General features: G+C 45.3%; 1 protein-coding gene across 1 annotated transcript; it reads right to left on the bottom strand.

Annotated features, from left to right (window-relative positions):
• Positions 1-1,179: 1,179 nt before the first annotated feature.
• SGPP2 (sphingosine-1-phosphate phosphatase 2) lies at positions 1,180-110,534 on the bottom strand. Its single transcript, XM_045867333.3, has 5 exons — positions 110,117-110,534; positions 64,816-64,974; positions 32,830-33,009; positions 30,193-30,282; positions 1,180-3,315 (listed from the first exon to the last, which is right to left on the bottom strand). Exons 1-5 carry the CDS (start codon positions 110,327-110,329, stop codon positions 2,764-2,766), a joined length of 1,194 nt encoding a protein of 397 aa, XP_045723289.1. The 5' UTR covers positions 110,330-110,534; the 3' UTR covers positions 1,180-2,763.
• Positions 110,535-121,896: the final 11,362 nt, after the last annotated feature.

Genomic DNA, 121,896 nt, shown 5'->3' with positions numbered 1-121,896 from the left:
TTCTGCGTATTCTGTAGCGGTGCGGGTCTGAGCAAAACCAGCCTGCAGTGACAGCTGGTTGGAAGGGTGCTGCAGGAGGGCCTGGCCCAGAGTGGGAGGGGGCTGGGGGAGGCCCATGAGGAAGAGGGCATGCTCTGCTGGGCTCCCAGAGGCTCCAGTCGTCCTGAGGGCTTTGGGGCCACGGCTTCCAAATGCAGACCCCAGGTCCCAAGCTCATCTTGGATACATCATGGTGAGCTTGACTTTTAAATTCTTGATCTTCAAGTCTCCTGATGGAGAGGGGTTCTGGACCACAGCTGAGGCTACACCAGCAGGGGGCAGTCTCTCTCCAGAGAGAAAATCCAAATGTCTCCAAGGAGCCAGGAGGCCAGCTCTTTGAAGGGACAGGGGTGGGGTGTGTGAGACAGCGGGCCTGGGAGGGTGTGAGAAGTGCCTGAGGAGGGGTGGTGAGCGAGAGTAGGAAGCTGGTAGTGACTTTTCCAATCCGTTTCTGCAGAGCAGTAGAGCTCAAAAACTAAAATGGTCTTCACCAATATACACTTTTTATTTTCCAGTTGCAAAACGAGACACTTCAAAAAAAAGTGACCCCTGTGACAAGCCCTTGGGTCATTCTTTAAGGTGATATGGCTAATCGCCCTCCACCCAATCGTGTAAATACAGCCTTAAAAACATTCATACAGCTGATTGCTGTCCTGTTGTTGGGACTTAAAAGGACAGCATTAAAAAATCACACACACACACACACACACACACACTTGAATGAACTGCCAACACCCACTGCCATGACAGTTACGGCCCCTCCTCTCAAAAGATACAAATGGAAAAACCCGATCCTTTGCTAATTAGCTTCAGAAAAATCAACTAAAATCATCTTGCGTAACTATCATCCAGGGCTGCGGGGACATGCCTCATCCGCCACACTGGTGGGGCTGGCCCAGGGCAGGGGTGCCGCTAAGTTGGGGCTCCCCCCTGCCTCCATCCTGCTGCCACAGATACCGGTCAGAGTTCGCTGTAAGAACAGTCAAATAAATGGCAGGTCCTTCTGATTCCTGCCTTCTAACTATGACCAATGTCAGAAGAATTTGAAGGAAAGGCAGAATGGTTTCCTCAACATCGTTCCCAATAGACTGGAGCACTAAGCCGAATAGCAAAGGTCATCCCGACAGAAAGATCAGGGGACATATTTGAAATCAGGACAAACGGGGTTTTCAGTTTTCACACTGGAGGCAGAGGGAAGAGCCTAACCCTGAAGTGTGTGCGTGGAAATGACGTGTTGGGATTCAAGTCATTGGGTTCGGTGGTTCAGGTACCGCACAGCAAAAGATGCTTCTTTTTTTTTTTTTTTTAAAGATTTTATTTATTTATTTGAGAGAGAGAATGAGATAGAGAGAGCATGAGAGGGGGGAGGGTCAGAGGGAGAAGGAGACTCCCCGCTGAGCAGGGAGCCCGATGCGGGACTCGATCCAGGGACTCCAGGATCATGACCTGAGCCGACGGCAGTCGCTCAACCAACTGAGCCACCCAGGCGCCCTCAAAAGATGCTTCTTAACTACGCATTTATGCCAACTTTTCAGAAGATTGTTGATGCATGTTCCTTATCCTTAAGACCTGAAGATGTGCCCTCAGAGGACGTGTCCCCCTGTCGTGGCCTTCCTATGCCTCACGAGGACACGCGCGGGCTTAAAGGCTGTGTTGTGTTTGGTCAGCTTGTCTTCCCAAGAGAGGCTGACCCTGTTCTTGCATTAATTACCCTTAAAATTGCCAAGAGATAAGGTAGGGGGGGCGGGGGGGATGGAAAGGGAGTCTATTTGGTGGGTGAGAAAATCGGTTTACAGAAAGTAACAGAAATGGAGGAGCAAGGCCCCGGAGGTCTGTTCCCTCCCTGTCAGGCCCCAGGGAGGACTCAGTTCATCTGTTCTGTTGGGCCACTCTTGCAGGCACAGGACAGTACCTCCCCAGTTTGTACAGAAGCATAAAACACCCAAATCTGGGCCGAGGGCTGGTCCCGAGTCACGGTGAAGCAGGAGAGAGCAGGACACACCGGGAAGCCCCGACGAAGAGAGGTGGGACAACTAGTGGGTTTCAGGGATCAGAAGAGTGTGGCAACGTGACCTGGAGTTCTGCAAAATGCACAGACGAGTGGACCCCCCCGGAGAGTGGGACCGAGGAGGGAAACAGGCTCCTGTCCACGATCTCCCAGGGTCGCCCTCATCCCTTACCGCCCCACGGTGGGGTCCACGGTGCTCTTGCCACCCAAGTGGGCACAGTCTAGTGTGATCATAACAAAAATGTCACCCTGTCCAAGGAAGGCAGTTCTACACGAAGCCACCCTTTCTCCGGACTCAAGTTCCAAGTCTGGACGTGAGGCCCCGTGATGGGCGAGGTCATGACAGAAGAGAGACGCCTGACCTCCAGCCTCTCAGATCATGTCTGTCTCTCCTGGATCTCCCAAGCCAGGCCGCAGTTCCTGCCAGCCCGCGACGAGGTCCAAAGGCCGCGTAACAGGGTGGGGGACCCCTCAAGAGCGGACTGTGGGTTTAGCCTGGCTTCCCCCGCAGCCCGACGCTTACGGACTGATGTCCCTATGAGACAGCATGTCCTTCCCCGCAGTGGCAGCACTGACCTCTGCTCTCAGCAGCACAGACACGTGGCTTAAGGATTTTTTTTTTTTTAAGGAAAATGTATTGTCAACACCTGCCCACCCCACCCCATTCGTGTTTGGGCTCCCTCGTGCAGGGGGCTGCCCTCCAGCTCCTTTGGGGTTCAGAGCAGCCCCAAAAACCTGTGTAGCATTGGCACAAAGGTCGTAGCACAGAGGCCCACGGACGTGTAGGTGACGAACTTGTAAGGCACTTCGATCTCTAGTCTCCGCCTGGCCTCCTTGTTCCTGGTGACCACCTTGAACCACGAGTAGAGCACTTGCAGGGAGAGGTTTTGCACCAGCTGGCGCACTAGAAGGATCAACACGATGCCCACGGTAAATTTGGTCAGCCCCACGACCAACATGCCGGTGGTGAGCGGCGGGATGTCCCGGACGACAGGGAGAGGCTCGGTGGGCGCGGACGCGAGCTGGAAGAAGTGATTGACCCAGAACCCGAGGCTCACCCCCGCCCCTGCGGCCAGGATGGTGGTCGTGTCGGCCCTGGTTGGACTGTAGCAGTCAGACACGGGGTAGTGGTAACACAGGAGGAAGGGCACCACGATGACGCACACGGGGAAGAGGGGGCTGGCCGAGTCCAGGCGGTCGATAAGCGTCCAGGCCGGGTAGGTGAGGACGATGAGGACCGCAGTGACCAGGATGCCACCCAGCACGTCCTGCGGGAAGGAGGAAAGAGAAGGATGTAAGCCGGTGAGCGCCTCCCCGGGGAAGGGGCAGAACTGTGAGTCAAGTACGGCCGGTTTGACATTGAAAGTACAATTTTGGCATCGCTCTATCTGGCATTGCTTTGAAAGGTGTAAAGCTGCAAAGAGATTTGAGAGTAGGAAAAACAGCCGTGCCATTCACCTTGTGTAATTTTCTTTTTTTTTTTTTTTATTTGTGAGAGAGAGAATGAGAGACAGAGAGCATGAGAGGGAGGAAGGTCAGAGGGAGAAGCAGACTCCCCGCTGAGCAGGGAGCCCGATGCGGGACCCGATCCCGGGACTCCAGGATCATGACCTGAGCCGAAGGCAGTCGCTTAACCAACTGAGCCACCCAGGCGTCCAAGGATAAGTCACTTCTTAAAAGAATATTGCAGTGAATGGATCAGTAAGAGAGGAATCTTTTTTTTTTTTTTTAAAGATTTTATTTATTTATTTGAGAGAGAGAATGAGACAGAGAGCATGAGAGGGAGGAGGGTCAGAGGGAGAAGCAGACTCCCCGCCGAGCAGGGAGCCCGATGCGGGACTCGATCCCGGGACTCCAGGATCATGACCTGAGCCGAAGGCAGTCGCTTAACCAACTGAGCCACCCAGGCGCCCCCACGTTGTGTAATTTTCTAGTTTTCCTTTCTGTCCTGTGGATTATATATTCCATGTTTTCTTAGTGGGCAGCTCTAATCCCATTTTCCCCCATCTTCTATCATTTTGATTTAACATTAGGTAGCAAGTGTTGTCATCATCTTTCAGGGGTGACATCATCCTTTCTTGGCAGGTCGGGGCTGCAGGCTGGCGGGGGGTGGGAGTTAGCTGCTGGGGGCACCCCGTGCACACCCCAGCTGCTGCTGTCCCTTCTAAGGTACATTTATTTGGGGTGGTTTGAGAAGACATTCTGGGTGGGCTGGTGCCAGAGCTCCACCTGTCTTGGCTCCGTCTTCAGAGACGGAATTTCAAACCGCACGCAGACCATTTCCGTGAGCGGATGTACCATGCTTGTCTTCACTGATCCCTTCTTTAAGACATTTTAGATTGTGGTCTTCTTTCTTCTGTTCCTCCCTTTCTCTTCCACACCCCCCCATCCCTCCATTCCTTCCTTAAGTGCCTATTTAAAGTATCTTCAATATCCTGGGGCGCCTGGGTGGCTCAGTCAGTTAAGCATCTGACTTGATTTCGGCTCAGGTCACGATCTCCGGGTCATGAGATCAAGCCTTGTGCTGGACATGGAGCCTTGCTTGAGATTCTCTCTCTCCCTCTGCCCCTTCCTCCCTCTCTAAAAAAATAAAATAAAGATATATATCTTTAACTCCTTAATGTCATCCATTTTCTCCTTCCCTTAGTGTTCTCACTGCAAAATTCATCAGAAGGTGAAGTCTCACTGTAATGAATAGAGGAGTACATCAAGTCAGAGAATGAGGGGCTTGCTGAGGTTTTGCTACAAAGTTTCACATGGTTTATTTTGAAAGTTTACCATTGAAAAATTAAAATATTTCCCCCAGTGCATTGGAAAATCTGAAAAGCACCAAAAAAAGCACTACATAGGCATTACAGAAAATCTGAAAACCAGGGAAAAGTATAAGAAATAAAAATAGATCCTTATTTTTACCACCTAGGGTCAACCCTGTCTATATTTTGGCATGTTGCCTTCCACTTTTTCTAGAATTCATTTTGGCTGAGAATTCTTGGAAAGAGATGTTCTTTCTTCTTCTGAACATGGTACCCTGTGGTTACTTAGCAGGCCTCCGGTGTTCAGCTTTTACTGACGTCACCCTGCACCGTCCTGACTCTAGAGAAGTCTCTTTCTTGGTTTCCTCCTTTCGAGCTTCCTCCTCTTTCCACATCCTAAACACAGGCATTTCCACAGACCCTGTCTTCTGGCCGTGTGCGTTTTCTCCCTCAGAGAGTTTGTGTGGCGCCATGGCTTCCTGTCTGTCCTCTCAGGGGGGCTCTCAAGTTTGGGTCTTCCCATGTCTCTCTCACACTTTAGCCCCACGTTTCTTAACTCGACGCTGGACGCTGTCACCCAGACGTACGGACGGCCCCCCAAACCAACTTGTCTAAGAGAATAATGACCAACAACCAAAAAGAGACAGGAGTGAAGGGGAAGGAGAAGTTTACAGAAAAGGAAATAGGAATGCCTCTTGGACATACACAAATATACGGAAACTTACTCATAAGTGGAAATTAAACTAGGCTGAGGAGAAATGAGAAGTTACGTTCACCTAAAAGTCCGTACATGAATGTGGACAGCAGTTCTACTTATAATCCCCCCCAAACTGGAAACAACCCCAAAGTCATTCAGTGGGTGAATGGGTAAACAAGCTGTGCTGCATTCATAGGAAGGAATATTTCCCAGCCATAAAAAAGCAACAAACTACTGACGCATACAAGAGCGTGGAGGAAATCTCCAGGAAATCATGCTGAAGGGGAACAGCCGCTCTCCGAGGGTTACACACTGTTTGGCTCTATTTATATGACATTCTCCAGAAGATGGAACTGTAGTGACAGAGAACAGGTCAGTGGTTGCCAGGGTCGAGGGGTGGGGGAGGGTATTTTGGGGGGTGAATTTGTTCCATGTTATGTGCATGCTTACTGCAGTCTATACAGGTGTTAAAATCTGTAGAACCGCACGCCCCAAATGAAGTCAATTTTACTGTTATTAAAAATTACACTCCGGGACGCCTGGGTGGCCCAGTCGGTTAAGCGTCTGCCTTCGGCTCAGGTCATGATCCTGGAGTCCCGGGATCGAGTCCCATGTCGGGCTCCCTGCTAGGCAGGGAGTCTGCTTCTCCCTCTGACCCTCCCCCCTCTCATGTGCTCTCTCTCTCATTCTCTCTGTCTCAAATAAATAAATAAAATCTTTAAAAAAAAAAAATACACTCCAAGCAAAAAAATGAAAAGCCAGGGCACCTGGGTGGCTCAGCCAGTTGGGTGTCTGCCTTCGGCTCAGGTCATGATCCCAGGGTCCTGGGATTGATCCCCGCTTTGGGCTCCCTGCTTGGCGAGGAGCCTGCTTCTCCCTCTCCTCCTGGCTTGTGCTCTCTGTCGCTCTGTCTCAATCTTTCAAATGAGTAAATAAAAATCTTAAAGAAAATGAAAAGCTGGTGGACTTTTTTTTTTTTTTTTTTGCTTTTACTAAATGACATTGTTGGGCATCTGCTGCTATGTGTCAAGCAGAGCTCTGGACACCTACAGGTTCCCAGTGTGTCCCTCTCTCTGCCCACCCTCCCACACAGTGTGCTGGGAACGCACCCCTTACCTACAGGCTTTCACAAAACCCAGAAGTCTGAAAACATTCTGTTGATGAAGCGGTAGAAAGAAAAGGGGACTCTTGTCCACTCAATCATATGAATGCAAAATGGCACAACTCTTGTGGGGAGAAAGTTTTTAATTTAACCTCTGACCCATAATCTCGCCCTGGGACTTGACCATAGAGATATACCTGCCCGTATCTGAAATGAGGTGCATATTTACAAGTGGTCTGTTGTGGTAGGGTTTGTGTTAGCTGGAGACTAGAAAAATGTTCTAGAAAAAAGTTCCACCTATAGGGACCAGTTAGATCTAACCATGGTATATTCACATAATGGAATATACTCTGTCACTGTGAAATGGATGAGGAGGTTTCATTTGGGACATGGGATATTATTTTTTTAAAGACTTTATTTATTTATTGGAGAGCGAGCGAGAGAGAAACAGCATGAGAGAGGAGAGGGTCAGAGGGAGAAGCAGGCTCCCCGCTGAGCCGGGAGCCCGATGTGGGACTCGATCCCAGGACCCTGGGATCATGACCTGAGCCAACGGCAGTCGCTTAACAAACTGAGCCACCCAGGCGCCCGGGATATTATTTTTAAAGACTTATTTATTTAAGAGAGAGAGAGAGAACGAGTGGGAGGGGTAGGGGGAGAGAGAATCTCAAGCAAATTCCACACTGAGCACAGAGCCTAATGTGGGGCTTGATCTCACGACCCCAAGATCACAACCTGTGCTGACACCAAGAGTCAGACGCTCAATCAACTGCACCACCCAGGAGCCCTTCTGACATCGGATTTTTAAAAGCACAGTGCAGAACAGGGTATATAGTATGCTACCATTTCCATTTTTAAAAAGATGGGAGAATATATAGATACATTCTTACTTGGATACACCAAGAGGTTCACTTGACTGGCGGAGGACACGGTTGGTAAGGAGACTTTTCACAGGATACCCTTGTGTGCCTTTGGAACTTCATTATCATGTAAACGTATTGCCTCCTTAAAAAATTTTAAGTGAAATAATTCAGTCTCTCCTCTTCCCAACAGGATCTGCCTTCAATTCCCATATGAAGTGGTGATCCCAGGTGAGCCCAGCTGTGTCCTCCACGAGGTACTGGGCATATCTGGTGAACGATGGGGGGGAAATCGCCCGCCGAAGTGTCACCTGCTGAGGACCGAGAGTACTTTGTGTGTTTTAAAGGAACACATGTTTTGAGGGAAGGAGGAGACCCAGGTACAATGAACTCATTGAACTCAACACCCCAAACAAGCCTTTATTCTCAGTGGGGGGAGAAGATTCTACCCCTCAGATGGTCTCCTGGCAGCCCCACGTCCCATCTGAGTTCTGAAGAAGTCAGAGAGGACGAAAGAGTCATTTTGCCTCAATTTATAAGACTCAGAGCTGAAGAAGGCTGTTTGGGGACCCCTCTGGCAGAGGGCTCTCCAAAGGGCAGAATCCATCCGTCCTTGTACCTCCAGTCCCCAGTGCCCTGGGTGGGCACTGGATGATACCACCTTGCAGGAAGGACATGGTTCACCATGTCCCGTGGAATCCGTCTCAGGCACGGACCTGCTGGGCCTGGGGGAGCCGCGGAGGAGACGTCGGTGCCCGGCAGACAGCAGGGAAGGGGGCTAACAGGGTGGGGCCACGGTACTCAGAGCAACACCCGCCTCTCCTAGACCCGCCATGGGGCACTTACTGCCAGGATCAGGGAGCTGCTGAGCCCCGAAGCAGTGGGCAAGACCAAGGCGCCCAAGCTCATGGCCTGGCCAGAGAGCAAGGAATGTAGCCAAGCCATCCTGACACCACCCTGTCTGACAGCAAGGAGGCGCTAGGGAGCTCAGACCCGTTGATGAGCACCTGCCAGGCTCTTTGAAACTCCAGAAATACTTGGTGGGTGGCATTTTGGTTAGGGGTGGGGACAAAATGCAGTTTTGCGGGGGCGGGGGGTGAAGATTTGGAGTGATCCTGCAGGTGTCAGGGAAATTCACGTGTGATCCATATCGCTGCTGGGGGCACCCGTCTCCCTGGCTGCGGAAGCTCAGAGTCCTGCTGGCCGTACCTGATGGCTCCCTCCTCTCGCCGCCCATAACCCCCATCACAATATTCCAGAGACTCCTTCTTGGCACAAAGCCCTGCTCCTGCTGTCACCACCCAGAGTTTGGACCTTCATTTCGCCTCTTGCCGGCCACTCTCCCGCCCCCAAACCTTCACTGACCAGTGTCCCGATGGCTGTTTCGATAGCAAATGTTTTCTGATCTTCCCGTGCGTTGCAGATTTCAGGGGACTGAAGTGGGCCCAGGAGTCTGCATTTAACACCCGACCTAATGCTGAGGTAGCAAGGCCCAGATAAAAACCCTGAGAAATACTAGCCTACAGATTGAGAGAGTCCAGCGTGATATGGGTTTGATTAGTCTATCATTCTAGGGTTTTCGCTCACTGCTTTCCCATTTGAACTTTTCCACTGCAGTCCGATAGGGCTGCTTGCTTTCCCCAAACATGCTCAGTACAATTCAATCCCCTAGGTTTGCATTCCTTGTATGTACCGTACACTTTAACCATCTCTATCAAGATCATATCAGTGCATCGAAGGCTTGGCTCAAAAGCTATTTCCTTTCCCAAATATCTCGTGTATCACCGCAGTTGGAAATAACCTCTCCCTGAACTGAATGTGAAGGCCCTTGCTTAATATCACTCAGAAAGCCCTTCCCTTCTCTTGCCTTTGCTGTGGTCATGTATCTGCATGCTTTTCCCCCAAGTTGATTACAAGACTCTGATCAGCAAGGGCACATTCTCTTGCATCTTGGCATTATCCTCAAGGCTTCTACAATAGAGATTCTCAGCAGATACTCAGTTCATAGTGATTAGGAGAATTCAGTGTCTTTCTCTTAACCTGAATATCCATAATAGTTAATACCCATTGTTTCAATACATGGAAGAAAATTTGCTTGCCTTCCTTCCTTCTGTCTTTTTTGTAACTGCAGTTAGCAATTCCCAGACATCTGGTTGGAATGTTCTTCATAAGCTAATTCTGTTCCTCTCCAATGCATCAGGAGACTAGACTCTTAGTCCACAGCCCTAGCATTTGAGGCAAAAATAATCTTAGCCAACATGGCTGCTGGCATAGAGTTTGTTCCTTCTAGCCACATGGTTCGATTTTCTGCCACAAAACGTGATATTGTAATTAAGACATTTAGATATTTTTTTAAGGAAAATACTTGAACCATCTCAAGTGAGCGTTCCAATTTGCGGCTCTAAATTTCTAGTAATAAAGTGATCCTAAGCAGCTTCTAAAAATAAGGTCTCTAATGCTTGAAAATTCAAGAACAACTTTTTATATTACTTTTCTCAAGCTACTGAAACTACAGGAACTGACAAAAATCTCCATCTCAGAATTGCATCTGCTGTTTTGATTTGGGCGCATTCTAAATGAGGAGGTGATTTCTTTGGAACCTCTACCATTCGGCACAGTACACGGAGCCAGAGAGAAAACAGTTCCCAGGTCTCTGGCAAGGCGAAGACGGGCCATGGGCAGAGGTCAGGGCAGAGGGCACAGGGCAGAGAGCACAGGGCAGAGGTGGGGAGCCAACAGCCAGCCCCGGGACAATGCTGTCCTGAGCAGGTGGACGTGACAGGCGGGGCAGAGAGAAGAGAGGGAAAGGCATGTGTGGTTTAGAGGGAGATGTGAACGGCACAGGAGATCAGGAAAAGGGAATGGTGCCGAAAGCATGGTAAGGAAAGACGTGAGGACAAAAATGGCAGAAGAGATATTCCTCACTATGGGAAAAAAAAAAAAAAGGCTTAAAACTCCTCACCATAGTACATAATTAGACTGTGAAGTGTACAAAATATTCACCACCTTGACCCAATTATTCCACTCCTAAGAGTTTATTCTACAATAAATAAATAAATAAATAAATAAATAAATAAATAAATAAATAAATAAAAAAGCTGTTCACAAAGACTTGTGTAGAGGGATGACTCTTGTTGGGTTAGTTCAGTTCATTCCAATTAAGTTCAAAAAGTAACAGGTGCTCCACAACAATCCAGAAACACAAACAAGCAAAAATAGCACAAGGAATGGGGCATGCATCATAATAAGAATCTAGAAAGACATAAATCAGGCATAAGATAAAAATATGTAATAATATAGCATGAACATTTTACATTTGAGAAGATACTTTTCTGGAGCCTTATTTTTTATGGTTTCAAAGTAACCAAAAGTGAGATAATATTAAGCAGAATACAAACTTTGCATAAAGGATGCTCCTAGTTTTATAGAAACACATACTTGCATGCATGGGTAAAATACCACAAAGAAATCAACTAAAATGTTAAAAAGCGGTTTTTTTCTGTTTGCATATTACAGATGATGATTATCTTCTCCATGCTTTGCAGTATTTTGTAAATTTTCTAGTCAACACCTGTTATTTTATTATAATAAAAATGTAATCCAGGTGAAGAAATCAGGATGTTAAAATCAGAATGTTTCAAAATAGATGAAAACAGAAATAATTAACTGATGCTTATAAATGTTCATATCATGCCAAAAAGGGAAACACCCCCAAGCATCTATATGGTAGTCAACCTACCATTCCTCCAGGATGTAGCTACCATTTAAAATAAAGGCACATAAGATCCATAGTCAGGGCTACCTGACCGAGCACATTGTTCAAAATATAATGAACCTTTAATTCCATTTACCATCCCGGGTTTAAAGAAAACTTTTGAAATTATTTGGAAAAAAATCATTACACGAGACTAACATTTTCCAAAGTTAAAATGCAGAACAATGATTTTTGTACCTATTCCCATTTTCAGTTATAAAACTTAGTACTTAGATAAAAGCTTGCGCTTTATTATGTCTCATTACAGAAAACAAAAATAAAGACAGGCAATCTGGAGCGTTCAGGAAAGAATGCTAATCAAGCTAGCCCAAGCATCAGGACAAACTTCAGCGAGTGCTTATAGAAACACATCAAACAGTGTTTTTATTCTTAGCCAAACAGAAACACTCCTCCGGGTCAACATCTCCAGATATTTCAGCCACAGGCCCCCACCCTGAGAACGGCCAGTGTTTGTCAATTCTGACCCTACATCCCGATCCTATATGCAGCTTACTGCCACAAATTCACATTCCATTTCCAAACATCTTCACTGAAGAATGCTATTGAGCAGACCAAGACAACACAAGGTTAGCTAACTAGAAAGAAGGGGGGAGAAGAAACCCATTCATTCAATTGTTAGGAAAGAATGCATTCAGATCTTGGAACTATTTATGCCGAGAACTCTATGATTCTGGCATCTTCCCCTCAGCCAGGTCTCCCGCTGAGAATGTGAAGGGCCCTCTCTGCCCTTGGCTGCCTTCACAGAGCAGGCTGCAGCCAGGAGCAGAGGAAAAGCCAAGACCCACTTCTTTGTACACGCCCTGAATGCTCTCAATGCGAGCAGACCCTGACGTTAAAACAAACTGGGAAAAAAAAAAACAAACCTAAACTCCTACAGTTATTCTAGAAAATAACTTGTAGTTATCGATCAATGTTTCCTAGTTAACACACTCTGAATACTTACTCACTTCCATGCTGGCTCACAATTAGTTCAATTTCTGAGAATCATGCAGATGAGATTCAGTAGAAGCCAAATGGCAAGAGGGAGGCAATGCTGTTCATGAATGTGAATATGAATGATTACGGAGAGAAACCTACATGTTATGTGATTAGCATATGTATAGGGGAGGAAGAGTGAATGCATAAGTTCAAAAAATATTAATTTCCTATTGAGACACACCAAAGCTCACAGGAATCAAGCAAAAGCAGGGAGATTTACCTTGCCACATGGGGTGAACATAAGCGGTCGAACCTCCTGATCTTTGTGGCTCTTTGCGTGGGCACTCTGTCACTGATGCCCCTCCTTGCCACAACTGTTGTCTAAAGCCACCTGATATCCAAGCAGAAGTCTAGGACTAAGGATCACTAGGCATGGGAATCTATGGCCATAAAGAGAAAGCTTTGAAAAGGACTTTTTGAAAACTCATCAAGCTCAGGAGTGACTACAGAGGTAGAAGAAAGTATGCCACCTTTCACCTTCTGCAATTTTGAAATAAATGCTCACTTTCTAAGTGAGCACATTTAAACCTTCATTAGAAATTACATCGAACTTTTGTAACAGAAAATGGCTTTCGGTAAGTGTGTTAAGAAAAATGACATAAAACTTGGACATGAGGCAAAAAAAACTTCATTTCAATGTCATATGGGGGAAAAGGCCACCCAAGGATTATAGAAGGGATAGCACTCTGTTCACTGTTTACTACGGATTAGATAGAGGTCTCAGACTTCATAACGTGACAGGCTAGTTGATAGATTTTTCTTTGGTAGAGACGCAAACAATTTCTGTCCAGCGGAAATGATAACCCCAAACTGATTACAGTTTGTTGCCCTATAAGACAGTAACCAATTCTGTATATAACCCCGCAGTCTCAAAGTAATATTTCTTTATTAAATTATCTATAAATACTTAGTTCTACTAACGAGGCTATTCTATTAATGAAGGCTATGAAGGCCATTTCCTTCATTAATTAATCGGTTGAATAAAATCTTAGACACATTTTTTGTTTGGCCAAGAGTTAGGATTTTACCATTTAAAATGATACCCTAGCAAGTAAATAATTATTTCAATGTTTGGTCATTTGACTAATTATCCTGGATGACTGAATATGTATATTCCATAAAACGACCACCACTGTTACCTTGTTTTTCTGTGTATATCTCTTTAAATGGCACGGCTTTGCTCAACAAGTAAAAAAGGCAGGTGTTATGTTTCTTAATGTGATGATATAATAAGATACTACTGCGTGCTTTTTACAATATCAATATTAGCTAAATAGATACTTAGGTATATATTTCTAAATTTTAGTCCATATGCGGCATGATTTAGGAAACAATCACTTGCTTGTCTTGGCTTCACAGAATCTAACAAGTCCAAACAGGAGATCTTCACAAAGCAGACAAAATTCCCCCACCCATAAATTCGCATTAATATGCACAGCTCTAACCATAATGAATCACAAGGCTTGGCAGGTCAACGGGCTTATGATAGGAGATCAAACAAGCTTTGAGACAGGTTAGAACATCATTTTTGACAACTGCTAAGCAGCCTGTTAGAATGACAAGTATAGGGGAGGGCAATCTGCTAGAAAACACAAAAGGCACTGTCAAACATTTAAGCGATGTTTCTCCAGTCTGGGTGGGCAGAGGGGCCTCTGAGCAACAAGAGAACAGAAGAAAGTCATGTTCAATGTAATGTAATTGAACAGGTCCATGCAGGTTGAAATTTAATTGGCACTGTCCCCATATTTGCTGGGATATTGTAGGTAGGCCGTTTCGTGCCTTTTCAAATTGTATCTTGCATTAGAATCTGCTGGGAGGCTTCTTAAAAGGCACGTTCTGATTCAATGGGTCTGGGTGGGGCCTGAGAGTCTGCATTTCTAACCAGCTCCCAGGGGATGCTGAGGCTGCTGGTCAGGGGACAATCTCACCTTGCTAAACCCCTGAGGCTGACGTGGGCTTTTCATAGTGAATATGGCAGGTCATAGCTGCTGGAGGGCTTCTCTGAAACACACACAAAGGACTAAAACTTCTGGATTATAGGAGTACCATACCTGAAAGTCATAGTACAGCTTTTGAAAAGTCCTAAGGTGATACTCTGATGTAGAAACTCTTGTGTACAAAGAGGTACAAGAGAAAGATCTGAGAATTCTTTGTTGGCCTAGTAACAGGGGTGCTCACATTTAGAGGAAAAGAAAATCTGTCCCAGCCCTTTGTCATTGACCTTAGGAAACGCTGGCTTGAACCCTCGAGTCCTGGCTCCCTGTGCAAACACAGATCTTCTGGAGGGCATAGTCGGCGGCCCTTACGTCACAGTAGGAACTAGAGATCAGGAGACCGGGAAAATACCAGTCTTGCTTTGCGGACTGTCTTGGTGATGTCAGATATGGCCCTGCGGTGTCCATGATGAGGCTGCACGATCCCAACTACAGGATTTTCACTTCCTTGTCACTAAGTGTGTGCCAAGTGAGAAGGCAGCAAAGCCAATGCAACTTTATTACAAGCGAGAGCCAGGATACAATGAGGCAGAAGATTGTGGTACATGGGCGACCCTCTTGTTTTCACAAGTGCGGGTAGAGCTTGGGGTATGGTGTGGAAAGCAAACTGTGCCATCAATCTATGCACATGAAATAATTTTATGGAGGTTTCCAGGTTTTTCGTTTGTTTGTTTTTTTAAGAACCAAGTCAATTGCCACACTTACGGGAAGACTTGTGTGCATTGAAAATATGATACATGAAGTATTTACTTCCTTTCCCAAGTGAGCATGTTTTTTTTTTTTTAAAGATTTTATTTATTTATTTGAGACAGAGAGAATGAGAGAGAGAGAGAGAGCACATGAGAGGGGGGAGGGTCAGAGGGAGAAGCAGGCTCCCCGCCGAGCAGGGAGCCCGATGCGGGACTCGATCCCGGGACTCCAGGATCATGACCTGAGCCGAAGGCAGTCGCTTAACCAACTGAGCCACCCAGGCGCCCGCAAGTGAGCATGTTTTAAGGAACATTCCCACAGACATCTATAAACACAGACCTCAGTGGTGTTTCGAGATCAAAATTAAATTCTGGAGCTTATGGTGATTTTCAGAGGACAGGACGCAAGGCAGCTCCTCGACCCCTCTCCATCTGTCTGCTGTGCCCCAGTTGGGTCCGTCAGATCAGCAGCAGGGCAGACTTGGGTAATCAAACCAATTCTCGGGCACTTTTATGGCTGCAATGGATAAACAGTTCCTTTGCCCTTTGTGGCTGGAGAAACACTGCTGTTGCTTCCTGCAAGCGTTGTGGTTCAGCCCAACTCAACTCTTCGAGGTGGACTTCTCATTTTGAAATAGCACCACAGGAAGGGATGGACAGATAGTAATTTTGCTGAGAACTTGCTTTCCTTTTTCAATCAGGTTCGGGTGGTAGGATTACAGCAACTATGAGGGATTTTGCTAATCAATGGTTTGCCAATTTGATTGATTCTCAAAGCCCTTTGAAACTCATGTATTTGTGTGATTGCCAAAATCCATATTGTGTTGTTTCCAAAAAAAAAAAAAAAAAAAGGGCAGTTCAGGGGAATACTAAGAAATGCAAGTACCCAGTCCAAGAGGAGTTATTGTTCTATTGTTCATGACAGTCCAGTCTCAAATCTTCCTTGTAGGAAATCCTCATGTAAATAATAATAGAGCTCAAATATTTATTAATTCATCCATTCAATAGCCATCATGTTCTTTTATTTTCAACTGGTTATACCAAGAAATATAGGAGGATAGAGGAAGAGGAAGATGCAGTCTCTGTCCATTAAACAAAAATAGTTTTACTGTTTTTGTCAAAAACAAGTCAGGCTCACTATTACAAGTGCATTGCCGAGGCCTCTGTCCGTAACCACCTCCTGACACACACAATTTCACAACTAATGGCGCCATACTCTATGAGCTGTTCCATAGAGTTCCAAAGCTTTTTTTCATTGACAATATGTCATCCAAATCTTTTCATGATTACAGAACTGTATTACTTTAATGGCTATAGAACATTCCACTCTATGGAAATACTATTCTTAACTAGATCTGATTGATGGACATTTAGTATATTCACATTGTTTGCTTTTAAATGCATTAATAACATCCTGGAGGGGTAGTACAGAATGGTAATTAAAAGCATGAATTCTGAAGTCAGACTGCTTGATTTTCAATCTCAGTCCAATCTCTTACCAGCTATAGAACCCTGGTCAGGTTACTTGACCTCTCTATGCTTCCTCTGTAAGCCTGGGATAACAATGGCACCTCTCTCGTAGAGTTGCTATGAGGTAGTCAGCTGCCTTATGAGGTAGTTAATGCATGCAAAGCATTTAGAATGGTGCCCAGCAGATCACTTTATAAATGTTTGCTGGGGCATCTGGGTGGCTCAGTCGTTAAGCGTCTGCCTTCGGCTCAGGTCATGATCCCAGAGTCCTGGGATCGAGCCCCGCATCGGGCTCCCTGCTCTGCGGGAAGTCTGCTTCTCCCTCTCCCACTGCCCCTGCTTGTGTTCCCTCTCTCGCTGTGTCTCTCTGTGTCAAATAAATAAATAAAATCTTTAAAAAAAAATAAATGCTGTTATTTTCACTTTTACACTTGTGAAATTATATGCTTTAGAGCAAACTCCTAGAATTGGGCTAGAAGCCCAGAAGACTAAGAATGTACACTTCAGACATCCATATATTCTGCAAAATGTCCTCCAAAAAGCCTAATCTGATGGATTATCCATATCTCTAAGAATAGTCATCCTTGCTTGGCAGACATGAGATCTGGAAACTGCTACCTGACCAAGCTGGCTACACTGATTTAGTGCACACTGTGGGCAAGTGGAAATGGCAAGAATCCAGTTCAGGGACACTGAAGGAAAGGACACAAAGAATTCTATACCTAGCAAAAATACCCTCCAAAAAACAAAGTGAAACAAAGCCATTTCCAAAAGAAACAAAAACTGAGAGAACTCATTACCAGCATAAACATGCTAAAAGAAACACTAAATAGACAATTTAAGCAGAAAGAATGAGATGCCACATGGACGAACAGAACTGTAGGAAGGAATGAAGAACAAAAGAAAGAATAAATACATGGACGAACCTAAATATACATTCACTATAAAACAATAAAAATAAGTTCTTGTGGGCTTTAAATATATGTAGAATTGAATTTCATTTAATGACTCACTCCTCCCAGGGAGTGGTAAAGGTCCTAGTTTGCATTTGACTCTCATAAATCAAGGATGCATGTTGTAATCTCTTGGGTAACCACTAAAAGAACTGTAAAGATTTTCTAACAAGCCCATAGAGAGTTACAATACTTGTAAAACCAGGAGAGTTACAATACTTGACCAAAGTTGGAGGACTTTTACCACCTGACATCAAGACTTACTACAAAGCTACCATAAAGAAGGAGGTGGTATTGGCATGAAGACAAACCGACACAAGAGAGTAGAGTGTATATACATAGGGAATGTCAACAGTCATTTGATTTATGACAAAACTAATGCTTCAGTAAATGGAGAAAGGACAATCCTTACAAATGGCGCTGAGCATATTGGGTATTCCTATAGAACACAGATGGATCAAAAATCAATTCCAAGTAGACTGCGGATCTAAATAAGAAAAGCAAAATAATAAATCTTCTCAAGAGAATATCTTTAAGACCGTGTGATAGGCAAAAGTATCTTAAACAGGACACAAAAAGTTGTAAACATAAGTTTGATCATTGGGCTATGTTAAAATTAAGAACTTCTCTTTACCTAAAATTACCACTAATAGAGCAAAAAAGGCAAGCCACAGGATGGGAAAAGAAATTTGCAATACTGTACATATATCCAACTAGTGACTCACCAATACAGACGAGCAACCCAGAAAAAAAAAAGGTCAAAAGACAAATAGGCACCCCACAAAGGAGGATACATAAATGGCTAATAAACATATGAAAAGGGGCTGTCATGATTCATCAGAGAAATCAAAATAAAAGCACAATGAGCTACAATTACATACCCCCTCACACGACTACAATGAGAATGGCTGACATCAGGAGGGAGGGCAGAGATGCGGAGAACTGGAAATCTCATATACCACCGATAGGAGTGGAAATCGTCATAATTCTTCAGAAGACACAACAGTGTATCCTAAAGCTGAGCCTACCTTATGACCTAGCAATTTTACTTCTACATTTATACTCGATAGCTAGATGTACGTACTCGCACTAACAGCCACGTCAAAGGAAGTTCAGAATAGCATCATTTACAATAGCCTCAAGCTGGAAACAATCCCAAATATCCATCGGTGACAAGACGGATAAAGTGTGATATAGTCGTACATTCTAATACTATCCAGCAATGAACATTAATGAAGTAAAGCTACCTGCAACAACATGGGTGAATATCACAAAGAAAATGGTAAGTGAAAGGAGCCCAAGACAGAAGAATGCCTAGTGTATAATTCCATTTACCAGGAGTTCCACTAAGAGATGGGGTCAGAGATCTGGGGAGGGGGTACCTGGAAGGGGTACGGTGTAGAGGACGTGGGGGGCACTTCTGAGGTACCGGTAATGCTCTATGTACCGTGACCTGGGTGGTGGTTACCTGGGGGCTGCTTACTTATCTCTCCCTCTCTTCTAGGTACCACGTACACACCTATATCCAGGCACCAGGTTCTCCATGAAATTCTCAAGTCCGTTAGGAACTACAGAACCTTCTTCCTCATCCCTGGCTGCATCATCATCCTATTTATTAAAAGAAACGTGTGAGGTACTGAGTGGCCTGTCTTCAGACACCCTTCCTTTAAGAACTGGGCCCTCAGGGAGCCTCAGCTTCATGCTGCTGATGCCCACTCCATGGTCCCTTCTCCCACAGCAAGACGCCTGCCACATTTGACTCTGGGAGTTCGAGAAGCTCGAAACAGAGCAGCCAAACTCACACGGTATTTACTGTGGCAGTGACACTTCTAGCCAAAGTTCACGAGTTTATTCTTTCAGGCAGAGGGAAATAATGTTGAACACGTATCAGACGATGTGAGCCAGCCTCCTCCTATGGTGAATGCAGTATGCAGACTAACAGATGAATCTTGTCAAATCCAACTCGATAAAGCACAAAGAAATAAAAGAGAAAATGCCGATTTGTGAACAGATTACAGATGATTATGCATACCACTCAGTTTTTACCGTGCACTTACTATCAGGCACTCTGGTGGGAATTTCGGAGAATATGAAGGTGAGGAAAGTAAGATTCTTAGCCTCAAGAGCCTAACAGTCAAAGGGTGACTACAACCCACCACACGCCTGAACCATAGTTTGCTCTTACTGCTAATCAAGTGGTCTTCACACATGCAAATGCACAGTCACCTAAGAGACTTTGAATGAAAATCTCTCAAGCGTCCTTACATCTACTGAAATAGAAATATTTGTCAGTGAGTTAAAAGAAAGAAAGGTCAGGAAATTCACACTCTTGCCTTTTCTGTTGGCAAAACAGGTTTCCCTAGGAGACCCGCTTCTTGGAAATTACCGTGAGCAGAGTTTTTCAGAGTCTGCTTAGAAGAAACTAGATGACAATGGGAACAAGGATCCCAAAGCCTGATGGAAATGGTCAGCTGGTCCCCTGTGTCCATTCCCACCTCCCGCTGAACTGGGGACATGGAGAAGTTAAAGACGCCGTTCCCGCCGCTCCTCCGGAAGGCAGGTCCCCCCATCCAGGCGCAGTCGGGGAAGCCGCCTTCCTCTGCTTCCTCTGTGTCCTGGTGAAGTCCCAGCAACGTGAATTGCAGCATCTTGTCTAAGGATTTCGGTGTCTGTCACGGGCTCCTAGCTTTCTAGAGGCATCTGTGGCCGCGGTTACAGTGGCTGGACTCAGCCCAGCATCCGTTCATGCGGTTGGTGAGTGTGAGGGGCGGGGATCACGAGGGTGGGGGGCACTGGCCCTTAGGGCTCCTGGGGGCCAGCAGCAGCCACGGGCTCTCTCTGCCTGTCAAGCCCTTCCCGCAGTCTGTGAGGACCACATTCCCCGTGTTTCAGTTCCCTTTGCTAAAATACCTAGAGTTGATTCTATTTTTTCCCTCCAATCTAGAGTCCTAGGTTGTGTTTTTGTTTTTAATAAAATTCTATTGTTTAATTGGCATTTACTAAGCGCCCGTCAATAGATGTCAGGACGGAGGCAGTCCAGAAACCTACAAAGCGGCAAAAATAAATCATAAATCAATTTGAGATCAGAAATTTTCTCAGCAGGAATTGAGAACTGGCCAGAGGCACACCTATAATGCATTTTAAAGCAAGCACTTAGAATTTCCTTCACGGTAGGGGCGCCCGGGTGGCTCAGCCGATGAGGCGTCTGCCTTCGGCCCAGGTCATGATTCCGGGGTCCTGGGATCGAGTCCCACATTGGGCTCGTTTCTCAGCAGGGAACCTGCTTCTCCCTCTCCTACTCCCCCTGCTTGTGCGCTCTCTCTCTCTCTCTCTGGCAAATAAATAAATTAAAAAAAAAAAAAAGAATTTCCTTCACTGTATAAAATGGGATAGAGCCTTGGGTGGGTGAGCGACGTTACACTGGTTTTACTTTAAATGTTTAAGAACCTCGGGAGACTCTTGTGTATCGGGGTCAGGAGGAGCAGAAGGCCTGGCACCAACTGCTTCCAGGATTTTTTTGATTCTTACCAGAGAATCTCATGAGACAACTGTTCCATGGAACTTTGTGCAAAATGCAACAGAGGGGAGTACCCTGCTTTTTTCACCTGATACATTTTAACAGATTTCCGAGTTCTAGAACTTCTTTAAAAAATTGGAGTCTCTTCAGCTTTTATTCCTCTATGAGTTATATTTCTCTCCCTCTCCCCCTAGTCTGCCTTTCTCTCATATTTCGGAGCGCAATTAAATCTTTAAATTTACATCTACTAAAATTCACCTCTTTCAGTTCACAGTTCTGAGTTCTGACACACGCCCAGGTTGCGAGAACCACCACAAGCTTCAGGACATGGAACAATGGCGTCGTCCGCCAGACTCCTTCATGCCTCTCCTTTCCAGACAAGCCCTCCCACACCCCCAACTCCTGGCAACCACTGATCTTTTGTCCCTCACTATAGTTTTGCCTTTTCCAGATGTCATAGAAATTAATCATACAATACACAGCCTTTTGAGTCTGGCTTCTCTCAGTGAGCATAATTCACATGAGAACCAACCGCTAAGAGTTTGCTCCACATTACTGCGGAGTGTAATCCATCCTGTGGAGGTTTGCTTATCCATTCACCGGCTGAAGGGTATCTCTCTGGGTTGTTTCCAGAGTTTAGAGATTATGAATAACTGCTTTATCAATAAATACTTAATTACATAATGTTAAATAACTGAATGTTGTTCCAGGTCTTGATGGATAGTTTAATTGGGCAATCCCTTATTGTTGCACATTTAAGTTATTGTTCATGCTGCACTATCTTTATTTTTATTAAATTTTTTAAAAAAGATTTTATTTATTTGAGAGAGAGAGAGATAGCAAGAGAGAGCATGGGTGGGGGCGGGGGAGAGGGAGAAGCAGACTCCCCACTGAGCAGGGAGCCCGATGCGGGGCTCGATCCCTGAGATCATGACCTGAGCCCTACGGCAGACGCTTAACTGACTGAGCCACCCAGGTGCCCAATGCTGCACTATTTTTAAAGAACATACCACCAATATGTTCAATGATTCTTTAGGATAAATACTTGGAAAAGGCATGCATCACACATTTTACTGTTTTTGATACATATTACATCAAAAGGTCCCCTTATGAGAATATCCCTTTACTCAACTCCTTATCATCAATGATTGATTTTATTTTTCACCACTCTCACAAGCAAAAATTTTAAAATGGCATCTCACTTTTACCTGTCCTTCATGACTTCTATTACATCCCTGTAAATACAGGTAAGATTGATTCTTTATGCTTACTGGACATTTTAATTTTTTTCTTTTGGGAATTGCCTGTTCTTGTTATTGCCTGCTCTTGATTCCTTATAATAATTGTCTATCATTTATTACATTTATGTTTTTAACGATGACTTTTTTTAAAAGATTTTATTTATTTATTTGTCAGAGAGAGAGCACAAGCAGGGGGAGTGGCAGACAGAGGGAGAAGCAGGCTCCTTAGGATCCCGATGCGGGACTCGATCCTAGGACTCTGGGATCACGGCTTGAGCCAAAGGCAGATGCTTAACTGACTGAGCCACCCAGGCGTCCCTTAATGATGACTTTTGATTTTTTTTATAAACAGAAGTGAAAAAATGTATGTAGTCAGCTCTTCTAACTTTTCTTTGTGGATTGTTACATTTCACATCATGCCTTTTTCTATTTTAAGCCTCCATAAATATTCATTAATGTTTTCTTTCTAATTTTTCCAGTTTTTGAGGTAGCGTGACAAGTAGAAGAGGCTTCCTGCCTGAGTCCAAGTCACCTCACCTTGAGCACACTGGATTTGCTTCTGCCTCTGCAGCTCTGACCTACTGATATTAAATGTGTAGGATTCTTCCTTTCTACATCTGTCATCTGAAGGTGAATAATTTATTGAACCAAATTTTTTTTTCTTATGACTGAATTTGATTTAAAAATAGGCTCCATTTTCAGGTTTCAGTGGTTAGTTGAGGATCATAGCAGATCATTCCACCTCTTCTTCCCTTTGGCCCACTGGTAGGACAAACCAGTAATGATGTAGAAAGTTGCAACAATAAAGTGCATTGGCAAGTGCATGCCAATATTTTCTGGAATGTCATAGCAGAAGTGAGTATTATGGGAGAAATCTGTATATATATTTTCCCAAGGGGCCAAAGAATCTCTTTTAAAAATCCTGTATATAGAGGCACCTATTTCTTTACCTTGAAATAGTGGCTCCTTCAGTTAAGCGTCTGCCTTCGCCTCAGGTCATGATCTCAGGGTCCTGGGATCGAGCCCCGCATCCGGCTCCCTGCTTAGCAGGAGTCTGTTTCTCCCTCTCCTTCTCCCTCTCCCTCTGCCTGCTTATGCACTCTCTCTCTCTCTCAAATAAATAAATGAAATCTTAAAAAAAATCATGTAAATAAATGGGAAGGTCTGATTCATTTTACAAAAGTTGATCACACAGATTTTGAAGACAGCGCATTTTCTCTTAAGAGAGGCATACGATTATAAGCTTATAGAAACACTTCACCCTTCAATGAAACTGTAGCACACTATATCATCCCAAAGGCAAATACCTAATAAAAGAAACAGGTGGAGACTGGGCTTCTGTGGAAGGTTTAATCCAATCTCTTGCCCTTACATTACGAGTAACTGGAACTCACCTAAAACACAAGTATAACCCCGTGGGGCTAGATCTCAACGCTGTGCTCCATCCCTGGATGTGGTTGTTTTTATTTATTTGGCAAAAGTGAAGGCGTTCTCGACACAATCTAGACTTTAAGCATTTATCCAAGCTCCCTTTTCAGCAGTCCGGGATTTAAGGACACTTCTGGGAGGTTGTCCCTGACCTGTTTTCCCCATGGCCACCGTGCCTGGCTGACTCCACCTCAATGGACCATCTCACAGCTGCTGGCCTCACCCACTTGGCTTGGCTGCCCAGCCATTAGCCTTGGAGAGTCGGGCTAATTGTCAGTTAATTGTCACACGCCCTCAGGTCTGACAACCTACAACACTGGAACAGCTTCTGAGGCCAACCAGTTTCTACTGCAGCAGGAAGGATGGACGAGGCTTCTGGTCTGAGACCAACTGGCCCCATACTAGTCTGTGCCTGCCTGCTGCGGCCCTTTACATTTTGGCTCACTGCCCACGAGGGACCTCTGGCCTCTGCACGATTCTAGTGCGTGGACCACCTTCTGTCTTTGCCAGTCTTCGGCGGGCTGCATTCAAGGCTCAGTCTGGCTCCCCTCCTGGATTCAGAGCACTTCGGGCTAGCCTGCTCACCTCCCACTTGCAGGACAGACAGAAAACTGAGCCCCAACTGTGGCTTTTTGGACAGTGTGGAGAAAGCAGATGAAAAATTAATTTACCTACTTTTATTGTTAGGAATACATACCACAAGCAACTCTTGCTGGAAATGCCCTAACTTCAGTTTGATTAATATAGAAGCATATAACATCTTCAGTTTCCCTTTATATCATCCTAACAAACGGCTGTCGGCACTTCTCCTATGGTGGTTAACAAATAATGATTTATTTCATCTTAAAAAAACACAACAACAACAACTTTAAAAACAACAGAGGATGAATGTTCTACCATGAGTCCTTATTACCTATGAAACCAGAAATAATTCTCTATTTTAATAAAAGAATAAAAATATGTCTCTCCAAGGTAAAGAAAAACCAATGTGCATAATAACGGAGTGCTCAGAAACACAACCAAATTCCCTTTTTATCTCAGTAACTAACTTACCCTATAACGGAAAGTAAGGCTTGGTTGGGTAGAATTCATATTACAATTAGCTTTTTTTCCATATTAAGAAGGGGAGTTTGAAGTAAGGTTTTTTTTTTTTAAAGTAGTTTCAAAGAACTTGGAAAAAAAAAAACACGCCAAGACTGCTCTAGTCCAAAGCCAGAACAGAGTTTTGTATGGGCTGCAGATAATTTAATATTTGAGAAGCCTTTTCAACATTCTCCAACTGCAATCAAAACTAAAGCAATAGTTAGGGGAAAAAAATAAATGAGTAAGCAAATAAAACCCAATATCTATATAATTATCCACAGATCAAACAATTTAGGGACAATAAAATAGAACAGCATTTCAGCTAATTCAAATTCAAAATAATGGGACAACCATTCACTAATCTAGCAACAACAATTCCGGCTAATTTTACCGTTAATATATTGGGGATAATTGCCTTATCAGTCAAAAGACTTAAAATCAATTCTGTACAAGTTGATTAATCTCAGGCACCAAAAACTGAGCATGAAACCTTCTTGATTGGCTCTAATCCTCTTTCCCCACATAAACAAGCATACTGCCCAGTTTCTGAGTCCTTGGAAGAGCAAGAAAACGAAATAATGTCAATGTAGAAAGGATACCACTAGGGCTTTGTCTCCCCTTTTCTTCTGACAACAGACCCATTTCATTTTGGAGAACAGCTCCTCCCACAGGCCAACCCTAATCCCAACCCTAACCATCACTGCCCATCACGGCCCCTGCTCACACAGGCTGGCTCCTACCCCGCAGGACCAATCGCCGTCCTCGGCACCCTCCCAGAGCATTTATTGCAGCAATGGGCTCACTGTCCAGGTCAGGCCATTAGACACTTTCCCGAAATTCTCTCTACTACAGTCCTTTCAGGAACAAAACAGAATTTAAGCCCAGAGCTCCTTGGATCTAGCCTCAGAGAGAAGGCAGCCCAAGAGCACGGATCCACCATGTGAAGAGATGTACAGAGAAGCTTAAGGATGAGTGGGGAGACTTCCAGCAAAGATCTAGCCTGCAAGTCCTGTTCTCCCAATGGCGACCTGCCCTCTGCCCTTCCTACAGCGTGGCTATAAAAACCAATACATTTTCCTTTAAGCTTAAGTGAGTTTGAGTTGGTGTCTGTTATTTGCACTCTAGGAGTCCTGACCTGTGCAGATGGTAACTTCTTAGGTTTGGGAATTCTGGGTTGTCTTTCTACTCCTTGTTCTCGGGGCACTGCCTTTGTAGCCCACAGGGGTGACTCCTGGGGTCTTGTTTCTGCTCTGGGACCTGCTCCTCTTCCTGAGCCTCACTGGTCCAAGGGTAGCACACAGGGCAGTCAAGGTTTCACCTCTGGAAATTAAGGTTTTGATCTGAGAGAGAGGTTGTGGGGTTCTTCAAACAGTAGTCCTCCAGAGGGACAGGAAGGCATTCTCGGAGACACTGTGGTTCTGGGTCTTTCAGAGGTTTTGTTGCTCAGCCCCATCCATACTGAGTTCCATGAGCTGCCCCAGGCCTTCCAAGACATTCTACCCTGTCTTTCTTCCTTCCCCACCACTCCCCTTCAGCTGACTGCAATTGGTTTCCTCTTCAAACCAAGAGAACATGAAATTATACACAAAAAATTGTTTCTGTAAATCATTGGTTAGGACACTTTTCACTATGGGAAATGTAAGACTTCAATAAAAATCAGTTGAGCAATAATGAACTTTTTACCTTGAACAACAAGCCTAGAGGCAGTGTGGCCCCAGGCGTGGTGGATCAGCCCCTCAAGGATGTCATCAGGGCCGCCATGTTTTATTTCCGTGTTTTGCCAAGAACGGGACTGACTGCTCTCAAAGGTCAGTTCCCCTGGGGTCCCCAGATGGCTGCCACTCACAGTTGGGTCTACCTGGGTCATCCTTCACATCCAGCAGGAGATGGAGACACTCCTAATATCCTGGCGGTGGTGTGAGAGCTGCTCTAAGAAATGTTTAAGAGTCAGAACTAATTCAGCTTGGTGACTGCCTGGCTAAGGACTATGGGAAGGGAGGAGCTAGGGTGGGGCCCAACTTTTCTTGCTGAGGCATCTTGGTGGATGAAGACACCCTTCTCTGAGGTGCAGCCAGAGCTGGTTTGGCAGGACAGGGACCCCACGTGTGGGTTCTCTGCCTCCTCAGGCTTCACTGAGGCCTGCCCAGGAGCCGGCTTGGGGCCTGTCCCCAAAGCCTTGACCTTGGCAAGCAAACCACTCACCTCTGACATGGAGTGATTTCTCAAGGGGTGAGATAAGTAAATTTCTTTTCTCCTTGAATTGCTTCTGCTTCATGGGCAGAGAACCATTTGCATGAAGCAGGCAGCCCCCTGAATGACGTGTGAGCTGTTTGTGTCCTTGCTGCGCACCATTAGAGAATTCATGCTATGGACGTGGTGGGTGTCTACACAGCATCCGTCTCCACCTGCCTGCCACCTTCCCGCTCCAGTTTGGTTCAGGCACAGGTTCGTAGCCAGTTCTAAAGGATAATTCGTTTAATCAGGCTCTCAACCCTGGCTGCACATAGAAATCTACGGAGGATCTTTGAACAAATACCAATGCTTAGGATGTGTGTGTGTGTGTGTGTGTGTGCATGCGTGTGTGATTTCCACTCTTCAGCTATTGCGAATAATGCTGCTGGTATGAATGTGGGTGTCCAAATACCCCCAGGGATATTTTTACAAAGCTTTCCATGGGATGAGAATACACAGTCAGGGTTGAGAACCATTAGCTCATGGCAGTCCCTGGCAACCGCAAGGGGTCTGGGGGAGAGGCATGCCCCCTTAGTCGGCCTGATCAAGCTGCTCCAGGCTAATTATCAGCAGCTCATATACCTCTGTCACCATCAACACTCAGAGACCCAAAAGGGTGAGGTAGGCTTTGTTTTACTTCCATATCTCAATGATCGAGCTCCCAGCCTGGCACCCTGCAGCAAACTACTGAGCTGCTGTTGAAGGAAGAAGACTTCCAGTCCATTATTTAACTGGATCTTACTGTTAAAACCAACTGCCCCCTTCAGTTACTAGAAATTATGTGCCATCGAACCCTGGGCCATGCGTCTGGCTCCACTCGGGCCTGGGCCTGGGCCTGAGTCAGGGTCTCAGACCTTTATAAAACAAAATTGCAGTTATGGAAGGAGCCCTGGGGGGGTGGGATGGGGGCACAGGGTAGGGGTGGAAGTTGCTACAGCTTGGCTCCAGTTTCTTCTGGGACAGATGCTCTGAAAGGAGCTGCTGTGCCCATTCCCTGCAGCTGAATGAGAGGCTTAAGTAATCTTCCCCACAAATACCTGCTTCCCTATCCCCATAACCCACTTGAAAAAGAAAAGCCAGACATGAAGCTGTGTTTTTCTTGAGGTGGCTTTTCTGTGCTCTCTACTCACGTCTGCAGCCCCACGTCCTCGTGTTTACACTGCTTTTCATGTTGACCTGAATTCTCACGATCATTTTTTTTTTTTTATGACAGCCTATGGAAATTTTAAAAAGTAGCCCCGGATAAAAGAAATGCCAAAACACCCGCGAGACTTCTGCCTGGTTCCATTTTTAAGTCTGTGGACGTATTTGGAGAGAACCTCTTTCTAATGTGAAGCAGTAGTGTGGCAAATCGAGAATGCTCTCCTATCCGTTCCCCTGTGGGCTCAGAAGCCAGATGCGCCGGGTGACGGGACGGGGACAGCAAGGACGCGTCTCGGGAGGGAGAGGAGCCAGGCGCCTAACTGCTCCTGCAGAATCTTCCAGATCTGGTCAGGCCGGGGTGAGGATGGGGCAGGAGAAGCAGCAGCGGGCAAATTCAGGGGCAGAGCTGGACTTTATTTGAAATGTGGATTTTTTTTTAAAGATTTTATGTATTTATTTGACAGAGAGAAAGAGAGAGAGCACAAGCAAGGGGAGCAGCAGAGGGAGAGGGAGAAGCAGGCTCCCCGCGGAGCAGGGAGCCCGATGCGGGGCTCGATCCCAGGACCCTGATCATGACCTGAGCTGAAGGCAGACGCTTAACGACTGAGCCACCCAGGCTCCCCAAATATGACATTTTTAAAAAAGATTTTATTTAGTTATTTGTCAAAGAGAGAGAGAGAGCAGGGGGAGTGGGAGAGGGAGAAGCAGGCTCCCCGCTGAGCAGGGAGACTGGAGCCTGATGCGGGGCTCGATCCCAGGACCCTGGTCATGACCTGAGCCGAAGGCAGATGCTTAACCGACTGAACCACCCAGGCGCCCCAGATGTTTGGTTTAACATGGAAACTTTTCACATTCATTTTTGATTTAAGCACTACATTAAAATCATTTACCTTGGTTGCGGGGCTGTCTGGCACACCATTTTGTGCCTTACTTCCCTCACCGAGGCCCAGTCCTGACTCCACTGGCTCTTGGCTCGCCCTTGCTTTTCTTTGAGTTAGGGTGTGCGTTTTCAGGAGGGAAGCAAGATGTCTCTCCGAGTCTCGTGTAGCCATAAGCTTGTTTCCTCTGGGCTTACTTCCTCCCAGGCCTTTGCCTCTGCGCATTCTGACAAGCTCTCTCGCTACGCGTTCACCTCTGCTGCTTCTGCCCTTCCCAACCCTCCGCGCCACCCTTCTTGCAACTGCCAACACCAGGCACCGGGAGGAGAAACAAGAGGGCGGCCTTTCCCTCAGGGGTCTTTTGCTAACAGTTTTTGAGCTTCATATGGAGAGTGCCACAAACAGCAAGGGCCCATTCCTTTTTAGAGACATCTTTCTTAGGCCAGTTATGATGGTCAGTAGGCCCTGTGGTAAACCATGGCCAGCCCTGTGCTCTGGAACCTCAAGGCAGCTGGCTAGTACACCAGGAAATGGAGCTCTGAGGTGACTTTAACTGTGCTAACCATAGCAGCCCTGGAAATTCTGAATATGGTAAAAGGGTAGCCGAACCTTTATATGCAGGCGGGCGTCTCTGTGCCCACCACGGCCCCCAGCCCAGAACAGTACAGAAGGAAGCGAACCCATGATTCTGGGCTCTTTTGACCCAGTGGGACCCTTTCTCTAAAAGGGCAGCCGAGATCCTTAAAAATCCAGGCCTGTCTGTGTGAGGGCCTAAGCGGGGAACCCTATCCACCCGCTCGCCTCCTTGACCCTGGGTGTTTTTCCTGCACTGCTTCTGCATCATCAGTAAACCAACATGAACCTAAATGACTGAGCCTCTGTTGCCATTCTAGCCAATCTTCCAGATCATGAGGGTCTAGCCCAGCTGAGCCTCCTTGATATTATCTTAATGATTCATTATTATTATTATTATTATTATTTTTTAAAGATTTTATTTATTTGTTTGACAGAGAGATAGAGAGAGAACACAAGTAGGCAGAGGGAGAGGGAGAAGCAGGCTCCCCGCAGAGCAGGGAGCCCGATGCGGGACTCGATCCCGGGACTCCGGGATCATGACCTGAGCCGAAGGCAGCCGCTCAACCGACTGAGCCACCCAGGCGCCCTCATTATTATTATTATTATTATGATGATGCAGGGGCCACAAAATAATAATTACTTACCTCATGGGCCTGATGGGAAATATAATTACACATGCAAACAGCTGTAGACATAATACAGTGTGAAGAACACACTGATATGTCGGCCACAGCGTTACTGGGACGGTCACCTGAAGACCTGACTGCAGGACTTACCAGCACCGTGTGCATCCCGGTGTAGAGTCTGCTGAGACACACCAAGGTGGAAAACACCACAGCCATCAGCAGTCCCAAAGCAAAGGGATACTGTGTGGGGAGAAGGGAAAACAAGGCAATGAGATCGTGCTCACACGGTTCGACACGGTGGGAGGAAAGGGTTCCCACCCAACGACTGCTAGCCTCGACCTCAGTTTCCCCAGAGCGGCAGTCTGATGGTCTCAAGCCACTTGAAAAGTGGGAAAAAGAGCAAAAAGAAGGGGAAGATGCCTACAACATCGTTAGAACTCGGCTTAAGGCCTCATGACCACAGACATGGTGCGGATAGTTTTCGTGAAGTAAATCATTCTTTATTTCGACCTATTCTTAGCCCAACGTGTATGAAGTGTAGAGTATGGAGTGAGGGGCGAGATAGATGGACAGCCCCATCACCTGGAAGCGCAACTGACGACTTCCTCTTCGAGCGCTGGGTGGTAAAGCTTGGCAACCACCGGCTTCCTAAGGAAGCCCAGCCAGGCTGAGAACGGGCACCTTTACGTACAGGTGTTGAGGCAAAAATCCAGACTTTACTACATCTCAACATTTGCTGGTGGTAACTACAGCAACCAGAGGAATCTGGCTACTGCTGAGTCCTATAAGGAGCATAGGGGTATTCTGCTTATAAATGAAGACGTAGAGACATAATCCATGTACTTCAAGCACCAACACCTGTGGTGTCCCATGGTGAAAAGAATAAAGACGACAGAGAGCTGTCTACACTGTGTGAAGCACTTTAGAGTCACCCCCTCCTCGCATCGGACACAACCCTATGAAGTGGGTTCTGTCATTAGCTCCATTCCACAGCTGAGGAAACCCTTAACCTAGATAATCAGTTACGTCGCTATTAAACTTTAGCGCACAGACGCTTTCCCACCCATCATCCCATTTGATCCTCACAACAGGAGCTGGCCCCAGAGAGGCCAAACGACCTGCCCAAAGTCACACGGTCCGTAAAGGGTAAGAGTCAGAACCAGAAGCCCCCTCTTCTGAATCCAAGACCAGCATGTTCTTTCTGATGCAAGATGGGAGTACAATTATACATGGTCGTAGGTCTTTTCTTAACATTTATCATTAACCGCATGCTGGATTTTAATTTAGGAAAAAGTGTTAAAAATGAATGAGTTAATGCTTTCAGAAATTAGAGTCTGGGCATTAGCCTGCACACATAGTCATATAAGTAAGCCATATTTAGAACTGTTTACAGCAAATAACCCAAATAGCTAAATATATTTATCATTAAAAATTGAGTAACAGCTCAGGCTGAAAACTGCTACATCATATGAGCTGAAAAGAGTTTTTTGAGAAGGACCAGGAGGCCTTGAAATGAGTCTATAAACAGTGGCTGTTGCTGTGTTCTTGCAGTCAGCTGCTACTTGGGGCTTTTTTCCTGCACAGTGCCTCTCTGGATGCTGAGAGCAGCCCGAAGGGGGCTGGCCTTGGGCCGCCCGTGTCCTTCTGGGGCAGATGCCCTGCATACGACATAGCTCCTAAGTCTGCATTAAGTGAACTCATACAGTACTGGAGATCTCAGAAATTTCTGATCTTGGCATGACACGTAAGGAAGTTACGATAGATTATACTATACCTAGTTGGACATACTCCTTAGACCCATCCCTTTCCCATCCAGGAAACTGAGGTCTGACCCCCAGGTGACCAGGCAGAAGACCATAGACGTAGAGCCAGGACCCAACACTAATTTTGTCCTTGTCCAACCACATCAGGCGGACTCCCCTAATTCTGCACAACCTGGAGCACAGAATGTGCTCCTGTGTTTTGAGGGTGAAGGGACAAAGCGAAACAGTACTGTCTTTTACATACACGACGGTTAAGTTTAATGAAATCTGAATTGTCTGGAGAGTAAAAGGTACAATTTATTAAATGAAACACAAACTTGGAGCAAAACTTCTCAGGCAAAAAAAACTTCACTGCAGTATTAGTGTAACTTGTAAAAGGTCTGACTGTAACTGGCATCTAAGCAGATTATTAATTAAGTGACATTCTTCTATTTGCAACATTTATCAACCTGCTGTCCCTTAGAGTACTCTAGAAAACATGGAGCCATTATTTCTAGTGGTTGAGCCCCAACCAGGGGCAGAGGCATCCTTGGGAGCCAATGGGGGGCCCAGACTCTTTCCTGCCCCGGGCCCTGGGGAGTCTAGCAGGAGGATTTATCTGGGGGAATCATCTCAGTCCTGGAGGACCAATAATGAGGATCCTAAGCTCCTCCCGTCTGCTGCAAACAAGAAGATGAGAGAACCGATAATGTGGGGTCTAGTCAGGCAGCTCAGGGTGACGATGCTCTGCTGGGGAGACTCCACACCCTGGTTCCTGGGGCAGTCCATGTTGTCTCGTGGTGGGGGTGTTGTTCCTGGGGGTATCACTTTCACTATGAGGCACGGCCTCATTTGGACGCTAAGCCATATGTCACTTTCTCTATGAAGAAATTGTCACTGATGACTCAATACATTTCGATCCCCCGTAGTCTTCATTTCATAAACCTCAAAGTCCCTCAAAAAGGAAAATTCTGAAGCAAAACCTCTCTTTGCTACCTCACTGCGTGGATGAGGTTACGTGGGAGGAAGAGGAGTCAGGCCTCACCTGGTATCTGTCCATGGTAGAGATGAGGAGGGTGAAGGATATGACTGTGGCTGCCATGGCGTGGGTGGACGGCATTCCGTACTCATCAATCACCCTTTTCTCCAGCTTTACCACAGGAGGGGAGAGAGGACGAGGCCACTTCAAGATGTCCTTGGCCACCTGGCCAATATACATCACCAACTGCAAAACCAAAGGACTGAGGTGAGTCCGACCAAACAAGTAAAACCCCTAGATGGTGTGAATTTATTTTGGGGTTCCCAGTCTGTTGGCTGAAATCACCATCCTCTCTGACCCAGCTACTAGCTGGGAAAGTCTTGTAGGATGCTATTTTAGTCAGACCTTTTGAATTCCAGAAGACCACTGGGCCAGTAAGACATGACATTAACACATCTTTTTTTCTTTTCTTTTTTTTTTTTGAGATTTATTTTAGAGAGAGAGAGAGTGCAGATGTTGGGGGGGCGGGGTGGTAGGGCCGAGAGAGAGAATCTTGAGCAGACTCCGAGCTGAGCGTGGAGCCCGAGGTGGAGCTCAATCCCACGACCCTGAGATCACGACCCCAGGTGAGACCAAGAGTCAGACGCTTAACCGACTGCACCACCCAGGTGCCCTGACATTAACACATATCTAAATTTTAGTGATATACTTAACAAGCATTTCTATACTTCGTATGCATGCCAGGTACTGTTCTAAGAGCTTCACAAATATTCATTCACTTAATCCAGTAACACCAGAGAATGCAGATCCATTTTATGGAGGAACAACCACTGTATATAGTAAGTGGAGGACCAGATTCGAAACCAGGGAGTTTTGCTTCAAAATCTGTAGCTGACGCCTACCATGGTAATTCCTCAAAACCCAGGACAGTTCTCAAATCAGAGTCTTTGTTTTCAAGTTTTAACCAGAAAAGCGCCTGTTCTTACAGAAGTTCTGCTTTAAAAAGTTTTGAATGCCACTGTTATTCCTGATGCATGTAGGTAACATACTGGATAAAATTTAATTTCTTTCAGTCATCAGGAGTAAATGGTATCAGTAAAATAAATGGCATGAGTATTTTCAACCCTAAAATCAAGACAACTCAATCTACAGTTTTTTCAAATGATTTTTCATGATGGCATGAACGAAAAAACTGCCCCCCCCCTTCCTTTTTTTAGAACACAAGATAGAAATCAGAATTTGGCTTCTGTATCCTTCAGAGATGAACAGGACTATTAACCACAGACTCATTTTGTCATGGGACTTTACAGGACGACTTCAGGATCGGTGATAAAGAGGGAAGAGCAACCCATTCCCCCAAGTCTGCATTTGCAGCTCAAAGTGGGGTCTGAGGGTGGGCGGCGTGCGCACCCCCTGGGCGCTGGTTTCAAAGGCAGAATCTCAGGCCCCGGCCTCCTGGACGGACGGAGTTAGAGCCCCATTGTCACAAGACTCCCAGGTGGTTCGTGTGCACACGAGAGTCTGAGGAGCCCCGTTTGACACTGTTCTTTTTTTTTTTTAAATTTTTTTTATTCTTATGTTAATCCCCATACATTACATCATTAGTTCTAGATGAAGTGTTCCATGATTCATTGTTTGTGCACAACACCCAGTGCTCCATGCAGAACGTGCCCTCTTTAATACCCATCACCAAGCTAACCCATCCCCCCACCCCCCTCCCCTCTAGAACCCTCAGTTTGTTTCTCAGAGTCCATCATCTCTCATGGTTCGTCTATCCCTCCGATCTCCCCCGCTTCATTCTTCCCCTCCCGCTACCTTCTTCTTCTTCTTTTTTTTTTCTTAACATAGATTGCATTATTTGTTTCAGAGGTACAGATCTGAGATTCAACAGTCTTGCACAATTCACAGCGCTTACCAGAGCACATACCCTCCCCAGTGTCTATCACCCAGTCACCCCATCCCTCCCACCCCACCCCCCACTCCAGCAACCCTCAGTTTGTTTCCTACGATTAAGAATTCCTCAGATCAGTGAGATCATATGATACATCGTTTGACACTGTTCTTGCACAGGTTCGTTTGTCATGGGCTTTAATCATAAACCTAACCCTATTGATTTTACGGGGGCTTTATTTACTTGTGATGGATGGAGTTACCTTGCTTTAGAACAAAACCCCTGATGAACGACTATTTCAAAATAACGTTCATTAGTCAGCCAGAGTGCTTCAGGGTTTCCACGTTCTGGTGCTTTCTTTTAACTCGTTTATTTCAAGCATTATTCTAGCGTTCGCACATCCCCCAGAAGGCGCTGCTTATGTTTTCTGCTCCGCTGCCATTTTGCTCTGGGTTAACAAACCAAGAGCTACCGTCTGTGCACAGCAGGCCAAATCCACAGGCTTTTCAGTGACAATCACTGAATTCCATAGCTGTGATTTCTAATCGGACTTTGAAATTCAACCTCTTTACCATCCCCTTATTACCAGGAACTACTGTCCTGGAAACCAACGCACTCTTTCATGTTTCTGCCTCCCTCCTGTGAACCTGTAAAAACCACATCAGACTGACAATTATGTGTGCAGTTGGAAAACTCACAGCCATCACTGACTACCAGGAATGTCGCAAAAGCTTCTTGAGATGGATTTCTCAACACTGTCCCTTCCCCACTCACCAGCAAAAATAAAACACGGCTGGCGTAATAACTCTAGTTTGTTCAGAAATTCTTGAAATCCTCAGACAGGGACCCTTAATATCATTAGGTGAAGACAGCCCGGGAGGTCTTCAGACAAATTTTTAGATTTCCTTGAAGTTGACAAATCCCTCTGACTTCATTTCTATTCTGCCTTCCATGTTTGAAGGATGTTCTTAAGAATTTGGACAATTGTTCATTTTCTTTCAACAATATTACCACAGCATCACATTGTATCTGATCAATAGATTTCAAGTAACAGTTACCGTAGTGACAGCTCTCTTTAAACAGATTGGGTTATATTTTTCAAGTCATCTGTCAGCAGACAGATTAAAAAAAAATTTTTTTTTAAGCTGGAAGAATGTTGGATAGGTTTATAAGTGTTGGAAGAATGGCAAGTAGAAATTATTTAAATAAGAGAGAAAAAACCCCACAGAAATTGATGGACTGGGAACCCAGAGGTGATCGTGTACTTGGAAATGTTTAAGTTCAGAAGAGCTAAACCACTGGTCCTCACAAGGGACGTATGGTTTCCCGGGAGACACTCCCGGTTAGCTCGATGGTGGTAGGTCCTGCCGGCATGAAGAGGGGAAGAGGTCGGGGTTGCGGTGTGCCAATCACACACAAGATGGTGTCATTCTCCAACATCGTTTTTTGTCTCTAACATGACTCTGGAGGGCTCCGCCAGACATCCTTGTAGATGAACACCTATCTGTAATCCTCTGAACGGAGAGCCTAAGTCTCTGATACAAGTCAGCACCAAATATTTTTTTGCAAGGTTTGAACATGCACTGAAGGTTCTGAGAACATCAACACCAGGTAAACGGAGGGAAGACTGAAGTTTGGTTTGTTTGGAACTGTATCTAGAATGGCTCACCGTTCGGAGAAACGGGGTCACCAATGGAAATGCTGCTTGTTGTGTTTGAGATCCTAATGCCACACACCCATGTCCACAGCACTGTAGGTGACACAGGGACACTGTGTACAGGTCCACGGATCCTACCACCCTACGTGGACAGGCCCCAGAATTTGCTTATTTCAAAAGCCACCTTCTGGGGCGCCTGGGTGGCTCAGTCGTTAAGCATCTGCCTTCGGCTCAGGTCATGATCCCAGGGTCCTGGGATCGAGCCCCACATCGGGCTCCCTGCTCTGCGGGAAGCCTGCTTCTCCCTCTCCCACTCCCCCTGCTTGTGTTCCCTCTCTCGCTGTGTCTCTCTCTGTCAAATAAATAAAATCTTTAAAAAAATAAAAAAATAAAAGCCACCTTCTTATTACAAGGCAGATTTTTAGAAATTATGTAAGTAGGTCATATTTTCTATGAATCTCATTTAAGGAAAGCAACAGGGGCACTACAAAACATTTAGAATATGAAAGGAGGTGATACTATGCGAAGTTTAGGAAGACAGACACCAAAGAGCACATATTGCATGATTCCATTGATATGAAATATCCAGAATAGGCAGATCCAGAGAGACAGAAAATAGATTAGTGGTTGGCTAGGCCTTGGAGGCCAGATGCCTGCAATCAAGGTGTCAATAGGGCCACACTCCCAGGGGTTCTCGGGTAGAGTCCTTTCTTCGCCTCTTCCAGTTTCTGGTGGCCACAGGCCCTCCTGGGCTTGTGGCCACATTCCTCCAATCTCTGCCCCTTTGATCACATTGCCTCTTCCCCCTCCTTCTGTCTCCTGCTCTTCTGTCCATCTCAACTCTCCCTCTGCCTTTTTCTTATAAGGGCACTTGCCATCGGATTGAAGGCCCACTCACATATCCAAGATAATCTCCTCATCTCAAGATCCTTAGCAGAATTACCTCTCCCATTATTCTTTTTCTTTTTTTTAAATTTTTTAAATTTTTTATTTTTTTGAGACAGAGAGAATGAGAGACAGAGAGCATGAGAGGGAGGATGGTCAGAGGGAGAAGCAGACTCCCTGCCGAGCAGGGAGCCTGATGCGGGGCTCGATCCCAGGACTCCGGGATCATGACCTGAGCCGAAGGCAGTCGCTTAACCAACTGAGCCACCCAGGCGCCCCCATTATTCTTTTTCTAAAAGAGATAGTGTTCACAGGTCCCATATAACTGGATGTAGACGTATCTTTGAAGACTGCCATTTAATCCTCTGTATTCAGCAAATAGTGTGTGAATGACCAGGCACTGGGCTGGATTGGGGATCACCATGAAGAACAAGGTAGACGGGATCTTTGTTCTCATGGAGCCTATGAATCGAAACATTAGCAGAAAGTATGCTTAGCTTCTTTGCATTTTATTTGCTTCAATAAAACAGCATTGTCCTGCTTAAAACAACAACAACAACAACTGTGCTGGGCCTGACAGAATCAAAAAGTCTAATATATTAAAAACATTACTGCAGATATAAGCATCAATGTCATTAGGGAATTACAAAATAAATCAGGGAGATATCATTACACATCTGTCAGAATGGTCAAAATCTAAAACACTGACAACACTAAGTGCTGGTGAGGGGGAGTAACAGGAATGCTCATTCTTCGCTCGTGGGAACGCAAAATGGTGCAGCCACTTTGGAGGACAGTTCGGTGGCTTCTGACAAAACTAAACATTCTCTTACTGTAAGATTCTGCAATCATGCTCCTTGGTATTTAACCCAAATGGAATTGAAAACTTATGTCCACACGAAGCCCGGTACATGAGTGTTCACAGCAGCTTTATTCATAAGTGCCAAAACTTGGATGTGACTAAGAAGTCCTGCAACAGGTGAAAGGATAAATAAACCGTGGTACATCCAGACAAAGGAATATTATTCAGCGCTAGAAGAAACGAGTTTTCAAGCCCTGAGAAGAAAATGGGAGAAGCTTAAGTCCACACTACTAAGTGAGAAAAAAAAAATCTGAAAAGGCAACATACTATAGGATTCCATCTATATGATATTCTGGAAAAGGCAAAACTGTGGAGAAGTAAAAAGATCAGGGGTTGGCAGATACTGGAGGCGAGGAAAGATGAATAGGTGGAGCACAGAGGATTTTTAGGGCAGTAAAACTACTCTATGTGATACTGTAATGGTGGATACAGGTCATTATACATTTGTCCAAACCCAGAGAATGTTCCGCACCAAGAGTGAACTGTAAACGACGGACTTTGGGTGATTATCATGTGTCAGTGTAGGCTCATCAATTGTAACCAATGTACCACTCTAGTGTGGGCTGTTCATAATGGGGAAGGCTGTGCATGGCTGAGGGCAAGGAGTATATGGGAACTCTCTATACTTTTTGTTCAACTTTGCTATGAGCCTAAAACTGCTCTAAAAAATTAAGTCTATTAAAAAGAGTACTATGGGGCACCTGGGTGGCTCAGTCAGTTGGGTGGCTGGCTCTTGATTTCGGCTCAGGTCATGATCTCAGGTACCTGGGATTGAGCCCCGAGGTCCTCCCCGGCCAGTGGGGAGTCTGTTCAAGGATTCTTTCTCCCTCTCCCCCTGCCCCTCTGCCCCCCGACCCCGATCTTGTGCTCTCTCTCTAAAATAAATAAATCTTTAAAAAGAAGAAAAGAGTACTGTGGCAGAAGAGAACTATTTCTCCACTTAATTTGCAGTTCAAGAGTATAATGATTAACTTGACATGGCTTGCCCTAAATGGAAGGCTTCGCTCTGTATTGTTGAAGGGCCCTCCTACCTAAAGGGACCAAATTAAGTTTCATCATCCATCATGTTCCTTTGGGCTGAGGCCCCAAAGGCCTATATGTGAAGGAAAAATCCATGAGAGGCGGCAAGGCAGGAAGCAATTATAGATCATTAATGCCTTAGCAAGCTGTCTGGGTCCCCTGCACGGTGCTGGGGCCCTGTGGCATTTGGTGATGAGGAATTAGTCCATTTTTTTTTTTTTAACTTTTGCCCTGATTACAAGATAAAGGAAATGTATAGGTCGGGGGTGGGGGGGTATCCAGTTTTCTGGATAGTCTACTGTTTATGCCAAGCAGATAAAAGGCTTTTTCTGGGAAACCAATTCTGTCAACACAAAACATGTCTTACCGGCATGGAAGGACTTCCAACTTGGGGTCCGTTCTTAATGTCTGGATTTATCTGAGGCAGTCAGAGAAAACAGTGCATGTTCTCTTCGCGTGGTTGCCCTTTCTAGTTATTACAATCCCACTGACAACTCCATGGTGTCTAACACATCTCAGATTAACAAGACTTTACTTTTCACACTAGTATAAATAAAACCTAGATAGTTTCGAAAATAGAGGATCCTTGCAAGAACATTATTACTAGGAAGGCAGTTACTCATTCTTTTTTATACAATGAGATTACCAGCTGTACCCCATTTGTCCTCCTCCCCCCCAAAGCATCCCCACCCCCATGGTGTAAAGACTCCACTGTTGTTATAATAAAAGCTAAATCCTCTGTATGATACAGGGACATAATTTCAAATTACATCCCCTCACCATCCTCCATCCACACATACATTCTGATAAACTTTAACATCTTCCTTCCTTCTGGCTATACCCATAGCTCCCTCTGCCATGAGGGAGTCACAGTAACAAAAGTGTGTCCCTCAGTGTCATGGGGTGGAAATATTGTGAGTCACTGGGACTTACAACTAGCTTATCCATGGATTTATTTTTAAGAAGTCAGGAATTTAGTTATATCATTCTTTAACTGTTGGAGACTAGAGAACACTAACATGTAATCCAAAGACCACAGCTTCTCTGCCCGTACATACCCATCTTGTTTCTTAGTCCAACCAAATTAAGCTCATTCCTCTGCTTCTCAGGTTACTGATCTGATAATTTGGATAAAGAAAGATCAGACACCCAATCATTCCACTTTTAGGTACGTACCCATGAGAACTGGAAACCTATGTCCTCACAGAAACTGGCCCATGAATGGTCTTAGCATCATCCTTCACAATAGCCAGGAAGTTTAAACAACCTAAACATCCATCAGCTGATGAATGGAGAAACAAAATGCAGTATATCCTTATAATGGGATATTATGTGTCCATAAAAAGCAATGAAGTACAGACAAAGGCTACAATATGGATGAACCCTGAAAACAGTATACTAAGTGAAAGCAGCCAGAGGAGAAAAGGACAAATATTGTATCATTCCATGTGCAGGAAATGTTCAGCTTAGGCAGATCCATAGAGACAGAAATTAGGTCAGTGGTTGTCTGGGGCTGGAGGGGAGGGGAATGGGGATAGGAGGCTTCTTTTGGGGGAGATGAGACTGTTCTGAAGGTAGATCGGGGTAAGGGTTGCACAACTTCATGAATACACTAAAAACCATGGAATTACATTCCTTAAAAAGGTGAATATCATGGTATGTGAATTTCATCACAAATTGAAAAGAGAGAGAAATGAGACATCAAAATGGGTCCTCGAAACACCTCCTCTTTGTGTCCTTGAAGTCCTTTGCTGCAAAGTGTTACTGACAACACCTTCCAGTATTGATTCCAGAGGAGCCGCTAGGGGATTACTAATATTCTCTGCTTCAGGAGCCCCGCCAAGCTCTGCCCTAACCTGGTTCTGTAGGGCACCCAGGGAGTGATGGCCCAGGCCACAGAGAAAGATGCTGAAAACCCACTTACTCCAAACCAGGAGTAGAGGACTCATTTTAAAGCAATTATTAGCTGGGTGGAGGCTTTTCAGATCAACACTTTCCTAAGAGACTGGCCGCACTGGACTGAATTCTTGTTTACCCTGCATACTGTCCTCTCTTCTCCCTGGAAGACATGGGGGTTGGGAGATGTGGGGGGGGGGGTGGCTCTGTGGCAGCTTGTTTGGCAGCAGGGAGTGAATTAAAAGCAGCTCTTTGTTATGGTTATTCGGAACATTCTAGAAGCCACAGCCTACCAGCCAGTGAGAGAAGTTGTTTTCAGTTGGTGAATGTCTTCTCATACTTGTGGCATGACTTTATTTTATTTACTTTTTAAAATTCTGAGCGCATTTCCAGTGTGCCGTGTGTTTGTGTGTGTGTGGGTGTGCGCACGGGGGAGGGGGTTGATGAGTCACTGAGAGAAGCAACTGTAATTTCAAACTAATAAGATTTCATTCCATGCCTGAAGCACCAAAACAAAGAAATTACAGAGCAAACACCATAAATCACAGAAGCCTGACAGAAAACTGGTCTTTACATATTCAAGTTCCCGTGGAAATGGAGATATAATAACTAAAGCACAGATGACAGGTGAGAAAAATAAAATAATTAAGTTACAACATTTGCTGGTTCTTTCTAATGCTCCATTTTTTTCAGGCTCAGATCTGCTTCTGGACCTTTTGAAGACATACTAAAGGTACAAAGATTAATAATTAAGTCATAGATGTATGGACACCTTTAGGAAAATTACTTACAACCAATTGAGCCTCCTTTTCATTATTAAGAAGGAGTTGGGTTCAATAATAACCTAATATTTGTGCAGTGATTTTTTTTTTCAGTCCATTTTCATAGAACTTACTTATTTTAATGTTCATATCATTCCTATTTTACAGATGAGGAAACTGAGAAGATGAATGTCTCACTAAAGATAACAATCAGAGTAGTGGAGCTGGACTTGAATTTTGTTTTCTGATTCCAAATCCTATGGTCTTTTCACCATATTCCACCATCTAGCATCTGACGATTAATATATTCAAACAGATATCTTTCCTTAAGGAGCCCAAATGCTATGATCCTAACCCATTACATGCATGTAGCACTCAATAGAGGTCACTTGACTGCCCTTGGGACTAAGAGATTAAGATGTCACCGCTGATGAGAAAATTTCCAAATTCTTATCTGTACCATTCCACCAATGAATCGTCCAGCGGAAGGCTGGGACCACAGTATCCTTTACTCACTACTGGATAGATGTCACATCCAAAATGGTGCCCACTGAGGGAATGGGTGTCTTCAGTCCTAATAATTATAGAGCACATACAAAAGCTAAAATCATGCATAAGCCCACCCTCCTTCAACCAACCAATCACAAAAACCTGGAAACAACTCTAAATACCCATGGCAGGCCACTGGTTAAATAAATTATGCAACAGTTCAAAAAGCACCGTGAAATATATGGTTAAATGAAAAAAAGCGAGAGGCTACAAGAGTATATGTTGATCCCATTTGTATTTTTAAAAAAATATATTTACATATAAATGCATGTAGGTACGTGGGAAATTGTGGATGGCAGAATCACTCGTGGGGGTAGAACTGAGGTCTGGGGTGGGTACCTTGTGTACTATTTGAATTTTTCATACAAATAAAAATTCACTTCAGATAACAATGTAACCATTGCAAAGAAAATTCCTTTTTATGACACTCCTCTCTCACATTTTTAAGTATTTTCATTGTCAGTCCTGCTGACCACAGAAAAATAAACTGCAAAATAATATTGAAAGATCAAAACCTTTATTTTTATAGACCCCTGAAAGCAAAAATGCAATAGATGTTAGTCACTCACCATGTTCAATTTTCTCATCTGATTAAAACCACAAACTATCTGCATCTCCAAGCATGCGCTAAAAATCTGTGTGTGTAACCCAGCCAGCCAGCCTAGGCTACAGCAAAAAAAGAAGAAAAAAAGTCTCAGAATTTAAGCTGGAAGGAAACTCCACCTTCAGTCTTGGCTGACTGACGACTAACCTAAGACTCTTAGTGCTCTTGCCTGCATCAAAAACAGTAAAACCTGCAACAGGACTTTCCCACAGGTTAGAAACCCAACAAATTCAGGAAAATCACTCCAAGCAATTTGAGCCAAGAGCCTAAATGAATTCTTCGCCAATCAGCCTCACCAATTAGCCAAGCATCATCCCTGGTCTCCATGGGGCAAGGATAGCCTAAATGACTAGCTTTTTAGTATTTTCAAGATTGAGTCAGCATAGTTTTAACTGGAATGTGTCTGGACCTCTGGTGGGACCCTTTCTGTGGCCTCCTACCCAACTGGGTTTGGGGTCCCCTCCAGGTCCAGCTCTCATTAGCATTTTTTAAACTACAGTCAGTCACAAAACATCCTTCTAGATTCTGTCTCATCCATGGACGACTCATGTTATTAGATAATATTGGTCTTCAGATTGGTTTACTCCTTTCTAGTACAGTATTTGTGAAATCATGACCTGATTGTTGGTTATATTTTACAACATAAGTAGAACCCAGATGTACATTTAAAAAATAAAAACTCACCTCACGTACTAGGCACTCTGGGAATCACAGTTACATAATTATGTGGTTATTGATCACCACTCATTTTCATATGAATACCTCTAGGTTAGGCTATGCTTTTTTTTTTTTTTAATTTTATTTATTTGAGAGAGGGGGGGCGTGTGCAAGAAGGGGAAGGAGCAGAAGGAGAGAGACAAGCAAACTCCCCACTGAGTCAGGAGCCAGATGCAGGGCTCGATTCCATGACCCTGAGATCATGACCTAAGCCAAAATCAAGATCAGACACTGAACCGACTGAGCCACCCAGCCACCCTGGCTATGCTTGTTTTACTCCCCTGGCCCCTGCAACAAGCCTAGGTCCTGAATGCATGCATGCATGCAAGCAAGCAAGCCGGCAGTCAATATGCATGTATCCCTCGCTATCCAAATTCTTATTTCCTGAAATCTGAAGCTAAAGAGATTTAGGTAAACATCTGGATAAATTTCTTGCTATCAAACCTCATGTCACTTGCCATCTGGAACTCAGGAACCAAACAGATTTGAACAACGCATAGTCCATGCTACTCAACCTTGCTACCTGTACTTGGCCTAAAATGCATGACTTCCTTTATCATGTTTAAAACTCATGCAACTCTCAGTTCCTCCCCACTCAAGAGAAGCCTCACCTTTTTTTTTTTTTTTTAAGATTTATTTATCTATTTTAGAGAGAGAGTGAGCAAGCATAAGCAGGAGTAGGGGCAGAGGACAAGGGAGAGAAATCCTCAAGCAGACTGCCCCCACTGACCCTGAGCACGGACCCCGACGCAGGGCTCGATCCCAGGACCCTGAGATCCTGACCCGAGCTGAATCAAGAGTCAGCCTCTCTTGGGGTGCCTGGGTGGCTCAGTCGTTAAGCGTCTGCCTTCGGCTCAGGTCATGATATCAGGGTCCTGGGATCGAGCCCTGCATTGGGCTCCCTGCTCGGTGGGAAGCCTGCTTCTCCCTCTCCCACTCCCCCTGCTTGTGTTCCCTCTCTCGTGGTCTCTCTCTCTCTGTCAAATAAATAAAATCTTAAAAAAAAAAAAAAAAAAGAGTCAGCCTCTCTACCTACTGAGCCATCCAGGTGTTCCCAAAACTTCACCTTGTTATGTGGTGCTGGCCACATCCTTGTCATGATAGTAAAAGTTGGATTAAGGGGATTTGTGTATATCAGGTGCCTTGTGACCAGGTGCCTTGTCACCAGCCTGCTTCCAAAGTGGCCATTGTGGTCATTAGTAATTCCTTCCCTTGACCTGGATAACACGGACTACATGTTAATAAGTGATTCTACCCTTAGCAAGTTCAAGGAACCATCAAGGCTGAGAATGGAAAGCTGACAGTGAATGGGAATTCCATCCCCATTTTCCAGAAGCAAGATCCCACCAACGTCAAATGGGGTGAGGTGCTGAATACCTCACAGAGCCCACTGCTATCGTCACCATCTTATACAGGCTGGTGCTCACTTGAAAGGTGAAGACAAAGGATCATCATCCTGAGCCCCTGATGCTGATGTCACAATGCTCAGAAAGGGAGACAACTGTGACAATGATAACTGCTTTAAGATTGTCAGCAATGCCATCTACACACTGAGTGCTTGGCCCTCCTGGCCAAGGTTATCCATGATGACCTTGGCAATGTGGAAGAACCTAAGACCATGGCCCATGCCATCACTTCTCATGGATCATGATGGTTCCATGATGATCATGGATGAGGATCATAATGGCCCCTCTGGCAAGCTGTGGTATAATGTCCATGATCAGTATTCTTGAATCCCTAGTCCAACCAAGGCTGTGTGCAAGGTCATCCCCGAGCTGAATGGGAAGCTCACTGGCTTGGCCTCAGTAGAGATACCATTTCTAATGTTAGCTTCCAAAATGAGCTATCATCTTACCCCAGAGCTCTTGTGTTTATCAACAGCAAGCTAGAGCTTTTCAGCATAGTGCATTAATAATAAGCTGCTGCAGGCTTTCTCTAAATCCCCACTTGCTTATATATACATCAGCTTGGGAGCCATTTAGACGTTACTAATCAACATTGCTAACAGCAGCCTATAGATGGTACATATGACAACAAAGCAAATATGGGATATGCTCTGGCAAGAAGTCAGGAAAGCACTGTTTTCTACCTTCAAAGCACCCTGGCAAGTCACTCTCTTATTTTTCTCCAGAGATATAATAAGAAGGGGAGATAGTAGGTTAAATTTAAATTACCAATTGTTGATCTCTAAATTTTCCCAAGACATTTTCATGTACATACCCTAATTCCCAGTGATTTTTTTAAACTTAATTGAGCAATTCTCTCACTTCACCTCGGCCAATTTCTCTGTTCCATTCATCTTTCACAAATGTTCCCACAATTCTATCAGTTGTGTTCTAGAAGTGGGCCTAGCAAATGGGAAAACTTAGGAGAGTGACACAAGGAACGTCTGCCCAGACCCTTCTTCAAGCTCAGGCCATCCTAGGGGCACCCAGTAACTTGTGCTTCACCATAAAGCATCTGTCTTAAAAACTGCTGGTCATAAAAACAAATGTTCTGACATGTCCCCTTTCAACTCCACCCAAACCCAAACATTTCATAAAACAAAAACAGCTGTGTAGACTAAAGCATTTGCATTTCTGTAATGTGTGTCAGAATTTTCTGAAGAAAAAAAAAATCAATTGGAGAAAGCATAGATACTATTTAAATGGGACTCAGGCTCAGTAGATCTTGAAATATCTCTAGCTCAGAGAGAGTCTAGTCTTGAATTACTTGGAGACAAGAGAGTGCTCGCTTCGGCAGCACATATACTTGGAGACAAGAGAAAGTGTCTATGTTCTATGGCAGTGTCTGTGGAGGAGGAAGTCTCTGGACGTGGGGAGGTTGGGGCTGCCGTCATGCTCACTTGACAGACCCTGAGCCTGATTTTAGGCTAAAGGTCTGATACTGGACCCCTAATTTTTCAGGCCATCACAGGCTCTCCTCACAAAGTCAGGGTTGGGTCATTTCAAGTTGGCTTCCTGTAAAGAGAGGCTCTTGAGCGTTAAGAACATTTGGAGTTAGAGGTTGCTTCAGTGGGTCTGACAGCCTATGTTCTTACACAACTCAGAAAAGCCCTGAATGGTGGTCACTCAAGGGAAATTAAAAAAAAAAAAAGATCTCTTTCTGGAAGGATTAAAGACTCCAAGGAGTCAAGCCATGCAGCCTCATCCATTCAAGTTCTGAATCCCAGTCAACCGCATCTCGGAGGCTTGCCTTTCACAGGCCCAGTGAACCGCGCTGCGCAGAAAGATACATGGTTAATGGCAAGGGCTCTTGTAACTCCTGGTGTAACCCGATTACAACCATCTTTAATCCGGAAAGCAGTGTGCTAATGGTCCTTCTTGGAGGAAATTCAAGGGTCAGGGGCCTTCTGCTTGCCCAGATTTGTTCCCTTCACATATGTCCAAATCTTCCCCTTTCTCTTCCTTGGCAAGAAATTTAGCATTGAGCTAACTGTGATAAGAACAGCGGATGACAGTCCCCAGACCGTTAGGTCTGGGCGCTCTCCATCTCTAAAGGCTGATAGTGCCAGCTACATTTCCTCATGCTCAAACAACTGCACATTCGTGGGGCAGGCACGCGTTCTCCATGAGGTGCTTTCTCGTGCTGCAGTCCCTGAGCAAACGAAATTACCAGCTAAAAGGCTGGGTAGGAAATGGAGAGCTGAGGAAATGCATAAGAATAAAAATTCAATATGCAAGCTAACAAAATTAGGGAAGCCATAATCATAGGATGTAAGGAAGAAAATCCACTTATGACAATGTGGATGATGTCAGTTTGGGGTGAGGGCACCCTGGCTATGTATCTACTCAAAGAATTAGGGGGGATGGCCAAATGGGCTCTTCTATTTTTTTTACACGACATCTATTTCCACTCTCAGGCTGACATCACAGGCTGTGCTATCAGCACTGGGCAAAGCCAATTTCATACTCATTTTTGAACAACTCTCATTATTCTGAGTAACTATGAAAGTTAGGACCACACAGTTATGACTCCGCTGCTCCCCTTCCCCACCATCACCACCCCCAGGAACAGCAACTTCCCATCCCACTTGTAAAAGCAATGGGCCCTGGTCTAAGACTTAACCCCACTCCTGGAAAACATCTGAACCTGGGACAGTCTCTTCTAGAGGAGAGAGTACCTGAGCCCTGACATCCAGGTGGAGGCTCTCCTACCTCAGGCACGAAACCAGTCAGCCAGACGGACTGGTTTAAATCCAACTGCAGGTGACACCTTTCTGCCAACCAAACGGCTCAGACCTCCTCTGAAAGAAGTTTTGAATTATTATGAATTATTTTGAATTATTATGGGAGAATATTTAAAATTCTCATCTTGGCCACCAGCATCCTGATCCTTCAGGCTCTCTGCCAAGAGACCTCTGGTTCTAGTAAGCTCTACAGAAGGGCTTGCTTGGTATAAACATAATGACACCAACCACAAAAACACAACTCACCACCCCCTAAAAACTGAGATGCCACTGCATTTGACAAGGGGTGGTAGACGTGGAAATATTCTCGAGCCTGTCATCTCTGATAATCAAGTTTCCTTTTCATTTTGGCTGCAAGAATGTCTTTCCTCCAAAAAACTGTTTTTTTCCCCCTCATGCCCTGTCTCTGCTGTTTCCTCTGCATCTCTGGCAGGATGGCTTCATTACAACGTCTCTCCCAGGCAGAGAAGAATTGGCTCTCCTCCCCTGGAGCTAGATGACTCTCCCGAAAAGCCAATCTTTGAGCAGGAAGGGACAGGAATCCCAGAGGGTCCCCTGCCTGACGCCTGCTCTCTGCAGGAGGCAAAGGAGGGAGTCTGGAGGAGGACAGGCGTGGTGGAGGGGGTGGGGAGCAGGGCACCACTGATTTTCCAGTTGCCCAGTGAGTGATTAACTCTATTAGGAGGGGCTGGGGATCCCACAGTCAGCAACCCCCAAGTGGGACTGTAACCGGGGCTATAACCTCCCTGTGACCCTTTGTAATGGGAGAGGCTTGACTTGAGCCCGCTGGTGTCTGCTTTCTGGGCCAACAGGCGCATCCATGTTCTTCTCTCTGAACCCTTTTCCCTCCCTTGCCCCCGCCGCTGGAAGGCCACGGTCCACACGGTGGGCAAAGCCAGCCTTTGTGCGAAGTTCCTCGAAACATCCTACAGATTTGAATCACAGCCCAAGTTTTGTTTCGAAGACAGAAAAGACCAACTGCAAGGTGGCTTCACACTTTAAAAAAATCTACCTATTTTCTAGCTGCTTCTTAGAGTCTTGCTTGCAAGGGCCGTTCAGACTTCTTGGGAACACCGGTTTCCAAGTGAGTACAGACATCATGAATATAGAAAGACTGCTGATAAGTGAAACATTCTAGATTTGCCACAAACAATTTACACGTGAGCTATAAGTAAACTGTATGTCAAGTCAGCCCTGTGCCCAAATGCCACCGTCTCGGAAGGGCCTTCCCTGACCACCTTCCCTCACACAGCTACCTCTCCCCACATCTCTTTATGTTTCTTCATAGAATTGTACCCTGCCTCCATTTAGACTACGTATTTTTATTTTATCGGTCCCATCCTCACCCTGAGCAGATGCCCCGCCCAGAGTCTGGAATAGTGCCCTGGGCAGCTGGGGAACCTTGCTCTTTCCACCCGTCTCAGCCTGGAAATCTCTCCCCCAGCTTCCCCACCTGGCTGGCTCCCCCTCATCCTTGAAGCCTTAAGTTAAACGAAACAGCACAAAGTGTTCTGTCTTGATCACCTTCTTTCAAGTAAGTCTCTGCTCTCACCCTGGTTGTGGCCCAAACAATAATCAGACCATCTTTACTGTATCAATTTCTTTATTACTGTCTGTTTTGTCTCCACGGAAATCCCAGGAGTGCAGGATGGCATCTATCTTGTTCGTTGCTTATGCCCAGCACTTAGGGTAGTGTTGTCAGATGTTGGTTAAAAGAATGATTGAGTGACTAAAATTTGAGTTGTTGCCCAGCAATATCAGGGTAAGAAAGAAGGTCGGACACTCTTTTTAAAAAGCAAATAAAATCTGGTTTCTGATCCGACTATTTATCAGCTCAGAAAAAAATAGAATTTTTACTTTCATACTGAAAACACCTTGACGGAATCTCAACCAAATGTGGGTTCTGACTTTCCATCAGGGACACTGGAGAACCATTCCAGATGGGGGCGGGGGGGTGGGGGGTGTGGATTCCATTTTAAAAAGCTCTCTAGGGCGCCACCTCAGGACTTTGTAGATTTTTCTAATGTATCTTTAGCACCCTGAACTGTTCATTACTTCATTGCCGGTCTGTCCCCGGGGGACAGCTCTTAAATCATCTTTGTAGAAACAGCCTGCATTTATTTTACCCAATTATTTGAATTGCTACTATGTGGGAGCTGCAGGGGACAATAAGGAGCCATCGAGTAGGGAATGCAGATACAAGATCCGGGGTGGCTTTTCTGAAGATGATGCCGGTGCTGAGTCTTGCAGGGGACATCACAAGGCAGTGGCAGTTCTGGGAAGGAAGCATAAAGCGGAGCATGGCATGCCTAAAATGCGTATCATTGAAATGGGAGTGTGGATCATCATCAGGAGTTCTGTGATTCCAGAGAATGGATAGGAAGAAGAGCTAAAGGTAGAGATTTAGGAAAGAATCTAGTCGTGGAAGGCCTTATAGGTAGTTTTAAGGTGCTTGGACGTTAACATGCTTTAAAGTGTGTGGTCAGATCTGCAGGAGAGAGGTCACGCTACATGCCGTGTGTGAGTGTGTGTGTGGGGGGGTGCATTTGAATAGCTGATAGGAGATTCATTAGAAAGTTAATGCAGTAGTGCTAAATAAAGATGATGCAGGCTTGCACCGAGGGAATGTTTCCAGAAATGTGGGAAATATAAAATTACAAGGACACAGTATAGAATAAAAATCTGTACTAAATGAATAAATGGACCATCCATGGCTCCCCGGAGAACGGCTCTGCTCACTGCTTCACAAAATGGATCAATCTGAGAAGTGAGGACCGAGGGGACATGAAATGTTTTAAGGCAGCTCATGTTTGTTTTGTAGCTTTTCTGTTTCACAGCTCCCTGTGTGAAGGGAGATCATTCAGATGTTTTGATTTAAAAGTCCTACTCTTTGGATCTACAAAGCTCATGAAAAAATAAAAGTCAACAAGTCACTTATATCGGTAAATAATTTAGGATTGTAGCTTGTAGCTGGTACCCTAGGACACAGTGGAGAATCTGACGTAAAATACTATGTAATACCTTCTTTGATACTATGTAACTTATAGGCTCTGGCCTTGTCACAGATAAACAAGGGGAAAATCTGTGAGTGTTGAAGTCAAATGGGGAAGGGTGGGTCCTTGTAGTGAGTCATTTCCTGGAACACAAAAGGGGGGGGAGGATTATCTTCAGGGTTTCAGGTAAAATTCAACAGATATGCTCTTGGCTTAAAAACAAAAGAAAGGGAAGAAGATATTGAGAACTTTATCTAAATGGGTTTTAATTTGTAGGAGAAAGTGTAGGTTTAAAAAAGACTTTGGTGAAAGTATTTTAAGGTCAGCTCTGACATGCCAAACCCCTTCAAGGCCCTCAAACCATCATCTAGATTAAGGACAAACTGAAGAAAACTGCCGGGAGCTTTCCAAGAAGCTGACACAAGGCAAAACCAGGACTTGGGTCACTGAGTGAAAAGGTGCAAACTTTCCTTTAGAAGAAAAAAAAAAAAGACCCAGTCTTTACTGAATGCTTAGATGTCTCTAAATCCTGCTCTTATTTACCCAATATATGTGATAGTGACTCATTATATGATTGTTTTTCTTTGAACTTTCCCGAAGGGTGCCTTTGCCCATCCACGAACATTCTCTCTACCACCTACACACTAACCCACTGGGCCCATTCCAAAGACTTCATTTCCTCCAAAGACACCCTTTATTTTAGGCTGGACACAGCAAGAGGACGTAGAAAGACGGTGGATAAAGCAGGATTATCAATATCACACCCTCCATTTTATCATACGTAAATAAGATATTAAGTATCTTACCAAAATGATGTTAGATTGAAATAAGAATATGTTTGGGGGAAAAAAGGAATATATTTGGAAGTGCTGTGCCATCTGTGGAGTTATAGTCTTTTTTTTTTTTTTTAATATTCTTTTTAGAAACAATGACTCACACGGAAATTCTATTTCATGTGTGGAACTTACCAACATCATATTTTAGATACAGAAATGCTACAGTTCCTATTTCTACAGGCTTTGCTGTGTCCCTCGGTTTTCAGAGTAGCTGCGAAGAGCCCGCATGAGATCAATTACACTCCAGCACCATCTCATCATCTTAAGAGACAAGCACATTTTAATCTTCTTTTACTCACCCCCCCCCCAGCTCGGCAGGGGTCCGCCTGGATGCAGTTGAGGACCAAAGTGTTGGTAGCAGTGACTATTGCATTAAGTTTATGGTTACAAGATCCCCAAACAAAAAACTAAGGTGGAGACTTAAGCCTGATGTCTCTGCAAGAACCCAAGAGTCAGATGTTTTAGGAGATGCCTTCATGCTTGTCTTCCCGCTTGTCTCAATGTCTAGTGTTTAAATGCACATAATCTCAGCGTTTCAGGTTGCAAAGGGTGAAAAATGGCCAGGGGACTGCAACAGAGTATTTATCATGGGGTTTTGATTTGGGTGTCTGTCCATTCACCTTGGCTTTTGTAGGGTAATCTCAATCACAAAAGTTGCTGTTCTGTTTTCCAAGGATATTTTCTGAACCAGGATCCACCTCATGAAAGGCTCTTTAGGTTTTAATCTTAAAGGCGACACCCTAAAAAGGCTCTAGGTGTGTTTATATTCTTTTATAGATTTCCTTAAACTGTATTCCTCATCAGTGTATAAAATTACACAAAATTAATATCCATAAGAGAGCTAGGTAACAGATTAACACACCTTCAACACCCTTGTAGGTAACGGAGAGGTTTTTAACTACAGACAGGCACCTGGTTTTCTGAAACTCAGGCTCTTGACAGCATTTTAATTATTTAATCCATTCAGTGTTAAACATACCCTTTTAATTGCCCCCAGGGAAAATAGTCAAACATTCTTTGTAGATTGGCATGCTTTTTTTTTTTTTTTTTAAGCATAAAATCCAGTCTTACACATTCTAAAAGCTCTTTCTACAGTACAAATTTAGGTTTAAATTTCTGAATCCAGGCCCCAGTAAGCAAAAGCCTCAAAGGACATTTAGCTTGTTGGGAATGCTTACCCAAGTGAATGAGTCCCTGATTTTTTTTTTTTTAATGAGTTCTAATGAAACAGTCACGTTGTGATTTTTGTTGGCTAGAGAAAAATGGAGACTTTCAATCTATACGCCCCCCTCCCCGTGTCCCCTCTTTCTAGCTAAATGTTTTCCCCAATTACGTAGACAAACACTGGAAATTGCTCAACCTTGATCTAGTTCACGCACCCCTTATTTAAGAAGCCCTGTGGGGGCGTGGTCAGGCTGGGACGGGCTCCCTTCCCTCCGAGGGCCCCATCCAGGTGTGCGATGGATTGTAGCGTTACTATTACATGCAGAGGTTCATTTTCTCCTTTGCCTGAACCTTCTATTATGGCCTCATAAAAGAAATCAGCTCTCTTATTTCATTCATTGAGGTTTTATTTGTATAGCAGTGTTAGTTTAAAAGGAAGCCAGCTTACTGCTGCCCACAGCTTGCTAATTTCCAAGTTAGAGTTTTTGGGAAAACCTTCAGAACGTCATTTCCCAACCTCTAGAGTAAAACTGCTCTGTATTTGAAAATTGAACAAAACATTTTGTCCCCTCTGATTTCAGTGCCTGTGAATGCCAGAAGAAATTTAATTTTGAAAAGAACAAAAACTAACATCTTTTCCTAGTTAAATCTGCGCATATCCAATACAATGAATTTATATGGGCGCGGCTGCGCACTCGCGCACCCCGAAGCTCAGCGCAAGATTTGCGTGCTTGATGTTTGCCTTTGCGCCTGAACTAGGGTGAGTGCTGAAGCTTCAGTGAATCCCTGTACCCCCAACTTGGCTTGAATTTGCAAGGCCAAATGATTCCTAGTGACTCAGACTTGCGGTGGGTCCAACTATCTTCCTAAGGACCTTTTCCCAGGGAACCATTGTTACTCTTCATGGGGGACCCCAAGAAAAACTGGTAGGAGCTAACCCAGTCAAGGTGGAGGGGGTGTCACTCCAGGGAAATTTTATAGGGCCAGATGCATTGTTGAAGTCAGAACATAGGACTAAAGACTATCTGGAAAGACCATCACCATCAATATTTTTAATAATTGCAAAACTCCCAAAATAAGAGGGGCCCTGGGGTTATTTTGTTCAATTCCATATTTCATAGAGGGCCAAACTGAGGCCCAGAAATAAATGCCATTTGGGTAATTATTAGTAAACTCTGGTCTACCATGAGTTGCATGCCTGGGACATCCAGCAAGCTAGGAGCCCATCCCAGCTTGCTGAAACACAGGCTGTGTTAAACAGGGAGCAATTTTCACTTGGATTAGAATCCGAGTCTCCTAACTCTTAGGCGAATCAAACCATCCTTTCATTCGATTATTCCTTTTAGGCTGAAAGATTCCTGAGTCATCCTGACCCCACTTCCCTCTTTTTCTTATGTATTCATGCATGAACTCTGAGTCCTGTTTAATGTTCTAGCACACCATTTATCCCCAAGCAGTATGCAAACCGTATGCTGTGATCAAACATTGTGTAGATAGGCCGGCCGCAAATAGATGGAAAAGGTGAACTGCCTGCAAATCAATAAAGGAGGTAGAATTTAGGGAGCTTTTTCTTATTTTCTTGCTTTTTGTATTAACGTGGTTCGCTACTTGCAAAATGAAAAAATAAAATTAACTGAGCATGTCAAATACATAAAAAAGCGGGGGGTACCTTGAACATAATTAAGGGAAAAGGCCAGTGCAGAGCGCCGTGGTTCGTGGCCAGGATTCTTTTTTTTTTTTTTTTAAAGATTTTATTTATTGGGGCGCCTGGGTGGCTCAGTTGGTTAAGCGACTGCCTTCGGCTCAGGTCATGATCCTGGAGTCCCAGGATCAAGTCCCGCATCGGGCTCCCTGCTCGGCAGGGAGTCTGCTTCTCCCTCTGACCCTCCTCCCTGTGATGCTGTCTCTCATTCTCTCTCTCTCAAATAAATAAAATCTTTAAAAAAAAAAAAGATTTTATTTATTTATTTGACAGAGAGATAGAAGAGCACAAGCAGAGGGAGTGGCAGAGGGAGAGGGAGAAGCAGGCTCTGCACTGAGCAGGCAACCCGATGCGGGACTCGATCCCAGGACCCTGAGATCATAACCTGAGCCGAAGGCAGACGCTTAACCGTCTGAACCACCCAGGCGCCCCGTGGCCAGGATTCTGGGATCAGATAGTCACGGGTTCAAATCCTGTCTCTGTCTCCTACCCGCTACGGCTGGTCTGCTCACAGTGCTTTTTGCCTTTAAAAGGAGAATAACAAGAGTGCCTCTGTTGCACTCAGTAATGTCTGTGAAGTCCATCGCCCTGCATCTAGTGCAGGGTCGGGACTCGACAAATGATGGCCGTCACTGCGCTTAGAGCCATCATGGCCTTGAAAGGCGGCGCGGAGGCTCTGCTCCTCGGAGGGACACTCAGGCTGGGCCTCATGAGCACTTATACTGCGGCTCCTTGAGAATTATACATTCGCTCCTCGTCACGGCGGGGCAGACTAAGAGCGGGTGACTGCGAGGACAGTGCTGGAGCTGGGGTTCCAACACCAGCAGATGGACTGGACAGAGGGCTGGTGCCTCTGGAGTCCGTCGGGCCAGCAAGCCTCAGTTTCCCAGATTAACCCTCGGATGACTGAGGCCCGACTCCCGCCAAGCAGGCCTAGAGCCTCCGGGCTACTGTGTGTGCCCACGGAGGCCACCAGGGCGAAAGGGCCCGGTGGCAGGTGGGCCTCTCACTAAAGAGGGCCTCCCGTGTTGTCTGCCCCGGGGGGGAAGAGCCTACGAAAGGCCCCTCTGGGGAAGCTCCGCGTCGGCTGCCCTGGTAAAAGGACAGGGAGGAGGAGAGAGGACAGCCATTAGGGAACCACTATTTTTTTTGTCTAGTAGCTCTCAAGCTTCCAGAAAATTCCGGAGGCCTAACTAAAGCATGACCTCTTCAGCTGTAAACGGGCAGAGCACTTAACTGCTAAAGGCCTTTCCTTCCCCTTCCCAGCAAAGGGGACACTTCCTGAACCTCAAAAGCTATAGGAGAGCTACTGAGCAAAGTAAGGCTCCTCAGCCTCACACTGTGGGGCCCACAGGTGCAGAATGCAGGGCAGATGAAGATGAAGGGACCAGAAGCCTGGGAAATGCAAGCCATGGTGACAAGAAAAAGGCCGGCCTTCCCCAGGAGGTTCTGTCTCCTCAGGCAAGGATAGTCCCCTGTGGGTCAAATCACCACCTCCTCATGGGACAAAGGGCCACTCTTATCCTCGCTCCTCCTTTTCCACTTGGCTGCTCTGCAAACAAGCGGAAGGAAGTGGAGGTTGGGCCCAGGCATGCAAGCCCACAGCATCAGCAGGGAGCGGTCCTCGGGCTTTCCATCCTTGGAACAAAGCTACCAAAACCCTTCTCCACCGTCCTGGGTTCCTGGCATTCGGAGGAAGTGTAACAAGTCTGGGGCACACAGTCTGACCAGGGGGGTACTCACAGGGACCCCTGCACAGAGAAGTGAGAGACAAAGGTCATAGGTAGAGGGCACTTGCAAAGGAGACGTTCCACCCTCACAGGCCCAGCACTCCTCTGAAGGACTGGATTGGGGGGTGGGGTGGGGGAATGAGTAACGTGTAGCCACATCTTAAGCAAGATGAGAAGGACCTGGTGTCGGGAGACAGAACCAGGGGTGCACACTCCCTGTTACTCACTGGTTCTGTCCCTTTGGGTAAGTCACTTAAGTCCTTGGGTTTCAGTTTTCTCATCTGTGAAGTGGGGTTCTTCGATGTAAAGCACCTGGCGTGGAGGGAAGACTCTGTAAGCAGACCCATTTCAAGAATACAGCTTTGCAAATGGAATTGATTAGGAGGAAAAAAAATAGAGTTGTTAAGATTTTATTTGAAAATTTTATCTGAAAGACCACTCCCCCCACCCCCCATGGCCTATGGATTAGCTCATTCTCCTTTGTTTTACAAGTGACAGGGAGGGAATCTGGGACAAAGGAGGGTGTTTTGTAAAGCCCTGCAGGGACTGTCCCCAAAGCAGAGGGGGACGGCAGCCTGCGACCCCCTTCCCGGGCCACTCCTGTGAATTCAGAGAATCCCAAACTTCCTTTTGCTCCTCCCTGCCTGGCTGCTTCTCGCTTTCTGGTCTGGACAGGACTTGGCAAATGCTATTTGTTTTTTGTTTGTTTGTTTGTTTTTTATATAAGACATGAAAAGCTACCATAAAACCAAAGGGAGAAGAGAAGGACTAACTGCACACCAAACTCTATGAAATGTTCAGCGTTCTGTATTATTTTAGAAGCTCCAGAAAGGTATCCTGCCTCCAGGCCTCCGGGGTTTCAAACGACTTCATACTTAGCTAAGCTCTAAAGCCATCACACACCCACGGGCTAAATTAAGTGACGCATTTAGAAGGGATACTTGGGAATGGGGTCCGCTCTCTGGGAGGATTACAACAATTCTGCTCAATCAAAACAGAACCAAACCCAAATCCAGCACTAGAGTCTTATGGGGTTGGGAGCAGGGACAGTATGGGAGGGGGTGAGGGGGATAAAGTGGGCAGGAGGTAGGGAAGAATGTGGGCACATTTTCCAGTCATCATCATAAGAGAGAGAGGGGGAGATCATGTTTCAGGTAATGAGAGCAATCCACAGAGAGACCCAAACTATCTGTTCCACCATAATGAGTCTCTTTTAAGCTTTTTTTTTTTTTAAACCCAGACTAAAACCAAACTATTTCCTTATTGTGTTTCAAAACCAAACCAATGCAGTTTGCATAACAAACCCCCTAGAGCCATTTACTTAATATTTAACTAAGACTAAATTACGAGATGCTACTTCAGAGAAACTAGGCAGAATCTCTGCCGCCTAATTCTGTTTCATTCAATGCAAGTTAGCATGGGTTACAATCTGGCCAGTGTTGAATACTTTTCAAGACTCATTAATCTCAGGCAAGAACCAATTTAATGAGCAGGGCAATCTTTTGAAGTGAACAGTGGTAGTGGTTTAAGCAGAAGATTAGGAGCTAATCACATTTAAAGTCATCTTTGGGCACTAAAATTGACCCCGGACGAGGTGGGTGAATTATAGGGACCGGGCAGCCCTTTCCCCTCTCCTTCCTTACTCCCCTGTGGGACAGCCAGATGGCAGCCTGCCCACATCCAGAGACACCACTCCATTCTGCCCACCGTGACAGGTTATCACAAAGTTTGCCTCTTAACCAATCGATGGGTCAGCTTTATAAAATATTACTCTAGACTCCACAGCAGTTAGACACTGTCTAGATCACGGGCACAGTTTAAGTGTAAATTCCACGTCTGCTTCGTACCGTTGATACCAGCTAGCTAGTGTTCAGGCATCAGAATGTGAGCCATGTGAAATCCATCATTTCAAACTTGAGCTCTCTCTCCGATGTGAGTTAATTTGACTGGGAAGACTAGGAACAGAAGGGCCTGGCAAAAAGAAATCTGCTCCTCAGATTCCTTTGATATTCGCCAAGCAATTAAGCATTTTCCTTTAAGGTGTTCCTTCGATCCTGTTGAACACAAACAGCACGCAGTCTAACAATTATTCGGCAGTGGATTGGATCTGGGTGTCAACTGTACTCCCTGATATTGAGGGGATTCACCACACAGAGACAAAATTAGTAAAGCCACCTTAGCGTTCAGTCTGCGAAAGAGAGGACGTGGGTTTGGTTTTTGTTTTTTAAATGCGATCTGGCCCAACGTTGGCTCTTTTGCTTCTTACTCCACGCCAGAGATGAATCTCTTCTAAAGGTCATGCAGCGAACATATAAAGAAGACTCAGGACCATGTTCCGTTGCAGGCGTCCAAGGATCCTCTAGCTGCGTCCTTTCATTTGAAAGCTAGGGGCGCTGCCGGCCAGAATCCTCACCTACCTCGAGCTGGTTTCACTGCTAGGATTAAGTCCAAGTCTTGATATTCCAACCTGGCCCGTGGCTCTGTGCCCCCATTAACTGTCTAGCCCTACCCCCAAAACAGCTGTTTGGAGCGAGTACAACCAGTGCATCCACTGACACCAGATGGCTGGAATCATGAGACTTAATGAGCTGGGTCCGATGGTCTTGAAAATCTAAAGGAAAAGACAGCTGGGAGGTGACCAGCAGGCACCCGGGGTCACAGCTTCATTGAGCAGAGGACCACACTGTCCACCAGCGTCCGGCCCCGTGACGTTCTGGCTCTCGGATTCCCCGAAACTTACGCCAAATCCCCCCCTTTCCTGAGCGACTTTGAGTGGGTCTCTGTTTCTGGAAACCAAACAGCACTACCTACGAACATCAGCCTGGTGTTCCTTTCATGGTATTACAGGACTAGGACCTTCTGACCAGGCCACAGAGCTGCGGACAAGGTTGGAAGCAGCCTCTCCCCCTCCCCTCCCTCCCCCCTCGCTTCCAATCAGGGAGGTCAGCGGAAGCCGTGAATCCTCCCTCCGAAGAGACATGAACTCTGCCTGAAAACGCTCAGAAGCAGCCATCAGAAAAACCGTCAGAATAGTTTGGCTAGGGTAATAATTTCTTAAAAATAATCTCCCTTAAGTGAGCATGGTGGGGAACAGATCTTTTGATGTTAGGTAAAAAAAAGTTTGCAAATTTTCTCATGCGCATATTTGCCATGTTCACAAATGAGAAGAATGTTTACAAGTAGAAAAAAAGGCAAGGAAAAACCTGAGACACATTTTAAATTTATTGGAGTTCAGGCAGCAGGAACCAGGTTTTCTAAGGGCTGGTCACTGGAGCCAAGCTATTTGTGGCCAGGGAAACTACAGGCCAGAAAAACTAGGTGCCTGAAAATAGGAATCCCAAATTCAAATGCCCGAAAGGGGCCAGGGCAGTCACAAAGGGTAAGACACCAGGGAGTGGTGAGGTCTGTGCCCAAACTAAATGCCCAGTATAAAAGCACTGAAATTCAATTTTTGTAAAAGATTTATTTATTTTAGAGGGCAGTGGAGGGGCAGAGGGAGAAAGAGAGAGAGAGAATCCCCAAACAGACTCACCGCTGAGCAGGGAGCCCTGATGTGGGGCTCAATCCCAGGACCCTGAGATCATGACGTGAGCGAAAATCAAGAGTCAGACACTTAACCAACTGAGCCACCCAGGCGCCCCTGAAATTCAATTTTAAAGGACTTTAAGTCACTAATGATACCATAAAGTTAAATACCATTTCTCGAAGTCTCAAACTTCTAAAGATCTTATCTATAAAGATACATGGTCTCTGATCCATGGACAAATCAATAGCTCAGTATCATTTTATAACTGAAGAAAAAAATCAATGAAAAAACTAAAGCCCCTTAAAAAAAAAAACCACTCAAAAGGCAGACTAACAAGTCACAGAAGAGTTCATACAAATGGCTAATAAAAGTCTGAAAAATGCTTTCGTCTTCACTAAAACTATGAAATGAAAATTAACTGAGATACCATTTTTTCATTGGTGAAATTAGCAGTGATTAAAAAATGAGAATGCACAAAGTTTATGAGGAAAAGTCAAAATGGGTACTCACACATGATGGGGGTAGTGATTCCAAACTATTTCTAGGAAAATAATTTAGCAACAGAGCTCAATGATTCTATGAACTCTGCGTGTCAGAAAAAGTTTTGCTCCCTTAGGAGAAAGCCAAATGTTTCCTAGTGGATGTAATTGAATCTCATTTAGGTTTGGTCAGGACAAAGTCAAAGACAGATTTGTGGCTCAACTTTGAATTAGCAGGCTACATTTCATTTCAGACTAGGCCTTTATCTCCTAATTTATCCATATTTCCCCAAATTTTGCTTTTCCCATTTTTTTCTTGTACCTCGTTCTGAATGCCAGGAGGTCTCTTAAAAGAGGCAGTATATAAATAAGTAAAATATCATTAAGAACAGACAAGAAGGAACTTCCCAAGGATCCACTGTGGTATCAATATTTGCATTGCTATTTTACTAAATGGAGGATAACCTGATTGGGCAAGAAGTGAGATTTTGCCTCATGTTACAAAGCCGACCACCATGCAATTGCAATGAAATGACCGCTCACCTCTTGGAGACACAACAATACTATTTTAAAGCTTTTATTTTTTGGTAGGGCTGCCACCACACCAAAATGGGAGTCAAGAGATGGGATAGTCACTCTGGACAGTGACTTTTCCTAAAGCACGGTCTACCATGTCTTTTCATGAGAATCTAGGTTGATAACCATTCAGTCATCTCTGCTCAGTGAAATCCAATGGTTGAATCCAATGCCAGGTTAAACACCCTGATAAGTGACAGAAGAGGGAAATGATGACTTGACTGAGGTCTTTCAGCTAACTGAAAAGGCTCGCTTGTCTACATTTTCTGGGATAAAATACTTTGACTTGTCAAGAAAGTTACATAAAAGACGCTTAGATAGAATACAGAGTTCATAAATGTCATATGGGCAAACCTGAAACACAATCATGGCGAATATGCAATAGAAGGTAGCTCTGGGGGGCACCTGCCTGGGTCAGCTGGTACAGCGTGTGACTCCTGATCTCGGGGTTGTAAGTTTGAGCCCCAGGTTGTATGTAGAGATTACTTAAAAATAAAATCTTGGGCGCCTGGGTGACTCAGTTGGTTAAGCGACTGCCTTCGGCTCAGGTCATGATCCTGGAGTCCCGGGATCGAGTCCCGCATCAGGCTCCCTGCTCGGCGGGGAGCCTGCTTCTCCCTCTGACCCTCCCCCCTCTCATGTGCTCTCTCTCTCTCTCTCATTCTCTCTGTCTCAAATAAATAAAATCTTTAAAAAAAAAATCTTAAAAAAAAAAAGAGGAAGAAGAAGGTAACTTTGGGCAAGTCATTTTAATGCTTAAAGCCTCAGTTTGAACATCTCAAAAGAGAGAGAGAGAGAGAGAGAGAGAGAGAGAGAGAGAATGCTCTTCATGTCATTTAGCTCTGTTCTCAGAAATGACTGCAGCAGGTGTCTCCACCCCAGGAGGTCCTGGGAGCCAGGATCAAATCCACTTACTCTAATGTGAATCTGGGTGAGTTATTTAATCTTTCTAGGCATCAGTTCCTGATCTGTAAAATGGGCTGGCAATCACCACTTCTCAGGATCGCCGACAGGATTAAAGGAGGTAAAAATACGGACAGCATCATCACAGTGAGCGGTAATACACACTGACCCACTCGACATAGGGGAGGGCTCGTTATGATTTGAAGCATTGCTAGCCCGGTCCTTAAAATGATGAAAATGATACTCACCCATTGTTAGGAAATCAAATAAGATAAGGAACACAGACGCCAATAAAAGCAACAGAAGACAGACAATGTGTGTGCGAGTGGGTGGGGGGACAGTCAGGATTGCGACGAGGAAGTGCTTAATAGAACCATAAATTCTGCTGAGCTACCTCAGATGGTATGAGTCACCCGCACGATAATTTTAAGTGCAATAACACCTGTTGTGATTCCATCCCAGGACAACTGTTGACTAGATGTAGAATCTCACAAGAGGATTGGCACTCCTGAACACAGTGGCCTTTCAAAGCCTTTTGGGCGAGATAAGCTGTTTAACACTAGGAGGCTTCAGCTGTGCCTCGGGTAATTAGCGTGGCTGCATCCTCACTCCCTGAAGACCCATGTCCCTTCTGCAAGAGAGGCTCCCTCAGAGGAAGGACCTCACTGTGCTCCACCCTGCCTTCCCTCCCCCCCCCCCCCCCACACCAGGGACTCCCTTTCCCTTCCTGCGGAGCCAAACGAAGCATCTCTCGTTATCTCTGCAGCCAGCACAGAGCTCCCTCGTACCCACCTCTCAACGTGCCTCTCCATCTATGCCTTTCTGGGCCGCTCTCTCTCTCTCTCTCTTTCTCCCTCTCTCTGTCTCTCCCCATCCATCTCTGCTTGTCCCTGTCCCTCCCTGTCCCTGTCTATCTCCTGGAATGGCTTCCACTGTCTGTTTGCACAAGGAACTACTAGGAATTTACTGCTCTGAGGATCCGGCTGACCCTGCAGGACATGGAACCTTGAGCCCGGGTGCCTGTGGACCTGAGCACACACCCATTTTTAAAAGCAAGGAACTGGTCACCAGAGCGCAGGACAATCTGCTACTCAAAGGTTCCTCTTTTACTTTCTCAGGCCAAGATCTGATTTGCTCACTCTCCGACAAAAGACTGGTAATTCACCTCACACAGGAAATCCTTCGAGCACTTTGGAAGGAGGACTCCACGGTGAAACATAACAACCAAAAGGACAATCAGTTCCCTGGCTACCATCGGGTATAAAGATCCTCTCAGCCCCTCAGGAAAAACGGCCCACTCTCGGTGAGGGAGACAGCTTGCCTTGAGCTGACGGTACACATGAACAATTATTAAAGTGCTTTACATCATTTGCCTCACTCAACCACCGTAAAATTTGGAAAACTGATATATATTCATATGCACACACACATAGAAAATAAACAGCAGGGAGGAAACGCAAGCTTTGTGTACCTTTGCTGCATTTCAGAAATGCTCCCTGCCCCCATGCACTCTCCTTGCCCTCCAAGCTGAGCCAGGGACGGCCCTGCTCTGCAGGTAGGGAAGGGACATCAGAAAGAGACATGCACAATTGATTACACGAAATTTCGCCTTTTGCAAGAAGGCTATGCTTTTGCAGAATCTCAGGTCATACTCTCGCTCATACAGGAGCTAGATTGCAGAAAAAGACTGGTTGGGGACAGGGATGGGGAAAGGAGCCAGTGGCTTGTAGTCTTAGAGAGAAGAGGAGGAAAAAAAAGTCAGGAGGAATTGGGGGCCAAGTAATCATAACCATAAGCCCTAGAGACCTTAGTGGTTAAAGCTCTAGGCTAGAGCCTTCAAACCAATCCTCGTACATGTGGACTGCAAGGATTCTTTGTTCAGCTGACACATAATGTCTTAAAGATGTAAGCCCACATTTAAAAAATGGGAGGCTTCCCACTAAAAACAAATCTAGCAACTCCAGCCCATTTGCTTCACGAAGGTCACAGGTGGAGTGGAGGGGTGACTGCTCCCCAGTGCTCCTAGGGGCCACACCGTGACGCTCACAGACACCCCCTCCCCACCATCCCCGCCCAGCACTTCACTCTTTTACTCCCCTTCCCTTGCCTTAAAGGACATGTGAGGTTATGGCTTCTGACAGAGGCTTCTGTAGACCCTTGAACTTGGTCTACAAATGAGAAAAATAAAGCTCAGAGTGGTGGAGTCATTTGCTTAAGACCACACAGCTTCTCAGGGGCGCCTGGGTGGCTCAGTCATTAAGCGTCTGCCTTTGGCTCAGGTCATGATTCCAGGGTCCTGGGATCGAGTCCCACATCGGGCTCCCTGCTCCGCAGGAAGCCTGCTTCTCCCTCTCCCACTGCCCCCGCTTGTGTTCCTGCTCTCGCTATGTCTCTCTCTGTCAAATAAATAAATAAATAATCTTAAAAAAAAAAAAAAGACCACACAGCTTCTCAGAGCAGAGCTGCACAAGAACCCAGACTCCTTTCACACAGCCAAGTGCTCCCGAACCTCTGTTTTCAGCGCAGAATCTTGAGGTGGGGAAACAGTGTGCTGGCAGCCTCGCCCTGATGCTCCCCCTCCCAAGGAAGCAGTCTGACCTCTGAACTGGGTGATCATTAAAACTCCCTCGCCTTCACAGACTAGTCACTAAGCTTTACCACGTTTAAGCAGCGACTGGTAGCGTCCTCCCAAGTGCCAGGGCCCCAGTTCCGAGGTTCTAAGACCACTTGGAATGATTTAGTCAACGGCTTCGAGTTTCAGTTTTGCGTCAAATTGTACCAAAATTGGCCTCTTGGGAGGATACCTTTTACGCCCCTATACATGGGTTCTCAGAAATGTCCTTTCTTCCCTGCACCTCACATCATCTCTCTTCTGGGTTTATTCCCCCAAATAGAGGTATGTGCCAATGTACATGCATCACGGGCTTGTTTGGTTTTTGCAAACAAAACAAGTTGTGTTCATAGCTTTTTATTATTTCCAAAGTAAACCATATAAAAATTCAACTCTAAGTGATTAAAAAAAAAAGAAGACCACATATGCAAAGTACTCGAATGCCAAAGCGGGTAGTTGTCGTAGGCGTAGTCATGGTTAGTAAGTAATAAGCATACTTACAACCCATATGATGATCAGTCTTCTGGATAAATAAGGATCAATGTTCCAGTGAGTGAACGGAAGAAATGTGATGTAGAAGACTTCTTGACCCAGAGCGGCGGAAAATCGGAATAGGTAATAGTAGAAATAATTCTTCACAATGTACTTCTGTACATAAGCCTAAAAGACAAAAGTTAGAAGACTCTGAGTTCATCCCACATGTCACCATAGGGCAAGTTTTAAAAAACTTCTGTCTAAAACTCACAGGCTCTCAACTGCCAAGGTGCCAAGGTAATTACAATAGCTTGGCTATCCTTGTGCTCAACCCCGTTTTGTCCACACAAATACAGAAGAGGTTAGTTCTTCATAAAATTAAGTAACATCCAAGACAGGCTATCAGGCGAAGGCACACAAGCCGAAATCTTGTCTCCTTTGTATATTCAGAAGGTAAATTCTGTGAAGACACTTTCTGGGTCTAGGATTATGGTAGGTAGAATAATGTGCCCAAAGATCTCCCCATCCTAAGGGATCTGTGAATTTGCTGCCTTACATGGCAAAAAGGACTTGGCAGGTGTCATTAACGATGTGGAGATGGAGAGATGATCTGGTTGGGCTCAGTGTGGCCACAAGGATCCTTACAAAATGGGAGGAGGAGGCAGGAGGGTCAAGGAGAGGGTGATCTGAAGATGGGGCGAGGGACCACGAGTCAAGGGACGCAGGGCACCTCTGGAAGCTGGAAAAAGTAAGGGAGCAGATTCTCCCCTTGAGCCTCCGAAAGCACTGTAGCCCTGGCGAGGCCTTGGTTTTGTCTGAATAAGAACCATTTTGGACTTCTGAGCTCCAGAGCTGAAAGAGATACATTTGTGTTGTTTTGGGCCACTAAGCATGTGGTGATTTGTTGCAGTAGCCACGGATAATGAATATAGAGACTTGAGAAAAATCACTCACCAATGAATATTTTTAGTTTACCTTTATTTTTTTTTAAGTTTTACTTATTTGAGAGAGGGATAGAGAGAGAGAGAGAGAGGAACAGGCTCCCCACTGAGCAGGGAGCCAGACTCGGGGCTTGATCCCAGGACCCTGGGTGAGCCGAAGGCAGACGCTTAACCGACTGAGCCACCCGGGCGCCTCTTTAGTTTACCTTTTAAATGGGACTAGTACAGTCAACCCAGGGGAGGGATGGTATAAGAAACACATCAAGAACACGCAGGGTCTGCTAAAATGCAGTCCTATTTTCAACCATCCCTTCACTCCCTCTTATCCTGGCAGTTGGCAGGGGAAAGAAAAAAAAAAAGACTGAAGGGGGTTAAAACAGGAATAAGCAATCTATTTTAAAATATGACAAATGTCCTTAAATTATGGTAGATTAGTAACGAGTTAACAAACAAAAACATGGTCACCCTGTTTAATCAGTCTAAAAAATAGTTTTCGTGCTACTTTTTATGGTAGTTATAAGCTTTATAAAAATAAAATGAAAGCAAAATGAAAATAGGGAGAAGAGGCAGCCCTATGGCAGGGGCAAGAGTGTAAAGGGGCTCTCGTAGGTCTGCATTTTGGCTCTGCTTTGCTTTATACCAAGTCTGGGGTGCTCAAATCCTCAGGGAATTTGCGACTAAGTCGCATGCATTTATTCTGCAAATATTCATTCTGTGCCTACTGGGGCCCAGAACCTGTGCGGAGCGAGGAGAATATTCAGATGAGCCAGGCACGGTACCTGGCGTCAAGGAGCTCTTGTGGGGGGCGCCAGAGAGTACTGTTTGGGGGAATGAAGTTTTAAAGGACCAATACTGTGTTTGAGGCCTTGAAAACAAGCCAAGATTACTTTTATATTTAAGGAATAATAATAATAAAAAAAAAGACCCTGGAAATTGCAAGAATATTAACTGACTTGACATTGTTGGCTGCGTGCCAAGTACGCATTCCTCTCTCCTAAAAGGTTCCCAACTTTATTCCAGCATCTCTACCTCCCCCTCCCCCAGAGTCCTGTGAGTCAGGGGGAAGTTGACACTGTTCTCAGCTCCAGTCATGGGAAGTTCAAGGCTTCAGCCTCAAGCCAAGAAGTGCATGGCACGGCCCCAGAGAAAGTCACTGGCGAGCACGTGCTGTAAGCTAAAAAGGCATGTCTCTTCGGGGACGAACTTTACTTCTAAGTAAATTCAAGTTAGGATGGCGATAGATCCATCCCAATTAGGAAAGACAGTAATGCCCGAAATGAATGAAATAAGGAAGCGTATAGAGTTTTACCTCTCTGCCAAGATATTAGGGCTGGATTTGCGGAACAAGAACCAATAAAATTGTGACAAATAAATGACAAATTCCCCTCTCTCTCTGATCTGAGGACTAATCGCTGAGTCTTCTGGTTTATGAATATACATCCTACAGGCCCGTCCTTGAAGCAAAGCCTGTAAAAAGCCCCTTTGTACATAAAGATTCGTTATTTTAACCCACCAGCTACCAATATACCCAGGAATCTGTCCTGCCTTGAAGCTTTACAGGGAGAAATTTCCCAAACTCTGAAAAGGGTCGAACTCCTCCCTTGTGTCATTTCATGATACCCAAATGTTATAGGACATTATCAACACTCAGAGACAACCATTTCCTTACCCTAGAGATGTACCTGAGACCAAGTGCAGTATCTTAATCCTAGTAAATAATTGAAAGACTGGCAGGGATGACAGCAAATCACTTCCGTGTGACATACTACTAATTAACATATTTCGATCTGCTTTTTACAATCTCTGAGGATTTCTCTCTTTTGGAGGAGAGCTAGATATTCTTTAAATCTTCTTAGGAACAGAAGAAGCAAAAATGAAACTAAAAATATCAGCGCATATATAGGACACCCAAAGGAGTTTTTAGATAACATCTCTGAATATGTAATTAAGTAGCACGAAAGCCGATATCGGTCTCCAAACTCTTGGGAATTAGATGTACTTAAATAAAAGAGTTGGGTGCTTGTCTTTTCAGAACCAGAATCTACGTTTCCTTGTAGGAAATCTCAGTGTAGGACTTCAATATATCTTTGGAAATAACCAGAATGCTAGTATATATGTTGGTCCCAATGGGAACAATTAGAGGGAGCGGAAACAGGGGTTAGAAATAGAAATGGTAGATAAAGCCAATGGCAGAGAGGAGCAGAGTCGAAGCTGGGAGAAAGGAAACCAGGTCCCAGGACTCTGCTTCTCTATTTCTTGAGAACCAGCCACACACGGGGGCTGACAGGCCAGGCTGTGGGCAGGGTCTCCGGACCACGAACCCAGGAGGCAGGGATTAGCAGCTGAGTTTTTGGACAAAAGATCATAAAGGCATTGAATATTTAGATGGGTGGAGAGCTATTTGTAGAAATCAACTACTTCTCAGTGAGCTTCTAGTCTGTCACAGAGCCAAATGAAGAAGTTTCTAGTAAACAGGGAGGCTAAGATGGAAATGACCACATATCCATTATTGCTAGCAGCAGAATGTCATTGCCATTCGTATTTGTCTGTTTGGCTTATTGCTTTATTTTCCTGAAAGTTAGAAAACAAAAAGTGTTGGGCGCCTGGGTGGCTCAGATGGTTAAGCGTCTGCCTTCGGCTCAGGTCATGATTCCAGGGTCCTGGGATCGAGTCCCGCATCGGGCTCCCTGCTCGGCGGGGAGCCTGCTTCTCCCTCTGCCTCTCTCTCTCTCTGTCTCTTATGAATAAATAAATAAAATCTTTAAAAAAAAAAAGAAAACAAAAAGTGTTTCCACGGGTGAAAACAATTTTTCCTTTCAGGGCATAATTTCCTCCTAATGCTGTCTCCCAAGACAGGGCTGTTGGGAACGGCCTTTGGGTGGAGAAGAGCTGCTCTGGGTTCCCTGCAAGGCTGGCTACAAGGCATAAATAAATCAGCAGGAGGGGCAACCACACAGGCCGACTGTACCTCGAAGAGAACGGGCACGGCACAGGATTCTCCACTCAAATCCGCCCCCCCAACACACACGCACCTGAATGGTGTTTCGTTTTCCAAACACACCCGGAGGAGTCCTACACAAAAAGGAAATCTGGCCAGGTCAGCACCGCTGGATGGAAGAAGGGCTGACCCAGACAGCAGAGGAACGAACTCCGACAGACTTGGCAACTGGCCCAGCATTTGAGCTTTCAAAGGAGGAATACAAGGAATTGCTTTTAGCTGAAACAATATGTGACCTTGGGGAAGTGAATTCGCCCTTCGGCACCTCAGTGGCCTCAGAGGCAGAGGATGGAGTCGGGTTAGCTCAGTTGCTTTTTAATATACAAAAAACAATTACAGGTAGGGAAAGGCCCCTTAAATAAAATGTGATCCCAGGGCTTATTCTATAAAATAGAAACTGAAAGACTGGACTAACTGGCTGAAAGTGAGGGGAAGCCTAGGGGACCCCTAATTTCAGGCCAGGCCGCCCTGTACCTCCAAGTCTTTTTCTGGAGTGTCTCCTTGAAACATGTCAGAAATCAGCTTGAAAACCATTGACCTTCATCTCTGTCAGACCTCACATACCTTTCTGTAATCAAACTTGGGCCGGGAGGACACAGGCTATGGGTCTGCTGACCTTGAGGTCTTTATTTAAAGGATTTGATAAACTCGGGACCAATGTCGATGCGAGGTCATTTCACTTATCTTTTTTTTTTTTTTTTTTTCAGATCAGAGCTGTAACTGTGTTTTCCAAAGGTCAAGTTTGAGGAAGTCCTCTACCTCAGCAGAGCCCGAAGGGATTCACGTCTGGGGCGATGTCGTCTGCAGCTGCAAGCAGGGCACTTTATTTTTTATTATTTATTTATTTGAGAGGGAGAGACCGCGCACGAGCAGAGGGAGCAGCAGAGGGAGCAGCAGGCTTCCTGCTGAGCAGGGAACAGGATGCAGGACTCGATCCCAGGACCCTTGGATCACGACCTGAGCCGAAGGCAGACGCTTAACCGACTGAGCCCCCCAGGCGCCCCAAGCAGGGCACTTTAAGTGGAAAGCAGTAGGAGGTTCATCTTCTAGGGCCGAGGGGCATCACATCTCTCCCGGGTATAGCGCAATCTTACTTACAAAGAAGTTTAAGGCCCAAAGCTCTTTTATAAAACACATTGAACTGCCTCATTCCCTTCACCTGATGAGAAAGCAGCCACCGAACACAGAGGGGATGGCCTGGAGAGAAGAGGCCAGGGAAAGGGAAGGCCACCAAGCCCGGAGGTCAGGAACACGGGCTCTGGAGCAAAGGACCACCATGCATGACCCGCATAGTCTCACACCAATGAGTTTCCCCTTCTGTAAGTGGGAATAATAACAGTACCTACCACCTAGGGACATTGGCAGGATTAAATCAGTATTGCTGATGACGCAGAGAAGCCACCGAGCTGCCGTCTACGGATGGTGAGGGTAGCAGTAAAGATTTCTCAGAAAACGCTTCGCAGTTCTAACGGACATGAGCATCACCTGGATCTGCACCTGGATGCAGCGTTTGATAGAGTTCACCTGGGGCAGGGCTGCGCGTTCCACTGAGCTCCCAGGTGATATCTGTGCCACCACGTTGCCCAGCCGTGGACCAGGCTTTGAGTAGAAAGGCCAGCCCACTGAAGAGTTTTTAAAGACGAAAGTCAAGCTCTCAGATTTAACCCTCAGCGTCAGAGGAAGTCTCAATAGGAGTTTAGGAGCATAAGATAGCATGATCAAAGCAACAGGTAAAAATGCTGGTGACAAACCAGAAGGGGACGGTTAGTGAGGTCCATGGACAATCCTACAACAGAGTCTGAATGCAGGAACTGAGCCCAGACAAGCACCTCGATGGCAGGAGGTACCAAAGGGAAGGCACGTGTAAGAGATGCCCCCTCCTCCCCCCCGCTGAAATAGCAGCCAGATCGAATAACCAACTGATTATGAAGGAAGAAAGAAGCCATCTTCTTGGGCTCCTTGCCTTTGTTCGAGAAGAGTTTACATAAATTCCCGGATGGACCTGCTTGCCCAGGATTATTTTTCAAGATAGGCTATATCTTCATGTGCTTGGGATTGTAGGGGAAGAGGGGTATCAGCCTATGGTGTCCAGATTGTTAGCCATTTATGGAGACTGGGGCTTCCCCAGAAAAATACCTTCCATGGTTGGGGCAATGCCCCAAAAGGCAATAGATTCAGGACTAAAACTCCACCTTGCCTTGCTGTCATACCCTGCATATATTCAGCCAGAATTTCTAATCTAGAGCCCAGAGATTGGGAAGGGCAAATTCAAGGAACTTGATGCCTCTTTCAATAGAATCTCTGATTTGCAAGGTTTGGGTCCTGCCATCTCTCTCTGAAAGACTCGGCTTGGGTGGACCTGCCATTGCACCCTGAGGAATATTTATAAAATAAACACTCTCTTAAGCTATTACGAGATGCTACCTAGCATGTTAACACACAAAGTACAAACCAAGCAAGGCTCAACCTTTAAAAAGAAAACTGAAAATGGCAAACCTTTTCTACACAGAGGCCATGTCTATGTAGACTATTCATTCATCACTTACACTTTAGTGATGGAAGATTGACAATAAGCAAGATTATTTCAGTCAGCAATGTGATGAAATTAAAGCAGACTAATGTGATACAAAGTGATATGTGTGTTTTGGGGATTGCTCCCCAAGGAAGACCCCTTCAAGTTGAGCCCCAGACGGGGAGGTGAGCCGGTTCCTTTGGGATCTGAGGGTTAGAGAGACCACTTACTAAAAGACCCTGAAAGAGCAACCAGGTCTGTGAGCTGGAACACGGCGGGCGGGAGAGAGAGAGATGGATGAAGAGCAGAAGCCGGATCAGGCCAACCTTTGGGATTTAGGTTGGCAGCAGCGTAACTCACTGGGACAGTTTCAAATAAGAGCATGATTTGATCTACTCTGACAAGACTAAAACAAATTTTGGCTCAGAAACAGTGAGAAGTCCTGCTTTAATTCTTTGGGTTTTTTTTTTTGATTTCTTAAACGTCATGGGAAAATACCATTAATTAGCTGCGCTGAACTTAAATGGGGGGGAGGGATCCCATTGTTTCCACAGTCAGGTAGACACATGGCATCCTGGATTCACATCTGCTTAAGAATATGCTCCCATCACTTTTAATTACTCATTATTATTATTATTTTTTAAGTTCAGGGGATCAAGACCGTCCAACCTACAGAGACAATTAAATGATGATTACTTAGCAAGCCTAAGAAAGATTGGCAGTGTCCCTTGAAGGGGAAACAGAAGGAACAAGAACGAGCTAGGGTTTCTCCTTTCATCTTGAAGTCCAGATAGAATTACAAGTTGGGTGAGCTCACCGATGTCTGCTCAGTGCTCGGTGATTAAAATTTCAGGATGGTGACACTGAAAGTCAATAAAATAGAAGGACAGCTTCTTTGAATAAAAGAGCTTGAAAGGGAATTGCCCATGAACCCCTTTCTTCTGCTTGGCTGGCATTTGTCGGGACCCCTCAGTCTGTGTCCGAGAATAAGAGAGTGGCTGGAGGGGACTGAATCCAGAGTGGTTTTTATTGACAGTGGGGATCTATCGGGGTTTGAACTTTGTTTTTTTTTTTCCCTCCTGCCAATCCGTCACCTCTCAGCTCATCCTCTGGGCATTTGATGTCTTCTTTTTCTTTTCCTCAAGAGTTGGCTCTCATCTGGGGCACCAGCAGAAAGGGTGGACCGATAAGTATCACAGATTGTGAAATTCTTTTTTTTTTAAGATTTTATTTATTTGAGAGAGAGAGAGCGTGCAAGCGGGGGAGCAGCAGAGGGAGAGGGAGAAGTAGGCTCTCCACTGACCAAGGAGCACAAAGTGGGGCTGGATCCCAGGACCCTGAGATCATGACCTGAGCAAAAGGCAGACGCTTCGCCGACTGAGCCCCCCCAGGTGCCTCAGACTGTGAAATTCTTGAAATTGTGACAGTGACCCGCCGCGGGAACAATGCCCCACCTGAAGCTAGAAATGGGCCCTATAACTTGAAAGAACACAGTCTCATCATCACTTCCAGAACCCTGTGCCTGAAACACACAATTATCTGCTTAGGAGGCAAATCAAAGAACTGGGGAGAGAGAAAGAGGGTAGGACAGTGTTTTGCAGAGCCGAGAGATGTAGGCCTCTGCTGAGAGAATTCCCTTCCCAGACAGTAAGGGCAACAGGAGTTGCCACAAAGAACAGAAATAACCATTCCCATTTTTAAAGGGGTGGCGGGGAGAGCCAGCTGCCCTTTAAATTCTCAAAATGTGTTAAGAACTTAACTGTTTTTCAAAACATTTTGGATCTGCTAAAACCTGAAACACATTGTACCAAACATTCTTCCACTTAATTGGTAAGCCCTTGCGTATTCAGGGGGATTTTTGGTGCAGATGTTTCTGATTCATTTATATTAACTTATCAAAATGACATTTGGAAGAGCTATATGTGCAAGAAGGAGTCTTATAAACTTGGAGTTCATTAGTTTTAATCCGGGAATTTCACCCCTCCCACCCCGATGCACACATTCAGAATCCAGAACTTGGACCGGCTGATTCCATTCTGTTCTAACAGGCAGCATGAACTCACCCTTTCCTAAGTCCCTTCAAAAAAAAATTTTCTACAGCGTTAAAGGCATGGCTGAAATGTAAGAAAATTACTCGGGCCCATAGAAGGTTTTCTTCTTGGTGATCTTTTACTTCTAAAGATTTAAAAACACATTTAAATCAGACAGAAAGGAAAATAAAGGCTGACCGGTTGGCCCCCGAAGTCAAGGCGGTTTTATCCAGAGGCTTTTCTGCTCCTTTCTTGTTTCTCTGGGCAAAACGGGGCACAGCATTTTTAACTTGGGAGTTTTCTTTGTCCAAGGCTATCATGGTGGTTCGGGTGTGTGTGTCCATGGAGAAGGAGAAAAACAAAAAAAGCCTTCTCCGTACTTTTCCGCCCTGCTTCTTAAATCCAGCCCTCTACTTTTCAGAGCTCTCCAGGAATCCAAGATGGTAAAGATAGTACTTTGGAACAATGTTTCTTTCTTTTTCCACCCCATTCCTGGGGCACTGTTGGTAAGTGGCAGTGGGCAGGAGAGGGAGTGGGATGGGAGAGATCCAGGAAGGACACATGGGCCGGGGAGCAAGTTTCCCCAGAGCCTGGTTCCCTCCACACTCCCTCTAAGCCTTGTCCAGGGATGGGGTGGGGGGAATGCTGGGGACATTCCATCAATTTCCACCATGTTTTCAAACCGCAGTTCCCTCTGGAAGGTTCTCTCTGAGCCAGTTTAAAGCCACCGGTCACAAAAATAAACTTAGGAAAAGCTTTGAAATTGTGTGCACACCCATGAAAGGACATGAAGAAGAAAGCCATGCTGGGTCCGAACAATGGTCCTCCCCACCCAGGTTGTCCCTGGCACACTCTGGTTTCTTTGTGGCTTGGGAAGGCTGGGTTTTTTTTTTTTTTTTGGTCTTGTTTTACTTTTAATATTTTTGAGTTAAAGTTCTGGACTTTTTTTTATATCACTTTTTTTTTTCCTGATTATCTGATTATCACTTGTGGTTTTTTTATGATTAACACATATTACTGGAGAACATTTAGGAGTCCAAAAACTATATAAAAACAAAGTAAAAGTGACCCCTAATCCCACCCCTGAGACTCAACCCCTTTGGATATCTCCGCTGGTCTTTTTCTTATGCGTAAATGAGATCATGTGGTGCCACGTATTTTAACAAAATTGAGATTCTGCTCTATCTTAAATTTTTTTTTAAAGATTTCATTTGTAAGAGAGAGAGAACACTAGCAGGGGGAGCGGCAGACAGAGGGAGAAGCAGGCTTCCCCGCTGAGCAAGGAGCCCGATGCAGGACTTGATCCCAGGACCCTGGGATCATGACCTGAGCCAAAGGCAGACAGACGCTTAACAGACTGAGCCACCCAGGCGCCCCTTAAATTTTTAAGTATTATTTATTGTATTGTATTTCCCTAGATCCCTAAATATTATTTGAGATCACGATTTTGACTGTCAACTTTTTACAAGTGTTCACTGTGTTCCACTTTCTCACTCACCGGTTCCAACGGCAGATCCCCGTACAGACCAGGACAGCAAGCAAGTCTGCAGGTTGGCCTTTGTGGATGTGAGCAGGAATCTCATCAGCCTCAAACTTTATGGAGTTCCTTGCCCACTTCTTGCTGGGGCACCTGGAGGCACCATTCCAGAGGACTTCTCTCTCCTTCGTTCATTTCTTAACCTGACCAAATAAGCATCTACACCGATGACATTCCCTGCAACCCCGTTTATATTTTTTTGGTATTATTGTTTGCTTGTTTTGTTTTCCCAACGACCTAAAGTCTCTTTGCCAGATTATGCAAAAGCTGCAGGGATACCCTTTAAGGCCGTCCAAGGGCCACAAAGCACACTGCTGAAGAAATAAAGAATGAGGGGCAACTGGGTGGCTCAGGCAGTTAAGCATCTGCTCAGGTCATGATCTCCCATCCTGGGATAGAGCCCTGTGTCAGGCTCCCTGCTCCGAGGGGATCCTGCTTCTCTCCCACTTCTGCCACTCCCCCTGCTTATGCTCTCTCTCAAATAAATAAAATATTTAAAAGAAAGAAAGAAGAAAGAAAAAGAAAGAAAGGAAGGAAGAAAGAAAGACCCGGAGATGGGCATGAGCCATGACAGTCACTATGCTAAGGCTGAGAAAAAGTTCCATAATCCATCTTACAACAGGTAAAACTAGGCTTCCATGGCTTTGGAAGTCCCAGGGGTTTGCACATGACCCAGAGCCCTCCTTCATCAGCTCCAGCTCCCTCTGATTGAGATAAATGGATATAAATGGAACCTAAGAGGGGCTGGGTGTTAGTCAGCCTTGAGTCCAATGACAGATCTGCTGGGGCAACTCTGGGGAGGCATGAACTTTCTCATCTCTGAAGTGGATGTGTATCCTCACCTGTGCAGTGGGTATGTGTTCACCCATGAAGTAGGTATGTTCTCACATGTGTGGTGGGCGTGTTCTACCTGTGCAGTGGGTCTAACACCAGCTCCCTTGCAAAGATGTTTGGAAGAGGAAATGAAGTCCCTTATATAAACCACATCATACCACATCAGACAGTCAATATGTATTCAATAAATGATAGTTGTATTTGCATTGTTTTTATTAACAGTATAAAGAATGAGAAAATGTCAGAAGTATCCAATTATAGTGGAAGATGAGGAGGGAAAGAAGGAAGACGATTTAAAAAACAAAGACATCAGGGGCGCCTGGGTGGTTCGGTTGGTTAGGCGTCTGACTCTTGATCTCAGCCCAGGTCTTGATCTCAGGGTCATGAGTTCAGGCCTTGTGTTGGGCCCCATGCTGAGCATGGAGCCTACTTAAAAACAATAATGAATAAATAAAATAAATAAAAAACAAAGACATCATAGAGGAGGCAAGTAAGCTGTCCCAGGAAGGATGACTGGGGCTGAGAGAGATGACAAAGGGCAGACAGGCCTTCAGCTGAAGGGGAGAGCATGAGGAGAGCTACGGGGGCAGCAAGCCACAGTGTCCCTGAGCAGGACACATCCAGTAAGAGGGAGCTGCCGGTAGCCGCGCCAGAGGAAGACCAGAGCCAGACAGAGGAGTCCTGAGAACCTGACAAGGAGGTTGGGTCCAACACGTGGGTGACGGGGGGCCTCTGAGAGTGAGCCACGAAGTGACCAGTCAGGGATGCGCTCTAAGTGGCCACCACGTGCTTGCGGTCCTGCCCTTTCTCAGTGAGTTCCTATCTCTTGCAGACACAGAATGTCCAAGGGTTGGTCACAGACAGGCTGCCCCGGGCCCACCCAACCACACCCCACGCTGGGCTCTTAGAGGGCATTATACCCGGCCCTCCTCCGCCACCCAGAGTCCCACAGACCCACGTGAGCCTCCCCGTGCTCCCATTTCGCATCTGAAGTACAAGCTGGACCCTCTGAGAGTCTCCACGGGCCATCACGGAAGACAAAGAGAGCCTGGTTTCTGTTTTGGGCCTTGGCTTAGTCATGTGGGATCTGATGATACAGTAATTTAGCAAGAAACCACAAGAACAAAAACAATTTGATGAAACCCAGAGAAAGTGAGTTCTTCCATCGACGGCGACCGAACGCCACGGGCCGTGCGATGCCCCACCCTGAACAAGGCCAGGGGCTCTGGGTTTCAGCTCTGCTCTGTCACCCGGGGCCACGTGCTCCAGATAAACAGGGACCACGCTTCCTACACCCAAGGACGCAGAACTCGCTGAAAACACCAAAGCGCGGAAAAGGTGGTACTCATTTCGTATCATGGAACCCAATTTCCAGAAAGTGCCACCATGTGCAGAACCGATGACCCTGATGCATCAGAAACGGTCAGAGAAACGTGGCTTTGCAGCCTTGATAAGCCAGGGCACCAGACCAAGCTGAACCCCCCGCGGCATCTCTGCTGCTTCCAGGGGGCCCGGGATAAAGCGGGGAGAGCGCAGATTGGAAGACAGGAGAGAGAAAAAGAAAAAGGTTGGGGAGGGGAGGGGGGAGGGGAGGGGAGGGGGGAGGGGAGGGGGGAGGGAGGGGAGGGGAGGGGAGGGGGGAGGGGAGGGGAGGGGGGAGGGGAGGGGGGAGGGGAGGGGGGGAGGGGAGGGGAGGGGGGAGGGGAGGGGGGGAGGGGAGGGGAGGGGAGGGGGGAGGGAGGGGAGGGGAGGGGGGGGAGGGGAGGGGAGAGGGGAGGGGAGGGGGGAGGGGAGGGGAGAGGGGAGGGGAAGGGGGAGGGGAGGGGAGGGGGGGAGGGGAGGGGAGAGGGGAGGGGGGGAGGGGAGGGGAGGGGGGAGGGGAGGGAGGGGAGGGGAGGGAGGGGAGGGGGGAGGGGAGAGGGGGGAGGGGAGGGGAGGGGAGGGGGGAGGGGAGGGGAGAGGGGAGGGGAGGGGAGGGGAGGGGGGAGGGGAGGGGAGGGGGGGGAGGGGAGGGGAGAGGGGAGGGGAGGGGGGAGGGGAGGGGAGAGGGGAGGGGAAGGGGGAGGGGAGGGGAGGGGGGGAGGGGAGGGGAGAGGGGAGGGGGGGAGGGGAGGGGAGGGGGGGAGGGGAGGGGAGAGGGGAGGGGGGGAGGGGAGGGGAGGGGGGAGGGGAGGGAGGGGAGGGGAGGGAGGGGAGGGGGGAGGGGAGAGGGGGGAGGGGAGGGGAGGGGAGGGGGGAGGGGAGGGGAGAGGGGAGGGGAGGGGAGGGGAGGGGGGAGGGGAGGGGAGGGGGGAGGGGAGGGGAGGGGAGGGGGGAGGGGAGGGGAGGGGGGAGGGGAGGGGAGGGGAGGGGAGGGGGGAGGGGAGAGGGGAGGGGAGGGGGGAGGGGAGGGGAGGGGAGGGGGGAGGGGAGAGGGGAGGGGAGGGGGGAGGGGAGGGGAGGGGAGGGGAGGGGAGGGGAGGGGAGGGCCCTCCCACTCTGATTTCGGAAGGGTAGATGGAGGCCCACGTACGCCCAGCCGCGTCCACTGCCTGACGCAGACGCACGCACGCACGCACGCACGCACGCTTCCTTCCGGCGGCTGTCCGGGCGATGGTGGGCACCTGCCCCGCTAAGACGGTCCCTGCCAGACACAGCCTGACATGGAGGCTGCTCCGGTTAAAATCGTGCCGCCAGCGTCATCCGTATCCTTCTTCTTCACCAGCAGCGTGGGGCTCCCTCGTTTGAAATTTAGGATTTCAGGCCCCATCCCAGGCCTGCAGAATCACTGGGACTTTTGGCCAGACTCCCCAGGTGATCTGCATGCGCCTTAAAGGCTGAGAAGACTGATGTTCCGGGAAGCACTAATCTTCATCGATTGAGAAAACGAATAAAATGTTTGAATGTACTGAAATTAATTATACTGTTCTTTCTGGGCTAGGCACCATGAAAGAGGAAACCGTTTGAAAAGCACAGAATCACCCCGTGAAGACGAGGCAAATGCGTTGGAACAGAAAGTAGATTGGGGGTCGCCTAGGCTGGCACTGAGGGGAGAGACTGCTGATGGGTACGGATTTCTTTTTGGGGTGATGGAAATGCTCCCAAGCTGACCGTGGTGATGGCAGCATAGCTCTGTGAATATGCTAAAAACGAATGAAATCGGTGAACTGCATGGTATGTGAGTTTTTTCTCAGTAAAGCTTCAAAGTCTAAATAAACGCACTCAAGAGGCTTGGAAATCCCAGCCAAACTAAAACTTTCTGATTTCTGTAACAGAGACCACGTGGAGAACCGGATCTTGCAGGGTAACTCAGGAGAGACTGTTCTACTGTCCCCGCTTCCTGCGGTTGAAGGGGTCTGTTAGGGAGGGGAGTTTCTTTCAACGCAGAGGCACTGAAATGGTTAACTTGCTCTTAAAAGATTCAGTGCTGTCCTTAGAGCTAGGCCACCAGGGCCCATGCCCTGGACTCTGTGATTTAGATGCCCCACTCTGACCCTACTTGAGCCATGTCCTTTCTCACAGAGCAAGGGAAGAGGCCTAGTCTTCTAGATTGTTCTCCAGGCACTTGGAAGCCCAGTATTCTTTGCTCAAATGCCCAAGCCCGTGCATATTGGGCTTACATAGGTCTCTTCCGGAGGTCTGTCCTCCCTAGTGCGGATGGGAACACCAGTATGCACTCCCCAGACCTGAGGGCTGGCCACTGGTGGGGGGACATGCGCAGAGCTCAAGCTCGTGCGGGGGGAGGGGTTCATCGGGTAGTCCTGGGTGGGTGACAGGCTGGCTCCCTGAATTTGCAACATTCCAGCATGGAACTCTGGGAGCCTGAGAATTTGAAACATGAACCCGGCTTTCCAGGTCACAGGAAGATATATATGTCAAAGTAGGTCACAGCGTTTCATATTTAATGCTTAAATTAGTTAAAGAAATAACTTTAGAATGTGTTGATCTATGGGATCCCTGTCTCCATTTGTGCATGTGTCCTAAAACCCTGCAATTTTAAAGATTTTTTTATTTGACAGAGACAGAGAGAGCAGGAACACAGCAGGGGGAGTGGGAGAGGGAGAAGCAGGCTTCCCGCTGAGCAGGGAGCCAGACATGGGGTTCTATCCCAGGACCCCAGGATCATGACCTGAGCCGAAGGCAGATGCTTAACGACTGAGCCACCCAGGCGCCCCGTAAAACCCTGCAATTTTAGAGGTCGATTATTTTTTTTCTTCTCTAAGTTTATCAAGCAGTATTTCTCATCTCCCCAGCATGTCAGATTTTATAGGTAAATATTAAATATTTATTAAAGGCCATCTCATCTTTTCATAACTTCATACATAATAAATACCAAGGATTTATTTTTGCTCCAAAACAGTACAGGAAGCTTTAGGATAAGAAGCATCTTAAATGTGTATGCCTTATATTTGCAAAACGTGGTGGTTAAACGAGAGGGGAGGGGACCCCCAGGAAATAAGGAGAAATGAAAACAGGCACTCCTGAGCTACTTTTCTTCTTCTGAAGGATGGAAAAGCACATCATCAAAAAAAACAAAAACAAAAACAAAAAACAAGCTGCTGGAGGCTTTTTTGTTTTTTAAATAACAGAAACAGCTTAACTGGAACTTTGGGGAGGGGAAGAAAGTAAATTTACACACGAGAGTCTATAGAGTCTCTCATGGCTCTCTGATTCTTCTTAACTGGTAGTTTGGTGACAGAATCCTAGAAGGGGCAATTTTATTCTTGTCACACACAACCCACAATCTGAGCAGGAGAAGCAACCTTACTTTCATGCCCTCCAAAATATTCTGGTTTTGGAATTACTTTTATTCCTTGTGAGCTGTGAAGCCAAGGCAAAGCTCACAACTTTCCTCTGCCCTCCTGTGAGTGTACAGATGTCACCCATGCCTGGTGCCAACTAAATTGACTCCCACTCAGATGTATTTCTAGAACAGGCTCCCCTATCCCTTATGCCTTTCCCCCACCCTGTCATCTGGATTCCTTGTGGGAGCTCTGCAGCTTTTTCTTTGTAGTGAGGATTAAGTTTAAATACAACAATTTGTATAGCATATGTTTGAAAATTTCAATCATTTTGGAAACTAGGGAGCTAGGGGACATGGGGAAAACGATCTCAGATAAGACTGAATTTATAAGTCGCCATACAGCTGCTCCATCCAATATGGCAACCATATGTGGCTATTTAAATTTAAATTTAATTAGATAAAAATCTAGTTAGCTGTACTAGTCACATTTCAAGTGCTCAACAGCCCCATGTGACTAATGGCTACCAATTTGGACAGCACAGATATAGAAAGTTTCCATCGTTACAGAAAGTTCTATTGCATGTGCTGAACGGGAAGAGTTTTCCAGAGCTTTCTCTCACTCACTCTGTTGTTGGTACTGTGATTTCTTATACTGTCACATTTTTGCAACTTAAAGCAAATGATTCTTAAATTCTAAAAGTAGATAGTGGTGATATATTATCTCCAGAGCTGTATGGTTGCTTCACAGCTTTGTGAATATACGAGAAACCACTGATCTGTACATTCTAAAAGGGTGAATTTGCTGGTATGTGAGTTATTCTCAATTTAACAAGTAAAGCCTAATTGGTCAAATATCAAGTAATAATTTCATAAATCCTCCCTGTCAGGTCTCCTCAGAGCAGCCAAAATGACCTTATACAAATGTAAATCCCAGAGAACCCATTCATTTGTGAAAACTAACAAAACAAACTATGGCTCCACCCCCTCCAATGGCTCCCCAATGTCCCCCCATTGCACTTGGAAGTCCAAATGCATGTTCATGGTCAAGGCTGGAGATCTGACCGCTGCACATCTTTCCTACCTCTCTAGAGGTTCACCTCCTTTTTATGCTCCAACCACTCTGGCCTTCTTTTAATACTTGCTCCTCGAGCATGTTGCAGCCTCATGGCCTTTGTACTGAGCATGGCTCTGCCTGGCTGGCTCCTTCCCATTTCTGAGAAGCCTCCCCTTAAAGATGCCTTCTCCAGCGCCCCGCTCAGTGGCTTCACGGCATGACCCTGCTCCATTCTCTTCATAGCTTATCCTACCTGGGATTCTCATTCTTGTACCTGCTTGCTTGTCTGCACTAGAGGGCAAGCTCTTTGAAGGCAGTGAGCCTCACCAATGCCTTCCTCTGGGATCCCTGGCACCCAGCAACATGGCCGTTGCTCTGCCTACCCCATAACAAGCATCCGATAAACGCTTGTTGAATGAACAGACAGAGTAATGAAGGGCGAGCCTGCCATCAGCACACACCCTGGATAGAAACGGCCGTAGAACCATCTAGAAGTCCTTAATGGCCACCCAGAGAGCTGAGGAAAACATACATGCCTGGACTTCACCCCTAGAGTCAGTCTGATCTACCAGACTGGGAGTGAGGCCCAAATTGGTTTATTTTTTAAAAGCTCCACTGTTTGATCAAATTGCCTTATTTTCAGAAGAGGTAACTGAGGCTCAGACTTGATGGAGTTTCTAGATAGTCAAACAACAAGCCTAGATACCAAGTCTGAGAAGCTCAACTATCCAGGAACAAGTCTACATGTGCTTTGGATCCCCCAGGCCCGTGAAACCTCTGTGGCTCATGGTAGGGAGAAGTCTATTCTGAATCATGGACTGGGAAGCCCTTTCTTAACAGGCCACCTCAAAGGTTATCACAAAGTAGTCACATTAGCCCCAAACTCACTCCTTTCTCTCCCACGTTCTCCTGGCATCAAGACTTTCGCCCTGGCAGAGCCACAGCCCAGGTCACCTTGGCTGCTTTTCTCCAGAGTCTGACCCCCCGAGAAGGATATAAAGCACGGGACCTCGGCAAACAGGAACAGTATCCACTGAGAGCCAGCAGGGATATATTTTTCCTTCTCTCTGTTAGAAAGATAAAAGCAACCGGGTTCTCCTCCCTTTCCCTTTAGACTCTTGGCAGGTTTAAGAGAAAACTCCCTGACTGCATTGGCAAAAAAGGCACGAGGTTGAAAAGGTTTCATTCCTGGAGGTTCCAAAGGGACCTTTATGGAAGAAAGTTAAGTAGAGCCACATGGTCACAAAATGCATGCTCTGTTTTGAAATAACCAAATGGTCTTTGGTACCCTGATCAGAAAAGGCAGGACAGCACCTTGGCTAAACACTGGGGTGTCATTCCTTCCCCTGCCACCCACCAGCGGGGTGGCCCTGGCTCTGTGCCTGGGTCCACAACTCTAGAAACTAAAACATCAACCTTCCAGAGTTGCGAAAACGAAATGCATCAATTCGCACGAAGTGTTTAGAACAGTGTGTGCCCTGTAGAAAGTGCTGAGTGAATGTCAGTTGTTGACGATGGTAATGACCGTTCGCCCCTCCAGGCACTCAGCAACCGCTGCTAGGCACTACATCCCCACTCACCCCTGCTACCACGCTCACCGGTCGCAAGGATACAGTTTTAAAATCAATGGATCACTATTCTTTTTTTTTTTTTTTTTTTTTTAGATTTTATTTATTTGAGAGAGAGTGAGTGGGGAGGAGAGGGAGAAGCAGATTCCCCATTGAGCATGGAGCCCAACACTGGACTCGACCCCAGGACCCTGAGATCATGACCTGAGCCAAAGGCAGACGCTTAACCCACTGAGCCACCTGGGTGCCCCCATGTATCACTGTTCTTTTCCTTCTCTTCCTTCCTTTCATTCATTCATTTAGAAAGTTCCATATTCATCTTCTTTGACTTTTAGTGCCTTTGTCGGGTTATCAGTCTGAAACCTGAAGCTAAGCTGCTAAGACATGACAGTCACTGGGCGAACATAGCAGGCACTGGATTCTTTGCCCTCAGATAAGAGAAGGGGTGCTGGTTATCAGAGGGGCCAGTGCTTCCCAGGACAGCTCAGGGCTCAGCACCTCAGCCCCCCGGACATCTGTTCTGCATTTCCAAGCCAGCCACAGAAAACTCAGAGGATTTAAAGAGGCGGCTGGAGAATGCCATGTACTGTCACAGGTGTCTTCTAAATATTAGTATGACTGTCAAAGTATTCTCCACCAATGTGGTGAGGAACAGATTATACTTTTTCTTTTTTTAGGTCACATGAAGAAAATATTCTAGTCATTTTATAGGGCACTTTTCTCCCTTCAAAACATCCCCCAGATGATTGATTTCATCGGTACTCTGAAAAATTGCTTCTAGAAAGTTGTTTTAGAGCAGAGTTCTGTTTTTGTAAGTCTCTGATTCCGGCTTTTCCTCCCACTCTTCTCTTTAGTATGGTTTCTATTCATTTGCTGCTTCTTATTAGAAGAAATTGGGCAGGAGGATTCCACTTAATTATGAGAACAAGAATGCATTCTGCATTTGGTCAAAATACATTTTTTTTACGTTATGAAGAAAATACACAAAGAGGTTAATATTTGTAAATCAATTCAGGGTAAATCTTAAGTGGTTAATTAAAAAAAAAGAAGAAACATGTCACCCTATTTATCTAGAGGACTCTCAGAACTGGCTGAAGAAATCCTCCCATCAGAGTTTGAGTTCTGGGACACATGGGATGACAGGAGAGAGAAAAGCAGGGTGTTCCTCTCATGTCCCTCTTTCTGCTCTCACACAGCCAAGGGTTCAGACACGTACTCCCCACCTCCAGGAGTCCGTCTGGGTGCTGCAGGGGACACATGGCCTCAGAGGTGGACCATCCCCTCCTGGGTGGCTCAGTTGGCTAAGCCTCTGCCTTCGGCTCAGGTCATGATCCCAGGGTCCTGGGATAGAGCCCCACATCGGGATCCCTGCTCAGCAGAAAGCCTGTTCTTCCCTCTCCCACTCCCCCTGCTTGTGTTCCCTCTCTCACTGTCTGTCAAATAAATAAATAAAATCTTAAAAAAAAGAAAAAGACAACAGTAAGCAATCTGATTTCCATCTGAACCATTGTGGGTCCTGGATCCTGGCTGCTGCTGAACTCACCCTGCTTTGGAGTGGGAATTTCTCCACCCGCCTGTGGATAACAATTGTTTTATCCTCAGGGATGTCCCATGGATTTTAAACTAATTGTATTTGTAGAAAATGGCAGCCTAGAAGTACGTGGAAGATGGGAAGAGAAGAGAAGGATGGTCTCTTCAAGAAGTCTCCACAAATGCCTCTACTATTATAAAGAGAGCTTCCACAATGGCAAAGCCATCAGTCCCGGGAAGGGCAGGCTCTCTATGTCCGCTGCCTGGCATAATGGGATGTGGATGCGGTCCATGTGACTGCTGACACCATCTTCATCTGCCAGGGCCTGGTTCGCTAGGGAACAACATGGGGCTCTGGGGTATTCTAGTCTCAGAGGAGGCTGAGATCTTGATGCTACAGGAGAGAACACGGGTTATATTGAATATCATTTTGTTAAGTGGTGAATGATTCCTTTTAGATCGAAGCCTACGAGATTGACAATATTTGATAGTTATTGATCTACAAAACAGCAATTCTTCGGGTTCAAACTGTGAATACAGAGGTTTGCATTTTGAAGGAGGTATTCTGCTGCCTTGAGGCCGTGTTTAGAAGTTGGAGAGCTGCTCATCCTTCTCCTTGCCAACAAGGCCAGGCAGAGCAGGGGTCACAGGAGAGCCCCCTACACTCAGAATTATGGCCCAGAGATATGCTCATTTTAGCCCACGTGTAACTGGCTTTTAAAAAACGAGTGGTCAGAATTTTCAGCCTCCCTACATTTTGTTCTTCTTTTGAGAATCGAAGGCTGGCAACAGGGTGAGTGAGTGCCCACGGGCCTTGTGAGGAGCATCGCCGATCCTCGTACGGGGCTGCCACGTGTCCTCCACGTTCAGCCGAGAGTCCTCGACGTGACCATCTCTGCCTCTCACCTGGCCCAGGTGGGCTTCTCAGCGCACGGTGAACTAACCCAATTTGTGTTCATGTGTCCTCCCCCGGAATACCAAAGTTGGGCTAACCAGGAGCCCCTTGTCTTTTCTGCAGACCAGCCTTCTCCTCCCGCCTCGGCTTTCAGACAAGGGTCGCTTGGTTACAAGCACCACATGGGTAGAAAGGGAGACACAGGACCAAGAGCGCAGCTGGAAGACTCAGTCAACAGCAGTCACACACACAAGAACACGTTTGCAGAATCTCCACAGCCGGGAATCCTCCGACCCCTCTCTCTAATCTGGCCCTAATATTCAGCAACCTTCACTGTCAGGAAATTTTGCCATAAATAACCCAAATCCTTCACGCAGCTTAAACCCATTTCCTCTTTACTCTCTGTTCACTGGAGATGGGGGACAGCTGGTCACCGTTCTCTCTGTACCAAGTTCTTTGTCAACGGGATGATTGGATTCTGGCTCTGGACCACTGTCATAATTAGGAGTCTGACCAGTTCCATACTGTGCCGCCTGCAAAAGCATGTCAAGCGGGGAGTTAAAATTTTGAGCATGCTGGGCTTCAGAAATGTGCCATCAGGAGAACACGATCCCTCGCCATGCCACCAGGATGCTTGTAGTTTATAAATTTGTGACTGTGAGGTCTCTCATATGGAGAAAAAAGGATGTCTTTCTGAGGCTTACTCTGCATTGTGAGTATAACGTCGGAGGGTGCCAAGATTCTCTAGAAGCCACCACAAGTGACAGGACACCCAGTGAGTGTGTATTAAGTGCCGCCCGTGTGCCCGTTGCCTGCATTGTTTCAGGTGCTCTGTGCAGCAAGGCACTAAATTTAGTTGCAGAGAGGGCTAACTCACCCAGGTGTATGCACCTAGCAGGGCTTGTTCAAACCCAAGTAGTTGGAGTCCGGAGACTGGGATCCCTGAACCGTGTCTCCATCCTGCCCATAAACTGGTGCCGGGGCATCCAGGCAGCTCACAGCAGGGATTGCGGTCCCTTTGTTTCTACAACTGCACTTGGCCTTGGCTGGTGGAGCCCAGGAAGTCACGGCAAAAAGCGAGTTCCCAAGGCTGTGCTCTGGAGCCTGACCTGGATCATGGTCCAGGCTCTGCCAAATACCACCCAGTCACTGTGGACAGTGGCCCGCCTACCTAGGTGTCCTCGGCGGTAAAGTGGGGTGTGGGAGGCACATCTCTCCCCTTGTCCAGCTCTGTGTGTCCTCACGGCACGATTTCTCCCTGACATGATCTGCTTCCCTGGTTGGTATTCTGCCTCCTTCACTAGTCTGTGAGCTCAGAAGTGCACGGGCTTTGCCTGCCTCATTCGCCACTGTATCCCCAGTGCCCTGCTCAGCACATGGGAAGTACTCGGTAATATTTGGAGAATGACTCCATTATCATTAGGAGGATGAAATCGTAAAATGTAACAAAGATGAGTTCTTCCCACTTCTCACAGTTGGCTTCTTCAAGCTGAATAATCTGCTCTTTAACTTTGTCCTGTGTGTCTGACTTGCCAACTGGGGCTCCTTCTGTGGTTATGCAGTGATCTTTCTGATCTTCTCTTCCACCGTGCAGCCTCAGCCTGGAAACCAGCGTTCCTCACTGCCCCCAGCAATACTTCCTGAATGTCGTAGTAACTCAGCTTTTCAAAGCATAGCATCAGAGACATCATGAATTGCTTACTAGATACTGCCCCATCCCCTTCGTCTTGTTAGCAGAACCCAAACTCAGGCTGAACCTCAGGCAATGGGGCAAGTCGATCAGGACAATTCTCCTTTCTCCTTTCTCAAACTTACTTGCAATTAGGGGTGGCCACGTCACCCACTCCAGCCAGTGAGAAGTAAGGAGGTGGGGCGGAGCTTCTGCTTTCTTTATAAAAAGGACAGAGACAGCTGTCGTTACCTCCACCTCCTCTCTAACTTGAACATGGCTAGATGCCAGGAGCAACAAAACAGCCTCCTTAGTATCATGAGACAAGAAGCCAACAAGCTAAAGATGGAGGAGCTAAAAGAAGCAGCATGAGTCCTTGATATTGGGAAGCAGCTGAACAAATGTTGGCATTCACCAACCCTAGACTTACTGTTACATGAGAAAAATAAAAATTTCAAGCAACTATTATAGGGCTTACTGTTACCTATAGCAAAAAAAAAAAAAAAAAAAAGAAATCTTGACTGATCTACTGTGTCTGTCTTCACAACTGTATTTCTTCCTTTTTCCATATTTTCTCATTTATGTCAATAACACAGTCATTATGCTCCAAATTCCTCAGGCTCAGGATGCTGTTATCTTTGGATACAAAAGGTAAAGAAGGCATCCATCTCCAAGTCCTGCAAATCCATTCAGAATGTCTCAGTCAAATCCATAAGGATGTGCACACAGGCATCTGTTATAGTGTTTACATTAGCAGAAAAAATGGAAATGATCTTAATGGACTGGCAAAAAGAAATCATGACAAATAACAGATAGAAAATGGGATATTACATAGTCATTACAATATTGTGAACAAATATTTGTTGATGTGGGACAAAGTTCTAGATATGTCAACTGGAAACTCAGATTGGAAAACAGCACTTTTTTTTTAACAGTATTTTTATTAAAGATGTATATAATATATGCACAAGAAAAGTGTCTAGAAAGTTATACCCCAAAATAGTAACAGTGAATATCTCTGGGTGATCTGGGTAATGAGATTGACCATTTCATTTCAAACTTTTGGTTACTTATAGTTTCTATAGTAAATACACACTGCTCATGTAGTAAGAAAAAAAAAAAACAAGTTTTGGTGCCTTTGACTCATCCCAATGTCTCCCTACCCAGGTCATTACCAGAATCCAGGGAAAACACTTCAGCCACTGCCTCTAGCATCCCCCCACCTCCTGTCTCTCACCATTTCAGCCCCCAAATTAACCTCGTCATCTGCATTCTTCATCCATCCCCCTGTTTAAAGTGAACAGGGACTAGTTCTCTAGGATTAAGCCCCCGGGGTCCTCAGCCCGGTATTCAAGAATAGATCGAGCAGCCAAAGAACCAACTTTATTTTCCCCTTTCTCCCCTGTTTTTGTGGGTCTGGTTTCCTAACTGTTCCTTCCACATGGCACATTCATTCCCACATTGATCCATGGTTCCCTCCTTCTGGAATGTTCTCTACATCTCCTCTGACAATCCAAATCTTCTTCATTCTTTAAAACCCAACAAATCGGGGCGCCTGGGTGGCTCAGTCGTTGGGCGTCTGCCTTCGGCTCGGGTCATGATCCTGGAGTCCTGGGATCGAGCCCCGCATCGGGCTCCCGGCTCAGCGGGAAGCCTGCTTCTCCCTCTCCCACTCCCCCTGCTTGTGTTCCCTCTCTCGCTGTGTCTCTCTCTGTCAAATGGATAAAATCTTAAAAAAAAAAAAAAAAAACAAAAAACCCAACAAATCCTTCCTCTCTAGTCTCAGAATGAGGCTCCTGGGCCAGTATGTGGATGAGGCAGGTGGTGGGTCCATCCAAGCCTGGTGCCGGGAAGATTCAGAAAAGCCAGAGCTCATCAGCCTTTCCACCCCCACTCCCCCCAATAGCAGTGGATTTGCACAGCCTAATCCCTCCAAAATGATTCTACTTTCTGTGCCACTTCAGAATGGCTTCCACCCTAAAATAATAATGCTCTCCTGGGCCAGGGGTTTGGCCAGGAATAGACAGGAGTCTTGACACTCACAGGCTCAAAGCTTTACCATATTACTCGTGCACACATGGCTTTTCCCATTTTTAAATTCTCTTAACTTACGATACTCTAGTCTTAAGCATGAAATCTGTACATAATAAAAAAAAATCTCCAGGAGTATTTTTCCATACGACATCACATTTACTGTTGTCTAAAGTCTGAGACCGTCAGCTGTCCTAATTTTAGATTTGGTAAGTTTTGCATCCTCTTCATGGGTCCATCAGAAATCTTAGAAGCAACTTCTTTCAAAATGTTCACTTAGAGTTTTCTTAGGAGGAATGAGGAAGAATCTAGAAAGGAAGACCTTGTCCAACTGAACCTTGATAATCTTTGAGAATTTGTCCTTTCCCACCCCATGTTATGTTCATCTATTTACCTGTCTCCCAGATAGACTGACAGCTCTTCAAGAGCAGGGGAAGTGAGGCAGATCCATTGCTGAGGGCTCTAGAGTACAATCCAGGGCCTGGCACACTGTTAGGTGCTTCGTGTATTTGACTGAGCATTGATAGCATTATCTCAAAGCAAAAAAACACTCCATGATACACTTTCCATAACTCAGTAAGTTCAGAGGAGGGGGAGCAGGACCTGGGAAAGCATTTTTATGGCCAGTGATTGGATACTACAAACTGTCAGAAGGAAGAAATACAAAACTGAATATACTTCAAGACAATTCAAAGCACATTTGGCCCAAATTTTAGGGTAGAAGCCATTCTGAAGTGGCACAGAGCGTAGATTTGATGACCTGTGTGGTCCAGCATTCCTCCTGCCCCATCACAAGATAGGAAATGTATTCCAGAAAAGACCTGTTGGGAAAAAATTGCAGTAGGGGCATTAGGACTAGTAGGAGCACTGGTGGTGTAGACAGCTAGCGTTTGAGGGCTCACTTGGGGTTCCTCAGAACCCCAGGAGGTCTATGTAATTATTTCCCCCATTTCACAGATAAGGAGAGCAAGGTGGTAGAGCTTACGTCATATGCCCAAGGTGACGGGGTTTGGAAGTATAAGAAGTAAGGCACCATCTTGGTCCGTTCACTACACTGCCTCCCACCAAAGCACAGCACAGACACGGAACACACAGACCTTTTACCAGGGGCGTGTGTGGCCACGAAGGGCTCGCCACAGCCAACATCCTTGTGGCCCACGACTCACGTCAACACCACCAAACCAATGGTGAAAAACATAAGAACAGCAGAATTATTGCGACACCTACTCCTGGCCTAGCACAGATCTCCCAGGAACCACAAGGAAGAAGAAATGGTAAGAGGGGCAGTAGGAAAGAGCATTGCTGGTTCTCCTTCCCTCCCTCTCTGCTGGCCCCTCATACAGCCTTTCTGTCAGTAATAAAATAAACTGAAATTAAAAAAAAAAAAAAGATTCACAGAGCAAAGCCAGGGATACTTTGATTTCATGATGCGGTACTTCTACTTCACAAGACAATCAGCATGCGGATGCTATATTTTCAGTTTTAATTCTGTGACTCTTTAGGGGAGAAAGCATGAACAATGTCATTTTCCTTTGAAGTGTGGGTGTTTTATAAAGGTCACTACATGCAAATGTGCCAGTTCCTTCTGAGGTGGTCCTTGGTACAATACTGTGATTCAATATTTGGTCACTCGGAGTTCAGGTTTGTTCGCCCAGGCTCCACTCCGAGGGATCTTGCTGTGCTTGTGGGAGGAGTCTTTACGGCTCTGAGCGCCACAAAACGGTGGCTGAGCTGGGGGAGGAGGAAGCGAAGGGCCCCCTGAGTCACATCTTTCCAATGTGGATTCATAAACTGCTACACACTTCAGAGTTCAAATACTCGTTCAGAAACACAGTGCAAAAAGAAACTACTTTTTAAAAAGACAGTTTGGATTCTTAGCCGAGAGACACTCGTTTTTTAGGTTCCAGGATATTTACATAATTAGGCAAATTTTATGATACATATCCAATGTTCATAGACACATGAAGATGAACTACATAATTAAGTTGTCCAGTGTTTTTCTGTGCTTATGAAAAACATCACCCAATAAAGTCAAAAAAGGTGGGAGAAGGGATTGGAGGAAGATGCTTTTAAAATACACTACTATAAAAAGTCTATTAGATAGTATTTTTATCATATTTGCTACAGTAACTATTGCTATTGATTATATCATGACAAAGACTGAGTATATTCCATCAATGGAAGTTTAGTTCAACAAAGAAAATCTCTTTTAACTTACCTTTTATAAGTTTAAAGGAGCTTAAAAAAAAAACCAAAAAAAACTCTTGTATGATCCTCTCATTAGATACAGAAAAAAGAGTCAATACAATTTAGCCATAATTCACGAGTATATCACTGGGCAAACAAACTCTAAAAGGGAGGGAAAAACTACATCAAATATAATACTCTATGGTGAAATGTTAAAACCATTCCCTTACAATCAAGAATAAGACAAGAAAGTGGGCTATCACCCCTTTTACTTGACATAATATTGGAGGTCCTTGTCTGTGCAATAAGGTAGAAAAAAAATAAAGAAATAAAGGGAATAAGAATTGAAAAGAAAGACAAAAAAAATCTGCTTTTTGACTGTTTTCATTGCAAACACAAAGAAATGAGAGACAATTTGTTAGAATTAATAGAAGTTTGGCAAGTTTGCCCAATCAATACACAAAATTCAATTGCATTCCCATATGCCAGCAGAAAACCAATTTCAAAATATTGTTTTAATAGTAACAAAAACATAAAGTGTTTAGGAATAAATCTAGCAAAAGAGGTGCAAGATTTTATGGAGATAATTATAAAACTACTGAAAGATATTTAAAAAAGACTTAAGTAAATGGGAAGTCCTAACATGTTCAGGGATTAAAAGACTCTGTATCATAAAGATGTTAATTATCTCCACATTAACCCATAGATTAAATACAACTCCAATAAAAATTACATTAAAATTAATATTATGTAAAAGTTATTTTACATTTCTTTAGGGAAGTAAAGAATTTCATTATTTTTAAAAAGAAAATATCCATTCATTTAAGTTTTTGAAATTAGTAATTATGCTTTATTTTAAAATGAAAACTGATAAATTCTTACATTATTCAATTAGGAACCACACCAAACAATGGACAACGGTGGCTGTGATGTCCCTACCCTACACTGAATCCTACGTTAGGGTCCCTTCACTTTAAACACTGTCATCAGATTAGGAGGAACCAAGTTGCAACACAAAGCATGCGCAAGATACTGCCCGCAGGTGACTTGAGAACTAAAACCACTCACAACTGTTTGGATTTACGACAATAAAAAGTGATCTTCCCAAACACCTTTTAAAGCAACAACAAAAACTACTTGCCAAAAATTGTCTGAAGGGTGAGGTGGTAACCACAGCATCTGCTTTCCTTAAGATCTTCCTGGACTCTCTAATAAGACAACTTTGGCCAAGTAGAGGAGAGATCTTTTCGAGGCCAAACTCTTTCTTTCTTTTTTTTAAAGATTTTATTTATTTATTTGACAGAGAGAGACACAGCGAGAGAGGGAATACGCAGGTGGAATGGGAGAGGGAGAAGCAGGCTTCCCACGGAGCAGGGAGCCTGATGTGGGGCTCGATCCCAGGACCCTGGGATCATGACCTGAGCTGAAGGCAGACGCTTAACGACTGAGCCACCCAGGCGCCCCAAGGCCAAACTCTGTCAGCACATTAAGGAATTCCCATGAGCTCAGAAGAACATTGTGTTTTAAGCTCCAGGCAATTCATGCGGTTGTTTGCACAAAGTAGGAAAAGGTGTACTGTAATTTCTCGTGGGGTCTTTATGCAGACATGGAGGGAGCCATTTTGTTTCATTTAAGAAAGCTTTGGAGTACTTCCAATGCTTTAATAAATATCCCCTCAAGGTAGGAACACAAGCAAAACTGCTGATATTTGGAACTTTGCTCCAGAGATGTCCATGGTAATTAAAAAAAAGTTTTATGTGGAACAACCTTAGTAATCTTAGTAACTAAAATTCCTCAAAACTATAAAACATCCTCAGGGGAAATTTTTTTCCAATAAAATGAAAATGGTTTAATTTTCTCTAAACATAATACCTTTTTATTGTATAAAATATGCAGAAAATCAAGAAAAGCATGAACAAAATAAAAAGCATAATTAAGGAAATATTTAAAGATATTCAGAAAGAACCACTGGTAACATTTGGTTCATCATTCCAGATCCTTTAAAAAAAAATACATTCAAATATATGCTTATGCAGTTTTTGAAATTTGGGTTATATTATGGATATCATTTTTAAAATTTGCTCCTTTTTTTGCATTTCCATGTCTAGAAATATATGGAATTTTAATTACTTTCAAGATCTCCTTTGGATGTCATTATTAAGTTTTTCCCTTGTAGAACACAGTTGAAAGAAACCTTTAACAGATATTTGATAAATACTTTCTAGTGACGAAAACCACCTGTGGGAGAAGGGCATCCATCTACCGAACAGATACAATGGGTTTACCACTTGCGGAATGGCTTGTTGATCTTGTGGTTGACCTTGAAACCAGAAAAGGCAGCTATTAAAATATGCGTTTGTGCTTCCACTCAGCTCCCCTGGCCATAACTTCAGCCATGGCCCATTTGGAGTACAGTTGAAATAAAGAAGAAGCTGTTTTACTTTTTGTGTGTATTCAAAGGGACTTCTCTTTTACAATTTTTAATTTAAAATGAGCTGTTCTCAGTGAAAGGACCCATGGGCAAAGGAAACCTCAAAAGTTATATCTTCCGCTAAGTAGTCTCTCCTGGTTTGATTTCACTGTAGTTTATACTGTACCAGCTGAGGCCACACTGCCAGAAAAACATGGGCGAGGAAGCCGAAAGGAGGGCAGACCTCAGATGACTCTTTGGAGATGCTTGTGGTGAAGAAAGGCAGGAATGGTAGCTGCTAGGGACACTGGGGCTGAAAGCAGATGTTCTGTGGTGTGTAAAGAGGGGGTTGAAGATTTTCAGCATGTTTACAGATTGAGAGAAAAAAACGACAACTGGAGGAGAGACTGAAGAGGCCGTGTGCCAACTTGACCTACTGGCAACACCCACTGGAAGTGGCTTCACAGAACAAAAAACAAAAAAAATTTTAATGCAAAAAACCTGCAGCTATAAAGCAAGTGAGTTGAAATAAAGTTAAGGATAGACGTGCTTTCAGACCTGCAAATATTTCTCTGTGCTCTCCTGAGTCAGGAAGCCGGCGTCAAGGGCAGGGTTATAACCCAGCCCTGCAGTTCTGGAAACAGATGCAGCAGCATGGCTGGCTCAAAGTCAGGAAATCTCCCAAATGCTGCTTTGCGTTTCCTGGGTTTCCCGTGGGGTGCGCAAAGAGGGCCTACAGTAAAAGCCGTGAGAAGGGTGGCAGAACCAATTTTTACAAGGCAGTAGTACTGATTTTTAAAAAAATAATTACTTTGAAATAACTATAGATTCATAAGCATTTGCAAAGGTGGGGCCAAGATGTCCATATACCCTTCTCCCAATGGTTCCATTTTACATAATTATAGCGCTATATCAGCACCAGGAATCTGACATTGGGACAATGTATGTACAGTTCTGTGCCATTTTACTACACCTGTGTGGACTCACTAGACCCATGTGACCACCACTGCCATCAAGTTACAAAACTGCCCCATCACCACAAAGATCCCCCTTGTACAACCCCTTTACAGTCATCCCCTCATTCTTAAGCCCTGGCAACCACTAATCTGTCTTCCATCTTTATAATTTTGTTATTTCAAAAATGTTATATATAAATGGAATTACACACTATGTGATCTTTTGAGATAGGCTTTTTCACGCAGCAAAATACCCTTGAGATCCATCCAAATTGTTGGGTATATCAACGATCTATTCCTTTTTACTGCTGAGTAGTATTCCACAGTATGGACGTACCACAGTTTATTTAGCCTAGCAGGGAGATTTTGGTTATTTCTGGGTTTTGGCTATTACAAACACAGCTGTTATAAGCAATCATGTACAGGTTTTTGTGTCAATAAGTTTTCATATCTCTGGGATAAATTCCCAGGAGTGTAATTGTGGGCTGCAAGGTAAATGTATATTTAGTATTAACTTTTAAGTTCTTAAAGTTTAAATAAATAAGTCCATGATCTATGCATATATACCTGTCTACACCAGGAAGCACTCAGGATGAGTGTGGGAAGTCCCATTTCTATCCCTGCAGTGGTCCTAGGGAGGTAAGAAGAAATCAGGGCTAGACCATTTATAACCCAACATGTTGGAAAAATTCAGATAATTCCTTCAGGGTCAAAATTTTTGGATGATAAAATATGACTGAGGCATTGGATGGAGGCAAAATTAAGTGATCAATGGACATTAGTCCCTCCTTCCCAAAAGTAATGGTTATCAGAAATATGCTACTGAATAAATATTGGGGATAGTAATCCATTCCTTCCCTTTGAGGACATGTGTGATATAATAACTGAGCATGGCAGGAAAGCAGCCGGGAAGCCTCCTCAGGAACCATCAAGAAGGGGGAGACCCAAGGCTGGGAGGACTCAGAATTGTCTGTCACCCTCTGCAGTGCACAACCGAACTATTTCATTTCCTGCCTCACTTTCGCATCATCATAATATGAGAGAAACACCCTCTCAGCTACTGCCTTCCCTGCTGAGAGTTGTCAGGGACTGTAAGCTTTCCCTGACCCTTCCAGAACCCCCAACTCTTGCCCAAGGCTACTGAAATGTTACAAACATTTCACAGGATGGGAATAATGGGCTTTCTGGACCTGGAAGTAACAGGTAAAAGAACAAGGAAACCAAACATGACTTTTCTAAGCCCACAGATACCTAGAAGGAAGTTATTACTCCCTCTCTATCTCCCTTCTCCTCCTCAGACTCCAAAGGTTTCCTCTTTACAAGGAAAGATTAGTCACAAATTGGTTGTGAGCTTATGTTAACTGATGTATAGTGGAAGATTTTGATGTACAATGGATAAACTAAAAAAAGACCATCCAAAATCAGTAGGAAAAACACCCCCACTAAAATCACAGAGGAAAAAAGTAGATAAAGTGTCTGACCAGACCATTCACAAAAAGGGTAATACAAGTATCTGCTAAACAGAAGAAAAATACTCAACCTCATTAGAGATGAAAGAAATACAAAATTAGAATAATGAGATGCTCTCATTCTGCTATCAAATTGGCTGATCACTTTTTAAAAGATAATGTCACTAATGGATGACAAAATTTATGGATGATGAAAACATGCCAAGAAACAAGATATCTATAATGTGTCTGAATACTGGTCTACAGCATACTTTTTTTTTTTTTAAACAGATTTTGTTTATTTATTTGAGAGAGAGAGCGCACAAGTACAAGCAGGGTGAGTGGCAGAGGGAGAGGGAGAAGCAGACTCCCCACTGAGGTGGGAGCCTGAGGCAGGGCTCAAACCGGGGACCCCAGGATCAGGACCTGAGCCTAACTGACTGAGCCACCCAGGTGCCCTACAGCATACTTCGTCATTACAAAGAGAAAAACATTTACCTGGAAGAAACCACTTAACACACTTTTAAAGGTGTTTGAAGTTAAAATCACTGGTAATGGAATAAATCAGCATTTTGTGCCTCTTAATATGATGCACTAAGAAGAATACAATATCTTGCCTGTGGTATCTCCCCCCGTCCCACCCCCCCACCCCCCCACTGCCCAAAATACAGAACCTGTGTCATCATGAGGAAATATTGAACAAATCCAAATTGACATTATACAAAATAACTGGTATGGACTTTTCAGAAGTCAAGGTGAGGAAATGCAAAGAAAGACTGAAGAACTTCCAGAATGGAACAAGGTCCACAGATTGCATACTATTTCCTGAGCTGTGGTTATATATGATGCTAACATTAGGAAAACATGGGTCAAGAGTGCATAGGAATTTTTTTTTGTAGTATTTTTGCAAATTTTCAAAAATCAGAAATTACATCAAGCTGTAAAGTTAAAAAGATTTTTAAAGTAATGCTTGAGGATGCCTGGGGTGGCTCAGTCAGTTAAGCATCTGCCTTTAGCTCAAGTCCTGATCTCAGGGTCCTGGGATCGAGCCCCGCATCAGGCTCCCTGCTCAGCGGGAAGCCTGCTTCTCCCTCTCCCTCTGTCTGCCGCTCTGCCTACTTGTGCTCTCTCTCTATCTCTGTTAAATAAATAAATAAAAATCTTTATATAAAAAAAAAGCAGAAAAATTCCTTTAAAAAAGAGTTGAAAAGTGCAAAAATTAATTTCAAAATATTTGTTATCTTCCTGGCTGAAAATCCATCAAAAAGATTAAAATTCAGAAAGGAGGGGGAAAAAAAAAACCCAAACCCAACTTCTGACAGAGCCACTTTTCACTTCCTGTATCTTTGATGTCTATTTCATGGCTACTTTGTAAATCACCTTTCAAGAGAGGGTGATTTTTTTTTTTTTTTTAACTGCAAAAAAACCATGTTCACCTAAGTCCTTTCTCCACCAATTAAATCCTGGCTTCTCAGCTCCCAACACTCTATCTGAGGAACCTTCTTATTCACCACCATTCCCTCTCCCTCCTACCCATAGGAGCCCTTGGTTTGGTGGGCTATTTCCCATAAAACCCTATGGGAACAAAGATTTTGCCATTTAGAAAAATCAAAACCTACTTGGAGATTACAGAGAGGGCATTTCTCCAGCAGGCACGCATACCAAATAAACAGCATCAACAAAAGCAAGAATGAATCTGATGGTTTGTTTTGTTTTATTAAACAAATGGGTATAAAAATGCCAGCGAACATTTGGCGGCCTGGAGGCAATATTCAAAGTGGTTCAAGGAAACCATTTACTCCCTTTCCCCCCGCCCTCCTTTCGAGATCTCAGGTGGCTATTTCCTTCCTCTTCCTTCCACCTTGGCTTGCGCTTAAGGATTGCTTTCTTTGATTTTTAAAACACTTGGCTAATTCGTCCGTACTGTGTTGGAAGCAGGAGTGAGGAGAGAAAAACGTGCACCGCGGTCTCCACTGGATTTTTCAATATCTCATTTTCTTCCTATGTTCAGTGTATCTCACCAGGCAAGTAGAATAATAAAGGCCAGTGGATGCCCCCAATTTTAGCATTTTCATAGATTCCTAACACAGACAGAAACACTCTAAACGTGTTGCCAGGAAACCGTGACAGTATTTTCTCCCAGGAAAATTCTGTGCCAAACAAAATGCAAGAATGCATTTTAGAGACATAATTCTTATCAGGACAACAGAGGATTTATTAATAAAAACTGTAACAACAGAAGTGAAAGTGCCTTTTTTTTTAAATTCAAAAATGTTGACATCTTAATTATAAGTCAAGGAAATTAGAATTAGACAAGGCTTGCTGTCAACAGCTTTCCTAAACATAGTAGCTTAATCACATTTTTTTAAGTTGACAGGTGTCTGTTTCACCCTCACGAACTTTTATATCCCTAAACTCCCTTCACGGTGTCCAAATGAAGAAAGCAAACTAAGAAAAAAGTTATTCATTAATCAAAACCCTTCATCAATTTCCCGGATAAAAAGGAAGGAGCCAACACAGAAAAAAAAGTTAGGCTAAAAGACGACACAGCCAAGTAAAGTCGTGAGGGATAAAGTGAGCCCAGTTGTGACAGGAGACAGCAGGTGATTATGTTTCTGCCAAGAAAGAAGAGGCTGAGTTTAGCACACCCTTACTTACTTGCTTTGTGCATAGGAGAAAGAGGGATCCGGCCCCTGCCCCCACCCCCATTCCCAACTACACAAAAGTGAGAAAAACTCATGATCTGATTGCAGTTATGGGCACTTAACATGCTTCTGCTTTCCTACTGCTTTCTCGGTCTCGTGGGTTCTGCCTGTGGCCTCCTCTCTCTCTCTCTCTGAAGTTCACCACCACTTTCCGTTTCCGTCCCTATTTGCGGGTCTTGCATTCAGACTCTCTCAGGGAGCAATGCGATGGTCCCATCACTCACTCTCCCCTGTGCAGTATCCCAACTACGGGAGGTCCTCACACCTGACCATGTCATCAGATGCTGACCAGCCTATTGAAGGCTGCCCTTGAGTAGAGGGCTGCTCCCCAATCCAGTCAGCTTGTAGCCAAAATGATGGAGTCCCAGCATGGGTCCCCTGGTCCCAAACGATGGTATGAAAGTTAGTGAAAGGAAACCTCCTTTGGAATGGAACCGGCGGCCAGCAGGGGGAGCTCTCACACCCTACCACTCCTCAGCCAATTGCAGACCCAAACCAAAACAAACTTGCAAGTCCAGACCCACCCCAGCAGGAGGAAGGTTTTCTCCTGACCCAGCAACAGCCCAGCCAATGAGAGCTGTCACAAGTCAGCCAATGAAAAGCCACTCTACTTCAAACTCCTAGTTTATTCCAACGGACTTTTTGTTTCTAACAGCCTTCCCAACTCCCCTCTTCCTTCTATAAAAGACTGTTCCTCTCCTCTGTTTTGTTGTAGTTTGTTTTTGCTGGAGTTTGCTTGTCCCGAGCTGCAATTCTTTGCTCTTCCTGAATAAACCCATTTTTGTTACAAAATTACTGACAGGTTTATCCGTAAGATTAACAAGGCAAACCCATGTCTTAAGAAACCATTAGTGGTCTCTTTCCTCCTAAGAGTTTGCGGGTGAGGGTGCCACTCAAGAGTATCACGAAGAACCCCAAACAGATATTAAGGCTTGATTTCATGTTAGTGCTGTGTCTGCTCCTGTTTGAATAGAACATCGCCATTTCTTACATGCTTCAGCACCAGGTTCCTGCGATGCCCCCCAAAGGCATCGCCATTCAATCCCACACTTTGCTATTGGGCACAGTGACACCCCAAGAACCTTTCTTATCATGATGTCCCCATCACTAATTCTGATTCAACACATGGCATAGAACTGATCTGCCATCCCTCTGTCTACAGGCTGAAAACCAAATTCGGCAGGAAGCCACATTCAGGCTCCAGCCCCAAGCTCCAGCTGGTATTACATACCACCCCAATTTCTTTATGCTACCTGGGCTGGATACTTTCCATTTGTCCTTCCAGGTCCACTCTACACCCTTCTCCATGGAGGCTGACCTTTGTGTGCGGCATCAGGCAGGCTCCCAGACTCCTTGGCTTCTGATTGAATTTGGCCCAAGGAAGGCACTGGCAGCATGCAAGAGGGCACGTGGAGAACGATTTGGAGATAGAATTCCTCTACTCCTCCTGACCGGCTGTAGCTGTGTATCTCTACTAAAGGCCTCAGCTCCTGTCAGGAGTCTCTCTCTGACAGCTAAGCGCTCACTGGGGCCAGGCTTGCCAGAACCATATCTTCTCTTGCCTTTTTAGGTTGAAAGTCATCTGCTCCAAGATGCTTATCCTCCCTTGTTGGTTTCTCCAACACCACATACACCTTTGTAAATGATCCCATCTTTGAACTCCCTTCAATTACCTACTCCCTTTTAGAAAAATTTAAATAGACTTTATTTTTTTATTTTATTCTATTTATTTATTTTAAAGATTTATATATTTGAGAGAGAGAGAGAGAGATCATGAGCAGGAGGCGGGTAGAGGGAGAAACAGGCTCCTCGCGAGCAAGGAGCCTGAAGCGGGGCTTGATCCCAGGACCTTGGGATCATGACCTGAGCCGAAGGCAGACGCTTAACCCGCTGAGCCACCCAGGTGCCCCTAGACTTTATCTTTTAGAACAGTTTTCAGTTTGCAGAAAAATTTACTGATGCATACTTTATTCCTTACTTTATTTAGACTTCCGTAGTTTTACCTTTTTTATCTATTCCAAGGTCCCATCCAGGATTCCACAGTTACCTTTAGTTGTCATGTCTTCTTAGGCTACTCCTGGCTGTGACATTTGTCAGACTTCCCTTGTTATTTATGGCCTTGGCAATTTTGAAGAACATAGGCCAGGTATTTTGCAGGATGCCCCTCAACTAGGATTTGTCTGGTGTCTTTCTCATGATTAGGCTGAAGGCTTTGAAGAAGACCACCCAGGTGAAGTGCCATGTTCAGCCTGTATCAAGAGTATATACCATCAACATGACTTACACTGTTGATGTTAACCATGATTACTTGGCCGAGGGGGTGTCTGTCAGGTTTCCATACTGTAAAATTATTCCTCTGTGTAGCCCACACTTAAGGAGAAGGACATTATGTTTCTCCTCCTTGAAGTAGAACCTACGGATATTTTTTTTTTTTTTTGAGGCAAAATGTACAGAACATAAAATTTGCCATTTTTATTTATTTATTTATTTAAAAGATTTTATTTATTTATTTGTCAGAGAGACAGAGCACAAGCAGGGGGAGTGGCAGGAAGAGGGAGAAGCAGGCTCCCTGCAGAGCAAGGAGCCCGATGCAGGACTCGATCCTAGGACCCTAAGATCATGATCTGAGCCAAAGGCAGATGCTTAACCAGATGAGCTACCCAGGTGTCCCAAAATTTGCCATTTTAACCATTTTTAAGGGTTCAATTACCCTTTAGTCTCTTTCCTGCTGGGAATCTTACTCTACCCAGGTTGAATGTTTTACTCTTCACCAAAAATGGCAAAGTGTCTTCATGTTTTATCACTTAAGATTTCTAGGTAAAGAGATTCTCATATTTTCTTTTTTTTTTTTTTAAGATTATTTGAGAGAGAGAGTGCAGATGTGAGCAGGGGGAGGGACAGAGGGAAAGGGAGAAAGAGAGAGAGAATCTCCAGCAGACTCCCCGCTGATACAGAGCCAGACCCTGAGATCACGACCTGAGTCAAACCTAAGAGTTGGGTGTTTAACCTGCTGAGCCACCCATGCTCCCTGGGATTCTCACATTTTCATCTATTTGATTCCTATTGCTCTTTTAGTCCCCACTCAAGACTTCATGAGCTCCTCCAGGGATGGTGAGCTACTCCTGCTATTGTCTCCCTGGCCACAAACTTATGCTGTTATTATTATCAGCCTTTTATTATTATTAGCCTACATAGTCTATCCTAGTATTTTTTGCATTGCTTCATTTTCTCTGTGACTTTCCCAGGACAGGAACTAGATCTTATTTATCTTTGTATCTTTAAGGATGAGGACTAACCCAGAATCACAGTAGCTGATTAAGAAATGTTGTTTGGCATACAATCTCATTCGTATGTGGCATTTAGGAGAGAAAACAGATGAACATAGGGGAAGGGGGAAAAGAAAAAAAGGAGAGAGGGAAACAAACCATAAGAGACTTAACACAGAGACAAACTGAAGGTGGCTGGTGGGAGGTGGGTGGGGGAGGGGCTAGATGGGTGATGGGGATGAAGGAGGGCACTTGTGATGAGCACTGGGTGTTGTATGTAAGAGATGAATCACTGATTTCTACTCCGGAAACCAACATTGCACCGGATGGTAGCAAACTAAAATTTAAATTAAAAAAAAAAAAAAAAAAGAAATGTTGGTTGGAAATAAAGGAAGAAAAGATGAGATAGAAGCAAAAGTGGCCTGTTAAGCACCTGGGTGGCTCAGTTGGTTAAGTGTCTGATCTCAGGGTTGTGGGATTGAGCCCCACATTGGGATCTATGCTCAGGGCAGAGTCCTCGTGAAATTCTCTGCCTCTCCTTCCGCCCCTCCCCCTGCTTGCACATGCTCTCTCACTCTCTAAAATAAATAAATAAATAAAATTAAAAAAAAAAAAAAAGAAGCAGAGGTGGTCTATTTTTTCCAGAGATTAAAGAGGGTATTAATACCTACTAATGGCAAGGGGGTGGGAACACCCACACTCACAGTTAGATATCCTAGCACCCTGTTCTACAGGACAGCTTGGTATTGAAAGCCATAATATATATTTCTACCCAGCAGTTCCATGACTGGAAATTTAAATTAAAAAGACAATCAAAGACTGAAATCTGTCTTGGCAATGATTTTTTTGGATTTGACGCCCAAAGCAAAGGCAACAAAAGCAAAAATAAACAAGTGCAACTACATCAAATTAAAAAGCTTCTGCACAGCAAAGGAAAACATGAACAAAATGAAAAGGCAATCTACCAAATGGAAGAAAATATTTGCAAATCATATATCTGATAAGGGGAATTGTTTTTCAAATAATCCCATTAAAATGGGCAGAGGATCTGAATAGACATTTTTCCAAAGAAAACATCCAGATGGCCAACAGACATGTGAAAAGATCTGCAACATCCCTCATCACCAGGAGAATGCAAATCAAAATAATGATGACATATCACCTTCACCTGTTAGAAGGGTTATTATCAAAAAGACAAAAAATAACAAGTGTTGGCAAGGATGTGGGGCAAAGGGAATCCTTGTGTCCTGCTGGAGGGAATGTAAGTTGGTGCAGCCACTACGGAAACAACATGGAGGTTCCCCAGAAAATGAAAAATAGGGGTGCCTGCCTGGCTCAGTCAGTAGATCATGCAAACCCTTGATTTCAGGGTTGTGAGTTCAAGTCCTATGTTGGGTGTAGAGATTACTTAAAAATAGAATCTTGAGGGGCGTGTGGGTGGCTCAGTCAATTAAGTGTCGACTCTTGATTTTGGCTCAGGTCATGACCTTGGGGTTGTGGGATCAGGCCCCACTTGGGGCTCCATGCTCATCAGGGCATCTGCTTGGGCTTCTCTCTCTCTCTCCCTCTCCCTCTGCCTCTCCCCCCTTGCTCTCTCTCTTTCTCTCTCTCTCATAAATGAATAAGTCTTAAAAATAAAATAAAATCTTTTAAAAAATTAAAAATAGAAATACCATATGATCTAGCAATTCCATTTCTGAGTATTTATCTGAAGAAAAAGAAAACACTAACTTGAAAAGATATCTGCTCCCCCATGTTCATTTCAGCATTATTTACAATAGCCAAGATTTGGAAACAACTTTAGTATCTATGGATGGATGGATAAAGAAAATGTGCCCCCCCCACACACACACTGGAATATTCAGCTATTAAAAAGAAGGAAATCTTGCCGTTTGTGAGAATATGGGTGGAACTTGAGGGCATTATGCTAAGTAAAATAAGTCAGAGAAAAACAAATACCGTCTGATCTCATTTATATGTGGAATATAAAACAAACAAACAAAAAACCGGAACTCATAGATTAAGAGAACAGATTGGTGGTTGCCAGAGGCATTGCGGGTGGGGGTAGGTGAAATGAAGGTGGTGACAAAATACACACTTAAAGTTACAAAATAAATAAGTCATGGGGAGGGGCGCCTGGGCGGCTCCGTCGTTAAGCCTCTGCCTTCGGCTCAGGTCATGATCCCAGGGTCCTGCTCAGCGGGAAGCCTGCTTCTCCCTCTCCCACTCCCCCTGCTTGTGTTCCTGCTCTCACTGTCTCTCTCTCTCTCTGTCAAATAAATAAATAAAATCTTTAAAAAAATAAGTCATGGGGATGTAATTACTGCATGGCAACTACAGTTGATAACGTATATTTGAAAGTTGTTAAGAAGGTAGATCTTAAAAGCTCTCATCATGGCGTGCCTGGGTGGCTGGGGCAGTTAAGCATCTGACTCTTGGTTTTGGCCCAGGTCATGATCTCAGGGTCTTGAGATTGAGCTCCTTGTAGGGCTCTGCACTCAGCTCAGCTCAGCTCAGCTCAGCTCAGCTCAGCTCAGCTCAGCTCGGAGTCTGCTTGAGATTCTCTCCCTCCCTCTTCTTCCCCCTCTGTCCCTCCCCTGGGTTGTGTGCACACACACTCTCTCTCTCTCTCACTCTAAAATAAAGAAATAAAATCTTCTAACAAAAAAGTTCTCATCACAAGAAGAAAAACTGGGTCGTGATGGATATTAACTAGACTTACTGTGATCATTTCACAATACAGTATTTACAAATATTGAATCATCATGTACGCCAATAACTAATGGAATGGTATGTGTCAATTATATCTCAATTAAAAAAGACAATCAAGATATGTGGAAAGATACTTATACAAAGATGTTGTTATTTTCAATGCAAAACCAGAAAAAACCTAAAAGCCCAGCAATAGGCCAACTAAATTATAGTATATTCATGCTGTGGAGTAGGGTATAGCCACTAAAAATCAGGTTGAACATTTACTCAGTGATTACCTTTGGGCAGTGGTATAATGGCCATGGATTTAACTTTTTCTTTGTATTTTTTCAAGTTTTCCTATCTAAACAATATCTGTAACTAGAAAAAAATGATCAAAGGTACCCTTTCAAAGTGGCTTATTTTGCCATTTCAAACCTGAACATCAAAGAAAATCAAAACGTGAAGTTCGGCCTGTTGGCCAGTGGAGTTACAAACAAGCCAAAATGTCCCCCTGGCCATGACCACAGCCTCCAGCACCACCATTCTCGTCCTGAAAACACTAAGCATGGTAGGCCCCAGGAGAAGGGGATTCAGAGCTTCCCACCTCTGTTTGCCAGTTTCTCCAGACCCACTTCTCACCTGGACTCTGGACATTGGTTTTTTGTTTGTGTTTTCAAAGTTCCTCTAACAGGTGGAAAACCCACAGTTCTATTCCACTCTGCCCGTTCTGCAGATGAGACCCAGAGAGAAGTTCAAGGTGACATGGAGGTGGAGTCAGATCCAGGTTTGATTGCTAAGATGGTTCTTTGTACTGGAGCAAGCCAATAAAAGGGAGCGTGGGTTTTTGTAGATTGACAGACCTGGAGGGCCCCAAATGTTTCAAAATAGGGGTGTAAAGACTTCTCTAAATAACCTATCTTTGGTCCCTGCCTCAACTCAACTGTAGAACTATGTCTGAACAAATAGTTATCAGAAGGTTATTTATGGAGCACTGTACAATTTGGAAAGATCACTCCAGTCTAAAGTAATGACAGGGAAAGTCTCTGCAAAGTCTTTTTTTAAGATTTTATTTATTTATTTGACAGAGAGAGACACAGCAAGAGAGGGAACACAAGCAGGGGGAGTGGGAGAGGGAGAAACAGGCTTCCCACTGAGCAGGGAGCCCCATGCAGGGCTCAATCCCAGGACCCTGGGACCATGACCTGAGCTGAAGGCAGACGCTTAACCATCTGGGCCACCCAGGCGCCTGCAAAGTCTGTCTTAATGCAACTGTGTTGAGTAAGCAAAGACGATAAAAATCAAAATACCGTTCTATCCAAGGCTGGATTTACCCCAGAACAAATAAACACAATTCTAACCAGGCCTTTGCCCTCCTCCTCGGTCCCAAGATCCCTGCCTCTTGATCTTGGCTACTGCCAGGAATGTCCTCCTATGGTTATCCTTGCAAACCAGTTACCATTGCACTGAAAGCAACCTGTTCTCCTTCCATCCAACCTCTGCCAGGCTCCCAGCCAGCCCCAATACCTCACACCTTCACAGTGAGACAGATGAAACGGAACCCTGGAATTTTTCCCTGGAAGGTCCACAGAAGAAAGCAGTTTAGACTTGAGCTCAGAAGATCTGACTGCGGATATGTGGGAAGTCCTCAACAAAGCCTTTAAACCTTCAGGACTCAGACCTCTTTGTGAAAGGCATGACTACTGGGGCATTCTCGAGGTCCACTCTGATTTATTCAATGACAGTTTTGTGCAACCCCAGCCCAGCCCTGGTTTGTAAAGGATGTAGTTAATCTGTAACTTAGCAGTGCTTGGTGTTGCATGAGAATCAGTCAAGGAAGTCCTTCATCATTTCTGCATTTGTTCTGTTTTAAGGATTAAAATAAATACAGCAAATGTGGGAGGTGAGAAAAATTAGATGTATTGCATTCTAAAGCCACCCAAATGAAGAACACACTTCTCTATTGTTTGGAGGGTCTTAAATCAGTGTCCGAGTGCTGCCTGATTTCTAGGCTACGTGGAAAACATTTGATTCTCCATAGTTACTCTTCAATTTAAAAAAAATCTTTAATCTCTTATTTTGAATTTTTAGCTCTCTCTTACTTTTTCATGATCTATAGTGAGTGAAGTCGTCTTTGGGATGAGAAGGGGCAAACCCCTACCATTCTGCTTGCTGAAGCAGCAAGAAGACAAGTCTTTGCAAGAAATCTGCTTATCTTGCTTTTAAAGGGCAGATTTTATATTGCGGTCTGCACGCATTTATTCACAAAATTCACTGAGCTCCCATGTGAAGAAAATAATGAGCACACCAGGCAAGTTTCCTGCATTCTCAGAGCTTTTCACCCACTGGAGCAGATTGGCAATAATCAGATACCGCCCCGCCCCCCCCCCCAAGGCCTATTTACGCAATGTGTTAAATGCTGTAATGAAGAATCACCAGGAACAAAGAGAACCTCTAAAAGGGGGAGCGAGACTCGAAGGTGAGCAAAAGTGTCTCTTGAAGAACTGACCTTTGAAACTGAAGGATGAGTGGGGTTATTTGGAGAAAGGACAGGCGGCTCAGGCCAGCCATGGGCTGGGCAGAGGCCAGAGCCCACGGGGAAGAATAGCTTGTTGGGTCCCTGGTGCCAGTTACAAGAGACCCACTGGGCAGAACGGGGATGGGGTTTCTGCCCCGGTGCTGGTAGGGGGTGCAGTTTGTAGATCTCTCCAGGAGCAATTAAAACTGTCCCCTTAGAGTCCTATTAATTATGCGGGACAGGTATGCAATGTTTCCTTTTGAATTCTCCCTGTATTTGCAAAATATTAATCTTCCCAAGTCACCTGAAACAGACCCACCTTTAAAAACATTCATTAAGCTCTCATGTATCAAATGCTCTCCTGGGCTATTTTTCCTCCCATCATACACCAATACGATGACTTCTTACTGTGAATTTTTAGCTTCCTCTTAGTATTTCATGGTCTATAGTGAGTAAGGTCGTGTGTTGGATGGGAGGAGAGAAACCCCTACTATGTGGCTGAGTGCACAGGCTTTTTAAGCAGGTGGAAGTCACCTCTCTGCAAAACATCTGTTTATCTTGCTTTTAACGGGCAAGAGGATCCTTTTCCAGAACTGAGTTTCAGTACCACAGGTCATGTTTAAAACAGTCTGAAAAGTGTTAGTGGGAAAATGCACCCTGCTTCAGCTTCCTGAATTGGAGGAACAGAGGAAGAGTGTGGGGAGAGGGCATCAGAAAGCAGCCCGTGCATCTACCCGTGTGTTAAACAGTGTGTACGTGCAGTGTGCACAGAAGATGCTCTGCCACATTTCAGGTATGTGACTGGTTCTTAGCTCCTCACTCTGTCCCATTTTTAAGACAAGGCAAAAGGGAACTACTGGGTATTTACCCCAAAGATACAAAAGTAGGGATCCGAAGGGGTATGTGCACCCCGATGTTTATAGCAGCAATGTCCACAATAGCCAAACTGTGGAAAGAGCCAAGATGTCCATCGACAGATGAATTGATAAAGAAGATGTGGTATATATATACAATGGAATATTATGCAGCCATCAAAAGGAATGAGATCTTGCCATTTGCAACGACGTGGATGGAAATGGAGGGTATTATGTTGAGTGAAATAAGTCAAACAGAGAAAGACATGTATCATATGATCTCACTGATATGAGGAATTCTTAATCGCAGGAAACAAACTGAGTGTTGTTGGAGTGGGGGGTGGGGTGGGAGGGATGGGGTGACTGGGTGATAGACACTGGGGAGGGTATGTGCTCTGGTAAGCGCTGTGAATTGTGCAAGACTGTTGAATCTCCGATCTGTACCTCTGAAACAAATAATGCAATATATGTTAAGAAAAAAAAAGAAGAAGAAGAAGGTAGCGGGAGGGGAAGAATGAAGCGGGGGAAATCGGAGGGGTAGACGAACCATGAAAGACGATGGACTCTGAAAAACAAACAGGGTTCTAGAGGGGAGGGGGGTGGGAGGATGGGTTAGCCTGGTGGTGGGTATTGAGGAGGGCACATTCTGCATGGAGCACTGGGTGTTATGCACAAACAATGAATCATGGAACACTTCATCTAAAACTAATGATGTAATGTATGGGGATTAACATAAGAATAAAAATAAATTAAAAAAAAAAAAGACAAGGCAAAAGGGAAAGGGGGTGGGCGGGTCTCAAACTCACCTAAAAGTTACTAGATGTCATGTGGAACAGAGAAGGAACAATAAAGAAAAAAAGGAACATTATAGAGGACTTCTCTAGAATGGAGCACACACCCCACCCTCACCCTCTCAAATAAATTTTGTAATTCAATGCCGGCAATATGCCATCCCACACTGAAGCCAGGTTCTTCGTAATTCCTCAGTTAGGAGATCTGGAAATCTACACGTAAATGAATGCCACCTTCCTGTCACCAAAACGGCTCTTCATTCCCCCCTCCCTCAACAAAAGGAGCTGGAATCGTCAATACATTGCTTCCTTCCTCTGGTGCCACACTTTGAGCTCTCCCAGGGCAAGGGCAGCTCCTGTGGGTGGCCAGGGCCCATGCGGAGAGCCCTCCCGCAGCCCTGGCGCGCTAGCGTCTGCAGCCTGTCCCTCCCGCCCGGAGTCCCTGCACCGCGATGACAGCCAGGCCGGCTCCCCAAAGCCGCAGTGGGTTGTATAACCACCCTCCGAAAGCCTGGAGGGGAGCGCGGCGAGCTTCTCTCTCGACTGCATCTGTCAGAAGTCCCTGGTGCCAGTTACAAGAGACCCACTGGGCAGGACGGGGATGGGGTTTCTGCCCCGGTGCTGGTAGGGGGTGCAGTCTGTAGATCTCTCCAGGAGCAATTAAAACCTAAGTTCCGTCCTCAGAGCTGGAAATGCAGGACAGTGAAGGGCACAGCGAGCCCTGCTACACCCCTCGAGTGCGGATCAGGCGAAGGGGGATGGGGCGGAAACTCATGAATCCCGCGGGAGTCCTCACAATTTCTCCCCGGAGAAGCCTCTCGCGAAAACGCCAAGGACATCTCCCCTCCCCTTTTCAATTACGTAACTCTTACACATTTGGGAGAAAGCTCACGAACATAATTTCACTTAGGAAGGGAGAAAGTCTTTAGATGCATCTAAAGCTCCGGGTGCATGTGATGTCGGAACGGACGGGGGTGCTACCTGGCAGCGGCAGAGGTGGCATCCTGGTGACTGGACTCCCCGCCCCCTCCGCCCTCCGAACCCCGCGCCCGGAGCCGGGTCGCCGCCGGGGATGGCGCTCGCCCGTCCCCGCGTCGCGGACTCCGCGGGACCCGCACGTCCGCGGCTGCGGCGCGGGCTGCCCCCTCCCCCACCCCGGCGAACACCTGGCCGCGGTTACCTGCGGGGCCGCGAGTCTCCGCAGCCCGTTGGCCGGCCCCCGGCCGCCCTTGCCGTTGGCCGCGGGGAGCTGCGCTGGCCCCCGCGCCGCACCCTCCGCCGGGCCCGCGCAGTTCGCGCGGGGGCCTTCATCCGGCGCCGGGAAGAGCCCGCAGCGGCGCTGGAAGCGGGCGACGAGCTGGGAATCCTGCAGGCTCCGCAGCAGCTCGGCCATGGTGCTCCGGGGCCGCGCGCCAACACCACCACGCCGATGCCCTCGGCTCGCACTGTCCCCGCCGCTCGGGCGCTCGCCGGGCCGGGCATTCGGGGCGGAGGGCGGGCGGGGCCCGGGGCGCCGGCCAACAGGTGCGCCGCTCGGGTCCTAGCGCCGACCCGCGCGCGCGGCCGCCCAGGTGACCTCCTCCACCTCGCGCGGGGCACGTCCGCCCTCCTTGCCCTCCCCGCGGGCTCGGAAGGGCTCGGGCGGTCCCTGGCGTCCGGCCTGCTTGCAACTAGGCGGAGGCGCACAGGTGTCTAAACCGCGCCTCTCTTTGTGCCACCGCGCCCACCCCCCCACCCCCCGCCGGTCCCTTCGGGCTGGCGCGTAAGTGCCACTTAATGGGGAGCGGCCGAGCACGTGTAGACCAACGGGAGTCCTTCCTGCCATGCGCGGGCTGGTCCCGGAGTGACCCCACTTTCACTCTTGAGCCCAAGGTGAGGTCGGATTTCTTTCCAGCTTCCCGCACCCAGGCGTCTACTCCTGTCTTTCTTTGCCTGCTTCCTGGAAGAATGAGCCCTCTAAGGAAAATCCCCAAGTTTTTCCCAAACTGTGATGCAACGTCTCCCCGAAGCACGACCTCCTCGACCTTGCTCAAGAACCGAGGAGGTTGAAGTATACATGAATCATCCTCTGAGTCCTTGCGCCTGCTCTTGTGATTTGGCAAGTGGTGAACACTTTTAGACGGGTGTGGAGGAAACGCTACTCTTTCTCAGTTTTCTGCATTGGGAAAGATGATGCTGCCCCTCCCTTCTTTTTTTGCTCTGCCTCTGATTACAAAAGGGCACTGGAGAGGCACAACAAGGTCGTTCACGACCTTTAGACCCTAATGGAACCAGGTGAAGGGCGGGGAGGAGGATGTGACATCCCACCGCACCCCTCCCTGCCTGCTTTAAAGATCTCAGAAGGCGAGGAGCAAAGGAAACGTCCTGCAGGTGCCCTTGGTTTTCCTCCCTCCCTCCTGAATCTCCTAGGAGCGCTGAGATTCCCCCCACGAGGGTCTCTGCACTTCCTGACAAGGAGTGAGATGCACAGTCAAATTAGGAGGAGCTGATCAGCCTGCAGCAAAAGTGCAATCCTTCTCTTTCTGTCTTCAGCTGACAGCAGGAGGTTGCCTGTTACTGGTAGCTCATGCAAAGCCTACTGAGTATTTGGTTGCACAAATGGCTATGAACAAACACCTGCCACTTTCCTGTTTATCCAGCTGTCCTTTTGGATCAGGAAGTCTTTAGGATATAGCTTTCAAGGATGGTTTGGTCTCCCTCATGCCTTAGTTTCTGCTCTCCTTCCCAATCCTGATGGAGAACAAGATCAAAGTGACAAAGAAAGCAATGACACTTGGGAGATACTTAGTTTACAAAAGAAGCGCAGGGCTGCTCTCACAATCCAGCTGTGTGACACACAGAGCTATCCTGTCCTGGAAGCAGACATCTCTTCTCCCCAACGTCGCTGTCATTTACAGCCCCTGGGACAAAACCCTACCGTTTAGTTTTAAAAGCTAAAGTTGGACTAAGGCAGGACCTATTCTTTTTATGTGTGAAAGAAATAGGTTCTCCCATGAAGACACTTGAGGGGTGTAGCTCTGAGATTTAATGCTTTAATTTTCCTTTCTCTCAATTAGAAAAAAGAAGCAAGGGGCTCCTGGGTGGCTCAGTCGTTGGGCGTCTGCCTTTGGCTCAGGTCATGATCCCAGGGTTCTGGGGTCGAGCCCCGCATCGGGCTCCCTGCTCGGCGGGAGGCCTGCTTCTCCCTCTCCCACTCCCCCTGCTTGTGTTCCCTCTCTCGCTGTGTCTCTCTCTGTCAAATAAATAAATAAAATCTTAAAAAAAAAAAAAAGAAAAAAGAAGCAAAGCAAGCATGGCGCATGTAACATAAGACCAAAGACTTGCACATTCAGATAATGTACTTTATCTCCTTGGAGGACCAAGTAATGGCTCCAGCCTCCAGGGACTTGTGATATCACAGTGTGCTTTGATTTTTTTCCCTGTGATAAAATAATAATCTGTGCTTCTTGTCTTGTTAAGGCTATTGTGAAAAATCTTTAGATAAGCTCTATAAGGCAACCTGGTGAGATAGCCGTAGCATTCTGTATTGGGCCAGAGCCATTCAATTTAGGAAGGAATCTTCAGGAGGATTTGGCTCTGAACAATTTGAGCGAGACTGAAAAGGCAGTGACTTCTGGCAGTGATCCGCATGCTTCCCCTGATCCTCTCTTTTAGGGCACAGGCTGATGTTCTGAACATAAACTTCACAACCAATCTAACAAAAATCAATGTCCTCGAGAAATGGTACGCTGAAGGACTGCTCTAGCATAACATTTAGTGGAGAAGTTACAAGGTAGCCTGAAGTCATGCATTTAATAAATAAAGTTGATTCAGGAAAAATAACCTGTAGTTGTTTGGACAGTTTAACACTAGCCATGCCTGGGAGAAATAGATTTTGCTGGCTCCCCTCCTTCACCCCCAGGGCAGAAATCCAGGTATTTGTACTTTGCTTAATTGTGTATATATAATAATTACTAAGTGACATATTTTAAAGGAACGGCAATGGAAGTATTCATTAGAGTAAATGTTAAGCTACTGTAACAAAGAGACCCCAAATCTAGTGGCTTAAAGAGCACAGCTTTTTATTTCCCTTTCATATAAGAGTTCCAAGGTGAGAAGTCTGGGTTAGTAGGAGGCCCTGCTCCATGACAGTACACAGTAACTCAGATTCTTTTCAAGATGACCCTTGCCCCACCCCCCTGGGACCAAGCCCAAGGTCACTATCGTCTTCTGCATGATTGAAGCTGGGTGATGGGCACATCTGAAATCCCTGAGTGTCCTGAGCAGTGGCTTAGGTTCCATTAGTAAGAACACAGTCACATGGCCCAAGACAGGCTTGCAAATATTATCTCTAGCAGGACAGCCTATGTCCAGCTTTAACTATATTTCTGTGAAAGCAGGGAGGACAGATTTTTGGTGGACAATCAGGTATGGAAATCAAACCAATGTTGGTTTAAATGTTGTAAAATATAAATCTATGTTATAATTCCACCCATCATCTGCCCAATTTTATCTAGGCAGTCTGTCTTTAATTTGACACATTCTAAATACTCATGTGCAGATACAATTTTTTTTTTTAAAGAAAGCACTAAAAATAAGTAAATTCAAAGGGAAACCTGTCATCTCTTTGTTGAATCAAAATGAGGAATTAAAAGAAGTCGATGCCAAAATGCCTTTTAAATGAAAAACTTTGGTATTAACTGCATTATTTTAAATTCTGATTTAGAGTTCTCTCTCTACAGAGCAGGTCACTTCCACATTTCAACCAAACCATTCAGTTTTCAACTTGGCAATATTTCCTAGATCAAGACATATCCAGGGTTGGGATTCTGTATTGGTTATCTATTGCTGCATAACAAATTATCCCACAAATAGTGGCTTAAAATTGGAGCATTTATTATCTTGAAGTTTCTGTGGGGCAGGAGTCCAGGAGCATCTTAACTGGGTCCTCCGGCTCTGTGTTCCTCACAAAGTTTCTGTAATCTCAAGGCTCAGCTAAAGGGGTAGATAGATTAGCTTCCACAATCACGTAAGTGGTGGTTGGTAGATTTCCAGTCTTTGTGGGCCATTAGCCAGAGGCCACCCTCTCTTCCTTGCCATACGGGTGTCTCCATAGGACAGCTCACAACCCAGCAGCTTCCTTCATCAAATAGAGAGAATCCGAGACAGAATCAGAGCAAGACAAAGTAGCCATCTTTTATGATCTGATATTGGAGGTCACACTCTAATACTTTTGTCACCGTCTCCTTACTAGAAGCCAGTCTGTAGGTCCAGCCCACATTCAATGGGAGAGGGTATAAGACAAGAGCATGAGGGTGCCTGGGTGGCTCAGTCGTTAAGTGTCTGCCTTCGGCTCAGGTCATGATCCCAGGGTCCTGGGATCGAGTCCCACATTGGGCTCCCTGCTTGGCGGGAAGCCTGCTTCTCCCTCTCCCACTCCCCCTGCTTGTGTTCCTGCTCTCGCTATCTCTCTCTGTGTCAAATAAATAAATAAAATCTTAAAAAAAAAAACAAAACAAGAGCATGAATAGTAGGATGTATGGATTACCAGGGGCCATTTTGGACACTGCCTACTATAGGTTCTCACACCTACATTAACTTTCTAACCTCATCTCCACAATATCAATATTTATCGTCCCAAACAGATATGATACAGAGCCTTGGCCTCAAAGAGCTTCCATCTGTTGCAGAAATAAGATGCACATACACACACAAAAAATGTGCAATGACATGAGAACATGTGTAATGGAAGACCTAGGGCATCAGAAGACTAATTTCTAGTAAAAAACTACATGTACCACAGCTGTAATTCTCAAATCTGGGATCAGAATTACCTTACAAATCTGCCAGTTACAGACACCTTAAAGACAACTGAAAGCAAAAATTATTAAGTTGGAAAAGAGAAAAACAATGAAACTGATAAATAAATCCAAAAAGAGTCTTTGGAAAAAATTAACAAAATCGAAAAACCACTAGTATGACAAAGAAAGAATAAAAGGAAAAAAGATGAAAGCTTAAAATTAGAAATGCTAAGGAAAAATAATCACCAAAAGCAGAGGAAATTTTAAAAGTCTTTAGAGGGTACTTCCCATGTCCCTGTGCAAACAGATCTGAAAATGCAGATGTAATAGATAATTTTTTAGAAAGAAACAACTTACCTAAAATTGGCCCCAGTAAAGAATGTCTAACACGGCAATTATCACAGACCAAGATAAAGGGGCTCAAATTCTCCCCCATAAAAAGAACTTAGCCTAGATAGTTTCACAGGGAAATTCTACCCAACCTTTAAAGAATGGATAATCTCAAAGCTACTTATTCTAGAAGAAAGAATTTTTCAAAATTCCTGTTATTAAAGCCATTATGATATTGATCTCAAAACTGAAAGAGCACCAAAAGGAAAAAAACAGAAGACTCTCACTTGTGAGTAGGGTTCAAAAATCAAATATCAAATATCAAATATCAACAGCTGAAATCCAAAGTCCATTTAAAAAAGAATGTATTGTGGCTAAGTGAGACTGGTTCCAGTCATAACATGAACAAGCATCGTTAAATAACAAAAAAAATCCACCAATATGATCCATTGTATTAATAGTGCTAAGGAGAAAAGTCATATGATTTGTTATATATGTTGAATTGTGTCCCCTTCCCCCAAAAGATATGTTGAAGTCTTAGCACCCAGTACCTCAGAATGGGACCTTATTTGGAAATAGGGTCACAGCAGGTGTAGTTAGTTAAGATGCGGTCATACTGGAGTAGCGTAGGCCCCTGATCCAATGTGACGAGTGTGCTTCTAAGAAGATGGCCCTGTGAAGACAGGCACACAGGGAGAACACCATTGAAGATGAAGGCAGAGATTGGAGTTACGCAGCTGTAAGGAAGGCCAAAGATGGCTGGCAAACCACAAGAAACCAGGAAGAGGCAAGGAGGGACTCCCCAAAGGGGTCTGGGAAGGAGGTGGCCCTGCCAACACCCAGATCTCAGGCTTCCAGCCTCCGGAACTGTGAGTTAAAGAATTCTATTGTTTGAACCCACCCAGTTTGTAGTACTTTGTGACTGTAGCCCTGGGAAACTTGGACAAGCTCATTTGGACACATGCAGAAAAGTCATGTGACAAAAGTCAACACGCATTCTTGTCAAAACCCTTCAGTAAAATAGAAATGGCGGTTGTGTCTGGGGTCAGTGAGCACTTGTGTTTGGTTGGAGGGGAGAGTTCCCGGACTGTGTAAGGGAGTGACATGAGAAAGAGAAATTGTGTCCCTATGTAAGCAGGGGGCCCCAAATGGCAGATTATAAAGTTTGTGGTAGATGTTTGAGGTCATGAAAAGCCATTGGAAAGCAAACGAAGAACCTGAGAAAAGCTGTGTTTCCAGACAATGACTGAAGAGGCTGGCTATCAGATGAATGGTACGTGGGGGCAGGGAGAAGCTGCGCGGCGGGGGTGGGGTGGGGGAAGGTGGGGGGTGGGAGCGTCATCACAGGACCATGTCAGTAATTCAGATTTCTTAAAGGACTTTCTCAAGTGGAATTTTACTTCATTGCATAGACAAACAAATGTGAATCTACTGTTTGTTTTTTTGAATACAAATGGTCACATTCTTTACATAATGTTCTTGGTCTTGCTTCTCTTACTTATGATATAATTAGAGATTGTTCCGTATCAGTGGAAGAGAAGCTATATTTTACCAGTCACCCACTGATGAACATTTGGGGTGCTTCCAAACAATGCTATTCTTGACTTGGATGTCATGTTCAGGCAGCTCCGGTCCAGTGTTGGCCAAGGCGCCAGACAGAGCTGATTCTGGTCCCGGAGTACCTTTGGAAGCCCACAGGACAACCATGTGGGTAGAGAAAGGGACCAAACCTGGTCTGGAAAACCTGTCCAACCGAAGGTGAACTGGGTGGGTGTGTTCTCAGAGCGGTGGAGAATCCCAGTAAAGGCAGTTATATGACGACTGCTCGCCTTGTCTACTGAGGTTATTGTAGTGAGAGCTACATTCTTAACACAAATAATGATAACCTCCATGGATTGAATAAGTACTGTGTTAGTTTCCTAGGTCTGCTGTGACCAATGACTATTAACTGGATGGCTTCAGACAACACAAATTTATCCCCTCCCAGTTCTGGAGGCCAGAAGTCGAAAATCAAGGTGTGGACAGGGTTGTTTCCTTCTTGGGGGTTCACAGGGAGGATCTGTGGTGTGCCTCTCTCCTTGTTTCTGGTGATTGCTGGCAATCCTTGGTGGCCCTTGGCTTGTGGGAGTATCGCTCCAATCTCTCTGTTGTCGCATGGGGTTCTCCCTGTGTGACAGTATGTACCTTTACTAAGAGGAGGCACTGTTTCAGGCTGGGGCCTACATAAGTTTAACAACAACAACAGAGCCCTTGGATCATGAAACTTATATTTCAGTAGGGAGCATAGCTAATAAGAAATCAAGTAAGATGTAGTTTTAGGGAGGGGTAAGTGCTGTGGTACGGAGCAAGGTGCTGGGAAGGGGGAAGGCATATTAGGTGAGAAGGTTACCTCTGAGAAGGGATATTTGTGTAAAGACCTGAAGAAAAGGAAGGAGCCTGCCCTACCAAGATCCGATAGGGCCATGTAGGCTGTTATAAGGAGTAATACTCCCACTTTACAGATGAGAAGATTGAGGCTCAGAGAGAAGAAACGTGTCCAAAGCTCACAACTGATAAGTGGCAGAAGGAGGATTCAGTGCAGGCCAATGTGACTCCAAAACATACTCTCTCTCTTACTACATTAGCATGCTAGTCCCCAAATTTGTCTTTACTATCTTTGTGTTTGTGTTAGAAAGCGTTCCCATGTGAACGAAGTGCTCACTATATACTCATTCAGTGAAAGGTGACCTAGACTAGGAGTAAAATCTCACCATTTCTAGAGCTTTCAGAGTTTACAACTCATTTTCAAATTGTTGCAGGTAAATTCTACCACTCTGAGAGGCAAGTGGTTTTCTCTCCATTTTAGGTGAGGCTCTGAGATGTGATTTTTTCCCCAAATTATAAAATGTATTAGATACTTCGTGCAGGGTCTGCGCCCAGGCTGGCTCCCCATGGGCAGGCAGAGGGATGAATTGGAGGGGAGGCCAGCAGTCATGTTTGGGCCATGTGACCTGGCCCCCCGAGCCAGAGCCGGCTGGCCTTGGGCTGGACACTTGACCCGATTGGGACTCACCAAATGCTTCCTCTTTGGGAATTTAGATTCCAAGACCCCAGGCAGCATCTGCTGAACGAAAGAGAAGAAAACTTAGAAACCAGAGCTTACAACACGGAGCAGACAACTCCACCATGTGCTGGTGAGGAAGAAATGAGACAGGTGTGCAGGGAAGCAGGCAAGGCGAGCAACAACCCCCCCTCCCCGCCCCCGCCCAGGCAGTTCGATGGTGTCTGTTACAGTCATTGTGAGGTCCTTTCCTGTGCCATCTGCAAATCCTTGGTATTGGATTCCCCATTTCTATTACTCATGGCCTGAAGAGGCCCAACTCGGACATCCAGGAATTGACAGAACACGGAAACTGAGGCTCTCGGACTCAGACTTGAACAGTTGCCCACCTTTCTGTCCCCTGGCAGGGCATCACCATGGCCCCACCCACCTCTTGCTGCTGGAGGCGGCTTCTTGCTGCCATGGAAACCACCGGTCCCCACCCTGCTTCCCTAAACCCCCACCCCGCCCTAGCCCCCTGGGGTGTTGGAGAGGGCAACACCATCTGGGCTTCCTAAGAGATTCTGGAATTCAGTGACTCTACCAATAATATTTCCCCTCAAAATGAATCAAATTGCTTCCTGGGCTTTGCTGGAAATCTAGTCACTTTATATGGGTAATGCATTCTGAGATCCAAGCAAACTTTTGGCACACCACCCTTTCAGAATTTGCAAACTGCTACATATGAATTTGATTGCTGGCAGGGTTTTTTTTTAATGCTAATGTATATCTTTGTACATACACTATGTAAAGTATGATTAATAGCCTCAGCAGACTAGAGACATAGCATTTGTTGATAAATTGACCTAAGCCCTAGGCTCCATGGGCTCTCCGGTTCAGTAACATTTTGAACCAACCATAAAGCACAGACCCCATCTTGTGTTGTTCATGGTGCTACTCTTTTCTTCTAACTAATGAAAACCATTTTTTCTGTTTGGATATTTTCAACGAATCATCAAACATAAATTCTCTTAGGAGGGGAAAAAACCCTTTCGGCCTGGGAGAAATATCAGCTTAAACCTTGCTTTAAAAGAAGACAGTTACAGGTGATGTTCCTGCAAACAGGAGGGCAGAAAGAGGGCAACCAGTAAGAAGAAGGCTAGGGTCTTGGATTTCCCCTGCAGCAGATATTTGAAGAATGGTCCCGTGCACATGCTCTCACAAGCATGAGTATTGGTTAAGAGTTTGATTTCAGTCAGGACTTCTTGGTTTGAATCCAGTTGAATCAAGCCATATCATAAAAAACACTTTTTTTTTCCTAATAAGTTTTGGTGGATTTTGAAGACTTTATGAGGAATAGTGTAAATTTTAGCATGCTATACCTACGTATAGAATCCAAAGGAAGGGAGAGATCTTTCGTACCAAGGAGGTTTCAGTCCTTCTCTTTGTTTGGCTTATGCTTTGATAAAACATGTCAAAACATCAAATAAAGAAAAGTAAGTAATTTCTTCCAATTCCATCAGGCTTGCACTGGGGTTGGTCAAGCTCATGTACTGAGTGCTCCAGCGTAAGACAAAAAAAACTGTATTTGACTCTTTACAAGTGGCATATTAGGGATGGTCATTTTTATTCCTAAAGAGTTTTCCCTATGTATATCACTCATTGTTGAATTATTTCCAATAACCAGTTTCCTGGACATTTTCTAATACGATTCAATGTACAAATTCAGCTAACATAACACTTTCTAAGACTATGTATTACATAGATCTGGGTAGAAATATCCCACTTGGTTATCAAAATTTTAAAGCCTCTAAATAAGCTTCTGAATTCAAGGAAAGCATTTTTAGTTATACTTCATGCATATATTCATGAATCATCTACAAGCTTTATAAAAGTTGGTTGGAAAACTTCACAGATACTCACCTCCAACACAGTGTCTAATAAACAAAGCAGGTCCCAGAATAATATGGAACAGTATGTACAGCATTTTGCTATTTACCCTTAAGATATTAAAATGCACAAAATACATATTTGTGTGTGTGTGTGCATGTGCTTGTGTGTGCACATACAAAAGAACAGAAGAAGATCGGGGATAAAAACACCCACGTGCTAATGTACACCTCCTGGCATTAGAGAGGAGCAAACAGGAACTTTCTGTTTTTACTCTATGCACCTGGGATTTGTTTCAGTTTTTCATAGCCATGAATTACTCTTGTGATTTAAAAAGATTTGTTTTTCTTTCAAAACTCTTCTAACTGGGGTGCCTGGGTGGCTCAGTCGGTTAAGCGTCTGCCTTCAGCTCAGGTCATGATCCCAGGGTCCTGGGATCAAGCCCCACATTGGGCTCCTTGCTCAGCAGGGAGTCTGCTTCTCCCTCTCCCTCTGCCTGCCATTCCCCCTGCTCATGCTCTCTCTCTTTCTCTCTGTCAAATAAATAGAATCTTAAAAAACAAAAACAAAAACCTCTTCTAACTGGTCTGGCTTGGCTAGTGAGAGAAGTGGTTTCTAAAACACTTATATAAAAGAGATTATTGTGAGTAATTATACCAAGCGGTGACAATTATGGAAAAGTGCCCACAAACCACCAGATATCACAAGCTCGTCTTTCTCACACAGGCAACCATTCCCCTGTCACACTCACCTGATTGACAATAAAAAAATTTTGAACATGAGGTCTAGAGGCTTTTGGGTTTTCAATTGGGTAATGTAATACGTCATATTGCAGAGAGAAGGACCTTGGGCAGTGAGGGGGGAAAATGGGGAGGACATAGAATCCCTCAGGCTCTCAGTGTTCTTTATTGTTGAGGGCAGCTTAATAACGATCCTTTAAACCCAAGCATCTGTATTTCTATGTCTATAGTGGGCAGGTGACCAATCTGGAACCGGCCCGAGCACACAGGACCAGCACCCACTCTCTCCAAAAGCCCCAAGCCTCAGGCTTGCCAGGATAGGTTCTCAGAATCAGGGCTATGGCCCGGCTTCAGCACAGTCTACAGAAAAAAGTCAGAGCTAAGGAAGTGAGTTCGAGAGCCTTCAGAATCTGGCCGTGATCTTAAAAATGGACTTAATCGCCAACCTTTAAAAAAATCAGATGGGGGTGCCTGGGTGGCTCAGTCGTTAAGCATCTGCCTTCGGCTCAGGTCATGATCCCAGGGTCCTGGGATCGAGCCCCGCATCGGGCTCCCTGCTCGGCGGGAAGCCTGCTTCTCCCTCTCCCATTCCCCCTACTTGTGTTCCTTCTCTCGCTTTGTATCTCTCTGTCAAATAAATAAATAAAAACTTAAAAAAAAAAAAGTGAAACTGACTTACAAGTTTAAAAAAAAATAAAAAATAAAAAATAAAAAGTAAATAAAAAAATCAGATGATTGTATGGACAATAGACATTTTTAGCCCCTCTTTAAAAACTGGAAACTCTGATATCACTGGGCCCAGATTCATTGTTGGCAACGCTTACCTGAGCTGAATATCTACTGCTCTCTCTAGATGGGGCACCATGCTGGGGTTTTCTACAGTTCTCCTCACTCTGTATTATTTTGCATCCTTTCCTCATTGCTCATTTCATTGCTAGCTTGGTCCCTGAAGCATCTGGGTTTACAGTCACTGCATGTAAATCAAGGAAGGCCAATGCTGCTCATTAACAATGCTGTCCGTTGGAATACCGTCTCTCAATGGCTGATACAAAAAGAGATCCCCATCCCTTACCTGAAGGAATCTGGAATGCAGTAGAAGAGACAGGACAGGCAGCTGTGTCATTAAATCTAGTAATAAATGTGGCGCCCAAATCTTCTCGCCTTCCTTAAGCATAGCTGGTAACAAATCAGTAAGCGATCC

The sequence above is a fragment of the Mirounga angustirostris genome, unplaced genomic scaffold (assembly GCF_029215605.1).
Source record: "Mirounga angustirostris isolate CCGP_5_RB_7025 unplaced genomic scaffold, mMirAng1.0.hap1 SCAF_3, whole genome shotgun sequence".
In the NCBI taxonomy this organism is placed as follows: domain Eukaryota; kingdom Metazoa; phylum Chordata; class Mammalia; order Carnivora; family Phocidae; genus Mirounga; species Mirounga angustirostris.
Note: the sequence above shows the minus strand (reverse complement) of the source record. Positions and strands in the feature narration are given on the sequence as shown.

Bases quoted from the DNA above. Each gene is read 5' to 3' on its own strand.
- SGPP2 (XM_045867333.3), bottom strand. From the start codon at position 110,329: ATGGCCGAGCTGCTGCGGAGCCTGCAGGATTCCCAGCTCGTCGCCCGC. The intron at 64,975-110,116 runs GTAACCGCGGCC...TTTGTCTTTTAG, and splicing joins GGAGACTCGCGGCCCCGCAG to GCTTATGTACAGAAGTACAT. The intron at 3,316-30,192 runs GTAAGTCCTGCA...TCCTTCCCGCAG, and splicing joins CCGGGATGCACACGGTGCTG to GACGTGCTGGGTGGCATCCT.